The sequence below is a fragment of the Populus trichocarpa genome, chromosome 1 (assembly GCF_000002775.5).
Source record: "Populus trichocarpa isolate Nisqually-1 chromosome 1, P.trichocarpa_v4.1, whole genome shotgun sequence".
Lineage (NCBI taxonomy): Eukaryota > Viridiplantae > Streptophyta > Magnoliopsida > Malpighiales > Salicaceae > Populus > Populus trichocarpa.
The window spans coordinates 34,086,612-34,194,397 of record NC_037285.2 but is presented as its reverse complement, the minus strand read 5'-3'; the positions used below and the strand labels follow the sequence as shown (position 1 = coordinate 34,194,397).

The window sequence follows — 107,786 nt, the reverse complement described above, 5'->3', positions numbered from 1 at the left end:
GGAAAAAAAAAACAAGAATCATTGGGCAAAGATTTCTCTCCTACGAAATCATGCATGATAAGAGCACTTTATATTTAATTTGGATGCCCTTTGAACAATCATTGAAATTCAGTTCAGTTAAAAGAAGAAGAAGATAGAAATGTATTTAGTTGCAGGGATGAAAATAAAGATAAAAAAATATATTTAAAAAACTCCATCTTCTCTATTGTAACTATCTTCGTCTTTAATGATATATGTAATGATGATCCATGAGTGGCTTTTCATTTTTTTTCTTTAATCCAAAGTAATAATTCAAGCAAACTTAATTAACCTTGTAAATTGTTTCTAAAAAAGCAGCTTGAGATGTCCCATTTCTCATGCCAACGTTATACTTTTTTAAAGCTTCCTTGTATTACAAGAATAAAAAGGTTTGATAATTACATGTCTCAAGCTCTAGCTCTGGGAAGCCTGGCCTCCAGGGTGAGCCAAAAAGTTTGTGATAGGGCTTTACCATCATTGATGGGGAACGTCTTTCTCAACCGTGGGTTCGATCTAACAAACGCAGAAGCGATGGATTCCATGATCAATTCGATGACGAAGAAAACGATGTATTACAAGGAGCAATAATTAACGATTTACTAATTAATTCAACAGTCTTCTGTTTTTTCTTCTTCCTGCTTCTTGTTCTCCCCTCCTCCTCCTCCTCATTCTTCTTCTTCAATGTTTGAAAACATAGTTAAAATCATGTTTCTCAAATATTTGAATTTTTTTATATTTTCATATCGTTATAAAGTGTTGATGTCAAAAATAATTTTTTTAAAATAAAAAAAATATTATTTTAATGTATTTCCGAGTAAAAAACGTTTTGAATTACAATTACCACTGCATTCTCAAAAACCATTTTTTTCTTTAATTGTAGTGTGGTCATGGCTTTGGATCACGAAACAAGGGTGGGTTCAAGAGAACAGTTTTTTTTTTTTATTAAAGTAAGTGTTCGGGTCAGCTTGCGTGCACCTCGACTAATCCCACGGGTCCTGAAGTTAACGACCATGTAAGTTTCCAGTGGCCATCATATTAGCAACCACATGGCTCGAACCTGAGACTATAGAGAAAGCAAACCCCTTAATCCCAAACTTTTACCACTGGACCACCTACTAGATGGTTCAATAGAACAATTTTACTTGAGCTAGAATTGATTGTCAAGTACACCCTTTTATGAGCATATTGGACTATATCATATTACTAATGATTTAAGAGAAATTGCTTTATGAATTTAAGCAGAAATGCTGCCAATTAAACTTAGGGTATCCATCATAAGATGAGATATTCTCAATCGGTTCATAATGGCTTAAAAATTGAATGATAAAATTAATCGAAGTTGAAGAAGAGGCATGCATGACAGCATTTTTACTGGCAATATCCAAACTCAAGCCAGAATCAGTGCATGGTGTCAAGCACACCATAGGGTGAGGTGGTGAAGATTTCTTTGATTTGCAATAAACATGATTAATAAATCTTTATAATTAAATTAATTATATAATTTATTAACAAAATAACTTGTACATCTTATTTACATGAGCAATTGTATATCTCTTTTACCAAAACGAAGATGTAATTATCACAAAACCTCCCTAGTGTAGTGGTCGTCTTAATTATAATCATTTTTGCGAGATGATCATGAGTTCAAACACCAGAAGAATAGGGATCTTACCTTTGAAGACTCACGTTTGATTTTTGTGAATTTACTAGAAGACATGTCACACTAGAGGAGGTGGTGTCGCGATAAAATACAAACAAATTAGCTCTCAGAAATTAGAATCTCACCAATATCTGAAAACTCATTTGGACTCTCTCCAAATAATGAACAAGAATTTTACAAACTTAATCTGCCCTTTACTAATTAGAACGAGGCTTTAAATAGCCAAATTACAAACAACTGAAAATTACAAATAACTGAAATTGACAATTAAGTAATTAATTGTCCGTTACATAAAACAGTACCCACTTCCACCATCTTTAATGGGCACAATAAAAGAAATAGCAAAACAGACACAAATGATAATTAATAAGGGTAGTGGGCAGTTATTGACAATTAAAGGAAATAACAAAACGGACGCTAGTACTTATTATCTTGATGGCCACGTAGTGAAGCAAAGGCAAAATGCATCATTGCCGCCCTCCCAAAGAACTTGCCTCCGGCAAGTATTGCTGGATATAGTCGCGATACACTTCAGGAGCGAGACGGTGTACTTCATCTCCTTGGAGCCAAACAGAATCCGAAAGAGGCTTGTGTGCCCACTGAACCAAAAATGTATAATAACCACCCCTACGAGTAGAGACAAACTGATGGTCTAACACAGCAAGGATACCATCGGATGAAGAAGGAGTCGATGGAACACGGATTGGGATGTCGTCCAAAGGGGATGGAAAGTCATTTTGACCGTTGAATGCAGTCAAATCTTCAATATTGAAAACCGGACTAATAGCATAAGTAGGAGGTAAGTCAATAACATAGGCATTAGGTCCCAGCTTTTTCAGAACGGTGAAGGGTCCTGCACGACGAGCATGGAGTTTGTTGTAGCTGCCAGGAGGAAAACGTTCTGAACGTAATCGAATCAGCACTTGATCACCTACCTCGAATTGTTTATCTCGTTTCCGTAAATTGGCACGTTGAGCATAAACTTCTGTCTGCAGGGCAATTTTTTTACGAACTTCCTCATGGACGGACATCATGTGAGCAGCAAAATCTAACCCTGCTTCGCTCGTCCTTTGTGGTAAGGGTAACGAGATAATATCCAAAGGTGTTCGCGGAGTCATACCATAAACAAGCTGGAATGGAGAGCTACCCGTGGTGCGATTGACCGAATTATTGTAGGCAAATTCAGCTTGCGGGAGAATCAGATCCCAACTGGTTGCATGATCATCAATTAGACAGCGCAACAAATTTCCTAAACTGCGGTTGACAACCTCAGTCTGCCCGTCAGTCTGTGGGTGGAATGCGCTAGAGAAAGCCAGTTTAGTGCCTAATTTCGCCCACAATGTTTTCCAGAAATAACTGATGAACTTCACATCGCGATCTGAGACAATAGTAGTAGGGAGGCCGTGCAACCTCACAACTTCTTTTAAAAATAGGGAAGCAACATTAGAGGCATCATATGTTTTATGACATGGAACAAAATGAGCCATTTTAGAGAAACGATCTACCACCACCATTACAGAGTCGTTGTGACGTTGAGTACGGGGTAGGCCAAGAACAAAATCCATGCTGATATCAACCCAAGGGTGATGAGGAATTGGCAAAGGAGTGTAGAGACCAGTGTTTTGTTTTGTACCTTTGTTAACTTGGCAGATTCGACACCTGGAGATTATCGTGTGCACATCACGTCGCATATGTGGCAAAAAAAAACGGTCAGCCACCAACAGGTATGTTTTATCAAACCCGAAATGGCCAGCTAATCCCCCTCCATGCAATTCCATAATGATGAAATCACGTATTGAACCTCCTGGAACACAAATTCGACCGTTCTTTGTGAGATATCCACCTGATACGGAAAAGTCGGTTTTGGTAGATGTGTTGGACTGCAGTGCTGCCCAAATATCCTTGAAATGCTTGTCTGATGCATAGTCATCCTTCATGGCTTCGAAACTGGCAGCATTAATAGTGAATGTAGTCAGGATATGTGGTCGTCGACTGAGGGCGTCTGCCACCTTATTCTCACGGCCAGCAGTATGTCGAATAGTGAAGTTAAATTGCTGAAGGTAGTCGAACCATCTTGCATGTTTGGCATTTAACCTGTTTTGAGAGTTGAGGTGTCTCAAAGAGTCATGGTCAGTAAATAAAATGAATTCACGATGTACCAAGTAAGGGCGCCAATGTTTCAAAGTCTGAACCAAAGCATAAAACTCCACTTCATAGGCTGAGTATTTGCGCCGAGACTCGTTGAGTTTTTCGCTAAAAAAAGCAATAGGATGTCCTTCTTGGCTCAATACTCCACCGATACCAACATTAGAGGCATCACAAGCAATCTCAAATACCTTTGAAAAGTCAGGAAGCTTCAAAACCGGGGCAGAAGACATCTTTTGTTTTATCTCATCAAATGCCTTGGCAGCTGCGGGCGTCCACTTGAAGATCTTGGACTTTAGGCATTCGGTGATAGGGGCTGTGATGGTGCTAAACCCTGGGACAAACCTGCGATAAAATGTTGCCAAACCCAAGAAGCTGCGTATATCAAAAAAAGATTGAGGTTCAGGCCATTCACGGATTGCTTGGACCTTTGAGGAGTCAGCTTCAACGCCTTTGTGTGATACAATGAACCCTAAAAAATTGGTCTTTTGTTCAAGGAAGGAGCATTTACCCTTGTTGATGTAGAGATGTTCTGTTCTTAGCGTCTCCAAAACCTGGCGTAGGTGTTCCAAATGTACTGTAACAGACTTGCTAAAAATGAGTATATCATCAAAATATACTACAACAAATTTTCCAAGGAAAGGTCGAAGTGCTTGTGTCATGACACGCATAAACGTGCTTGGAGCATTGGTGAGGCCGAATGGCATAACTAACCATTCATATAGCCCTTCTTTTGTCTTGAAAGCAGTTTTCCATTCATCCCCAGGCTTTACTCGGATTTGGTGGTATCCACTCCGCAAATCAATCTTACTGAAGATCACGGCACCACCCAATTGGTCCAACATGTCATCCAAGCGTGGAATTGGAAACCGGTATTTCACTGTGATTTTGTTCACCGCTCGGCTGTCGATACACATTCGCCAGCTACCATCTTTTTTTGGGGTGAGTAATGCAGGTACAGCGCAGGGGCTCAAACTTTCACGGATGAATCCTTTAGTCAATAATTCTTGTACCTGTCTTTGGAGTTCAGCATGCTCAGTTGGGCTCATTCTATAATGAGGTAAATTGGGTAGAGACGAACCTGGAACAAAATCGATGGCATGTTGAATGTCTCGTAATGGTGGTAACTGTTGGGGAAGGTCTTCTGGCATTAAGTCTTCAAATTCTTGGAGAAGGAATTTAACACTTTCAGGGACTTTACCATCTAGTTGTTTGGATTCGCGTCCTACTAAGAAAAGAAGAATGTTCCCATCCTGCATGGCTTCTTTGACTTGTCGCATAGTCAGCATCAGGTTGGATTTCTTAGGACCTTCAAACGCAGAGATGTGGAGTGGTTCCAATACCACTTTTCGATCATGCATCTTGAACGAATAGGTATTCTCCAGACCATCATAATTGACACGCCTATCATACATCCATGGCCTCCCCAATAACAGATGACATACGGTCATTGGCAATACATCACACCAAACTTGGTCTTCGTACTTCTTGCCAAATGAAAATTTCACAAGACAGCGACTTTGAACCAAAATTGAATTGTTATCATTAATCCAACGCACCTGATATGGCGTGGGATGTGTCTCTTGGGAAAGACCAAGACGCTCAACTATTTCCTTGGCCACAACATTCATGCTACTACCGTTGTCGATGATAACATTCAGAGCTTTGTCTCCGTATGCAACCCTTGTGTGGAAGATATTGGTTCTCCTCCAGTCATGGTCCACATCCTCTTTGGTTTTATGCCCTGTCAAAACATGTTGAATCACACAAATGGGTAGATCAGTGGCTTGTAATCGTTCTTCCTTGGAATCAGTTTCTTCTTGGATATGGTCTTCTTCATGGTTAATTTCAGCATCATCAAACACTAGGTCCTTCTCACATATATAAGTCACTCTCTGATCTCGAGTGGGACATACCACCGCAAAGTGTCCACGTCCTTTGCATTTGTAACATTGGGGTCCCTCTCTGAAAGCCTTTTCTTTTCCTTTAAAATCACCATTCACATTTCCTCTTGTTGATTCGACTGTTGGTTTTGCACTGGTAGGGACTGGGAAACGAAAATTACCAGAGTCAGCAGAATAAAAACGACGTGTGTTATTCGAGGTCTGTCTCTCAAATTGTAAAGCTAGCTGGTAAGCTTCCTCAACATTATACAGTCGGGCCGTCAACATGTCTTTGCGAATATCAGGTTTCAATCCCTTCAAATACCGAGCTAATACTTGAGACTCGGTTTCGTTGGTCTTGCTCCTCACTGTTAGTTCATGAAATCGCTCTGTATACTGGTCCACCGTAGTTCTGTTATTTTGATTCCATTGGAGCATGTCTTCATAGATGAGTTGTTCATAGTTTATGGGTAAGTATTTTGCTTCTAACCGTGCCTTCATATCTTCCCACTCTACCATAGGGGCCTGACGGGTTCGCCTAAGTCTCTCTTCCACACTGCTCCACCAAGCACGGGCTGGTCCTTTAAGCTTTAATTTGACAAACTGAACCTTGCGTTCTCCAGGTACTGAGAACCAGTCGAAATAGTCTTCAAGTGAAGTAATCCAATCAAAAAATGCCTCCGGATTGAGTTTGCCATAGAAGTCTGCTACTTCCACCTTCATGCGTCTGGCTAATTCATCCCAGACGTTTCTTTGAACATCTGTATCGCGTGGTTGTCCATGTATAGCCCTGTGTCTCACCCCGCCCATCTGCACTTCCTTAATTTCATCTTCGTCGTCCCCAACCCCTTCTCGTCTTCTTTGTACACGTCTGGCTTCCCTAGGTGGTCGCCCCACTTCTCTATTGCTGCGTTCGTCAATTACGTCCAAACGATGCATCATCACGTTCAAAGTTTGAGAAAATTGATCAAGTTGTTGTTGAAAACTTGATGAGGCTTGAAAAGTATCGGTGTTTGGGTTTGGATTTGAAGAGCTGGGAATGTTGGAACCTTGATCCATGATGTTATATGAATGACCACTTCTGGTTTTTGGCATAAAGAAGTTTTGAAAATCAAAACCGGCTCTGATACCGATTTGGTGTCGCGATAAAATACAAACAAATTAGCTCTCAGAAATTAGAATCTCACCAATATCTGAAAACTCATTTGGACTCTCTCCAAATAATGAACAAGAATTTTACAAACTTAATCTGCCCTTTACTAATTAGAACGAGGCTTTAAATAGCCAAATTACAAACAACTGAAAATTACAAATAACTGAAATTGACAATTAAGTAATTAATTGTCCGTTACATAAAACAGTACCCACTTCCACCATCTTTAATGGGCACAATAAAAGAAATAGCAAAACAGACACAAATGATAATTAATAAGGGTAGTGGGCAGTTATTGACAATTAAAGGAAATAACAAAACGGACGCTAGTACTTATTATCTTGATGGCCACGTAGTGAAGCAAAGGCAAAATGCATCAGGAGGATAAAATATGATAATAATAAAAAAATTATTTTGAAAAAACAAAAAAAAACCCTTTAATATTTTTAAAGGTATCTTAATCGTTTCATTATGTTTTTTTGTTGTTATATATATATATATATATATATTTCATTAAATATTAAATTGCTTCTTGATTGATATGATAATAATAAAAAAACCATTATGAAAATACAAAAATATCACTTGACACAAGTTTTAATTTTTTTTTATTATAAAAGTATTTTGATCGTCTTATTGTATTTTTAAAATAAAAAAAGAGCTATTTATCCCAATTACTTTGATAATAACTAATAGGTTTTGTGAAAAGACTTCAATGCCTCAAATCACTAGTTTTAAGTTTTTTTGGTTGGAAAGAGCAAAATCATAAAAACACTATTTTAGTAAATAATATTTTCACTCACATTTCCCTTGCTAACCTCAAAAATTTTATTTTATAAAAAGAAGAAATAAAAAAAGCATATAAAGATTGATTATAAGAGAAACATGTATTGCCTGCTTCTTTGATAATAAGTTAATTAAAGAGAGTGTTTGACTTGTATGAAGGTTTGCTCTCCATGTTCAAATCCAAATTTTGCATCCTAGTGAAGAATTTAGAGATAATTTCTAGAGAATACATCATAGTATAAATATCTCATATAAATGATATTTTTTAGAAAGTAGAAATTTATTAAATTTATTTTAAATCTTTAAATATTAAATATTTTATTTTAAATCTCTAAATTAAAAGTCCATAATTTTTCATCTATTTCAAAGTTTTACTAATTAGATCATTAGAAAAAGGTGGCTGGGATAACAAGAAGAACCTTGGAGTGTCCAATGGGCCTGTAAAAATGATGGGCGAGGCTCAAATGAACTTGTAATTTTCTCTCTTCTTCTAAAACATGAAAGCAAAGCCCATAAAGTAAACTACCATCACCTGGTTCATCTTCTTTGCATTTCCACCAACTACTATCCGTTGACGCTGCCACCTTAGGACTGACTGATAGTTCTGAAATGACTGCAGCTGCCAAAGACGACGATTTTGGCAGTAAGCAAAGTAAAAATGTAGCTGTTATAGGTGCAGGCGTTAGGTATCATTTGTTTTTGGACTTTTGGTTTCTGGGTTTTCTTTCTGTAGTTTAATTGTGTGTGTGTGTGATTGTGCTCTCACTTTTGTATTTTTTTTTGTTTTTGTTTAAGTGGGCTTGCTGCTGCATACAAGCTGAAATCAAATGGGGTGAAAGTGACAGTCTTTGAAGCTGAAGGAAGAGCTGGAGGCAAATTAAGAAGTGTTTCCCATCATGATCTTGTTTGGGATGAAGGAGCTAATACCATGGTTACCATTTATTTGTCTAAGTTTTTTTTTTCAATCTTTCGTGTTAATCTTTGCTTCTTGCTTTGTGAATCACAAGTGCGCGTAATTGGAAAAAAAATTTCTTGGGGCAGAGAGTTTATTTTGGCAAGCTGCATGGAATCATGGATTCTTTCTTAATTAACATTTGTTAATGATTGTTTTGGTTTTTGGTGAAGTGAGTTTTTTTTTCCCACACTGTGCAGACTGAGAGTGAAGTGGAGGTCAAAAGCTTACTTGATGATCTTGGGCTTAGAGAGAAGCAACAATTTGTAAGGCTTATTGTTCTTAACTTTATCTCTTAGCCTAATGCCATTTTCTTTTTTCAAATGCTTAGGTTATCAGTGCTCCATATTATGAAATGATTTCCTGTGTGCTCTAGTTGAATCTTGAGAGTTCGTGATGGATTCTTTTTTGTTGGCTTAATTTATTGATGTCTACCTTTGCAGCCAATTGCACAGAACAAACGGTATATTGTGAGGAATGGAATGCCTGTACTGGTATATCTATCTTATGGTCTCTTTGTTGCCAACTAATAAGTTTATTTCCCTTGTTTCTTAGACGAAAGGAACATGCTTATTGTACTTTGTCTATCCTTTTTCTATCTGCAGCTATGTTTTTCTTATTAGCGTATGCTCTTCTCATGTTTTGTGCCAGATACCAACAAATCCAGTTGCACTGATCAAGAGCAACTTTCTCTCGGCGCAATCAAAGGTTTGTCTTTCTGGGACAAGTCTGAGGACCATCCAATAAATTAGAAGCATCCCACCGCTGTTTTTCGCCTCATGATGCAATATTTTTTGTTCATCAACAGTAGGCACATAACTTAATTTTTGCATATAGAAGGATTGTTGGTTAGCAACCTGAAAGCTCCTGGAATCTTGAAAACCACCACTTTTTGCTGCTCTGTTTCTTATTTGAATGGTGGGCTCTGGGAATCTTGCTATTGCATCTTGTTTTCTAGGAATATGAAGCATTGATTGGTAGTTTCATTATTGATAGTAGGATTACCTTGTCTGCCTACCATTTCTGACATGCATGATTTTGTTAACATGAAATTGTCTGATTTAAAAAGTTAACTAGGATCACTTGTCAAAAAAAAAAAAAAAAACCATTGGTTCTTTGCACAAAGATTCAGTTTGATGTTCAAGCTTGATAAACAAGCTGCAACTTTTCATTTTTATTTTTGTGCATTCTTAAGGGCATGCATTTTTCTGGTTGCAGTTGCAAATTATTTTGGAGCCATTCTTATGGAAGAAAAATGAGTCCTCAAAAGTGTCTGACGCTGATATACAAGAAAGGTGATAAACTCAACTTATCGAGGTTGTTCATCTCTTGCACACTTGTTCTTTATCTCATTTACATCGTGAGGTTTTGATATTCACCTCACTCACACCTTTATCCCGCAGTGTTGGTGAGTTCTTTCAGCGACATTTTGGGAAAGAGGTATTGTATTCTTTACAATACAACAGATTTATACCTGCCATATTAACCAGCAGAGGATCTTTTATATTTTGTCTAAATTTTGAAATGAGACCAGATTTTTATATAGAAGTGTTTGATTATCATTGATCTTACTTTTCTGTTTCTTCCTTCTAAGGTTGTTGATTATCTTATCGATCCTTTTGTTGCTGGCACAAGTGCTGGAGATCCTGAATCTCTTTCTGTAAGTAAGGGCCAAGATATTTGGACCACTTGTATAAGTTATGGGATCTTTTTATTAGGACACCACTGGAAAATGTTCTTTGGTCTGGTATTCTGCTGGTGCTATGCATCTGAATATATTCGATTGTGATAGGAAGAATGGAATCTGCTTTAGGATACTGAAACTAAAAGTTTTATTGAACTGCTCTTAAGAACTATGGCATCTATTTTAATAGTTATGATATGGTCTTCTTGGCGCCAACTCTTTTCCTTTCATTCTGGATTTTTATTGATAGTATTGTCTTTGCCTGAAACAGGCACGCCACAATTTTCCAGACCTGTGGAATCTAGAGAAGCGGTATATTCTATGCTTCTTTTTATGTACTGTTGTTCATTTTTCCTTGCATAGTTTGAGTTTGAATTGGACTGCAGTTGATTCATTCTCTTCCAGTTTCTGTCATTTGCAAATCCCACATTTAGTGAAGTTATTGGCTAGACCAATATTTTGCTGCCTTTTTACAGCGCTGGAAGATTCTTACTGGATGCCATGATACATTTGAACTTGATATTCTATTCTCTTAGCATTCTGAAATTAGACGTGCCCTTTTCATTTGGCTCAGTATGATGCTTGTTGAGAACTGTGGCAAACTTGTTTTAAATCCACATAGTGACCCTAACTGCTTAGTTACTGATGAAAAATATAAAGCTGAATATTTTAATTTTCATACAGTAAACCATATTTTTGTTTGGCCTTCGTAGTAATGTTGCACTTCTGTGTTGGTAAGGTTTTTGTTCAGCAAATCCTCTTTAGTTTTAGTCTGGCTTTAGTGATGCTTGAAATCTAGTTGTATTTTTTTTCTGAATCTCTGCAGTTTGGTTGCTTACAAGCTCACCCATTATTCATCAATAGGAGCAGCCATGTTATTGTTGCATTTTTAAATAGATGCAAGCAGTCTTCTAGGCTAAATTGTTAAAGTTTGATGAACGACTCTGACACTGATGAAGTACTACAGATCAATGATTGACATTCTATTAATATAGTAATGCTTGCTGCATGATATCTGCTTGTTTATTAATGCAAACCTTTTCTGTTCGACCAGGTTTGGTTCTATCATAGCTGGGGCAGTTAAAGCCAAGCTATCTGCCAAAAAAGAGAAGAATGGAGAAAAAAAAGGTTCTTCGGAAAAAAAGAAACGTCAACATGGTTCATTTTCTTTTCTAGGTGGAATGCAGGTAGTTATTCTGGGTACTGTTTCTTTTCTTTTCCAAGAAGACGTGGTTTGAACTATTTATAACCTTTACATGTAGGAAGTAGGAACATCCCTTAGCTGTTCAGATCTGATGCTACCACTTTTGCTTTCATTACTTGCTTTCGTTGAATAATAATTGTGGATAAGTTTTCTAGGCTGCTACTGAGCCCTTCAAAATACACTTGCAGATTACTTTAGTCAAGCCCCTTTCATATTTGCAGCTTAATAGGCGTGTAGTTCTACGTCATTCACTTAGCATATTTTGAACCAGTGGCCATAGAACCTAACATGCTTTGAAGCACATTCTTAATAATGAAATTTCCTGTCATGAAGATGCATTCACTAATATTAGCTTCTTATTTGGGGGAGTAGATTGCCTGAAATGATAGGAATAAAATCATTCCACACCCAAAACTTCAGGATATAGATGTTTGACCAGCTTTTCATTGCGTACAGCACTGCAGGTGAAAACATCCTTATGAATATTTTGATTTCATGCAGAAGCAAAATTGGCAACAGAAATCTATGGTTAAGTCCCAGGTCCTAGACCTTAGGTTCATTTTTCCTCTTATCATTCAGATTTTATCTATGGTCACCATATCTATTTTAATATTACCTTTCCTTCGAGCTCTACTCAGAATTCTCTTTGCGCTCTCTTGTTCTCTCAATATGCAGAGACTTAAGTGGTATCCTTACTGATAGTGTTGTTGAAATTTGACCCTTTGCATGTACTTTTTTGCTTGTAGACCAAATAAATGGTCCTTATTTTCGTGTTTATGTATTTTGCAGACACTCACTGATACGCTGTGCACAGAGCTTGGGAAAGATGGAGTTAAACTAGAATCAAAGGTCTTGTCATTGTCTTACAGTTATGATGGCAAGTCAACTTTTGAGAACTGGTCAGTTTCATATGCTTCTAAGGGTGGCAAGCATGCACAAGCATCATCTTATGATGCTGTCATCATGACGGTTAGTTCTTTTTTAATTGAGTTTTTTTTTTTTGGTGGTTTTGTATAGTTTAGTTTTTCTTATTGTGATACTGCATAACTGAGTCATCCTGTCAATCATATCCAACATCTTTAAAATGTGACTGGTGCTGAGAAAGAATTCAACTGCTGCTTAGTTGATTAAGAAATAAACAAGATAGAAGGAAAGAAAGAGACAAAAGACAGTACAATTGTACACTGAGACGCTGATTACCGAACACTTGCCCCACTTCTTAAGACTGACTTGGACAGTTGGAGTGAAAAAAGTCAAGTTTCTCAAGAACTTGAACTCGTAACTCCAAAACTTTGATCCTTTATTTTATTGTTTGAATATCTATGCATTGACTGACCATTATGACCATTGTAAGAATACTCTTTGTGCATCTGCATTTACCTTTTGCTTTTAAGATTTGGATGGCATCTTACCCTCTTTATCTCTTAAATGCATTGGCATGCATAAACATTCACATATGCAACTCCTAATACCATTTACTGTTTATAGAAGATTTTATTTTTTCACATTCTAACAGTGAACTTTTGTATTTTAGGCACCATTGTGCAATGTTAAAGAAATTAATATTAATAAAGGCAGAAATCGCTTCTCGCTGGACTTTCTTCCCCAGGTACCAACAATTTTGTTTATTGATTACATATCTTCATATGTATTTACTTACACATGGGGTGTAGTATACAAATGCAAGCATCATTGTTCAAATAGCTGCAGAACATGAAATGCACAGTATGGTTACATGCATTATTGCCGAAAATATTTTTTGTATTTAAGCTTCTGCTCTTTCTCTGTCAAATTCATTTGCTTATTCCTAGTAAAGGAAGATACTTTCATACCAAACAAGAATCTAAAAAACTGGTAAATTCCAATTGAGATGCCAATTTATTATATTTTTTTTGTCCAAATATATGCATATCGTTCCTGGAACAAATCATACTTACCTGGATGCAAATTCTGCACCACAAGTTGGATGACTTGAAATAAGTTTGTTTCTGTGAAAAGATTATTTTGCACAAATTGACTGTTATCATCTAAGAGACATCCTCATAAAGAAGTGACCAGCCAAAATTAATGAAGTTTTTTTAACAACCTTGCGGTTTGGTTTGAATCATTCTTTTCCATGTTATTATGCAGATGAGTTACATGCCACTTTCAGTCATAATTACTACCTTTAAGAAAGAGGACGTCAAGAGGCCTCTAGAAGGATTTGGAGTTCTTGTTCCTTCTAAGGAGCAACAAAATGGTTTAAAAACTCTTGGTAATACTTTGCTAGGCTCACCACGGTGGAGGAACTTGGATAATTTTCACTAGTTAGCTATACATATACTCTCTTGCACTCACCATGCTTGAATTGTGTTTTGCCAGGTACACTCTTCTCATCTATGATGTTTCCAGATCGTGCACCCAAGGACTCGTATCTCTATACCACCTTTGTTGGTGGGAGCCGAAACAAGGAACTAGCAAAAGCTTCAACGTATAAAAAGCTCCAAACTTTTCATTTTGTAATTCCTGTCAGCAACTTTCTGGTTTCACACACAAGATCACTTATCTACTCTGGATTTTAATTATTACTGTGGTGATATTTTGAGCAACTAAACCTTTTTCCAATAATTTATTTTTCAGGGATGATTTGAAAGCGATTGTTACTTCTGATCTTAGACAGCTGTTAGGGGTGGAGGGAGAGCCGAAATTTGTGAAGTATTTTAAATCTTAAGCCTTTTATAATTTGCTAATTATATTACTTTAGTCTATTTTCTTTCCCAAGTTGAAGCTGGCAGTAATTTAGTAAGAGCAATGAGTTACTTTGTTTACTGTGATCTATACTCTTACAGCTTCAACTGTACTTGATTGCAGTCATTACTACTGGAGTAAAGCATTTCCTTTGTATGGAAAGAACTATGATTTAGTGTTAGAAGGAATTGAGAGAATGGAGAAAAATCTTCCTGGATTTTTCTACGCAGGTAAGTGCTTATTGATTGAAGTTTGGGATTTAACTTCCAGTCATGTAATTCTAAGATCCCCCCTCAAGCTGGTGCTATTCTAAACTGGTAGCATTTCATTTGAATCCCCAATCTCTGCAATTTTGCAGGAGATAAGGCAAATGGGTTATGTTGACCACATGTGAGAAGTTTCATTGCTCCTATTGAATTCTTATTCCTATTCTAATTCTTATTCTTGGATGAATGATGAAATCTTCAGGTAACCACAGAGGTGGATTGTCCGTGGGCAAAGCAATAGCCTCTGGATGCAAAGCAGCTGATCTTGTGATCTCCCATTTGAATTCTTCGGCTGATGACAAGATGCTGAAGAAAGGATCACAATCGTAGGAACATGAATTGCCTTCCTGGCTATTAGCTGATGCAAACGATACTCTTCTCATGCTGATCGCTTCTCATTGATCTAAGAATATTCACAATATATATATATAAAAAAATGTAAGAACTGCTTTTAGTTGTATGAATATAGATTAAGTTCTTCTTGTCAATGTGTCAGAATGCTAAGCCTTTATAGCATCTGTTACTACTACACCTGGTAATCATCTAATGCAAGTTAGGCTTACATGGATTTTAGTTGGTTTTTTATTTGGCACAAGAGGGTCAATTTTTGAGTACCACACTTCTAAGAGTTTGCACCTTGTCAGCCGCATGATATATCCTGAAAACAAGTCAAATCATGTTTACTCCTAATTTTTCTCAAGAACAAATGCTGAGAAATAGGAGCGCAAGGTGAATCCAATAATCATACTGTATGATTGTAAGAATACCATGAGTATTTACATGCATGTGCTCAAGCAGGGCCTCTCTGGAGTGCCTAACCCTCGAAATATGGGAAAGCCTCATTCTGCTCCCAAACAATGCCTCCATTATCAATTGAGTCCTTAGTCTCTTAATTTTATCAATTTTGTTTCAATCTTAATTGATATTAGACAATTTCACCCCTTCATCAATTTATTGTTAGTTATAGTTAACATCCAAATCTTTTTTTTTTTTTTTGAAATCAAATATAGGAAAATACATCTTTAGCACCGTATAACAAATTTGGCCCAACATCTTTAGCAGGCCAAATAGGGGAGAGAGCAAACGAAGAGAGTCAAAGAAGACAGCATGCAGTTGAACTCTGTCTCAAAACTGAAAGCTTACGAAAAGACAACTAACTCAGTGTCTTTATCAGAGACAAGTTTCTCTAAAGCCAAATGGGTGGTTGCCACATGTGCATGCATACACCGTTCTTTTAACTGCACTTTCACTGCAGTAGTGCATTCCATGAACTCGCGCCTGAAGAAGAAGCTGAAAAGGGTATTTTTTTTTTAATTTTTTTTTTCTTGTTCATGTGATGTGAGTGTTCTTTTTTAGTTCCCTCATTTACATGTCATTTTAATTATTTAAAATTTTTTATTTTATCATGTGTTACTTGATTTTCTTTATGATTGATGATTGTATTGATTGGATAAATATAAAGCCTTTATTATTTTTCTCAACATGTTTTTTTATCAAGATTTTAAATAAAAATCTTTACGAGTTTTTTATTTATATTTAAAGATAATATTAAAGTCTTACAATTATTTTAAAAAATAACCTTAAAGGCAAAAGTTACTCAAGTCAATAACAAGAAAGAAAAAAAAAATTCCATGGGATAATATTTAACTCTCTATATTATATATAAAAAACAAGGTTATTAAACTTTATTTTTATTTGTAATTTTAAAAATATAACACCAAATTAATACTTCAAGAAATGTCATAAAAAATATAATAAAAAAATAACTTTTAAATTGTGATTCCAAGGACAATAAAAAAAAAAAAAACAAGGTTATTAAAACGTAGAATTATTGGAGTTTTAATTACTTCATCAAATATAGGTTGATAGTAATCTTATTGGACAATAAAAAACAAGTTTACTAAATTGTGATTTTATTGATTGGATTACCATCAAAATATACTGTTTTAATTTGTTTTCTCCACATTCGAGTTTTCTGTGTAGAAGTAATCTGGGAAATGTTTGAAGATAATAACAACTTCGGCTAAGCTGCCATTTTTTTTTTTTGCATTGACATGGCATTCTATGCCAGAGTTTTTGAGTGTTGAATGTAGTTATCCAATTTCTTCCTTTAAAAGGAACCTGGGAAATGTTTGCAGATAACAACAACCCAGGCTAAGTTAAGCATGCCATTTAATTGTTTGTGCGTTGGCTTGGCATCATATGCCAGATAGATGGATAATAAAGATCATAAATGTGTGCTCTATGGAGTAATGTTTTCATTAAATTTTCTTTCTGAGATAACTATGGCAGATAGATTTTGATTGGATTTGCATATGATGGTATTTGGAGAATGAAGATTGACAGAATCTGACAGGTTTCTGTAGCAAATAAATTTGTTACTGTGAAATTTATTTGCTTCCTAGTTTAGCATGCCAAGGTTAACCTGTCCTTTTCCCTTAATGGAAGTTATAATATAGATTAGTTCATGAATAAATTGAGAATATAGAGTCCTAATTTTCCCATGATAGTCTCTGCTTCCAAGTGAATTGGGTGAGAGTGGAAATACATCTCCTTTCGCTTGTGCTTTCTGTACTCAATGGCATCTGCATGTAAGTAAATCCTACTCTGCCGTTTATTTTGTGACCTCTTCCATCTCTAACATGCGCATCTGGATGAGTGGTATGATCGGTTTTTTTCGTTTTGCTATTAGTCTTGGTGGATTATTGATGGCTGCGGCTGTTAGTTCAATTTGTTTCTTACCAAAGAGTGTTAGTTTTGCTAGAAACTGGAACTAGACGAGGCACATTCCCCCCCACCCACCAGTTATTTCACTAAATTCGAAGCATTTTAGATGGTAGTCTGATTTGATTTGATTGCTTGATGTGGATATGGATAAAAGTCACTTACATTTGTGATCCAAGAGGCTCATCAAACTCCTCTTCCTCCGCCCCTGTCTCTCTCACAAAGATGTTAACTTAAAGCAAGAAGGCTGCCTGTCTTATTGTTTTTATTCGAAGTTAGAAAACAAATGTGTTTTTAGTTTCTCTGTTGCTGATCTAAACACTATTTCTGGTTGGCAGCTTTTCTCTTATTATGGACGACTCTTGCATTTCTCTTCAGTTCACCACTGCTGCCTACTTTGGGTCTTGGCAATCTGGGTGGCCCAACCCATCAAAGACATGATGTTGTGGCAAGCCATGGTGTTGTTGCTACTGATGATGGCAGATGTTCCAGAATTGGGATGGATGCTCTTCGTGAAGGTGGTCATGCAGTTGATGCTGCTGTCGCCGCATCTCTTTGCTTGGGAGTCGTGGGACTAGCGTCAAGTGGTATGGGGGGAGGATCCTTTATGTTGATCTTGCTAGCTAGCGGAGAGGCACAAGCCTTTGATATGAGAGAAACTGCCCCTATGAAAGCTTCCGAGGTGCTCCGATTTGCTTCAATAATTATGTTTTTTATGGTGTTGAACTTTACTGAGATCATTCACCTGAAAAGTTATATGCACTTGGTGTTACATATGAGACATGCCATAGCCCTTCATAGAGCTGATCTCTTCAGGTGCCACAATTCCACTGGTGGTACCGTTTTCTATTCAGACAATACGAGGGAAATGCATGGTTACATAGACTTATCAAGGGAAACCTTGTCTAGTCAATCAATCCACCAGTACTCCCTCTCTACTCACATTGATTCTCTCTTTTCAGGATATGTATGCTGGCAATGCTACTAAAAAAGCTAGAGGTGCGCTCTCAATAGCAGTTCCAGGGGAACTTGCTGGTCTTCACAGAGCTTGGAGAAAGTATGGAAGGCTTCCATGGAAAAGGCTTGTAAGGCCAGCTGAGCAGCTTGCTTGCAAAGGATTCAAAATTTCACCGTACCTTCATATGCAGATGGTCAAAACAGAATCAGGGATTCTGGCTGACAAGGGGCTTCGAGACTTGCTTACATCCAATGGCAAACTTTTGCAACCAGGAAATATCTGCCACAACAAGAAACTAGCACACACACTCAGAAAGATATCAAAGCATGGCATAGAGGCCTTCTATAACGGATCAATAGGATCCAAATTGGTTAAGGATATCCAGAAGGCTGGAGGGATCTTGACAAGAGAGGATTTGCGGAGATATCAAGTTAAAATGCGAGATCCAATCGTTGCTGATATTCTAGGCTTCAAAATACTTGGAATGCCCCCTCCTTCTTCTGGGGGTGCTTCAATGATGCTCGTAAGTGTGTATCTTTGTCCTTACTTTCTTCATGCTTCGCAGAAAAAGAGACTACGATTAATAGTTTTCACTGCCACAGATTTTGAACATTCTTGCCCAATACGGAGCCCCTTCTGGCATTTCGGGCCCTCTTGGGATCCATCGAGAAATTGAAGCTCTAAAACATGCATTCGCTGTTAGAATGAATCTTGGTGACCCTGATTTTATCAATGTCACTGAAGTCGTATCCGACATGCTGTCTCCCAAATTTGCTGAAATGTTAAAGAAAACCATATATGACAATATGACTTTTGATCCTCGTCATTATGGTGGCAGGTACGCTACTTCTTTTATGAGAGTCTGGATGATTTACATGATTATAACTGTAAGCACTAAATATATTTTATTTGTATCTTACCAGCACAAAACTGCGTGCTCTCTCCGTTTGGTCGAGAACTTGATAGCCTGTCTATATGATTTATGTTCGTGGCAGTCTCTGTATGGGGAAAAAAAAATTGATGTGCATATGTTCATGTGCTAGAATTTATGTTCACAATGGTCATAATATCGTTGTATCATTCCACTGGGAGCTGTCCTTTTTGCCGGCAAGACATTTCCAAATCATTTGGATTCAAATTTCATGAAAGAAATGATTATCAATGTGAACCTGTGCAATGATACTCCAAATACGTTTTTAGGTTTCTCATTGCTGCTTAGTTGTTAATACGTTTTTAGGTTTCTCATTGCTGCTTAGTTGTTAATTTTGCATCTGTTTCAAACTCTTCTACATTCAGCTGTGTATAAGGTAAAGGAGTTTCTCTTTTGGTGCAAGCATGCACTTCTGGATGTGTATTATGCTGTTATTTAGAGAGCTAGCCTGTGAAGCACAATATCAGAACAACAAAAGTAACTGTGTATTTGATTGTTGCCAAAAGAATCCACATGTTCCCATTCATCATATTTATTACAGCATCTATAACTATCATCTTCACTTAACTCTTTTTCTGTCAGGTGGAACCAGATCCATGATCACGGCACCAGTCATATTTCAGTTGTAGATATTGAACGAAATGCTGTCTCCATGACCAATACTGTGAACGCATATTTTGGTTCGAATATACTGTCTCCGAGTACGGGAATACTCCTAAACAATGAAATGGATGAGTTCTCCATCCCCATGAACAATGGAGACGTTCCACCTCCAGCACCTCCCAATTCCATCCGCCCAGGGAAGAGGCCATTATCATCCATGACGCCTACTATCATTTTGAAGGTATTATGCTTCGAGATTTTTCTACTCAACATATCATGGTTCCTCTACTCAATTTTGTGCTAGTCGATAAAAGAATCCCAGTATCTTCCTACAGATAATATGCTCTTTCGAGTGGGGTCACAACTCACAAAGGGCTAGGATAGCATGCCCTACATTATTGGCCTCTGAACATAGATAACTAATATTGCAAAGCTTGTTTGGCCTCTATAACTAGCACTACTGTTTAATCTTTCCATGTCTTCCTATGCTTCTTCAGGATGAGAAACTGAAAGCCGTGGTAGGTGCAAGTGGAGGAGCCATGATCATTGCTGGGACTACAGAGGTTATCTTAAATCATTTGAGGGGCATGGATCCACTCCATTCTGTGCTTGCTCCAAGAGTTTATCATCAGGTTTTTATTAATGTCCACAGTGCTAACTTCATTAATATTTTTTATTCTGTTCCCAACTGCTTTATTAGTCTTCCCCGTATTTATTAAGATTTACAAGCTCTACACTTTCCAGTTTCTAGCTGTTTGTTTGGCTTCTGGGTAAGTTCCTATGTTCAGTTTAATCTATATTTGTGTAAATGTATTCTGAGCTCAATGACTCATGAGTAATTTGACCACACACACACACACACATATATATCCTCATGATGGGAATTAAGCTCTGGTAATAGCATTTTATACTGTTCTTGATTTCTTCAACATATGTATTTCTGCTATGAGTTTTAGAATTTGGATATTGGGTTCAAGCCTGCAACCAAGGGCATATTAACATCCATTTTTCACAGACTTAGTAGTTAATTTGAACAGCCAGCAATCCAAGCTTCTAACATTCTCCCTACAATGTTGTCTTTGCAGCTGATACCTAACGTGGTGCAGTATGAGAATTGGACGACACCATATGGTGAACACTATGAAGTTCCTGCTAATGTCAGAACATTCCTTCGTAAACGGGGCCATGTCCTACAGAGCCTTGCTGGTGGGAGTATTTGTCAATTCATTTTTGTTGATGCAGAAACTAGCAGGAAAAATAAAGGTAGGGGTGAGCTAGTGGGTGTCAGCGACCCTAGAAAAGGAGGTTTTCCTGCTGGCTATTAATATGGTTAGGTCTGTTTACTTCCCTAATAGAATGATTCAAGCGCTAATAGGCAAAGGTTGAAATAAAATAATTGTGTTGAATAACTTCGGACTGATTTCTTTGGTGGATAGCAGCATGTGCCCTGGATTTTTCAATTTTGTAGTTCAGAACGAACCAAAATTTGCTTAAAGAATAAAAATTGGAACTTTTATCTGCGATACCAATTTCAAGGAAACCTAAATTTAGCTGATAATTTTGAGTTATAGCCATAAGTATTCAAAGGTCTGATTCGGATAAGACTCAGGTAGGCCGACTAGTAAGTTAATAGGTCAACTCATAATTATCACAAGATGATGATGTTATTTGGAATAAAAAAGTGAAATAAAATAACTACAATAATATTATTTTAAACAGAACCTTTTAAAAAAATATTTGGAGTTACTCAATTGAGTTACATTGAAGTTTGACCGAGTTAAATAGATAATACATCAGGTCAACTTTCTATAATATTTGGAGTTTACTCAATTGAGTTACATTGAAGTTTGACCGAATTAAATAGATAATACATCAGGTCAACTTTCTATAAAAATTAAAAGCAAATCTAGTCTACACTTAGCTTCGAGTTAATGGATCATTAATTTAAATTTTGAATAATAGATCATCAAATTAACTCGTTACACCAAATCAAGTTTTATAAATATAATTATAGACTTAAATGGATTAATCAATTAATATGTTCATATATATTGTGAATTTTCTCTAAGAATTTTACGAATTTTACTCTTCCCGAGTTTCATCTCAATTAAATTCTTTATCTTATATATCAAACCAAACATAAATCAATCCTACCCCATTTACACTTCTATATTAAACATTTTGAGTTTTGTACTTGAACCTCGACAAGATTAGGAAATTAATGAATTTCTACGTAAAAAAGGTTGGCCTGAGGCCATCAGATGTTGCTAGACGCTTTGGAGAAGAGAATCAGTCCAAGACGCTCAGTTTTGAATGTGCTGATGTTTAAGGACGTTAATGTCACCTGGATTTTAAATATATGTAAGAATGATTTTGAAAAGATGTTCCTTGGTTATCATGAGGAGGATTGCTCTGAAGTGATCAAGGCATACGAGGGCGAGATTGAATTTCAAGGACTCGTTAAATGAGAGCGACACATTATTTGATCAAGGATTGAACTCTTATAGTTTTGTCTCAAGGATTCACTGAGATCAGATGAGTTTACATTCTTCTGTCAGTTTCCACAACTTAGTGCTGTCCCAGCAATGATTTTTGCTGGTATGTATTTCTGTGAGAATGACAGTGACATCATGTTCTTGAAGAAACATGTGAAATGTTATAAATTTCTTTGCTTGAGTTCATGCTTAGTTTCTTTATTCATCATTAGTTTATGAGTACTAAATTTGATATTAGTTGCTTAATGGTATTCTCACCTCAACTTAAGCCCACAAAGCATCCAAAGTGCTTTGCAGAACATTTTGGTTCGACTCGACTGTCAAGTCTTCGGTCGTGTACCTATTTCGTAGAGCTTGGTTGATTTTGAGACTAATTTGATCACTGCATTTCTTTGTAGTGTAATTTTACTGTTTCTTCAGTTAATTTGATGGCAAAAAATCAAGAATTTAGCCTGACCAGAGTAAAACAGTTCCTCTCTTGTTCTAAATTCAATATTACTAACATTTACAAGGATAGTTTTGGCTCTAAGAGGTTTAAGGAAGCAGGTGCCTACATGTAGATGAGGTTGGCGCAACAGATGCCATTGATATGATGGTGCTGGAAGCCACTGAACTCTGGAAGTAGAAGAAGAGAATTGAGTGGTTCTCCCTTCTTTGTTCCAGTTGAAGTCCAGGTTTTCAAATGGTCCCTTACTTTCTACCATTAAAAGGAAAGAAATGTCTTGGGGACCAATACATCTCAATCCTTGCTTCACAGTTAGCAAAGAGGTCTCGAATTTCGAGTGTTAAAAAATAAGAACTACAGGGTTCTCTAACCATGTTAAGATGGCCAGAGATTTCAGCAGTGTAATTGAGTCCAGTAAGCCTTGTAAAGATCACTAGTAACACACTCACACTCACACCTCCTAAGCAGTGGGCAGGATATTAGTAAGATTACTGTGGTAAATCTGGTTCAAGCAGTGTCTAGTGGGGAGGAAAAAAGGAGGGGAGAGAAGGAAGCGGTCCCATCATCAATGAAAACTTGAATAGAGATTAAAGGATGGGGTCCTTCTACATGCATTATAATAAAGAAGGATTTGAAAGTGAGTCCGAGTCTAAGGGAGAAGATCAAGAGCATGAATTGATGTGTCTAAATACAAGCAGGGATACCATGAACACGTCTCTAAACTGCTGATACTTTTGCATTCACTGTTACTGCTTATCATTGGCTTTAAAAAAGAAGAGCAGTAACTCTTAATAGAGCTTGAGGGCTTTTAATTTAGTGACAAAAAAGGTCATGGTCCAAGGATAAATCATTGAGACAGGTCTTGTGGGGTGGGAGGGTGGAGAAGATGGGCTTGTAATTGATAGATGGACAGAATAAGGCAACTGACTATTTTTGGTCCCTTTAGTGACTGCTTATCTGGTCCCCTTCATATCATTGTCGCCTTTTACACATTTTCCAGCACCTCTTTCCTCTTTATTTTGGTTCCTTTAGTGTATCCTGAGCATATTAATGTTGTCTGTCATGCAGTAGATGCTAATTTTCTTCTTACACTGGAAAACAACAGCATGTATATTGCCTGAAAATAGGAGTCCCTGTTCTTGTCTACCTTTTCCCTTGCTGGAATAGAATCTAAGAAGTCACTTTGCTCATCGACTGATCATTACTGCATGATTGCCACTGTACATTTCTATCATATGCTATGTTAATCGAGCAAAACAATCATCAATCTAAAGCTCATCCTCTAGGTGTGCTGAAACTAAAGGAGGCAATGATTTCATTACTATGAACATGGGGAGGTAGTTAGAGTTCTCTGCATTTTTCTCTTTACTTTTTGCAGATTCTAGGCCATAACATTGTGTTAGCTTCTTAAAGAATTGGCGCTTGCTACAGTGACTTCACTATTGCCTGGATGTTACTTTTGGTTGCAACTAGAGAAGCACCAAGTGAAGGAAGGAACTGTGTATCTGTCATTTTAACATCATTTTCACTGAAAATTGAATCATCTTCGATCACATAAAGCTTAATAATGCGCGATAACCCTTAAGATTTGTGTGCTAAATCATTGCTGACTTCAATAATTTATGAACTTTGGAGGTTGCATGTATGATTACTCCGCTAACGTCTAGTCAAGTACTTTTTCTCCACTTTATTCCTTTTGCTCTCTTTTGTGAGACCAGGTAACTCGTAGTAAACTTCAAAAGCCAAGTCTTGTTCAATACACTGGCTTTTTTCATGAAGAGTTTATTTCTTAAAACACAACGACCATCCATGATCCATCTATCCATAACAGTGGAGTTTAGTTTATGAGAGTGTTTTACTGCCTGTTTAGAAGAGTGATAAAGATTATGTTTTAAAGTGTTTTTATTTAAAAATATATTAAAATAATATTTGTTATTTTTTAAATTTTATTTTTAATATCAAAATATTATAGCAATTCAAAAACACTATGTACTCTTAGTGGCCCCGTTAACATTGATTTTTAACCGTTAAAAAACAAAATGTTTGAGATATGGTCCTGAGGCCAGTATCTCTTGATCAAGTTTCTGAATGCTTGTTGTGTACAAGACATTCTCTCTTATGCACGGGTAGGACATTCCTGAATTGACATTTTCTACCTCCCAAAATCCAAGATTGTTGTCATCTTTTCTTACAGAACTCGGTGTCAGAAAATATAATTATGACCATATCAAGATGAGGGAGTGGATCCAATTCTATCTCATATTAGGGTTTCATCTTGACATGAAAAATATGCTCTATTATTTGGTTTGGCCTTATGAGATTGGGATTGACTGAGTCAGATGCCAAATCCTAATATAAAAATCTCAGTATCCAGCTATTGCCCCCCAACAAACATGCCTCTATGTCTAGGCAAGAACAGAAAAAGCCGCACACAGCTTTGTTTTTTTTTTTTTTTTAATGTTTATTTTATTTGAGTTTGGGCTCGCATTTTCATGGGATTCTATTTTAAAGGCAACGGTTCTCTTAAAGAACGTGGCTTTGCACTCAAAAACAGGCTGGCCCGTGCTTAATGGTCCCACTTGTTAGGACTTTTCAAGGGATTTTAGCTGAATTTTTGCGTTACAATAGCAACACCGTCCTTCCCATTCAGCCCCCGTTTGGGCTGCCGGTGGGTAAAAAATTATAGAGCATTTTAGAATTTAGTTAATGAGATAGACTTCATTTATATTCTTAAAGGTAAAAAGCTCTGCAACGCATTTTTAGTTTCTCACTATTTACATGGTTTTTCCTTGGTAAATATGATTTTGCATTGGATCAAATATCATAATATTTTGCAGGATTTTGTGTTTTTTCCCCCTCATTGATTCACCAAGTGAAGCCATTTCCGATGCTGATGCCGATGCCAGTGCCATCTTCTCCATGTCATCACTGCCAATTTACAAAAACATAAGAAGAAAAGATCAAAGGTCAAAGGAGTCAAAAGAAACAAGAGCCAATCAATTTCAAACAAAGAGGGAACGGAAGACAAGGTCTAGCATGTGATGGCATTGCTGCCATAACCGAAAGAATCCTAAGACAGTGAAGAAATTTCTCCAAAAGAAAAAGGCCAAAAAACAGACAACCCTGCATTCAGTTTAACCACTCAACAGTACAGAATCTACAGACGCACACACATTACAAAGACAGAACATAGCAAACCACTGATTTTTCTTCTTCCATTCTCCCTTTTACTCTTCTCTGCTACAACCTACAAATACACACCAAAATCCCACTTGGCTTGTCTTTCTCTACGAGAAAACCGACCCCATTAATGCCTTGAACACAGCAGTAAATGCTTGTTATCAGTTTCTTTCCTTACAGTACATACCTTTTTCAACTACCTCTTGCATTATCCAGTCCAACTTTCATTTAATAACACCGCAGGCAATTATTGCATAGATATTCTTATCATATCAATAACATTTACCTCTCAAATTTTATAGTTCTTCAAGGTCTTATCTTGTTTCTGACTACTACTCCCTCTGCATTTGTCTCTACTTTTTTTCTTCCTGGGTTTTTTCTGGGCTGTACTCCAGAGTTCAGAGACATTTTTTGTTCATTAAACTTTGCTCGTTTCTTCATGTTCCTTTGTTTTGGCTCATGGGGTTTTGATCCTCTTGCTTTCAAGGTTTAGTAGCATTTTCTTGGGAAGCGTTCCCTTTTGATTTTCCCGGGAGAATTTCCTTGCTTTTCCCCGACATTTACTTGAGATTTCACCTTGTTTTCAAGTGTAGAATTTAGTGAAGTTCTCTTCTTGGACTTGCAATAGAAGTTCTATTTTAATGGGGGTCCTTTTTTGTCTTGAATTCAACAATCTGTGAAATTTAGAGTCTAGTACTTGAAATTTGTCTTCAATGGGGTGGTCAAGCTGGCTTCTTTTTGTCTATCTTTCATGGAGTTTCTTTATTTCAAGTACTCATGAGTCACAAACTTATCAGCTACAGCTTCTTCTGCAACTAAGGAAGCATTTAGAGCATCCTCCCCAATTGGATATTTTGGAAGGCTACAATGGAGACCTTTGTAACTTGTCTTCAAGTCCAAATCTGGGAATTGTTTGCCTGGAAAATACTGTCACTGAACTCAAAATTATGGGAGACAAGCTTGTCAAGGTTAGTAATGACTTCAATGGATTTGCAATTCCTAATCAGACTTTATCTGAAAGTTTCTCAATTGATTCTTTTGTTACTACACTGACAAGGTTAACTAGCTTGAAAGTTCTTAGGTTAGTGTCTTTGGGGATTTGGGGACCACTTCCTGATAAGATTCACAGGTTGTATTCACTTGAAGTTTTGGACTTGTGCTCAAATTTTTTTTTTGGTTCAGTTCCACCCCAGCTATCAAGACTGGTTAAGCTTAATTCTCTAACTTTAGATGGCAATTACTTCAATGGAAGTGTCCCTGATTGGCTGGATTCATTGTCAAATCTCACCATTTTGAGCTTGAAGAGTAACAGGTTTAATGGTCAGTTTCCTTCTTCAATATGCAGAATCATAACGCTAACTGATATTGCCTTGTCTCACAATCATCTTACTGGTAAATTGCCTGATTTGAGCACCTTAAGTAGCCTACATATGTTGGATTTAAGAGAGAACAAGTTAGATTCTGACCTACCTGGAATGCCAAAAGAGTTGATTACAGTTCTCCTAAGCAATAACTCCTTCTCGGGAAAAATTCCTGGGCAATTTGGTCAGCTGAATCAGCTTCAACACCTTGATTTGTCTTTAAATCATCTCAGCGGAACACCTCCCTCTTCCATGTTCTCTCTGCCGAACATCAGTTACTTGAATTTAGCATCAAATATGCTGAGTGGGTCACTTCCAAATCATCTTCTTTGTGGCAGCAAACTTGGGTTTGTCGATCTTTCTTCAAACAAGTTAATCGGTGGACTTCCCTCTTGCTTGGGAAGCATGCTAGATAAGAGAGTCGTTAAGTTCGGAGGGAATTGCTTATCCGTTGATTCCCAAAACCAGCATCAGGAGTCGTACTGTAATGTGGCTAATGAGGAGGGGAAACAATCAAGATGCAGAGCAGTAGGAATATTAGTTGCTGCCATTGGTGGAGCTGTTCTTGTTATCAGTCTTTTGGCATTGTTGGTTGTCTTTTTGCGCAGAAGATACCGTTCTAGAAGGACATTCAAGCAGAATATAATTTCCAAGGTTGAACAAGATAACATACCAACTGGGGTTTCTTCTGAAGTCCTAGCAAATGCCAGTAAGTCATACAGCATTGTCAAGTAACCTTTTCTTTTTTTGTATGTCCCATAGCAATGCGTGCTAATATTTTCTATAATGTTATTTTCCTCATAAGGAATCTCTCGGCATTAATTAATTCGTAACCTTCCTGTTCCTTTCAGGATTCATTTCTGAAGCAGCCAAGCTAGGGACACAAGGAGCCCCAGCATGCCGTGTATTTACCTTGGAAGAGTTAAAGGAAGCCACAAACAACTTTGATTCATCGTCATTTATGGGAGAAGGCTCAATTGGGAAGGTACTTCATGAGAACCCAACTATTCTTCGAAAATTTAGTGGAAAAACCTATTTTGAACTATTACAGCAATGAGTATGAATTGCATATGGTTAAAATCTATTTCCTACTTCTAGAACAATATTTGATGTAATTTCTAAGCCTTTTTTGCACTCTCACTCATCACCGAGAACAACATTTGTTGCATGTTTTTGTTGAAGTAGTTTTTTTGTCCGTCTCAAAGGGCCTGTTCAATTTAATCTGTTTGTACTTGTCAGATTTACAAAGGGAGATTGGAGAACGGAACCTGTGTTGCTATACGATCACTGTCTTTGTTGAAGAAGCATTCAATTCAAAATCTCAAGGTTCGCCTGGATTTGCTTTCAAAGCTGCACCATTCACATTTGGTTGGTCTGTTGGGTCATTGCGTTGACAGTGGCCTGCAAAATGATTCTAGTAGCACCAAAGTCTTCCTTGTTTATGAATATTTGCCCAATGGAAACTATCGTACTCATCTTTCAGGTCAGTATTGCTTTCTTCAGGGTTCAGAGCATAAGATCACATCCTTTTAATAGCACATAAACTTTTGTGTGTGTTTGCACTACACATGGTTTTTCCAATTTATAAGCAGGTTGACCCTATAGGACTTGCTACAAAAAAGCTGCTGCTATTACCATATTTTACCCACAATAGCTTTATCAATCGCCTCTAGTCTCTAACAACTACTAATGCTGCTTATCTATGTCCAGAAATGTGCCCAGAGAAAGCCCTTGGGTGGCCAGAAAGATTGGCAATTCTTATTGGTGTTGCCAAGGCTGTGCATTTTCTACATACCGGGGTGATTCCTGGTGCTTTTAACAATAGACTGAAAACAGATAATATATTGCTTGATGAGCATCGGATTGCGAAGCTAAGTGACTATGGAATGTCCATCATCACAGATGAGATTGAAAAACCTGAGGTACATTTGGCAGCTACGCATGCTAAATTATTTAACTTGTAATGGTATCTATGTTCTGAGTGTATTCTGATGCATTTCATCTGTTTTGAAGGCAAAGGGAGATGTCCTGAAATCAAGGTATATATTCTACTTTGCTAAGCATTAAGTTCTAGATATAATGCACAAAAGTGGTTCATGTTAAAAATTTTAAATCTTGAAGTTTGTTTTCTGGAGATTCAGTATTAACTTCAATTGTTCATATAATCTTAGTTTGGAGATTTGTAATACAACTTAAAATTTTAGGTTGAGATGGTTCTTTGACTTGTTGACTAAATAGTCATGAGTTTGAATCTCACCACCCCCATTATTACTTGGCTTGAGTTGATTCCTTGACAATTTTTAATGAAATGTCGTCAGCTGATAATGCTGTCTTAAATTGAAACCATCACTGAATGCCAACACCTACGACCACTGTCTCAGCTATTGATTCTGCTACTATGATTGCAGTTGCCATTGATTCTGCTCACCTTAACTTACCTCCTCAATCATGTAGTCATCTTTATAGCTGAGACGGGGTTCTGTTATTAGTCCACTAATGCTGACTATATCCAAACTGCACTCACTGGCATTTGTTCCTCTGAACATCCACTACTGTCAGTTGTGCCTCGTTATCACTCTGAACATCCAAACTGCACTCACTGGCATTTGTTCCTCTGAACAACCAGGATTGTTGCTCAGCCACCGGTCCATTGCTACTACTAAATTGCTGTAACTATCCAAGTTGCTATTATTCCCTTGACAATGAAATGTACCCACCACAATGTTGTTGCTCACCATATATTGCAGTTGAGTGGAACAATTAGTTACATGCAACAGCTATCTCTTTTGATTTCCCGAGTGATAGTTCAAAAGTGAGAATTGACTGAAGACATATCTAGGCAGCATAAATGAGTAAAACGACATGTTTAGGTCATGGAAGAAATATTCACTGCCTAAGAAGTGTTTGAAATTTCCTTGACTGTTGAATTGCTGCTGCAGTATCTTTAATAGTTTGTTCCATCCTTTTGCTGCAGTCACAAGATAAACTTAGAGGATGATGTCTACAACTTTGGGTTCATACTGCTTGAATCACTCGTTGGGCCTATAGTAACCGGGAAAGGAGAAGCATTTCTGCTAAATGAAATGGTATTGCAAAATCTCTTATGTTCACGAATTTTTCTATTTTATGGAACATTATTATATATGTATGTGCACGCGTGTGCGATTTAAAGGTTAAAATTGCTTTGCTTGCCATTTTTACCATTCAGCTGAATGGTTAGTTCTAATCTGCCATTCCATTTCCCATTTCTTTCAAGTTTCCATTTTCATCCCTTTAAAATGTGTTGAGGTTTTTATGCATTGTGAGAAACATACATTTGATGGTTCTTGGCATGGAAAGGGATCTTATTTTCCTCCATTCTTCATAATGTCACTCTTGCTTAAGTCCTATGAATTCTTACCTTTATTTTGTTTTTAATTTGTTTTGATGACATATCTCTGAGATCTGGTGTTACAAATGTCAGGCATCCTTTGGAAGCCAGGATGGTCGAAGAAAAATTGTGGATCCAATTGTCTTAACTACTTGCTCACAGGAGTCATTATCAATTTTGGTTTCCATCACGAGTAAATGCATATCTCCTGAACCATCAACTCGTCCATCCTTCGAGGATGTCCTCTGGAACTTACAGTACGCAGCTCAAGTCCAAGCCATGGCTGATGCTGATCAGTAATCAGATTCTATGTCATAGTTGTTACTTATGTGCAGTGCTATACCCGAGATTAACCTTTAGCTGATAAGAAGCAAATACAGCCATGTGGAAGGGGCTCTGTAAACACGTAAGGTAGGTATATGTTCAGGCAGGTTTATTTCACTCAGATTTAGAAATGTAAAAGTTGTAAATGTCATACTTGATTGGTTGACCTTAAGCATAGCTGAATCCTTCCTTTTGAAATAGCAATTCCAGCTGCTCAAAGCTTCAAATATTTGGTTATGGGAGTTTCAATTATAAAAAATTAAGGACTGAAATGGACTGTAACTAGTAATCTTCAAGGGATGGTGCTGCTTCAACATTCTTTGAAATACCAATTTGATTATACCATCTGACTGTAAAACCAGAACAAAACAAGAAAAGAAACTACATATATTCTTTGAGAATTGAAGCCTGTCATGGAGAACTTGTACCATATCCATGTTGAGGTATTGGCAGTGTAGCTTGTGTCTTAAGAGACAAAGTCTTCCTATTCACCATTGGTTTCTGGTCGAAATGTTGACTTCAAATGCACCCAAAGCTCTTACACTAGGTGGTTTCTGACATGACATGATCTTTGTACCTTGAGTCTTGACCTGCCATGGCTTAACATTTGGGAAGAACCCATTTTATGTTGATTTCAAACATCATCTCCAACTGGCTCGACTTTAAGCTAAGGTTGCTGTACTAATTTATGTTGAACATGTTGCCACTTGTACAAGTATCATCGAAGAAAGGGGTCAAAAGTGTCGGTTGCAGCAAACTTTTTTTTTTGTTCCTATGTTGATGGTTGCTGTGGAGATTTTGTCATCAGGTAGACATACCTGTGAAGCTTTAAAAATAAGGGAAAGGAGAGCTGTCAAATCCTACCTGAAAAAAAATATATTACTAATTTTAATCTTAAAATCAAATACAAATGAGGAAATTTATGTTTCCCAAGAGATTATAATACATTATAATCACAAAAGATAAGAAAGATAGGGAGAAATGCATAATCTTTGATCATCTGGACACGGACTTTTCAACTACTGCTTGAACCATTTTTGCTTTGAGTTTAAGGCCGACCTACTTGTAGATGTATGGAGCTACATCTTGGTCATGTTTTTATGAATGGGTCGGTGCACCTTACAGGTAGCTGGGTCATGAGTGGCAGGGCACAAGTCATCCTCAAGCTCCTGTAAAATTGACCCCCCATCTCAGACTGATTTTTGTGCCTTCAACTTCGATTGCAGGCTTCAAGTATAGGAGGGTGGAGATGATATGACTTTCAATTCGGATTCTGACCTCAACAAGCCCTAATAAGTTACTTTCATTTCTTATTCTCGTAAAATTAAATTTAAGGATAATCTATTTCTCAACTCTATTGAAATTTTAGGTATGGGTGGAAGTATAATAGTAACTTCTTTTTAAAATATTTTTTATTTAAAAATATATTAAAATAATATTTTTTATTTTATTTTTTAAAATGATATGTAAGTGTAACTCACCCGAGAGCGTATGAGAAATATCTTTTAATGTCTAAAAATGCTTTTTTATCGTGACTTTAAAAGTGTTGTCATGCTATTTTCTTGTTAATACGGCATATGTGTCCAGTGGTGGTCTGATTTGTCGCTAATTAGCTTTTTTTTTTCCTTTTTCTCTCTCTCCTCCCTCGAAACTTACAGCTTGACCCTCTTAGTTGTTAGTATTTCAACTTTAGTCTCTATTATTTTAATTTCTTATTTTTTGTCTTTTTGTAGAAGTTTTATTTTTTTTTTCAATTTTATTCTTAAATTTCAATTTATCAAATATTATATTCTCTAATTTGGTCTATATTTTTTAAATTTCTAGTTTTTTAACCTTAGTCCTTTTGTAAAAGTTTTATTAGTTTTCAATTTCATCATTTAATTCAAATTGATGGTATTATGTTTTTCACTTCGGTCCTCATTGTTTTGATTTATAATTTTCTTTTTGATCATTTTGTAAAAAATATTATTCCTTTTAATTTCACCCTTTAATTACATCATTATTTTTATTTTTTATATCAAGTTTGAGCCTTATTTTTTTAAAAAAAAATTATCCTTTTACCAAATTGTTTTCTTTTTTAATTTCACCTTTCAATTAAGTATAAAATTTATTTTGTATTTTAATTTTGATATTTATTCTTTTAATTGCTATTTTTTTAAAACCCTTTTGTATAATTGAAATTCTTTTTTAAATTTCATCTTTTGATATATGATTGATTGTGAATTGAATTTCATGGTTTTTTCAGATTGAATACTTTAAATCTAATAACTCGGGTCACGAGTTTGAAAAATTAAGATGATGTTTTTTTATATAAAAAAAGACTTTATAATTTTTTTTTATTTTTTTATCTAGTTATTCCAATCATGAGCAACGGGTTTGGTGGGATATATTGGGTTAGCTCAGCCCTAATTATTGTAGCTATAGGTTTGTCATGATCGATTTTAATGTTATTTTTTACTCCATTTCAGAACCCAAACATTATTTTTTACATAAAAAAAAAAATTCAGTCATGTCTATTCTAAATTATAAGGAAAGCATGTTAAGAGTTGTGAAAATGAAGTTGAGTCTATTTAGGGAATGCCAATAGATCGGGTTAGGTCGAAGTGGTTTTTTATGCACCACACTTGACTAGGAATTCTCGTAATCATCACTTGCATCCGATCAAATAGGATCAAATGAGTTGAAGGATCTTTCTAGTATCCGACTCGACCTGTCCTGGATTTGTTTTTTTAATTCTCACCTCATAAAATCACATCCCTAATAAATTAGTATAAAAAAATCTCATATATTTAATAATCTCATTTTTCTAATTCACTTATTTAATATATTAATACTACATCTAATTTAAAAATATAGAATCATGCCACTAAGCATCAATAATAATATGTACTAATTAATAGATAGTGATTAGCATGGTTATATATTATTATTATTATTATTATTATTCAAGATCTCTATTATATTAAGAAATTATGTATATGCTGTTGAATTTAAATACTTGTTTTTTGTTTTTTTAAATTGACTTACATCATATACTGCAACAAAGTTACATCAAAATCCTGACTTATATTATATCACTTTTAATAAAGATATATTATATTTAATATTAAAAGACATTAACATACTAATTTTACATATTTTTTAATAATAATAATAATTAATGATCATATATTGATAATTATAAATTAAACTTAAATAATAAAATAAATTAATCCACCTGAGGAAGATGATGTCACAAGGAATGCAATGACACCATGGACATCAGTTTTTAACTGTCAGTGTCATCTGCACATGCAACACGAAAACAACGGAGCAACAACACGCGCTTTATTAATTTTTTTTTGTTTTTTATTTTATTTATTAAATTACCATATTACCTCTAATACCAAATAATTACTAAAAAAATCTTTATATTGAATGACGTAGAAGCCCCTATAGCCATGCCTGATAATTTTAATTCTAGAGGCAATTGGATCATTAAAACACGCTTAAAAAAATAAAAAAAATAAAAAAATCCTAGGCCATAAAAAATTGTTTTTTTTTTTAATGACAAAACCGTTAATCTATTATTATAATCTACATTGAATTTAGTCATTTACAAAGGATTTTTCCACGTGTATTAGGTTCTTGTAATTATTATTTTTACTGTGCTAGTTTGAAAAAAAAAAAAAAAGTTAGATGTCCGTATGGATTGATTGAATTTGAAACTTCCATTCTCAGCCTACTTTTGTAACACATGAATGCAATCCTCTGTTGCTAATTATAGCTAGCGTGGAGGCGCGTGTTCTTGACTGAAACAGCATTGGTGACGCCTAAATAAACAATGTCGGCGAATACAGACAGCCAAGTATGAAAGCGACGGCAACAGTAACCCCCACGCGCAGCAACTCAACGTGAGTTGTCAATTCACTCCAGTTAGGTTACTCTTCTACTTGTGGCCGTTAAGTTGGATCGCTCTTCACCAGACTCTCAGTCATCATTAACCCACCGGGGCCACTGGGCCCTGCTGCCGTCGTGCATGATTAGTGCGTGCTTTACAAACTCTCATATAAACACGTTACGTATACTCCTTAGCTAACCTTTTTTAATCAAATAGTTAATTTATGTGGGAAAAGTGAATCTGGTCCCGAGGTATCATTCTGTAAACAAAGAGATAAACGACAAAACTCTTCTAATGTGAACGAGGCTGACTAGCATCTATATCAACACTTCTTTTAGTGTGCTTGGTTATATGAAAAAAATATATTTTTTAATTAAAAATATAATAGAATAATATTTTTTATTTTTTATATTAACAAGGTGAAATTATAAATAATTTTTGAAAAATATTTTATTTTAATATTTTTGAAGTAAAATACAGTTTAAAAAATATTTTTAAAAATTAATTGAATCATATTAGTAAACACATTTTAATCATTTTTTTCCCATGACTATATGGTATCTATTTAATTTTTTACGCAAGTAAGATTAAATATATCACTTCAATATAAGAGAAAAAAAATATTTATATAAAAATAAAATAATATATCACCATCATCATTATTATTTTCTTAACTAATATTATTATTATTATTATCATCATCATTATCCTTATCGTTATCATTATTATTACTATTTTCTTAACTAACATTATTATTATTATTATTATCATCATCATCATCATTGTTATCATATCGCTATCATCATTGTTATTATTAAAAAAATAAAAACCTTGAGCTTGATTATAAAAACATAATTGAAAACTATAAAAACTTTGATAAAAAACCAAGAAAAATAATAAAAAAATCAAAAGGAGATAGACAAAAGTGAAATCACTATTATTATCATTGAAAAAACCAAAATTATAAATTTAATTTGAAGGATAAAATTGAAAGTTATAAAAACTTTGTCAAAAGAATAAAGAGACAAAAATACAAAATTAAAAGCAAAAGGACCGATTTGAAAATCATTATATATACAAATTAGAAACCTATGGTTAAATTGAAAACACATAAAACTTCAACAACAAAAAATGACAAAAATATAAAAATAAAACTAAAAGGATCGAATTTGAAATACTAATAACACTAAGCGCCATAATATATTTATTAGGGTAAAAAAGAAATAAAGGGAAAAAAAAGTCATTAATGATAAGCTGAGATTATTTGGATTACATATGTCACGTATAATGAAAGAGGAGATAACTAAAAATCAGAATATTTGATGAAATTTTATTTTTTATTACCAGAAGATGCCATACACGCCACCCAATAAACATAGCGTCTCCCACTCACCGGAGCATGTATATTTTTAATTAAAAATATTATATTAATGATAAATTATAATACTATCCTATACGAAACAACAATTAAAAAAAAACCGTCACCATTGTGATTCTCCCATATATTTTAGTAGTATGTTTGTTATTCTTGAAACCAAAAACTGCAACCAAATTATTAAAATTTATCAAAACAAAATAAATTGATTTTTAGGAGATTTAGCGTGAGTTCACAGTTTTTCTAAAGCAAGTAAAATTCTTTTTTTCATTTCTATTATTTTAAAGAGAAAATAAAAACCGTAAACGATAGCAAACAACTATCCATTGTTAAGCTAATTCCTTCGAATATAATTAATCAAATATATAAATAATTAGGTAAATTCTGTATGTTGGTGTCGGCTTTGCTTTCTATTTATTTTTTTTATTTTTTTTTATGAATGTCTTATTACCAGACAAGACATTCTCTTTTTTTATCTGCCTCGCTCACTCAACACATAAACACACACAAGCTTCCTCTGACAGTCACAAACAGAGAAAAGGAGTTAAGAACCAGCTTGACTTATGACAAAAAATCCGAAAGAGAAGATTCTGTAGTTTCTCTAAATCCTGCGAAATCTCTGGTAGTAGGTGAGTACATCAAAATGCTAATTTTTTTTGTAATTTCATTTTCATCAGTTCCATATATACAAATTTACAATAATACTAAGGTTTCTTTCTTCTTCTTTTTTTGATACCTGCATTTTAATGTTTCCCTTTCGTACTTGCTAGTTCTTGTTGAAAGTTGACATTTCTTTTATGGATAAGTTTTGGGTATTTGTTTTTATGTGGATCTAGTAGTGTAACCATGATAAAGTGACTAAGAAACTGGTTGCATTTTGGTTTTGTTAGATTTTCTTAGGATTACTCGACGTCTCTTTGTAGTATTGTTTTATTTATTTATTTTCTTCATGTTTAATGTTCTTTTTACTTGCAGCAGTTTAATGAGCTAAAAATGAGTTTCAATTTTGTTCAGTAATTGCTTTAATTGTTACTATTTTTTTCTTCCATTATTTGGAAATTTTACCATGCAGATATTATTCAAAATTAGTTCTTTCAAGGATGTGAAGACATATCTTGCTCTGCTTTTTTTGTTAAAAAAAAATTGTGAGGAATTTTTGTTTTTGTCTTCATAGCCTTGGAGTTGTGAATTTTTATCTTTAATGAGACTTTAATTTCTGGGTTTTAAACTCAAATAAGGGGAATAGTTAAGCTAATCTAAGCTTGAGTGAGATTTCACAATTTTCTGTACTAAGAAATAAAAAATGGTATAAAATGTTTCAGTTCCTTTTCTTTCCTTTCATTAGCAATTGAATAGAAAAATTCTTTTGTGTAATTAATCTGTGCACTGTCTGGTTCTGATTTTACCCCTATATTTGTAAAGCTATGAAATTCTTTAACATCTGAGTTTTATATGCCTTCTGGAATTTTAGGATCTTGGAGTTCTAGGCTGTATAATTAAACAACCATAACCACATTGCCACGGTGTTTGGATTTGGTGGATTTCAAGTGTATGCTCAGAAATGGTTCTAGGTATGAATGGAAAGAACAGGAGAAGCTCCTCAGTTCAGGTTGATTATTTAGTGCACATTGAGGATATTAAGCCTTGGCCTCCATCTCAGTCTCTGAGATCCCTTCGTTCAGTCCTCATTCAGTGGGAAAATGGCGATCGCAATTCTGGGTCTACCAACACTGTTGTTCCTTCGCTTGGGACTGTTGTTGGTGAGGGGAAAATTGAGTTCAATGAGTCTTTTAGATTACCTGTGACTTTGTTGAGGGAAGTGCCTGTCAAAGGCAAGGATACTGATACCTTCCAGAAAAATTGCTTAGAATTCAATTTGTATGAGCCTCGAAGGGATAAGGCTCAATTGCTGGCAACTGCTGTTGTAGACTTGGCAGATTATGGTGTCATCAAGGAAACTATAAGCCTAACTGCTCCAGTAAACAGCAAGCGGAGCTTTAGGAGCACACCTCAGCCTATTTTGTACTTTAAAATCAAGCCAATTGATAAGGGCCGCACTACCTCCTCATCCTTATCAAAAGGGGTATCAATGGACAAGAATGGTGGTGAATCAGTTTCAGCATTAATGAACGAAGGATATGCTGAAGAAGCCGAGGTTGCCTCTTTCACTGACGATGATGTTTCGTCTCACTCATCTCTGGCAAATGGGGGTTTGCCTCCTCAAAATGATGAGGTACTCAGTTTGATTCTTTGGATTCACTTTTCAAATCAAGTATTCAATTTTGAACCTATTTATCAGTTAACCAGTTTGGCCTGCATCAACTTTCTACTTTTATGACTCCTCAAAAAAATAAACAAACAAAAAAGGTTTTACCATCACTACTACCATTGAAAAATAATAACGGTGTTCAATCAATAAGCTCCACAATTATCCAGAAACTTCAGAAATGAACCAGATTTGAATAATTACCAATCATCCGTTCAGGTTCTTATCAAATCCTGTCAAGACAGCTTATTTCTAGTTTTCAGCAATTATGTTTTGCAATATGTTGTTCATCTGTCAGGACCTATAAAAGGAACAACCTCTTGCATTTCCGCATCTGGATGGCCATCCTGTGAAATTAGTTTCCATTGTAACTAACAGATAAGTTAACCCTTCATATTGAATTGCAGAATGGATCAGTCAGAATGACAGAGAGCAAGCATGTTGTTAACAAGGAGCCTACTGCAGCTTCACAGATTGTGATGGAAAAACAGACTGCACCACAAGAAAAGCTGAAAAGAAGTTCATCTTATTCGTCATCTATAGATTTATCATCTGATGTTGGGAGCCCAGTCAATGGTCATGCTTCTGTAATGAACTCTGCTATCTCTAGTCCATCGTCAATTCTGAAAGATGATGTTGCTCAAAGTGTTCATTCTTCTTCCCCATCCTTCACTTACAAAAGCAAAGATGAAGAGGCTAATACCAGCAAGAGAAGCAATGGTCCTCAGGATTTGTGGCAGGAAGTTCATGGAAAGGTGACTAATAGCATCACCACAATTAGGAGAGGTGATATTTTCCAGAACAATAATGAGAATACATCTTCAGATGAAAATCGCCACGTGGGTGCAAAGCTTGGCAATACAATCTCTGGTGATTTTCAAGTAAATGAAGAGCGTAGTCAGAATGGGGAAGAGCAAAAGCAATTCTCAGAAGATGAACCAATTGATAATTTTCCATATGATTCTAGAGATGACGACTCACTGGGGAGTGATACATTTACTTCACCCGGGGGCTTTGATATGAAGGGAAATATCCTCAAAATTGATAGATTAAAGCATGTGAAATCTGTTAGGTCATCATCAGACTCACTGAGGAGCAATGGATTTGGTAGCAGAAATCAGCACAATGAAGTTGGTCTGATGAGAGATGCACATCACAGTGCTGGGAGCCTTAGCTTCAATGAAAGAAAAAATGCAAAGATTTATCCAAAAGATACCCGAACAACCATTTTAGATGGCAAGATCCAGCAATTGGAACACAAAATAAAGATGCTCGAGGGAGAGTTGAAAGAAGCTGCTGCTATTGAGGCTTCTCTTTATTCTGTTGTTGCTGAGCATGGAAGTTCCATGAGTAAGGTTCATGCTCCGGCTCGCCGCCTGTCTAGACTATATCTTCATGCTTGTAGAGAAAGTTTCCAGTCAAGAAGAGCTAGTGCAGCTAGAAGTGCCATTTCAGGACTAGTTCTGGTTGCAAAAGCATGTGGAAATGACGTCCCTAGGTATTTCTAATTCACATGCATTTCTACATCTCCAGGCATCTTTCACCATGCAATCATCATTTATTTTGACATTCTAAAGTATGTGAAGTTGGATTCCCATCAAAGTTACATGTTGGACCCAAAAAGTTATCTATTCTGGTTTGACCAAGTGAATATAGTATCTGCCTTACAAAGGCTAAATTACCTGACCCTACTCCATAACAATATTGGAGCCGAAGAAGGAAAAAAGAAAATCATTTTATTTTGACTGGAACACCACAACCCTGGCCATGAACCATGATGTGTTTTTCAACCTGAAAACATCCTGTGGTGGAAATATAATTGTTTAAAAAACCATGTCACCTGTGGTACTATTCATTCTACTTCGACTTTCTTTACTATCTAACTGATATTCTCAAAATTATTTTGCAAGCTCATGTTTCATGCTTTTACTCTAAATACAGGTTGACATTTTGGTTATCAAACTCTGTTGTTTTGAGGACAATTATAAGCCAAACTATTGGTGATACAGAAAGCAAAATTTCTTCAGGACAACATACGGAAAGGAAGGGAAACAAGATCATATCATCTTCATTGAAATGGAAAGAGGTATCTCCCAGCCGAAAGGGAAATAAGAATGGTCTTTATGAAGATTCCAGTGACTGGGAGGACCCACATGTATTTACATCTGCACTGGAAAGAGTTGAAGCTTGGATCTTCTCCCGCACCATTGAATCAATCTGGTGGCAGGTTCTTCATTAATTCATCCTGTTCTCCTTTGTCTTTGTTTCTCATTAAACTGCACTATTATTTTAAAATATTGAAACTCTGCTTCTTTAATATTACTTGACATGAATCTTTTTCATGGTTCTGCACCAGACTCTGACCCCACACATGCAAGCTGCTGCTACAAAGGAAATTGCTCAACTTGATAGTTCTGGCTCAAAGAAAAACTTTGGAAGGACATCAAGGTTGGTTCACGAAGACCAAGGGAACATTTCATTAGAGCATTGGAAGAAGGCATTCAAAGATGCCTGTGAAAGACTTTGTCCTGTTCGAGCTGGAGGCCATGAATGTGGCTGTTTACCTGTGCTGGCAAGACTGGTAAATCTATAAATTTCAATGGTGTCATCAAAGTTAATGTGTTTTTATATACCACTGACAAGTTATAGCATGTGAACAACCAACATAGCTTACAATGGAATTCTTTGAACGTGAACAACATATGGTATTGCTTTTACTGTGTAGATGGAAGGAATATTTGAAATATCATCTGAAAACAAGAGTGCTGATTTGTTGAACTCATATGGTTGTTGACAACATGTTTGCTGATATTTGTTTCAACTAATTTTCATTTGTTAACTAATATTAGTTGTCTTTGATTATGCTTTTCCAGCTATTGATAATTTGTTTCTGCAAACAATATGGCATGATAATATATCACTATTATGTTTCTAGATAATGGAGCAATGCGTAGCTAGATTAGATGTGGCAATGTTCAATGCTATCCTTCGTGAATCTGTTGATGAGATACCAACTGATCCAGTATCTGATCCCATCAGTGATCCAAAAGTTCTCCCAATTCCAGCAGGGTCATCGAGCTTTGGGGCTGGTGCACAACTGAAAAATGTGGTGAGGATAAAGTTCTGACACGGAAGCCTAACCTAAGGGAACTTGTTGCTGTTATCTTTTAGAGTTTGACCTTCATTTTGATCTTTTATTGCTACCTCTCTTAAATTTGCAACCATTTAGTTGTAAAATGGGAGCCAAACACATCTTTTCCTTTCCTTTTTCAAAATTGAAGGGGAGGACAGTTCAGATACCATCTGACATCTCCAAAAGTTGTACTAGATGTGACCTGTTTTTCTCCTCTTATTTCCACATTTGAATAATGCATGTCATGCTTCTCTCAGAAAAAAAAAAAAAGAAAGAAAGAAAGAAAGGGAAAAGAGGCTTTTCATGCTAAGAAAAACATCTACATACCATGCATGCATATGATATTTTGATGCTGATTGTCCATTTGTCTTCACAAGTTGATAAATCCTACTCATACCAAAGACTAGACTTGATGATAAGAGACACCAATTTGAAAACCATTAACCTGTATTGTTGGAGAGGGTGTTTAAGGTTTTCTATGGCTGCCATTAATGAAGTAACTTTCCTTGTACTTTTTGAAAATATCAGATTGGGAACTGGTCAAGATGGCTGACTGATCTATTTGGTATGGATGATGATGACTTGCTTGAAGATGACAATGAAAACGATGAGATTGATGAGAGACCAGACACGACATTCAAGCCTTTCCATCTCCTTAATGCATTAAGTGATCTCATGATGCTTCCAAAGGACATGCTCTTAAGTAAATCCATCAGAAAAGAGGTTTGACATACTCACGCTATTTATTCATCGCAAGCTATCATACTCACACCCTTCATTCATCTCAAACTTGCATGAGCCATGTTTTCAATCCTTAATAAACGTCATGTTATTTTTGAAGGTATGCCCCACATTTGCTGCACCATTGATCAAGAGGGTTCTTGATAATTTTGTCTTAGACGAGTTCTGTCCAGATCCCATTCCAGATGTTGTGTTTGAAGCCTTGGACACTGAGGTTAGTCACATTCAAAATGAATGGATATGTTTCACTTCTGTACTTATCAATGGTTCTACTCAGGCATGTTCCTGGAGGCTGATGACATTTAGCATGAATCTTTTTGTAAGGGTGCAAGTTGTCAGTGAATTGGTATTGGTTAAAAAATATACAAGCAATTTAATGTTGGTTGGTAAATTGGTAACTGATCTAACTGGGACCAAATCCTTGTTAGTTATTACCGAAATGTTGCATAAAAGAATTGCACAAAAAGATCTTAAAACAAGAACAGAAAAATTTGGACCCCCAGAATTCTGCATTTTGTTGTTACCCTGTTCCAATGATTAATTTGCTGGTTTTGAGTTGGCCACAAGCCTACCTTGAATTGGCTCTATTTTAAAGCTAGCTAGAACCACATAGACCAAATTGCATCCTCTTGTCTATACTACATTTTAAGAGTACTATGTATTCTTGCCACCATGAATTAGCTGATTTAAGAGTACTGTGGTAATAATGGTATCACCACCAGGAATAAGCTCATTACGAGATCATAAGCAATCATCTCTTTTTTTTATTTCATTTAGGATGCTATTGAGGCTGGAGAGGAGTCTGTCACAGCGGTACCATGCATTGCAGCTCCTCCGATCTATTTACCACCTTCAGCAGCTTCCATTGCCAAAATCATTGGAGAGTTTGGAAGTCAATCTAAGCTGAGAAAAAGTGGCTCCTCAATTGTCAGAAAATCCTACACCAGTGATGATGAGCTTGATGAATTGAATTCACCTTTGGCTTCGATCATACTTGATGGGGTGCGGTCTTCACCTGCCCCAACAAAGCCCAGCTGGAAATCAAAGAAGGGCATTGACAATACCATCAGATATGAACTTCTCAGAGAGATATGGATGAACAGTGAGTAACTATATATGTAAATTCACATGTCTATACAAATAATGTATGATTAGCTTTGTTTGTTTTTTAGTAGTAAATCAGCAGTCAAGTTTTGGGTCCATTTGGTCATCTTGTACTTGTAAAAAGGGAAAATGCAAATCGTGTAGCTTTAGAGAACATCTCAAACCTGCATGTAGAAATGGAGTGCCTGTTTTAGCATTCTGAAGAGAAATCTCTCTTTTCATGACCTTCGTTGTGATTCTTAAATCTCAACTGATAAAGTGCTTCATGAAAGTTTCAAGTAAACAGGTATTGTTTGTTTTAATTAATTCCTGAATTTTTAGGCATGTGTATTAGCGTGCACATACAATGTTCGGGTCTTGAAGCTAAAAACCAAGTTGCTAACTTGCCCTGATAGTGTTTGGAATTTGTACGGTCCAAAACTGGGTTGACAGAGTGCCATTGTAACTGACGTGGAAGTTAGTATCCCTTATGCATACTTCTGTATCTGAAGCTGGTCTTCATAACATTTCTCAAGGAACTCAATATTCCTACAAGCGGTTAGGGTTATCAGAGTATTTTTTATTTTAAGATGTATTAAAATAATATTTTTTATTTTTTAAAAATTATTTTTAAAATTAACGTATTAAAATGATCCAAAATATTAAAAAAAAAATTAAATTTTTTAAATCACTATCTAAAGCGCCATGCAGTAAGCTCATGTAACGACATGGATGTTCAAAAAGACCTGGCAAGCCTGCAGATGCGAACAATTAGTTCAAATCGAGGTTCAGTTCCCGCCATTTGAGCTGCTACAGTTTTTCTTTTCTCCCGTCATTATCATTCTATCATTATCATTCTAGGAGTGCGAGGTTTGAATCTAGAAACTTTTAACTCCTGGAGCTCCATCCTTTACCGTGGAGTCAGTCCATCATCACTGAATCAAAGCTTCATAGGCCGTCCCAGTTTCTGAAAGTCGAGGAAAAGAAGAAAAGACACGAAGGGAACAAGCATATGACTTCCACAGAACTAAATTCGTGTACAGGACAGGTTGAATTGAAACACAATATAGACCACAAATCAGAGACAAGACGCAAAAATACACTTGCCGGTGTTCTTTGTTTTATATCTCTCGCCAAAATTACCTTACAACCATACATTCTCAAAATTGCAACTGCTTAGATAAGCTAAACTTCAAAAAGAAAGATTCAAAAATCCAATTGGACAATCGCCACACAAATTCGTACGGTGCTCCCATTATAAATATTTACTATACCATGCCTGCTTGGGAGTGAAACCGAAGCAGTCAGCAGTTTGCATGGAAGAAAAATCAAGCAGCCAGTTTTGGTGAAGAACTAACAGCACTCAGGTGTTTGAGGTGTAATGCAGCCAACAAGCCTTGCCATGTTTCTCCAGATCCACCAGCCACTTGAAAGTCAAGAAGCTTCTGCTGTTTCCTGTAGTATCCTTCCAACGCTTTTCCCTGATAAAAGAACAAATACTTAATGAGCAAATTACCGAATTCCCCCTCTGATTAAAATATTAACTTGAGCATAAACTTTCACCACTTGAACCAAAGGACTCAAACAATCGTTTGACAACGTGAAAAGACATTTTGTGGTATATTCTTTCAAGCAGCAAACGTATGATAATATAACTCATTTTTCTTCGATGTAACCATATTCCGATAATGATGACCAGAGAACTGAATAAACGCTCCAATATCCAAAATTTACTCGAACTTTGATAATGAAGAATAGGAAAATATCATGAGTAATACAAAGCACAGGGCCATGAAAATTGGTATCGGTGGCAAAATGCAATTCTAATGCAACTAGGCGAAAACATACAGCCCTTTCAGAGGCATCTAGGATGCCAGAAGTAAGAACATAGATAAGCATTGTTTTGAACAAACAAAAACTCATAATCACTAAATGAACACTTCAAAACACCAATAATGCGAAATCTAATTCAGAAATGAAAAAGAACACGTTGTACCTCCTGCGCGTATATTCGAGACTTTTCATTTGACACACTTCCCGCATCAGCAACAGAGTAACTAGAATTTTCTGCACTTATAAGATTCTTTTTCACCACATTCCCTTCACCGCATTTAAAATTAACAACTAGATCAATATCCGCAATTTGGTCAAGAATCTCCTGCAAAGAAAAATCCCACCATTTCCTCAATCATCATAAGACAAAATGCCATAATTACATATAAAACACCACCAAAAGATGCAAAATAATAATAATTTTTTTTTTTAAAAAAATTCAACTTCCATTCCTTCAACAGTCCTTAAATTCTACCAATTAAAACAAAACCCCACAATCATCCACTTGCTTGCGAAACACAAATGCCAATAATCAGAAAACGAGAAACTTACAGCCTGAATTCTCGTTCGGGGAATTCCATCCAAAATAAACCCATTTTCACCTCTATAATAACCCTCTTCAAGCCTTTTTGATAACAGCCCAAAAATCACATCTTCAGGCACTAATTTTCCCTCATTCACCGCATTTGCAATCTAAAAACAAAACATTCCAAAAACCAATCAATATCAAATCCCATTAACCACAAAAAATAAAGACCAAGACTTTACAATAAAAAAAACCCTAAAAAAGCACCTGTTTATAAACAGAAGAGTTAAGGTTAAGCTCTTGACGAAGAAGGGTACCCATGGAAATGTGAGGAACTTCTAGAAGCTTCGAGAGTTTCTCTGCGTAAACATGCTTTTTAGCTCCTGGGTCTCCTATTAACACCCACTGCACTCCTCTCCCTGAAGCCGACCCAGCCACCGACTCCAAATTCGGCTTTAGCCGATTAAGCTGTCCGTAGTCTTCTACGGCTTCTGAATAATAGTCATCATAGTAATCATAGTTGCATTGGACTGCCGCTGCTGATCCATAACCTCGACTGCCGGGGAATCGGCTAACACGACGGAGTGATGGCGCTGCGGTGATGGCTAATCGGTTAAGCCAGGCCATGGCGGCTATTGAGAGAGATTCTTTTGCAAATATGAGCAAAAAGAAAAGGAGGGTTTCGAAGGAGAAAAAAAGTGGGGTTTAAGAGGAAGAGAGGAGGAGACAGGTTTGATCTGGAAATGCCCTTGGTCCTTGTAGAAATTACGGTAATACCATTATAGCTAATAAGAGTGCGACACGTAGAAGATGTGTTAGTAGGGTTTGATTTTGATTGGTTGAGAGGTTTTTGAACTTTGAAGTCAGAGCTGGGATTGTAGCTTTTGAGGAGCTTAAAGAGGGAAAGTTGGAGCTGTGTTTATTTTGGTTAACGGTGGGGTCGGAGCGACTCGAGGTTTCCACAAGACGTGGAGCCGCTTAGAATTACGACACATGGCGTTGTGGTTTTGAGTGTTTGTTTATGTGGTAGAATATGTTTTCTAAATTATTTTAAAAAAAATATTAAATTAATATTTTTTAATATTTTTTTTAATTATTTTAATGTGTTGATATTAAAAATATTATTTTAATATATTATAATTAAAAAAATTAAAAATTACTTATATTATTATTAAACATAAAATTTTATGTCTCATTAGGATTCAATTGTGTTTTCATTAATTTTTTTAAAGTTTTAAATTATTTTTTTATTTTAAATTGTTTTGATATATTAATATTAAAAATAAATTTTTAAAAATAAAAAATATATTATTTTAATATTTTTTAAAATAAACTCCTAAACGAAATTTTTATACTATCTTCCTTCCGTTGCGCCACATTGCAATGTACCTACTCTACAGGATAAACTAGCCAAATGCTTTAGCGCATCTTTGATAATTCCATATATGTTCATTAACATTTTTTTCTTTTTTAGTTTTTGTTTATTTATTTTAATAAAACAAATTAGAAAACATGTTTATTTATTGAAAAAGAAAACAAAGTTTTTGTTAAAAAAATAAAAATACATCAAGATAAAAACTATTTTTATAAGAAACTATTTTTATAATTTATAATAGTCATCTTAATATTTTATATTCATGATAATATAATTATAAAATATTAATTTCATTTCATTCAAATTAAAAATCATCATGTTAGAGTGATATTGTTAACTTGAAAAAAAATTATATTGAATTTTTAATAAAATTAAACTTATACTACTAACTAAATATAGAAATGTCAAAAGAAATTAATTTTTACATTACTAAAAATAACTTGTATATAAAAGAGAAAAATTGAATTGCTTATATATTTTTTTATATGAAAATCTAGTAAACAATGAAGAACCTCTAAAATATATTTTCCACAGTACAATTTTTTTTTAAAACTAGTATTTTAATTTTTTAGATGGATAAATATTATATTTGAATAAAAATTTCTAAATATGACTCCAATTTTTTTTTTAAATTAAAATATTAATTTATCTCTAAAACTTTGTTATGTCGTCCTGGATTTTATCAAATTGCACAAACTTGATCTATTTTATAAAAAAAAAACTAATAAGAATCAGTTTTTTACTATAAACCAAGACATATTGTATTGTAAATTTAACATTATAATGATTATTTTATCATTCCAAGTAAAAGTCATTGAACTAACTATTTGGAGGTAATACAACCCTTTTTTTAGAGTCCATTAATAATTATCAGATTAATTAGAAGAAAATTGATCATTTCAACTTTTTGAAGCATGGTAAAGTGATTAAATTACCTTTAAAATCAAATATTACTTAATTGGAGTCTAGGGTCTTTTTTGACTTTTGACTTTTTTAAACACAATAAAATGATTAAATTAGCCTTAAAAACAAAATTTTTTAATTGATATTCAATGGTTTTTTTTTTTTTGTATTTTCATCTTGTTAATTCAATAAATATTAATATTATTTTTAAAAAAGGTTGTTGTGTGCATTGCACGCGTAAATTGTTTTAACGTTATTTGGCCGGTGTGTAACGAGGTGTTTGGTTGAACATATGGTGGTTTATCGGGCGACGTTAGAATTGTCTTGGCAACCCCTCCATCCCTGGGTAACGCGTGTGACCAACGGCCCTCTGGTTTGACTTCGATAGCATTTTCTTTTTCTTTTCTCTTCTTTTCTCTTTCATCTTTGATTTCCACGCCTGACCCTCTAAATTTTCAAAGCAACCTTTTAAATTATTTTTTCCTCCAGATTTGATCTATGTTCTTTTGATTACTATTTATTTTATTTGAAATTATTTATAAATTGAATTTTATTTTCAATTTCACACTCCTTTATTTATTTTATTTGTTAGATTTGATCCCCATTATTTTGATGTCTATTTATTTTATTAGAGATAATTTTTAAAATTGATTGTTTTTACAATTTCTTCCTCCAATTTTTTTTCTTATCAGATTTGATCTTTATTTTTTCTTATTATTTGTTTTTTACTTTGACAAATTTTTTAAATTGATACTTTTCCCATCTCAACCTTTAATATTAAATTAGTTGAGAATTGAGTTTTTTAATTGAACCGGGTCTAAAATCTCTCTAGTTGCGAGTTTTAGAAATTAATACAGGTTTAGTAGATACGCCAAGTTTGCTTGTTTTTTCATTTTAAGTTCCAATCCAATTTTGTCACCATTTTCATTTTAAGTTCCAATCCAATTTTGTGTTTGAGTTGATGGATTTTGTCATTTGTAATCAAAATCTGTGATTTATGGATTAGGTCCTTGCGTATATGCGGTTACTATGTGATAATGAGGCTGAATTACGCATAACAGCTGCTGAAAAAGTAACTAAATTCTACTGCATCTCAAGCCCAGAACTTGCTATTCTCGCATGTGTGTGTGAAGGTGCATATCCATTTCAAACTCTAAAATTCTTCTGTTGACTGTATTGTTTTAGAACCTCAATTGATTTTTGCCTGATTTTCTTTTTAATTGTAGTGTTCAAAAATTATTTCTATAAGGATAGTTTAAGAATAAAAAAAATTCATAAACCCAACCAATAAATATTTGTAAAATTTATAAAAAAAATTAATCTTAAATGGTATATTCAATTCACTTGAGTTCAAAAAAATTAAATGAATTAAGATTATAATTTGTAAACTATTAAAAATTAAATTGGTTATAATTACAAACCCCAAAACTAAACCGAATATATTCATAAACATCATTAAAAAAATCTAAACCCTTGTAGCTCAATTTTTGAACTATAGTAGAAAAAAAAAAATATTCAAGGGGCATAAACCGTGTAACTATAGTTTGAACTGTTGCATCGAATTTAATGATAATACCAAATTTCTTTTAACGATTTGAGTATTTTCTTATGTTCCAAAATTTTATGTTTAACCAGTAATGAAAGCACAGGAGATAAATTAGCTAAAAACTAAAAAAAAGATAGTCTTCCTCGTAAAAATAAAAATATACATGCACATTCAAATATTTAACCTTGATTGTCCTTGTTATTTTATATGTTTTTTTTTTTTTTACCTAAAGGTTAATTTTGGCTGTCAAGAACAAACAATTTTTGTTCTTGTAATGTCATTATACAAATACAATTTATTTATATAAAATATAAAATAAAATAAAATCTAAAAAATCACTATAATCTATTTGAAACATTAAAAAAATATAAAGACAATTAAGAAAATTATTTATTATTTTTTAAAAATGAACAAAATAATATAAAAGAGAAGGTACTAATTAAAATTTAAATAAAAAAATCATGAGAAGTAAAAAAATAAACACAGAGAGAGTAGCTATTAATTAAAATTAAAATAAAAAATCAATAGTTAAATAGAGAGGCAAAATGCTTTCGGGCCTAATAGTTAGATCTATGCCCCTGGCCAGGAATGAAAAAGCTCTAGTATACTTAGACCTAGAAAGTTAAGCATTTTTTAATTACTAAAAAATTAAAATAAATGATATGTCAAAATGCTCACTTGATTGATTTTGTTTTTATAAATCACATGACATATCATTTATTTTAATTTTTTAAATGAATAATGTGTTGTTGGTAATAACAGACTACTTGATTAGACAATTTTCTAGTAATCTCTGGTCACTAGAAAATTGAGGTTTAAGTTTTTGGATCTCACAAATCTATTTTTTCAATTTTTTTTATTTAAAAATATTATAGAAACCTTAGTAAACCCATTTACAATCCTAAACACCCTTTAATCACTTTAAAGATTGAAAATCAATCGAAAAGAAACTTTATAGATCCAAATCAGTTTTTTTTCCAGCATGATTGAATAAAAACACTACATTGAGCATCCCTCTAGAAGATGAATTCATGGACACCAATATTAAATTTTTTTTGGTAGCCGAAATTAGCTTTCTAAGCGCTTTCTTTCCTCTCTATATTTTCCTGTGACTGTCACTTTGCTCTCTCAAATTCTCAATATTTAGGGATTGAAACGTAAAATAAATAAGATTTAGGGTTAAATTATAAATTTCTAAAATAATAGGGGCCAATAAATAAATAACTGAAACTTTGGGGGATCAAAGTGAGGTTTTCTAGGCCAAAGTCTAAATGGTATTTGTTTTGTTTTTCTTTTTTCTCTTAAAGTTGGTCCTCTTCTTTTAGTTTCTTTTATAATTGTAACCTAAAGTTCTAATTCATAAAATTAATTTTAATTAATTATTAGAATATTTTTCAACACTTTGTAAAAGTGATAGCATGCAAATTGAAATTGAAAAAAAAAAATTCCAAATATAACCTGGGATAGTGAGATTGAAAAATAAAATCCATAATAAAATGACAAAAAAGATCACTTTGTTCATATGAACATTGTGAGGACCGAAATTAAAAAAAGAAAAACTGAATTGTTCATATGAATAGTGTTAAAAATTAAAATAACCCCAACTCTTTTAGTTTATTTTATAATTATAATTTTATTAATTACATTAACCTAACCTCCTTTTTTATCCAAAATGTTCTCCATTACCATTTGGAAAAAGTAACTAAATAAAAAATTTACAAAAAAGAATATTAAAAAAATGGACACAATGTTTTTTAGTACACGGACAATATTAATTTCACTATTAATTTTGTTTTGAGTTTTCTTCTTAATATTATTTTTTGTAATTTTTTTAAAAAAATAGTAATTAAGAGTGTTTTAGACATAATAAAGGGTTTTTTTTTTTTTTTTTTTTTCAAAACTTGAACTTATAAATGACTTACAATTTTATAATATTGAATAGGAGTTGCTGTAATTTACCTGAACGCATAAAAAGCTGGTTGATTGAGGAGTGTGGCTCGATTACGTAAATCGCACAGGTCTTTTGGAATTCATTAATGTCATCATCCATAATATATACTTGAAGGAGGCTGGACTTAAAGTTCATCATTGCAAAAGAGAACTAACTAGAGTTAAAACGGAAGCCTAATATTCCAAAGAAATTGAACAAACAGAGAAGCTTAAAATGGAAACCTTGGATACCATCTGAATTTGAATTCCAGGAATAGAAACCACAGGATGATGCCGTAAAGCAGTCAAATGAACTTAGCAGGAGGAAATTAAAAGACACTACTTACTTTGTTGCTTTTCCACCGACGCTGTTTATATCACACTTAAGAAGTTCTAAAGATAGATTCCTAGGAAGTTTTGTCTCCAAAGCAAAGGATAAATTACTACCAAAGAAAAGAATAGGACCGAAACCTTTTAAATAAACAGAGCTTCCAGAGCAATTTATCAGAACCATGTTTTTGTAGATGCAAAGTTTCATACAATGCCCCTTAAGATGTCTCAGTTTTGCAATGCCTTAAATATCATCCAGAAATAAGTAGTTCTTACTTCTTTTCATCCCCTCCTTCTGATTCTAGCTGCATGAGAAACATCTAAATTTTCCTCCGTACTCGGCCTAAGCTTTCACAGACTAATCTTCAAATGCCTCAATCTGCTCTTCCATAAACAATAAACGTGCATGCCCCTAACCCTGAAGAATTCACTTTTAGAGCCTCAAGAACGAATCAAGGCTTTGGCTGAAGAATTCACTTTTAGAGCCTCAAGAACGAATCAAGGCTTTGGCTAATCGAGAAAGGTAATGCTTTACCATTTTTTTCTTTGCACAGTTGAATATCACAGTAAACTTCGTAGGGATGCACTCTGAAATGGTTCGGCATTTCAGCAGCAAACTTCGATGATACCATGTAAAAATTTTCTTGCAAATTGTTGCAGGCAGCAGTCAACAACTCAACATAGGTAATGAAATAAAATCATTGAGGAGTGAGAAGATCTACAGGAAAGTTGCATTCTGTCAGGTATGAGAGAAGCTTAATGCTAATATATGTTCTCCTACACCTTACACCACAGCTCGTTAGCTTCATAGGTCCTTCTGATTGCTCATTTGGGAAAATTGCTAGGAAACTATTCTGTTCAAAAGGATTGAAAAATCACAAACCTTTCTAAACTCCCAAAAGAGTTATGTTTGGAGTGCAGCTGAGTTCAAAACCTTGCAGAAAACTTTGTTTGTATACGATAAGTTTATACAACCCGGTAGGATTTGGAAGGGTTTGGGTTCTGAGTAGGTACTCGAATCATGGTTTGTTGAGCTTGGCCTGAAGAATTTGGGTTTAAAAGAGATATATAATTCGTTGAATGGGATACTTTTCACACTTAGCTTAGAATTCCTTTTCTTTCTCTTTAAGTAGATTCTAATATTTGTTTTGTCCTCATTATTCTTTTCTTCTTCTTTAACGATTCTTCACATAGAAACGATGGCAAGATCCGAAAGGGATGGTGGTACAAGGAGTGCTGATATATGCGGTCCTTCTCATGGAGTAGATGATCAGGTCACAGTTGATATTGATTCATTGACCTCTTCCGTTGAAAGTATGATGTCCCAGAATTTGATAATGCCTGATAAAGTATGCATCTTTAAAGTGCCCCACATTCTCCGAAGGCATAGCGAAAAAGCTTATACCCCCAACGCATTTTCAATTGGCCCCTGGCACCGTCACCATCCACTGATGAAATCTACAGAGAAAATTAAACTGAAGTATCTCAAAGGCCTTCTCTGCCAAAGATCTGCGAGCATAACACTGAAGGGGTTGATCAAATCCACCAGGGTGATCGAGAAAGAGGCACGTTCGTGTTATGCTGGACCAATTGATGTCGGTGTAGAGGATTTTGTCAGAATGTTGGTGATAGATGGTTGCTTTCTTATTGAACTATTTAGAAAGGATCACGATCACGAGAATCATCCTAGAGAAGATGATGATCCTATCTTCAATATGTCTTGCATGAAGCAGTACCTATATCATGACTTGATTTTGGTAGAAAACCAAATACCTTGGTTGGTCCTTGAAAACTTGTTCAACATGACCGCGGATCCTGAAAACACGACAACCCTCGCACAACTTGCCCTTAAATTCTTTGACAACATTTTTTCATTTCATCCACCCCGCAAACTTCCCTCTTACCAGGGACAAAAACATTTGCTCGACCTCTTAAGAAATTGGTTAGTTTTGTCATCTGGAAAAGAGGAAAATGGTGAAACCGGATGGGAACCTATTCCTTCCGTCACAAATCTTGTAGACGCCGGAATTAAATTGAAGGCGGGTGAGTCAAGCAGCATCTTGGATATAAAATTCGAAAATGGTGTCCTGGAAATCCCTCCATTGCTAATTCAGGAGACAACTGAAGTCATCATTCGAAACCTCATCAGCTATGAGCAGTGTTGTCCTAAATGCACTGACAGAATCACTTCATATGCCGTCCTCCTAGACAACCTCATTAACACTAACAAAGATATGGATACATTCACCGGTAGTGGAATCATTGATAATTGGTTGAATCCAGATGAGGCAACGCAATTCTTCAACAAGCTTTATCAGGATGCTTACTTGAAAAAATACTATTATCTAAAACTGTGCCAGGAGATGAACAGGTATCACCAGCGCAGGTTTCCAAGATGGCGTGCTCTGTTGATGAGCAATTACCTTGGCACCCCATGGGCAATTGTTTCTATTTTTGCGGCGGCTACTCTTTTGATTCTCACTATTGTTCAGACAATATTTACCATCATTAAATAAGTTTTAAATCCTTTGATCTTGTTGAATGTTATGATGAGATGCAAAAGTAGACATGTTGGACATGCATGCCAGATAAATTTTGGTGGAGCAGATTGAGAGAGCAGGTTTTCATGTAATCTCCACAGTGTTTTGTAACCCCTTCAGGGACTAATAAGATCAGTATATTAAAGAAATTATAATTGCTTTTTGATCAAGGAAATGTCCATTTACAGTACTTTTGAGATGTACATGCAGAGAGAAAACTTCAAATTACAGTCCTCACTGAATAGCTGCTAGCGTACCCTTGAAGAAAAGAACATAACTCTTGATCTGATCTCCGACTAAAGGCAGGTTAGATCAATTAGCTATAGCGTTTCTTTTTCTTTTTTGTTTATGGGAAACTTGGGATATCACTAATACTTTTGGCAGACATTCTTTCTTTATCATACATTACATTCGAAGTAAAGGATAAATTCACTTGGAATTTCTCCCAAAACAAGAGACTTGACTATTCTAATGGAAATAGATTTGCCGTTTGGACATAGGAAAGACAACTGATAGGCTCCCTTTTAAAGTTCCTGCTTATTTTTCACAGCAGAAGTTTATACTTTTTTTAATCTTATCGAACAACATAACAGAATTTAATCACTCGTTAGAAATTGTCATAGGCTATATACAGAGAACCATGGCAGAACGTTTTGTAGCTAGAAACCATATTTGCATAGATGCAAACTTCCATTCAAAGGTTCTGGTGTTTCAAATTACTAGTATCCATGAATATGATTTTCCTTCTTTTATCTGCTCAAATTTGGCCGTGCCACTCCTTCCACAGGAAATAGATTTTGCTGCCTAAACTTTCACTTACTTGACGTCAAGTAGTTCAGCATAATCTTGAAGTCATTTCCCAATTGGTTTGCAAAATGAATGGTTAGATATCTTATTTATTGGCATGCAAGATTACTAAATTAAGTGACTGGTACTTTTAGTCATATTGCCATTTTTGCTTAGAAGGTCTCTCTCTCTCTCTCTCTCTATACATACATACATACATACATGCATGCATATATGTATGTATGTATGTATCAAGATCTCCGTAGAGTTAGCTTGCATGATGGGAACCACGGGAATCAAATCATATAAGAGTGACAAAAAGGTTCTCCGTAGAGTTCCATTTAAACATATTTCAACCTTATCAGAGACAGAAGATATAGACCCTGAAAAGGAAAAAGAAAAAAAATACATTAATAGAAAAGAACAATATCCAAAGAGATATTGCAGGGACTTCCGACAAAATATATATATATATATATCCTCTATTGTGAACAACACAGTTGAGTAGCCAGTTCAACAAGGCAAGATAACAGTTGAAATAACAACTCCATGCTTAAATTATAGGGAAAATTTGATATATTCTGAAAGGTCAATAATTCATATATAAAACTCTTCTGAAAAATAACACAACAACCATTTTTTATAATATCAAAACCCACCTCGTCTATTTAGAAAAAAAAAAAAACACCTAAACTAACTAGGAAAAATTATTAAAATCCAAAAATAGCTAGCAAAATAAAGAAAAATAATAAATACATACTGTGCCTAATTTGAGAGCCTTCATTATCTTATCTAGAGCTAGCAAAATTAACTAGGGAAAAAAAAGAAAAAAAAGGAACAAGACTTGTAGAAGCTCCTCCTTAAATTTGATGAGATCTAACTAGTAGACAAAAAATTATGGTTGTTTTTGTTAAATAATCATCTGGCTTGTCCAAACTTCTTCTTAGGATTTGCTATGTCTATCTAGTATATAAACAAATTCACAAAATGTTTCATACTGGTCCTTTCTACTTGTAAAGACTCAACCTTAAGTCAACAACCATATCTAGATATAATGGTTCATCATCAGAATAAAGATAAATATTAGAAATATTAAAGATTTTAAAAATACCCATTTTATCTAGCATTTTGATAATATAAGTATGGTATGTGATCTTTTTTTTATTATGAAAGATCATACTTTTTTTGCTGCAACTTGCTTTACATCCTTACCAGAAATATCTTATTATGTAAAAACCCCATCACCTTTATCTCATTCCTTGAACACTTTAACATAATAGTGTTCATTGACAATCTTCTTATATTTAGCATTGGTAAGCTAGAACTTTTGTCTTACATTAGCCTCCATAGCTTGTGTAGCCATCTTCTCAGCACTAATGTTGTAACTAACACCCTTCTAAACTAGTACAAGATTATGTACATGTTTAAGACACTATGCATACACAATCTAGTAACCTAGAATGATGATTTATCTATAACACTATGTTTAACACTTTGTATGCAAATCCTTCTCGCGTAAGTGCACAACCCCAATGCTTTGGCTTGTTACCGTAAGTGCTTTGAATTAAATTATCAAGTGTTTATTTCAGCGACTCCATTTACCCATTTGTTTGTGTATGTGTTATGCTAATGAATTGTAAAGATGAATCATACATCTTTTATAATATTTTCTAAAAGTGACTAATAAACTTATTATCTCAATAAGAAGTAATGGTATTCAGAAACTCATGCGAGCAAACCACCTCTTAGTAGAAAAGTCAAGAAACTATAAAATCATCATTCATCTTCTAGCAAGGAATAAAATAAGCCATCTTTGAAAACATGTTAACTACAAAAAAAATATTACTCTTCTTAATATATAAGGCAATCCAAGTATAAAAAGTCATGGACAAGTCTTTCTATATATTTTCAAGAATAGAAAAAGACATATATAAACCTATATTTTGTGCTTGCTCTTTGACAGTTTGACAAATATAGTGTTTTTACATGAACTTACAAATATCATATTTCAAGTAAGGCCAATAATGCATTTTAATGACTACATCACTTATCTACTTTCATCCCAAGTAATCATCTAAGCCTTCTCTATACAAATCTTGAATCAAGGAATGTAAAAATAATTAAACTTAGTGATCTTTTCCCTTAAAGTGATTAGTAATACTTCATTTCTACTCAAAACATCAACAATCCTATTCAAGACTCCAGCCCTGCACACAATTCTAATTAGGTACTGTAGCAAGTAAGTCACCCATCTCATTTGCATAATATTATTTATTTACTTATGTACATGTAGGAATTTTAACCCCTAATGATCAAAATATAATAAAAATCTCTTGCCTATGAGATAATGCTTCCACTTATTCAGAGTTTGAAAAATAGCATAAAACTCCTTATCATACGCCGACCACTTCAATCTAGAATCATTTAACTTCTCGCTATAAAATGTCATGGGTTTATTTTATTGGGACAATATACCCTTAATTCCTACACCACAAACATCACTCTTGAACCAGTCTTTAGGAATTTTAATGTCTTATGATCAAAATATAATAGAAATCTCTTACCTATGAGATTATGCTTCCACTTATTCAAAGTTTGAAAAATAACATAAAACTCCTTATCATACATCGACCACTTCAATCTAGAATGATTTAACTTCTCACTATAGAATGTCATGAGTCTATTTTATTGGGAGAATATACCCTTAATTCCTACTGTTGTGATGTCGCGGTCGCACAAATTAATTACCCTAGCTTCAAACACAACACACAAGATAGTATAGAGCAAGCAAGGGGTCGATCCCACGAGGAAGGTTGAAGTCAGATTTTTATGCTAGATGATAAGCAATTTGGGGGGGGGATGTTATCTAGGCTAAAGCAAAAGAAAACAAAAAACTATCAAATGAAATTTAATAAAATCAGAAAATTATCAAGAGAACAAACCTTGATCGCAAGCACACATCCACCTACAGAAATCAAAACTGATCATGGAAACGAAACATCAATTTATATTTTGAATATTTATCTCTTCTTAACATTGGTTAGTTAACGAATCCACCGTATAACAAACCCTAACCATCAAACAACCATAGTGTCCGCACTAGTAAGTTAATTCAATGGCAGCCTTAAGAACTAGATAAGTTGATTGATCAAGAAAACATAACTGTCCACAGTCTATGTTTGATTTGATTGAATGTTCTCCCTAAGATTAATAACGTAGACCCGCCACAATTATTAAACTCAGTTGCTTCACAAGTTCATATACCACAACTCCGGTTTTGATATCAAACTTAGCAATAGATTGTCTACAATAATAACTTAGAGTCCGCTCTAGTAATTAAAATAAACAATCATAGGAAAAATAAGCGTAGGAGAACAAACATATTCATCATATAAACTGAAAAGAAAATGTAAAATAAATCTCACAGTTCTTGAAATCCGAAGGTTTCTGTGTCCTTGCAACCAAGAAAACGAGTTTAGCCTTGCATATTTGTTGAATAACTAATCAAAAAGAAGAAGAAATGCATGATTTCGGGTTTCTTAGAGGAGGGGGGCGTTTTTCTCCTCTTAGCTGGCTGCCCCTCTTCTCTTCTCTCATTCTTTTTATATCCTAGGAAACCCTAGTTTCTATTTTACAAAATAGTCCTCCTTTAAGTAGACAGTTTACATTTAAATACTTCAATAACTATTTTTCTAAAAAAGGAGAAATAACCTTGCATGAAATCTTCAAGCTTTGACTTAGAGGAGCTAAATTTCTGAAATAAAAACTTGGATATCGATTTAGATGCTTCAGAACGAAATTTGGATTCGTTTCTTCACGAAACCTGTTTGTTGGCAGAATTCAGTTGTCATATTTGAAAAATCATATCTCCCTCATATGACATCGGTTTTGGCTGAAATTTCGATCGTTGATAGACCTATGAGTCAGGAAGCCAAAAAAATTGAGTTTACATCAATTGGACTTCTATAGCTCCATATATGCAAGTCGGAATAGACAAAGATCAACACTGGCAGATTGCGAGATTTGACTTTGAAGTCTGTGATTTCCATGTTCTTTCTTATTTTATTTTCTTGCCTTAGATTTCCAGAAAGTTATGGATGTTATCTTTTTAATGCCACTGGAATCACTTCATTTCGACCTATAGAACTCACGCTCTGCACAAACCATCGACTGAAGGTCAAATCTGTCAATTACCTCCAATTTACTCCTTTTTGCATTTTTCACCCAAAAGTGCCTTCAAAACATAAAACAAAGAATGTCAAGGCATTTTATATATGAAACATAGACAAAACACTAGTTAAATGTGGGTGAAACTATCAAATAATATGGTTGCATCACCTACACCACAAACATCACTCCTGAATCAGTCTTTAGGATTTATATAAATGCTCATCATCTCCATCAGGTTTATATAACTCGTATTCACCTTTAAAATATTCTTTCTCGTACTGGTTCTCAATCATGTTGATCAATTTTTATCTCATACAATCATTAGAATGATGCTTTAGATCCCCATATTTAGTGCACTTACCCACAATTAGTTTGACATAAGGATTGTTAGGCTTGTTCGCATCATTTTATCTTCCTTTTAGTTTATAAGTCTTAGCAATATCTTTGTTAGCCTTATGACTACAATGATGATTTAATGAAGTTTTTCATTATGTTTTGATAATAACATAAACATTGAATATTGATGTTATTAACTAAGTAATATTTCATATATCTATTATAATATTGATTAGATATAGTCTTGATGAATGCATACACATGTTCATGCTTATAAGTATGCCATATTGATAAATCATGATATATATCATGATGCTTTTAAATGTTATGCTATAATGATTAAATGATTTAATAAGTCTATGCTAATATACTATATGACACAAGCTTGTGTGCCACATGCATTAATCTTATTTTAATTGTTAAGTAAAACACAATTCATGCCATATAAGTATGAATATGTGTATTATATGCTGCACACACCCTTGCGATGTTTTAGATAACAACATTCAAAAAATCATCAAACAAGCAAGAAAATGATTCATGAAGATCAAGAATGAAGAACTTATAAATATAATGGTTATTGACTTCATCAATCAAGATTTTATAATAGGGGTTTTTCAAATAGCACTCGACTTGTTTAGGACACCTTGCAATATTCACACAACCTAACCCAGAACAACTAAAGAAAACCAAGAAAATACCAAAACATAAAAATAATTAAATTGTTTCTCGAAATGGCTATACCATTTCTCAAAATGGTTAGTTAATATTTTTTTAAAAAATTATTTTTGACATCAATACATCGCAACGATCTAAAAATACCAAAAAAATTAATTTGAAGCTAAAAAAAACAGAGGTTGCATATTTATAATGTAAGAGAAAAAAGTAATATTATGTATGTCTTTTGGATATCATGCTTTTTTTAATTGAAAAATAAAAACATATTATTTATTTTTAACATAATAACTTAAAAAAGATATATTAACTTTAAGTATCAATACAACTAAAATGGGTGGGGTCATTTTAACTTTTCATATAAACAATAAATTAGGTTAAGATAGTAATTTGATCTTTCATTATCAGCATCAATATTTGGCTTGCTTGGTTAATGCGCGACTTTGTATTGGGAGAGGCTGCGGGTTTGAATCCCAATGATCACTATATTTTTAAATCAAACACAGACGACAAAAATCCAGCACAACAGTGCTTTTCTTTTCCTAGTAATTTTTTTATCTTTGTTTTTCTTCAATTCCATTATTTATTATAGGGGTTTTATTCAATTTTATCCTTTAATATTTAATTTATGGTAAATTAATTTTTTTATTTTATCATAATAAATTTAAAAAGTTAAATAAAATTAGTGGAGTTCATAACTTGGGTAGTGAGTCTGATGGGTTGACTAAATACTAATCAAAAAGTCAGGTTGAGAATTATTAGCCCTTTTTTATATATCTTATGGTTTTTTTTTCTCTTAATTTCATCATTTAATGTGTAGTTTTTATTGAATTTTATCCTTCACTATTGAGTTAATAATAAATCATTTTTTTTTGTATTTATTATCATATAATAATAATAATAATAAATTGACCAAGTGGAGTCTATAACTTGGGTAATAGTTTTAGCAAGTTGAATAAATATTAATCAAATTCAGGTTGAGATTTTTTGGTCCTTCAATATTGAGTTAATAGTAAATTAATTTTTATATTTCTTATCATATAATAATAATAATAATAATAATAATAATAATAATAATAATTGATTTTTTGATTGAGTTATAGACTACTTGTTATCTGCTAAACAATTTTCTAGTTATTTTCGGTCACAGAAAAATTAAGGTCTGAGCTTTTGGATCTTAAAAACCTATTTTTTTTAACTTGTTGTCACTTAAAAATATTATAGAAACCTTAAAAAACCTATTTTCAATCCTAAACACCCTATAATCACTTTAAGAACAAAAAATCACATGAAAAAAACTTCTCCAGCCCTTATGAGGACTTGTTTTCCATACTTTCTCTTGCCATTAGAAGTATCTCACCCAACCAAAGTGTCTCTTAAAATTACATTGATTTCAGGTAGGGCTTGAACAAGTTGGCTGAGCTTTTCTCTATCATGTTTCATACATACATGCCCGTTGACAAATTGCTTTATATAACCCTTTGACTATCAGTCTCTCAAATTCTTTATTTATTATGAAGCAATCTTCTGTATTATGACCTTTAACCTTGTGGAACAAGCAAAACTTCTTAGAGGTGTGTATGTGTGAAGGTGACACTATAGGAGATAGGTATTAAACAAAGTCTTTTCTCTTTATGGTTGTAAAGACTTCAGTAAGGATGGCATTCAAGGGAGTCATATGTCTCATCTCGAGGTATTATATATGATCCTTTACAGGCCTTTTCTGACCTTTTTTGGAATTATTATCTTTACTGGGAGAGCGATTTTGTTTGAAAGGTTTATCATATTCAACCATTTGGTAAAAACATAGAGGTTCATGCCTCATTATACTAGCTTCTTCCACCCATATGTGATTCTCTATGACTTCCTTTAACTTCAACAAGTTTCTTTCTAGCAGAGCATACAAATCTTTCCATAAAGAACATTTCCTCACTCCACTTATCAAAGCCTCTAAAGCTACTAGCTACATCAATTCCTTCACCTTGAACATTTCTTTGTTGAATCTCTTCAAATATACCCTGGTAAATTCCTCTCCTGATTGAGTAATGCCAAAGAGTTTTGTGGAGCTCCTCTTGACAGGTATACTAATGTTAAATCATGACATAAGTTCAACACAAAGATCATTAAAACTCGTGATAAAGCCTGACTTAAAGTTGTTATACCAGGCTCGTGCTGGCCCTTTGAAGATTGTATGAAGAAACTTGCATATGGCATCACCGTATTAAATGACCAACTCAAGGTTTCTACACATGTTTTGGACATGTTCTCGTGGATTTACAAGACCATCATAGTTATCCAAAGTCATCTTGGTGGAGATGTACTCTTTAGGGATGAGGGTGTGCAAGACTCGTCTGGATAAATATGACCCTTTTATCTTATGAGGACTGTTGACTTCATCTTAGATGTATCTACTAGCAATACTTCTTCCTGATTTTTATCAAATAGGCTTTGGGGAGCTGAATGATTCTGGCGTGGAACAATAACATTGATAGCTAACTTCAATCCTATGGTGGCTAAAAAGAACATGTTTAAAGTGATCGTTTATTGAGAGAGCTTCATATCTATGAGAACGATATCTAGAGAGATTGGGAGATCATCAAGGTGGAAAGCTTTCCAAGTTATTTTGCCCAACCTCCTTTGGATAATAAAATTGTCTCCTAACAGAGAGGACTGCTTGTGGTTGAGAGGTTGGTACTGAGGGAGCTACCTTATGTGCTAAGACTTACTGGGGTGACAAGGCCTGATGTTTCTATTAAGATGCCAACACGGATAGGGTAAGGGCTTAAACTTAATTGATGAGTTGTAAAAACTTAGACGAAGCAAATGTGCCTGTAAGCGTATGAGGGTCCATGACACGTCTTATCCCAAGGATATCTTGATTGTCTGCCATAAATAGTGATTAAATATGTCAAAAACTAGTCCAGGAAGAACACTTGATGGTTTCTTTTTTTTATCAATTCTTATAGACAATATCAATTGATGATGATCCAAAATCCAATATGCTTAGGAATGAGGGTTTTTTTAGTGTTTGAATAGATGATGATCACACATTCATATCAATATTCTATTCTCCAGAATTCATGAAATTGATGGTTGGTGATAAAAAACTATAACATCTGCAAAACAATCCTTTTTTTTGGGATTTATATACCTTTAGATGATAAAGTAAAGTCAATGACTTTTAATAAGGAATTGCAATAAATGAGATTACGAGCCTTTAATTCTAAGAACAAGAGTGTTTTTAATATTGTGTAAGGGATATCTATCCCTCATGAAATTTACCAGGAGGAAATGATGTTTCAACCCCTCTATTTAAGTAACATGATAAAGTTCAAAGGCTATATAGATCCTTTGAACCACTCACGTAAAGGGTTTACATTTTTTCCTATTCACTAAACATTCATATGCTTATTTTCAGAGCATTATCATATAAGCTTTAAGGCGTGAAGATCACGATCTTTAAGATATTAAATGTCTCCACTATATTTACTGTAGAGTTAAAGCAATATGCTTTCAGGATACAACAAGACCTTAAACTTATAAACAATAACTTCTATAAGTTTATTAAGAAGTTTTATTTTGTTTTTGATAAACGTAAACAAAGAGTTTGTATAGAGAAAATTAGGGAGAGAATAATATTATTTCTAATTAGTTTTTGTCAACATCAAACTAATATTTATAAAGAAAATAATATCATTTTAGACCAATGTGTCTGTAAAGTTTAGAGGCACACCTCTTCAGACAAGTGTATTTGTAGAGTTTAAAGGCACACCTATAACACACCTATTTAGACCAATATGTCTGTAGAGTTTAAAAGGCAACTCTTGATTGAAATTATTTCAACAACTTGGCAGGAGATGTCATGCATAATTATTAGATTAATTAATTTTAAAAATAACAACAAAGATTATATATATATATATATATATATATATATATATATATTAATTTTGGTTTTCCCTCCAAATCTTCCCTCCAACTTTCAAATCTATTAATTTGGTGTCCGTACAACAAAACCTCTTACATTTTCAATGTGGAACAAAGTTCTCTTTAACTATATAACATACAAGCTATATTTTAACAACAATCCTCCATTTAGCTTGTAATATTAGGCGGCACCATGTTTCACGCATAAAAAAAGTATCTTTAGATTTAAACCTCTTCTTAGTGTAAGCATTTTAAAACTCTAAAGAAATCATGATGGCAAAAAAGCTTAAATTAGGATTTTATTCAATAGAATTGAAAATACTACACACATGATCCAATTAATCTAAAAAAAAAATTCAACATTATTTTAGTATTACTATGGTCGTGTGCTACTCTCTGAATTCATGAACATTTACAAAATTTTCCAAACTTTTATTGAAGTGGCACCATTTCATATGTTTATATAGGTGAAATTTTATTTTTATATTGAAATTTCATTAAGAGTGTTAATCACTCGTCCTTCTATTTATTTGGAATACTAATTTTATAAATCTCAATTTCATATACAAATTAGTATATATTGCTTTTACTAATAATTTATTATTACCCATGAAACTCCTAACTAGTAAATGTACTAGTAGTAGTTGATTTCCTTTTATTAGTTATAAGTTTAATTAAAGTTCTTAATAGCTATCTAAGCTATAATTTAACAACACCTCAATGCAACTAATTTATCAATAAAAAATTTGTTATAAATGGATTGATACGTGAGAGACACTTGTTGGATTTTGTTTTTTATATTTTAAATAATTAAAGTAAAAATTTTACAAAAATTGGATAAAGGATTACATTAAGAAAATCTCTTGAGTAAAGGATCGACTAAACAAAACTAAAAATTAAAAAAGACCACATTAAAAAATGTCAAAAGTACATAAACCATATATATACAATTAATCGCTTTCAGATCATCACAATGATTCTTTATTGTTTATGTTCACTCAGAAAGCCACACCCTTCTAGAATAAATTCTTACCTTTTCTTGTAAAGTGTAAAATTCATACTTAATTAAACAAAAATTTATACGAAATATATAACATGTCAAAAAGAATTGCAGCCTGTTGCACAGAGACACGTAAGAAAAAATATTTTTTTAAAAAAAAATCTAGATTACCTTTAGGATTTTTAGTATCTATATTTTTTCATAGAATATATTAAATAATACTTTAAAACGCGTGGGGAAAGCACTGTTGCTTTCCCCCATCCTTTTCACTTTCTCCTTATTAATATATTATATTATTATAATTATTATTATATTATATTATTGAATTGTCTTCTTTTTTTTTTTTTTTCAATGATTTTTTTTTGTTTGATTTAGTTTGTTAATGTTAAATTTTTTTTATTTAGTTATCGGACTTTCATGATACTGATCCCGGGTTTGATGGGTTAACCTGGTTTGACAAATTAACTCGGATTTTTTTTCTTTTTAATTAGTTTTTTTCGTTTAGTTTAGTTTGTTAATGTTAAATTTCTTTCTATTTAATTATCAGACTTTCATGACACGTATCCTAGGCTTGACGGGTTAACTTGGTTTGATAGGTTAACCCAGTTAATTCTGGGTAAACCCGTTAATTTTTTTTTCTATTTAGTTATCAAACTTTCATGACGCGAATCTCAGGTTTGACGGGTTAACCTAGTTTGAAGGGTTAACCCAGTTAATTCAGATTTTTTTCTTTTTCATCATTAGTTTTGTTCTTCCTATTGGTTTTTTTTCTTTGTTTTTTTCTTTTTAATTAATCTATCTAATTATCACACTTTTATGACACGACCTTATAGCCAGACCCACATCCAATGCTCTTGGGTCCGGTGTTGCAGCCAGGCTCATTTAAACTTAAGTCATGTAAGTTTAATATTATTATAAATATTATAAATATTATTCTTGGGTCAAGCGTTACAGCTAAACCCAAGACTTTTGGGTATATCTTTGCAGAAAGACCTAACACTCTTAGATCTTAGCTTTTTTTGATATTTTTTATGCAAGAAAAAAAATTAACCCATGGTGTATGACTTTGTTTTTTTTTCCTTTTTCTTTTTCCTTTCTAAGCCTTTTACTGTGAACTGCACGGTGCAGTCCACAGTGAAAAAGCTTATGCCTTTAGTTTATTTTTTTTTGTCTATAGTATCTTAATATTAAATTTTTTCTGTTTAATTATTAGGCTTTCATGACACGGATCCCAGGTTTGATGGTTTAACCTAGTTGATTCAGATTTTTTTTCTTTTTCTTCAATAGTTGTTTTCTTCATGTTTTTTTCTCTTTGCTTTTTCCTTTTTAATTAATCTTTTTTTTTTAATTTAGTTCATTAATATTAAATCTTTTTTTCTATTTAGTTATCACACTTTCATGACACGAATCCCAGGTTTGACGGGTTAACCTGATTTGGCGAGTTAACTTAGCTGATTCAGTTTTTTTTTCTTTTTTCTCATTAGTTTTTTTCTTCCGATTTCATCTTTTAATATTGTATGCAGTGCACAGTGAAAAGGCTGATGCCTTTAGGTTTTTTTTTTTGCTTTTTTTTCTTTTTATGCCTTTCACTATGGACTGCACAGTGCAGTCCACGGTGAAAAGGCTGATGCTTTTTTTTTTCTTTTTAATTAATTTTTTTTATTTAGTTTGTTGATATTAAATGTTTTTCTATTTAGTTATCAAACTTTCATGAGACGGATCTTAGGTTTGACGAGTTAACCCAGTTAATTTAGATTTTTTTTTCTTTTTCTTCATTAGTTTTTTTCTTCTTATAAGTTTTTTTTCAGTTATTTTTTCTTTTGAATTTATATTTTTTTTATTTAATTTAGTTCATTAATATGATTTTTTTTCTATTTAGTTATTGGTTGATGCCTTTTTTCTATTTAGTTATCTTAGGTTTGGCTAATTGAAGAATTTTTCTTTTCTTTTTGCTTTTTTTTTTGTTTTTTATGACTTTGACTGTAGATTAGTGAAAAGGCTGATGCCTTTTGTTTGTCTTGGTTTTTTTTCTTTTTAAGTAATTTTTTTCGTTTAATTTAGTTGTTAATGTTGAATTTTTTTCTATTCAGTTATCAAACTTTCATGACACGGATTTCGGGTTTGACGGGTTAACCTGGTTTGACGGGTTAGCCCAATTAATTCTGGGTAACCCGTCAATTTTTTTTCTTCTATTTAGTTATTAAACTTTCACGACACGAATCCAAGGTTTGACGAGTTAACTTGCTTTGAAGGGTTAACCCAATTAATTCAGAATTTTTTTTATTTTTCTTCATTAGTTTTTTTCTTTGTTTTTTTCTATTTAATTAATCTATTTAATTGTCACACTTTTATGACACGACCTTGCAGCCAGATCTACATCCAAGGCTATTGGATCTGGTATTGCAGTCAAACTCACTTGAACTTGGGTCATGCAAGTTTAATGTTATTATTAATATTATAAATATTACTCTTAGGTCAGACGTTGCAGCCAAACTTAAGACTTTTGGGTATAGTTTTGCAAAAAGATCTAACACTTTTAAATCTTAATTTTTTTTTATATTTTTTATATAAAAATAACTCACGGCATCGCGCAGACACACACACATCGTGCGGACTGGGCTGTGTCATGCCGGCGAGTCTGAATCTGAGAGGCGTTGTTAACTAATTAGGTGATGGTTACTGTGTTTTGAAAAGTCGTTCGTGGAAAAGACGGAAAGAGAACTCCTTCGTCTTTATCTTTTACTTTCTATATATTTCGAACATTCCACAGCTGTCGAATATAAATTAGTAACGTGTTTTGCATTGCCTTTTGAACGCTATCTGTAAAAAAAAAAAAAAAAAAAAAAAATATTTTTAAATCATATATTAATAATAAAAATTTTGAAATAAAAAATATTTTTTTAATATATTTTCTAACAAAAAAAAAAAACACTTGAAAAAAAAATCACGCCAGCATATCAAAGACGTTATATTGTAAGATTTCAAAGTCTGTTTTGCCATGCCCGAAGGGTCATTTCTTCGTTGATTCCTTTTGGTCTTTCGTTGAACACGAAAGAAAAGAGCTTCATCTGATGCCATATAGCGTGACCCAAGCATGTCGTATAAGATCATCGGTCTTCTTTACTTTTCTAATTTACGAAACTACCCACTGGGCTTCATTTCAACCCCTTCTCACACAAGTTGGCTGGTCAACTCACGACACGCGTCTTTATCTTCTTTCCAAAATTTTCTAGTATCTATATATATATGTTCGTTTGTGTATTTACTTCATTTTCATTTTAGTACGTAACCTATATATATAACTACTATCCTACTATTTACTAGTTTTGATCATCCATTAGATTGATGATGAATAAGTGGGAACAATTTGAGCGAGTGTTTAACCACTTTGATGAGAATGGAGATGGGAAGATATCACCTTCGGAGTTGCAGCAATGTGTTAGGAAAATGGGTGGAGAGCTTTCCGTTACAGATGCAGAGGCAGCGGTGGAGTTTTCGGATTTGGACGGAGATGGCTCGCTGGGGCTCGAGGATTTCGTTAAGCTTGTGGAGGGGGGTGAAGAGGAAGAGAAAGTGAAGGATTTGAAGGAGGCTTTCAAAATGTATGAAATGGAAGAAAGTGGCTGTATTACACCCAAGAGTTTGAAGAGGATGCTTAGCAGATTGGGCGAGTCTAAGACCATTGATGAATGCAGAATTATGATCTCTTGGTTTGATCTCAATGGTGATGGAGTCCTCAGTTTTGATGAATTTAAGGCTATGATGTTATGATCATTGCTAGCCAGATACATAAATTCAGACACACACACATATATTCATTCTTTGTACATGATGTTTTTCATTAATTTAGTTTTAGATAGGTGTAGGATGATCGATTCGTTGGATATTTATGATATAAATGCCTCCCCTATATATGGCATATATATTTAATTACTTCGTACGTACTCATGATATATAGAAAGATTTGTTTCATTTAATTAATTTTAGACATTGCTTTTTTTGCAATCTTTTTTTCTCTTGCTTGCTAGTTCTTTGATACATTGAATTTGTGGATGTTTCCTTGTTGTCTCCTCTCCTCTCCTCTCCTCGTCAACAAGTTATATAGGCTTCACACGGCCAACATAGAGTCAGCGTTGACCAAACCTATATGACTGTTCAGCTCTTCAAATTGGTCCTATCCGTGCAATTTTTTCCACATTTTTGACCTAGGCATGCATCAAGATTGCATGGCCCGCCATGCAATTTTTCCAAATTGGAGCTCCGCGTTTCTGCTGCATTTTAGGAAAAGGAGCAATTGTGATTATAGTTATAAAAATCGACCTGGGTGGGAGGGTCAATGACTCAATACTCTGTGATAAAGCTGGAAGGGTGGATTGTCTCTAGTTTTTCCGAGGTATAGCTGATAAAAACAATATAAAAGAGTTAGAGACGTAGTACCCCTCGCAAGAGTGTGACATTGGGCAACCCTTTCTAAGCATGTTCGAGAGATCTTTGGTTGATAAAGAGGTGTCATTTAGTATTATTATTGTAATTAATTCTGGTTAAAAAAAACCCGGTAACATGACCGGAAAATAATAATAAGTCGGTAAAGAAAATAAATAATAAAAATATAAAATAAATATATTTGAGACAAGAAGATAGTCTCAAGAATTTAGTAAAATAATTGATATGATTTGTACAAAAATAAAATAAAAAAATTTGGATTTTTGATGAAAAATCACAAACCAACTAGTTTTATATTGTAGCACGTAACTTTCAATCTGATTGTTAGATTAAGTTGAAATTTTGCGTGGAATCTTCTAAAATATTGTTTTAATTTAGGTTAAAATCTTCAAAAAAAAAAGAAGATTGTTCATTTTATAAGCTAGTCGATTTGTTCGTCTAGGTTAATTGTCATAGAGAGATGAAAATTTAAGATGCACAGATTGTGTTGTGTTAATTCGTTAGTTAATTATATATATATATATATATATATATATATGAACATTTTTGTTTTTTTTTTTCTTATCAAAATCTAGAACTAACTGTATGTAAAGAGTAATTATTTAAAATATAAAGAGAAAATATTACCATGCTTAAAATATAAGATCTTCTAATTTTTAAATAAAAAAAAAACACACCTATTTTAGTTGAAAATATGTTTTTCAAATTAAATAGTATCTAAGAACTTATGTGGTGGAAAAAAAAACCCTTTTTTCATTTGAAGATAAAAAAAAACTCTTAAAATGACAAACTTTTAAAAGACTCATAATTTAAATATTATAAAGAAACATATGATTTCTCACATGAACTAAAAAACTAAATATCATTCATAAATAAGCAAGAAAACACGTCTCTGAGATATTTCGCCCTAAATAGATGGAATGTCTTCCTCAAAAACAAAAAAACAGATAAGGAGATTTTGCAAATAAAAGAATTTAACGGTTTAAAGAAACCTTATATAAGTTCACACAATTTGTATCAATGGATATATATATATATATATATATATATATATATATTATCAAAAGAAATAATTATTTTATATAATTGCATGTAATGGTATATTTGAGAATCATTTTTATAGAGGTCACAAATACCATAATCCTTGCTCCACAGGAAATAATGAGAAGAAAAATCCATATTAAATTAAATTAAAATTAAAAGAGAGACTAATCTACGATATTATTCCCTCTATCCTAAATATGGCCTTGAATAACGTAATGAAGGAGTAGAGGCGTCCAGGAGATATTGGGCCTTGGACCTCCCTTGTAAAAACTGTCCCATATTTGGGCCCATCCCATGTCCACGACCCAGTTCTTTCTCCATTGGAAGCTGAACCACCCTCGAATTTCCTAGTGACTGACAACATAAAGCATCTATAAGCTTTCAATCGCAAAGGTTGATGATGGAGATTCTTTCATGGGCAATATTTCTTAACTTCATAAATCCCTCAGGATTCTGACTTATATTTTATGCTCATCCAACATCCATAGTGATCTTTTCTCAGTGTCTCATGATGCTTGTTGTGGGGTTATGACAGCCTTTTCACTAAATTATCTCTTAGCCTTTTGTTGCAAGATTTTTAATTGACTTTGGCTCGGTTCTTAATAGCTAATCTTTCACAGATTCGGTCAAAGAAGCACATGCTTCCATGGAGAAAAGCAACATCAGGAAATGCTTACCATTAAGAGAAGTAAAAAAAACTAGAAAATGTTTAACATTAGATTTCAAGTATTATTGAAGAAACATGGAGAATACAAAGTAGAAGAGACCTGCCTTCTCTGCTCAATTTGATGATATATTTTTTCTTCACAGAAATTAATCTTACTTATATACAGGATCCCACTGCCCGCATCAAGAGGCTATGATACATTGAAACAGCAGTTGAACTAGTGTTTCTTATGCCTTGATTAGGATCCTTTAATCAGCTATTTAAACACTTGTTGCAGTTGACTTGACTAGAGGTTTGCAAGAGCTTTCACAGATTAGTATCTGCTCTCCTTCTGTGGATTCTTCCACCAATCTCAACAGCTTTTCAACGATTTCACCAGAAGTTGGTCTCAAAGAAGGGTCTTCTTCTGTGCAAGCTCGTGCAATATTGGCCAAAGTGGCAGCCTCATCAAATGAGTAATTCTCCCCCATTGCACTGTCAATCCATTCTCTCAGCTCATCCGCATTTTCTGATAGCAAAATGGACTTGATTTTCTTCGACAGCCAAATGCTCCCTTCTCCGTTGTCGTTAGGCCTTGTTATCGGTGTTTGTCCAGATAGAACCTCCATCAGAACCACCCCAAAAGAAAATATATCTGTGCTAGAGGAAACTACACCTTGATGAGCCTCAGGAGCCAAGTATCCAAGGCTCCAGGAGGCAGGGTTGGTTGAATTAAAGTCTGGCTCCTTGGTATCATCTTCAACACACCCTGCCATGCCGAAATTTCCTATCTTCGCATTGAATTCTTCATCGAGGAAGATGTTCCGGCTCTTGATGTTTCTATGAACATAGCTAGGGTGCATGATATGGTGCATATATTGTAGGGCCACTGCTACATCAAGACATATCTTCAGCCTCTGATTCCACGTTAGGAAACAGTAGCAGGAGGCAATGAATTGGTTCTTCATGGCCAGTCCCCCATGAAGCCAATCCTTCAAAGATCCATTTTTAGCGTACTCAAAAACCAAAAATGAATCAGGACCTTCACTCAAACATGTTCCCACCACTCTGATTATGTTTGGATGATGGTGAGTTGCATCTTGAAAAAGCCCAAGCTCAACTTTTGAAATAGTTTCTGGTTGCACGCGCTTTATTGCCAAGTTCTTCCCATTGAGACGACCATGATACACAGAACCTTCGATTTGATTGCTTGAATTGAAGTCCTCGGTTGCTCTTTTGAGCTCCTCTACAGTGTAAGTCTCCACAAACACCTTACCGGGTGTGGTGTCAGTGATCTGACTATCAAAATGATTTTGTGAGTCATCGAATGAGACTTTCTTGTCACTTGTAGTTCTTACACTTAAACTAAGCTGCTGAAGCTCCGTATCTGCCTCCTTGCTTAAAACTTGCTTCTTCTTCTTCAATTGGATCACCAAGAAAGCTGCTGCAATAGCAATGCTTACTCCAACTACAGCTCCAGTAACAGCAATATAAACACCAATCCTCCACATCTTGGACCTTTTCTTATGTGGATTGATCACTGGAAGGCTACTTGCAGGAATATGCAAATTGGGTTCATTAGGTTTTGCAAGGGGACCGAGGGTAGGCTTGCCACCTAGTGGTATCAAAAGAGATGTAAGAGGTACAAGGCTTGTGGGTTTAAAGGTTGTCAATGATCTGTTATTTGCGGATGTAATAGCTTCTGGAGTAGTATTGAACTTAATAGCAAGGTTCGAGATTGTGTCGCCAGCACTTACCGGATAAGAAAGCAATAGTCTAGTTGCTAGAATGACTTCAGTAGAGGATGGACAAGCACATCTCAAGGGTACCTGTAACTGAACTTTACCATTTAGATTCTCCGGTGAGATACCTGGGTTCTTCTCTCGAATGGCTTTGCAGGTTGTTAGTCCCTCCAGTGACTTAGAAATGCTGTAAAAACTCTCCCCTTTGATGGTAGTTTTCGTCACAAGAGCCTGAAAGAAGCCACCATTGCATTTGCAGTCAATCGGTATCAGCAAAGGCTGATCTTTCGGCAGAAACTCAGTGTTGGCAGAAAAGCCGTTTGTTGCCGCGATCACAAACCGATCTAAGCCCAAATAAAAGCTTAAGTTGGAAAGAGATGAGAAGTATGAGCTAGTGTGAAGAATAGCAAATGTCTTGCACTGATCCTGCAATCCGTTACTGTTACAATGGTAGCCAGAAGCATCTGGAGATGTTGTCTGGCAGCTCAACAAGTTCTGTCCAAGTGCAGAGACAAGTAAACAGATTAATATAAAGGCGAAAGCTCCAAAGTAGAGCTTACTGATAAGTGGAACCATGCCCATAACCACTAACTTCTACATAGAACACTTGTTAAAATATAAAAAAGGGCTTTTCTCACACCGAAGGGTGAATATTTTGGATCTATACAAAAATGGTGTAGAGGCAGCTATTTATTTCAAGATTTTCAGAGACAGAACTCTTGGGTGCAGCAAAGAACTTGTTTATTTTTTGTCTGATTCCAGCTGTTTGGTAACCATCTACCCTTGGACTTGATTCCCTAAGCTAAGGGGTGGCTATCTATCCCAAAGTTTTCAACTGCTGTTGATTATAGTCACCACTCTTTCAACCACTTCTTGGGCTTCAAACCTGCTTTAATTTTCCAAAAATATGCACATCAGTCCATCCATGCATGTGCCTAATTAGACAAGAGAACTCCTGTTCTTAATTACCTTACGTTATATCCATACATGTTAAGTATAATTAAGGTGGTGTTTTTGAGGACCTGTCTCAGAAAATACACAGGCAGTGACATGTAGATGCATGACAAAAACATTCTCACATTAAAGCATATACTACATAATACATATTTACATTATTAAAATCATGCACAAATATGGCAGACATTTCTCTTCTACAAGACTACATCAATTTGATCCTGCGTGTGACGAGCTTCCTCGTCAAATCACATCTAGCTAGATGAATTTTAAGCATGGATAAGGCTACTTTTTCCTTCATGTAAATCATGATGCTAATGACTACTTCAATGCTTTCATGATGTAAAGAATTCCCAAGACAGACCATGTGAAATTATCTTTGGCAAATTAGTCGCATACTTGGAAGCACAACCCAAGATTAACAAATTCAAGGAGGGTTCCTGTTCATGAACCTCGAATTAGGCACATAAAGCATGCATGGAGATATAAATCTATGGGGCATATCTTTAGATCTACGTATACAAAATCTGTATAAATATTCTCTTGGGATTGATCAAGATGCAAACTACTTGAGCTTGCTAATTTTGTCAAGGGAGAATGGATATAGAAATGATGTGTATTTTGACGAAGAATAATATGAATGTGTATTGAAGAGATGTCCATGTATGGTAAAGCGAAGGCACAAGGGAGAAACTAGGGGTTGATAGGTCAACATGGCCATAGATATCCCAGTTTGACAAGCAGCAATGTCATGAAAAGTACAGGCTATGGTGAATTATAATAGGATATCATCATCATCAAACTCTAAATGGTTGGGGAAAAAATACTATGTATATTATTTTTAGACGATTACATTTTTTTAAAATCAAATTTAAAGGTAATTGAACAAGGACAAATTTGAAAAGAGGAGGATCAATTTAGAAAAGACAATGAGGTGGTGGATTCAAAGTTCTTATGAAAAATTCAATTTGATCCTCAAACTTTTGAAATTATATCCATTAGATCCATTAATTTTTTGGGCAATTTAATTTTGATGCAAAAGTCCATTTTCATTATTTTTTTTAACCTCTAGTTTGAGAAAAAAAATAGAGAGAGCATTGAATTTCGGCAATAGAGATATAAAATTGACATTAACATCGATTTTGGCCATTAAAATGGTTAATTTTGATGTTGATAGATTTCATTTGATGAGGGGAGTTTCACTAAAATGTTTTTTCACCTTAAAGTTGCCTAAATAGAGTCACTAGACACAACCAGATAAATAGTCTATGTTATGAGATCAAATATCTCGATCTATGTCGGACTCTTGATTTCTCCAATTACATCTTTAGTTATTGTTAATGAATTTGTTTTTATTTATTAACATAGATGATTCTTGATTTATTTAATTAAATCTGTGCATGAATTTATCAATTTACACTTAAGATTTTTTTACATAAAAAAAATATATAAAAAACTTTTATGTTCAGTTTTTTTATTAAAAATAACTATAATTTATAATAAAATACAAGTAAAATAGCTAATTATTTCTCGACCAGGAGGAGTAGATACTCCAATGATAACTTAAAAGAACATGTGGTTATATATGCACCTAAATCCAGCTTATAATGCAATATAAGGCTATATAGTAGAGTCTAGCCATGTGTGCTCTCTAAAGTAGTGTGACACAAAAAGGAGATGGCAATATTTTCTACGTGAATGAATGATCTAAACAAGGGGGCCGCCACTATGAAATTAGAGGGTGGCATGTCAATGTCAAGAGACTTTAGGATTACAGTGGATTTGATCGGAGCTATAATGACGTGTTTCACTTTTAGCCCAAGTACCAAAAATTCTTCTGCTTTCCAAATCTTAGTTTTAGTTTTAGTTACCTTCATTACATTTATTGGTGATAAAAATAGTAATCACAGTGGATTTGATCGGAGCTAGATTGATCCTTCCATCTCCGACTAGGAATGTTTAGATTTATCACCTATATTTATCTCCAACTTGATTGGATCAGGTTGAGTGGAGGACTTCTTCATCCGACAAGAAACCACCGGATACCCAAATTAATCCGGCTTGTTAAAAAAAAACGACTCTGTGTATGAAGAAAAAGATAAGGAGATGGCTGTGTAACCTCCCGAGATAACAAACTCCCTGCTAATGTCCCTTTTGCTCGTTATGGTTTAAAAAGTGTCCGAGCTTGAATGGACCGAAAGCAGAGGGTTCGAACAAGCACGTGATAACACGTGCTGGTCACTGATTTTGTTGTTAATAAAAAGAAGAAAACTATGCATACAGTTTTATATTTGGAACATGCTTTGGCCGAGGGACGTGAAGGGTTGCTTCTCGATGAGCATGTACCAAGGTCTCCCACGTGCAATACTAACAAGATCAAGTCAGAAATGCTACAGCACGTGTGAGTGGAATCTAGACAATTAGCTTTGAATCGGTGGAAATTATTAATTCAAGGGAAATCTAATCTGGGAGAAGAAAAGGAGAGACAACAGATACAGGGTAGGAAGGAAATCTAATCTAGAAAATCAGCTCGGAAAGCAATTTTTCTGTCCTTTATTTTGCCACTTCTGTAAAGGATCTCAAACGTAGCACATGCCAGAGAGAAAAACAACAATGTTTCATGGTTTATTTGTCTTAAAACTTAGATGCGTTTTGCAGTAGAGAAATTGAAGACTTATTGTCATTAATTGCAAGTTTATGTGTTAGGGTAGAAAAGGAGAGATGGACGGGTAAGCTAGAAGAAAGGGTTTGCCCTCTCAAGCTCCTTTTCTTTTTAACTCCTCACGGTCACTGAACAAATCAGAAGGGAAGGAGTACCAGATTAGACATTTTACTTTCATCCTCTTACCATTCTCCTCCCTTTCCTTGTCTCTATCTTCATCCTTCCGACCAAATAGATGTGTAGATGCTGTAAACTGGTAAAAGAGCAACTGGAAATATGTGAAAGCCTCAATTGATACCTTGATAAATATGATTCATCTAATCTGTATGATGATATACATTTTCTTCTTATTCCTTAAATTAAGATTGTTTCAAAAAAATTATCATAATCCAACATCAGCAGTGCACCTCCATTACTATATATATATATATATATATATATATATAACAGTACAACTCCCTGCTAAGGCAGTTGACAAAACTTGAAGATAGCGTATAAGGTAGCAATCCAATCTAATAGAATAGTCCGGTTAAACAAAAAAAATGCAAGACATTTTGGTACCCGAATATCAGACTCAAGGATTCTGGCACCATTTTAAATATAAGAGCCACAAATTGGAAGCTGTAAATAAGGATTTATTGAAAAAATTTATTGGAAATTATGTTGTGAAAGGCACATGCATTTATTAACTTAATTCAGACCCTCCATGGATCTCATTATCGTACATAGTTGTGTACACTTCTTACAGTGTTAACGAGATGGGTAGACTTGAAAAGAGGAGATAAAGATGCCATTTTATGAATTCCAAAATGCCAAACAGAACAACGACATATATTCCTTAAACATGCAATGCTGAAAAGTCTTGTATCTACCAGTATCAGTTGTTTTTCTGAACTTCCTCAACACTCTTTCTCAGGAGAGATATTACTTGGGCTGAATCAGGAGCTCCAAACACTGAACTTCCTGCCACAATGCAGTTTGCTCCAGCTGAAGCTGCCATGTCAATTGTTGAAGGCCCTAAACCACCATCTACCTGCAAGCCAAAGTTTCATGTGTTTTAATCAGTGTTCATGGAGATAAGTAAAAGGCATCTGATATTTCTCATGAGATGGACTTGTCGTGCTAATGCTGAATTATAGACAACAAATAGCGATCCACTCACCTCTATATCAAGTGATGGATACTTCTTCCTTAGAGTCCGTACCTAATAATAGGAAATGAACAAAGTTACTGCAAACAAGAAGGCAGGGCAGCTACATGATATTGCAATGAGCAACAAAGGTATTTCATGATACCTTATCCATCGTTTCTGGCATGAACTTCTGTCCACCAAATCCAGGTTCTACAGTCATAACAAGGACCATTTCCACAGGATTTTCACCTTCAACCTGTAAGTTATGAACGACATATACCTTATACATCACAACAATTCCCATATTCGTGTTGCTCAACATAAGTCTAGCTAACTTGCAAAACAAAAAAAACTGAAAACAAAGTAAAAGGCTAAAAGCTATTCATTATTTTGTTGCAACATATCAGAGTAAAAATTTCATACCAAAGGATAAACTTCTTCAATCGGCGTACCGGGTTTTAATGATACACCAGGCCTCATGCCCTTTGATTTGATTCTCTGGACAAGATCTCCCCAATTATCTGCCAAAAAAAAACCCGGTATAAGTGAAAACAGGTAGGCTACATGAGAAATAAGAACAATGTGAACAGCATGATAACCAACCTCTGGATACCTCAACATGAAACGTGAATCCTGAAGCGCCAGCTTTGCCCAAAGGCTCCACATAATCAAGAGGATTCGTGACCATAAGGTGACAATCCAAATATGCCCTAAATGAAACAATAACATTGCTCGTCACACTCTGCAAAATGCCGGTGTGCCAAAATTGAAATAACAAGCTTAAGCAAAGGCTATAAAAGATCTTACTTTGTGTGTTTTCTCAAACTCTCAATGACTGGAGCACCAATTGTTAGGTTAGGGACAAAGTGCCTATGATAAAACAACAAAAGAACATATACCAATTCAACAATAACAGTATGAAAAAAGCCAATGCAGAAACATCAACAAACATAACAAAGCTTTTCTAGTGTTTTAAGCGAATTCCATACAAGAACAAGATAACAACCACATTTTCAAACAACAAAACCATCCAACTAAGCTCTAAAATCACGTATAACACGCAAAATTCATTAAGTGAAAGCCTGCACACGCACCAAAAAAAAAAGTCTTCTGCCCTAAACATGTGTTATCACTTATCACTCCTTTGTTCCATTATGATCTCACCTGTTTCTATATTACTTTCTATAACCATAATACTTTTTTAATAACCCATGTTCCATTTTGCAGTGAACTAGCTTTCTTTCTAATGAAATCGCAAACAAAAGAACCAGTCTTTTTCCCCTTGCAATAACAATGGCCTCAATCAATTAACACATTATTTAACAAAAATCAATTTTTTCACTCATTATGGAATGAAAGCTGCAAACTTTAAGCTCCCAAATATTTAAACCAAAGCTTAAAAGAAAAAAAGACCCAACAACCTTAAGTAACAGAGATAATACAAAGAGGAACATAAGTTTGCAGTAATTAAGGATAAACGGTTTTTGAAGGAGACAATAATTGAGGTTATACCCATCCTGCAAACACAATAATTATAAAAAAGAAACCAATCAGTTTCTTTGTCAAAAATAATTAAATCAATACTAAGAAAAATCCATAGATTTCGTTTTTTGTTTTAATGTAGAGTCGTACCATGATGTCCATGTGAAGCCAATCGGCGCCGCAATCGAGCATTCGCTGAGCTTCCGATGCCAAATTGGCGAAATCCGATGATAACATCGACGGTGCGATTTTTGCTGCCACACCCATTCTGATTTTGTGACCCGATTTAGAGGCTAGAAACGGTATAACGGGCTCGGATTCTGGAGAGGAGTTGTTCTCGAATTTTTTATGGGTAACGCGAGTTGTTTCTCAAGTAGGTGGTGGCATAGTTTATAAAACGGGTCTGTTGGTAAACCCAGCTCAAAGCTCAAGTTATTATTTTCATCAGATTATCGAGTTTTGACCGGATTAATAATTAAATTATTGGAGTTCAACTCTTAATTAATTATTTTTTTATAAAATAAAATAATATTATTTTTGTTAAAAAATAAAATAAATAATTAATTGGTTGTAACCCGGTTTTTAACTATATCTTATAAAAAATTAATTTTATTTTTTTAACTCAGTTAAATTCTAGTTTTGAATAAGCTTTGCCGAGTTTTAAAACTATGCAGCGGGTGAGTGTTTTCAAATTGCTCAAATCGGAGTCGTTTCTTTTGATGATCTTTTTGACTTACCTAACCTAACCATTCCGTTCCTAATTTACCTAATCAAAATTTGTCTTTACGTTAACATAAATCAAAACTGAGGTCTTAGGATTTGAAACAAAGTCATCATCTTTTTCATTGTCTCTTTGGTTTAATAACACTAAGATCTTAATTTATGCTATCGATTTTTTTCCCTTCGTTGTGGATAATTTTATGTGATAAATTAAAGATAGATGCAAATATTGAGAGAAGCTTTTCATATTAATTGTTTGTATTTCCATTTTGTCGTGCTTATATACAACTCTACTTCCTAATATAAATGACAATAACATTCCATTGGATTGGACCTCAAGAAACTCTAGCAATTATTACATAATATTTGAATATTATAGTATATAGTATTCTAACATGCTCCCTCTCTGGTTCAAGTTCTGTTTACTCACTATACTCCCAATCTCCTTGCTAATGAGTAATGACCCTTTTTATCCTGTGCTCATTCTACAAAAACCATTAATGAACTTTGCGCTTAACATCATTTTGGAAGTGTTTTTCCTTAGCTGGGTGTTGATACTTCTTTCTGTATGATAATGGCCATAGATGATTGTTTTTACTGTATAGAGAGATCTTTCAGTGACCACTAAGCTCTATGTCTGGCCTTGTATTGATTCTCAACAGCTTGCGACTTATATAAATTCCGTCATGTTAACGTGTTGCATGTAATTATAGTTTTGTTACCTTTGTCTTTCTCTGTAAAAACCTTCATGACTGACGTTTTCCATTCTGTTCCATCACCTCTGCAGGGAAAAGTGAGTATCGCGGTGAAATCTGGTGTGAAATTGGAAATACCAGATGGAGTCGTTCTTCAGAACAAGGTAAGATACTACACTTGCATGATTTATCACAATTAAAACATTCTTTGTATTGGCTCGCTATGGAGTTATCAAGTTTTTCTGTGCCCAGGAAATTAATGGCCCGGAGGACCTCTAAGAAAGTTGCCTGGCGCAACAACAAGTTGAAGAAAAACTTCGAGCAGCCTTGCTTTCGTGTGGCAATTCCCTTGTATTTTGCTAGAACAATAAGAGATGAATTCAGTTTGCAGTTGTCTGAATCTAGAAATCATCTTGCAGCACATTAGTCTTCCTTGTTTATTACAAGAACTGACATACATGAGGTTGTGAAACTGCTTCTGCTACACATTAATATATATATATATATATATATATATATATATATATATATATATATATGGAACGGTATGGTCCGATTTTTTGTTCAACTATCCGCCAGTTAATTGGATATTAAAGGTTTTCGATGATGACTCTGCATTTTTTATAATCTCATGGAAATCTTGGTGATGTCCATATATATTTAGTTCACATCAAGTCCGGTGAAAACTCACGGGGACACCTAAAAATTAAACTTGGCTTAGCAGATAAATCTATACTTGTTCTAACTTAGATAATAGTTGACCTAGTTGGTTTGATTTTTTATTTTTTAAAATGATATTGTTTTAACATTTAAGATTTCACATGATTTCAAAGTTTAGGTTTTATATAAACTATTATTCTTCGGATTTATTAACTAAAAATTAAGGATATAATTGATATAATTAAACATAACAAAAAATTTAAAATATAAAGATATATGAGTAAGGTGATCTTTTCTACATGAAGATATATCATGTGTAAGTCATGTGATTTTTTTTGTTAGTTTGGATAGAAAAAATAAATAGGATATATTAAAAAAAAATCTTTATTTAGGAATTAAATTGACATGGTAAAGAAAAAAAGTAAGAATAGATTGAGAATTCGTCTTATTATATAGAGATAGACTAAAAAACCCCTCATGAAAGAAAAAAGAGATTTAGTAATGGTATTCGGTATGATTTTCTTTCTTTTATTAAGAAGGGATGAAATTAAGAAAAGAAAATGGGAGGGGGGAAAAGTGCATGGAAAAACCTATAGAAAAACCTGTGGGAAGTGGCAATAGGGAAAATTAATTAAAAATAGAATTATAATTTTATTGGAATAGCATGCATAAAAAATAGGGCAAATTCATGTAACCATGATATTTATGTTTTTGTTCTTTTTTCCACACTTGTTCCATGGTTTTAGAAAGAAGAGAATGGTGAACTAGCATATATCAAACTTTTCTACTCATTTTCAATATCTCGATTTTTCTTCACATTTTCAAATAATATGGATCAGCTCTCAATTTCATGGGTTACTAAGTTAACCTATATTGAGTATCTAATGGACAAAGCTAGTATTTTATTATTTTCTTTGTAAATTTTTAAATGTTAAAATTTTAAAATTGAATAATTAAAAATTAGCCTCCAATTTTTATATTGGCTTATAAATAGTAACTACCTTTTATAATCTTTCTAGTTTTCTTTCAATTCTCAATCCTTCTGGCCTTAACAAGTTAGTCCCTCTCCTATTGACTCACATCATTAGGTAACACACACACACGCACACACAGGGATCAATGTTTTACTATAGAGTGAATTATTATGAACTGTAAGTGATTTTACTATAAATAATTATAACTAAAAGGTATCAGTGTTTTACTGTAGAGTGAATTACTGTGGACTGTAAGTGATTTCACTATGGATTATACTGCTTCGAATCACTGTAGACCATGAGTGCTTTCACTGTGGATTGTATTATTTGGGTTTACTCTCTATTGGGCTCTTTCAAAACACGTGGGAGTGGACACAAACACATTGCATTATAGACGACACTGTAGTCATAGACTATTTTCACTGTGGACAGTACTATAAAGTCCTAGGGGCGTTTCTCTGCTGTGTTTTTAGTCAAGAATTGCTGCTAGAGGCATTGCCGCCTCTGCCAAAAGCTGCTGGATCTGGCTTGGCAACTTGACCAAATGTTGTTGGGTTTGGCTGCCAAGTCTGGCTCAAAACACTTCCAAAAAGAATCAATAACGTTAGATCATGCTGCCCAGCAGGACCGAATAGTGTCACAACACTTCAAAAAGGAGCTGGGTCTGGCTGCCCAGCTAGACCCAGCGATATTGGGTGTGGCTGGGCAGCTGGACCCAATATCCTTAGGTCTGGTTGCGTAGCCATACCCAATGATATTATTATTTGTATTATAAATATTTAAATTTTATTATTAGTAGTATTATTAATATTAAAAATATTATTATTTGTCTTATAAATAAGGTTATTTTTATTATAATTAATATTGTTAATATTATAAATCTTATTATTTTTATTATAAATCTTATTATTTTTATTTTAATTAATATTATTAACATCATGATTAAGGAATTTAAAAATATATCATTAATTTTGGAAAAAAACCATTGATTTGATTTGAAGGGTAAAATTATTATTATTATTAAATTTGAAGAAAACTATTATTACTATCGAAGAAAAACAATAAGTTTTATTTGAAATGATTAAAAACTATAAAAACTAAGTTCAGATAAGTCTAATATTATTATTAATATCATAAATATTATTAAATTCATTAATATTATTAAATTTGAAATAAATTGTATTACTATCCAAAAAAACATAGATTTGATTTGAAAGGTAAAATCAATTATTATTATTATTATTATTAACTTGGGTCTGACATGCCTTTCCAGACCCAAGTTTCTTGAGTCTGGAAGGGCATGCCAGACCCAAGTTGCTTAGGAGTGGTAGGGGAGTAGACCCAAGTCCCTTGGGTCTTCTAGCCCTACTTGGCCCAAGACACTTGGGTCAGGCATTCTCACCCAACTCTGATGGGTTCGGGTTACAGTTAGACTCAAGGCTCTTGGGTCTGACATTTAAGAGGGGTCCAAAGCTTTTGAATCTGGTGTTGCAGCTAGACCCACTTAAACTTTGATAAATTTAATATTATTAATAATATTAAAAAAATTATTATTTGTATTATAAATTTTATTATTTTTATGATAATTACTATTAAAAATATTAGTATTTGTATTAAAAATATTTTTAATTTTAATATTATTAATATCAAAAATATTATTATTTGTATTATAAATTTTCTTATTTTTATTATAATTAATATTATTAATATTATTATTTGTATTATAAATATTTTTTTTATTAATATTAAAAAATTATTATTTGTCTTAGGAATATCGTTATTTTTATTATAATTAATATTGTTGATATTAAAAATATTATTAGTTGTGTTATAAATTTTCTTATTTTTATTATAATTAATATTATTAATATCATAATTAAGAAATTTTAAAAATATATCATTAATTTTAAAAAAAAAAAGACCATAGATTTGATTTGAAGGGTAAAATTATTATTATTATTATTATTATTTATAAATTTGAAGAAAAATATTATTAGTATCGAAGAAAAACAATAAGTTTTATTTGAAGGGATTAAAACTATAAAAACTTAGGTTAGATAAGTTTAATATTATTATTATTAATATCATAAATATTATTAAATTCATTAATATTATTAAATTTAAAATAAATTTTATTACTAACTAAAAAACATAGATTTGATTTGAAGGGTAAAAACAATTATTATTATTATTATTAACTTGAGTCTGGCATGAACTTCCAGACCCAAGAAACTTGGGTCTGGAAGGTATGCCAAACTCAAGTTGCTTTGGAGTGGCAGGGAGGGGTCCAAGTCCTAAGTTGTCTTAGATTTTTTAATATTTTTCATGAAAAAAAAAGTTGGCTCACTGCATAGCACGGGCCACCTAACTACTTGACTATAACTAAAGGAGATCAGCCTTTTACTGTAGATTGCATTGTGCAATCAACAATGAAAAGACTGATGCTTTTAGTTATATGTTTTTTTTTCTTTTTAATTATTTTTTTTATTTAGTTCGTTAATATTAAATTTTTTTTCTATTTGGTTATCACACTCTTATATCATGGATCTCATGTTGACGGGTTAACCCAGTTGATTTAGATTTTTTTTCTTTTTCTTAATTAGTGTTTTTTCTTCCGATAGGTTTTTTTAATATTGATTTGATTGAAAATTAAAACTTCATGATTTGTTTTATTTACTTTTCATTATATTATCGTGATATCATGAGGAGATTTTACTATACCCCTCCTCGCAAAGCACTATTCATTAAAATAGTGATTTGCTTTGGTTTTTTCTCTTTGTTTTTTCCTTTTCAATTAATCTTTTTTTTTAATTTTATTTTTTAATATTAATTTTTTTCTATTTAGTTATCACACTTTCATGACACGACCTTGTAGCCAAACCCACATCCAAGGCTCTTGGATCTGATGTTGTAGCTAAGCTCAAGGCTCTTGGGTTTGACGTTGCAATCAGATCCACTTAAACTTGGGTCATGCAAGTTTAATATTATTATTAATATTAAAAATATTATATTGCTAATATAATAATTAATAAATTTTTAAAAAAATATTATTAATATTGAAAAACAACCATAGATTTGATTTGAAGAGTAAAATTAAAAACTATAAGAACTTGGTCATGCATGTTTAATAATATTATAAATATTATAAATATTATTATTGTCATTATTATTAATAATAATAATATAATTATTAATAAATTTGAAAAAAAATATTATTACTATTGAAAAAAAAAACCATAGATTTGATTTGAAAGGTAAAATTAAAAATTATTACTGTTGTTGTTGTTTTTGTTGTCGTCATCGTTGTTATTCTTATTATTATGATTATTAGTTTTATTCTTATTCTTAATATTTTTATTATTTGTATTATTATTAAATTTCAAAAAAAATTATTATTACTATTGAAGAAAAATCATAAATTTAATTTGAAAGGATTAAAAACTATAAGAACTTGGGTCAGACAAGTTTAATATTATTATTATTATTATTTTATTATTATTAGAGAACCAGACCCTAAAAACTTGGGTCTGGCTGGGGCATCAAACCCAAGTTTATAATCATTAGTATTATTTTTATTATTCTTATTGTTATTATTATCATTATCATTATCATTAATATTTTTTTAAAAAAATATTTTTACTATTGAAGAAAAACCATAAATTTGATTTCAAGAGATAAAAAAAATTATAAGAAATTAGGTTAGACAAGTTTAATATTATTATTAATATTATAAATAATATTATTGTATTATAATTAATATTTTAAATATTATTTTTAAGTTAGGTGTTGTAGGCAAACTTAAGGTTATTGAATTTGCTTCGCAGATAGACTAACACTATGTATATTAGTGTTTTATAATATTTTTAAAAAAATTAGCCCACGTGCCGCCCCACTAGTATCAACTAAAACTAAATATCTTTAACTGTAGCCCGCAGGCGACACATCACAAAGATGTATTTTCACTTATGAAGTTCTCATGGCTGAAACCACCGGATGGAGACGTGAGAAGAATTAGGCGTGTCTGGCGGTGGCCTACCTAATAAAGCATATATAGAGACAACATATTCATTCTTTGATGAGAATCATTAATCCATCCACTTGTTATGATCATCATTGATGCTTTTTCTTGATTTTTCCGGTTAGTTCTAGTGGTTTCACATCTTCCACCTTTTCCATTTGGATTTTCTAGGACAACTGGAGCTCTCATGGCCCCTGTATTTCTAATACTGCCACCATTTAATTATGCTTATCTAGTTGCAATACGTCTCTAACTTTGGTATACCTTTTCTCTTTATCAAATGTAATGATGCAACGGTGTTAAAGAATTGATCGATTAGTTTAATAATGTTGTATGGAGTTGACATGGGATTTGATATATATCACAAACTTAGCATGAACAAGGATAACTATTTTGGTAGTAAAAAGAACAGGCATTTTTCTCTTCTTCACAACTGAATGCTTTCACTTTTCCTGGTTTGTCAAATCACTGCAATGGAAGTGGAATAACTGGCAAACCACCAGATGGACATGGTAGCAAGGTATAGTTTAGAGCAGAGTCTTGGGTTCTAAGCCACCTCCACCATCACGGGAGAAGGTGGATTTCTTGCAAGATGTGAAGATGGCAATCGTTTATTACCGAGGGTGTTGTTGGATGATAGGGTGTTTAATGATCTGTGTTACCCTTGGAGGGATGCATTGACAGTGAAATTACTTGGGAAAAGCATTGGATTCACACAGATGAATCTTTAGGCTAAAACAATCATGGAGATTATCCGTTGGATTTGATCTACTGGATGTTGGCCACGGTTTCTTCATGGTGAAATTCGATCATGAATATCCTCGGATGATTTTTGTCCACTATCTAACTGTGAGATTATGGTCACCCTCCTTTGTCTTGTCCATAACTAGGATCTGTATTGAAGTAGACCTTGATAAACCGGTGGTAGGGAAAGTTTGGATTCAAGATCTTTGGTACAAAGTTGAGTACGAGGGCCTTCACACTATATATTTGCAGTTCATGTGGGTGCTACGGTCATGTTAGTAGAAATTGTATGCAGCCTCAGGTCCTAGTTAATGGTGGATCTTCTCCGGCGACGGCACTCCTTTGGCCGGTAACTGCACAATCTCAAACATCCCAAGTATTAATGTTAATCCTGAAAATCAAGCCCCATAAACTGTACTATTTGAAATGCATGGAGAATGGCTTGTTGTCAAACGGAACAGGAAGGAGCGAAATTAAAGGGTAATAATACCATTCCTAAGCGTAATAAATTTGATACGCTAACTGAAGAAAAGGAACCCTTGCTGAATATTAGTGATCATATTGAGAATGGGCTGGATATTGATTCTAAGAGTTTGGGCCCAATGGGAAGTGAGGAGTTCAAGTCATCAAGCTTTAATAAGCCCTATGAAGGCCCATTTTCCAATGCAGTTGACTCGGACCGAATATTTGATGGGATTAAAAATAAAAGATGAATCCATAATTAACAATAGTTAAAAGTTAATTTGAGAATATCATTAGTCTTATAAAACCTAAAATTGAAAAGAACAGCAATGTCCCAAGATTATGTAGTAATTAATTCAATAAAAAAATATATGTAACTAGAAAAAAAATTATATATTTTATTACTTTCTAATGAGTGTAAAACTTTAGGGAAATATTATAAGAATTTTACCTATAATAGTAACAAAAAATATGTATCGGGCATTTTTTTTTAATCGATCGCATCTTTTTGTATTATGAGTGATAATTATTTTTTTCCTCAAAATGGATGACAATGGTAATAAAATATTCGGTCTGTTAAAATTAATTCAAAAATTCTAACTTTCTAATTTTTAATTTTACCTAAATGTTACTCATACGAAAAATAATAATGTACCCACTACTAATTTATTAGCTGTTATTTTTATCTCCAAAATGTTTACATTAATTGGGGAAAAATATTGACATAAGTGGGATTTTATTTAGGAGAATTACATTAATTAGATTTGTAATACAAATTTTATCACCATAACAAAAATTGAAAAGGAAAAAAAACCCAAGACCCAAGTCTTTTTTTATTGGTAATTTAAATAATATGATTAAAAATACAACAAAAATAAATATATTATAAAAAATAACAAAAAATAAAAAGAATTCAATCTGAACCAACCCGTATTACAGAACAACTTAATGCTAAAGGGGAAAAAAAAGATAATAAAAAACCTCAGTTAAATCAGGTTAAAACACAAACTTCGCGACCATGGATATAAAATTAGGATAATCACATAAAAAATATGGAAAAAAAAGTATGAATACCAATTTCTAATAAATCAAATAAGAACATGATAATTACATAAAAAGAAAGGTGAAGCTCATCTTTAGCAAATAAAATGTTGAAAGACAAAAATTATACATACACACATAAAATTAAACCAACTTAGGTTAAGATGTAAAATATTTGACCCAGTCGTGATACTAGAATGGACGCGTTCAAAAGAAAATTCAATAAAATCTTGAAAGCCTAATTATCAAATAACTTAATGTTGAAGGAAAAAAATAAATTTAATTTAAAAAAGCTATAAAAAAAATATATGAATCAACTAAGGTTAACTCGCAAATCTCGCGACCATGAAAATTATAAAATTGGAGAATGAACTAAAATATAAGGACACAATAATCTAATTCTCTTTTTATTTATCAATGAGATTAAAGTGGAGAAATACCAGCACACCATTTCTCAGTTATTATTTGCGTCATTATTTGTTAAAATATATAGCAGATAAATGATGTGAAAAATGTAGTCGATAAGTTAGTTTATGGAGTTGGCTCATAAAGTCAAGTAGGTACAAACTAACATCAAATTGCTAGTACTTTTAAAAAGTAGAGGAGACCTTTCTAAGATCCACACAAATTCAGCAGGATGAGATTTGACTATGAAGTCACGAGAGACATATTTTAAAGATCTACTTCTAATGTTTTCGATAGCCATTTAAATAAATATAATTTAGAGGTTGTGTATTCCATAGCTTTTATCATAAAAACAAAGTTTATTGGGTTTTCTCCCACTTTGAAGCCTGATAAATATCTCAATGAATTTATTTTAAAATAATTTCAAGCCATTTTGTCATTAAGGTTGCAGATTTACCCCAAATTCTTTTATATTGTTTCTTGTTTTTTTAGTGCTTATTGTCTTATTTTATTTATTCGGCAATTGTTTAAGATTGTTTAACAAGGCAAAATATCTTCACTAGCTATTTGCCACGTCAATCAACTAAGCGTTTTGAAAGTTAATTAATTACCTATAAACTAAAACAATATTTGAAAATACGGCGTGTCACTCTTAATGTTCCACGGACAATATTGTTCAAGGAATAGCACCTCATTTTAATTATTAAATTTTATGTTTTACAATTTTATTCTTTTTTTTTTTTAGTTTAACGTGGGTGTCCGGGCCAGCTTGCGCGTACCTCGACTAATCCCACGAGCCCTGAAGTTAACGACCATGTAAGCCTCCAGTGGTCATCATATGAGCAACCACAGGGCTCGAACTTGAGACCACAGAGAGAGCAAACCTCTTGGTCCCAAACTTTTATCATTGGACCACCACCTAAATGGTTACAATTTTATTCTTGCAATTTATGCTCTCGGTGTTTGAAATTTGTTTTTCTTTATATACTCTCATGTATGCAAAGTGTTTGAAAGATTCTAACATTTAATTACAGATTAATTTAATGGAAGTAAATTTAAGGTTTACGTTAAGAAAATTAAAAAAAAAAACAAGGAAAAAAATTATAAGAAAAGGTAGAGCACACTTTTCAAAAGATGAGGTGAACTTTAGATTGTTCTCTAAAAGTCATAACATACACATATTTGGTCCGTTAAATTTTAAGATTTTATAATTTAGTTTAATTTTTTTTTTAGGTTTCACTATCTAAATACTGAAAAATAAAAGAGAAAATCATTGAAAATAGAGACAAATAGAAAGGGATCGGTTAGATATTTTTTGGACTCGAAAAAAACTTATCTTAGTATTAATAAATTTATCATACAAAGAGGATTTCCAATGGTTATGATTCATAGTTAATATTTTTTTCTTTTATCATAAATGAATTATTAAATCATGATTTTTTATGTTTTTTTTTTAGAAATTTACTTTAAGATAAGTTTGTATTTAAAAAACAATAGTTTTCATTAAAAAAAAACATGTTTTTGCCACCAAAAAAAAAAACAATACATGAATAAGGAAAAAGAGTTGATTGAACATATATATATTCCTCCTTAATGATTAAAACTTTTCTTGTATATTTATTTTAACTCCCTTTGGGTTTTATTTTATTCAAAAAACATATTACTAAAAAAAACTTTTTTGTCAAAAAAAATACATAAATATGAAAATAAAATCACCTGACAATTTTATTTTTTTTGGTAATTTAAGTAGTTGTCTTTCATACACATAACTACTTTAATTGCAAAATAATTAAATAAAAATAGATTCTTGAAACTACCCGACAAGCAACATAACGTTAAAAAAAAAAAAAAAACTCTTAAACCTAAACCTAGTTGATCATAACATTTTTTTATATTTTTATTTTCAGTTCTTCAAATTACATACGAAGGTTTTCTAATTATAAAACTAGCTAGAAGCTTTAGGAGAATTGGATTGGGGCTTTTTTTTTATTTTTTAGAATTATTATTGATGCCAAGCTGCCCAAGTTTGAACACGTGCCATATACCGTGTCCTCCCCACCAAAACAAATGCGAAAAGAGAGACAGATTTTTCCTCCACTAAAAGACAAAAAATGAGGGTGGCATCTGCGTCGACATCTTATCAGATATATTTCACATGATTTAATTTAATTTACTTCCTTTTTCCTTTTATTTTTCTGTCTTTCTTCCTTCTTCTTTTGTTTTTAAAAATAAAATAAAAATATTCTTATGAATTATAACCATGTAAAGAAAAAATGAATTGATTTTAGTGTAGATATTAGAATGTCAACTTTCAACTGTGACTCCAAAAGGTCAACTGGTCAACTTTGATGGTCTAAGTGAAAATTAGTTAAAATTTAATTTTTTAAGAAATTAATTAATTTTTTATGTTTTTAAATTATCTTTAATATACTAATATCAAAAATAAATTTTAAAAAATAAAAATATATATTATTTTAATATAACTCTAAATAAAACATATTTTAAAAAATTATTATTATGGTGCGCTCAAACACCCTTTAAATTTTACCATACAAATTCTCATCTATTTTTATTTTATTGATTTATAAATGATGGTATAGGTTCTCTCTCTACCGTCCTACAAGGTGGGATTATCAATCCCAGTTGGAATATAAAATAATTTATGGATAATATCAGAAAATTGTTTAATATATTCTTTTATATATATATATAAAAGATCAAACTACCGTCAATTTTCATTGAAAATTCCGAAATATTAAATCTCGAGGCGTTTCCCTAAGACCTCACCCATTTAAATGCTAACATCCTCATCTATGCTTTTTTTTTTTGGGCAAGAAAACGGTAATTTTAGTGAGAAAATAATAAAAAAAATGGCTAATTAACCTGCTACGCTCGTTAAAGAATTAAATAAAAGAAATAAAGAGGGCAAGATTGGCATACATTAATGTGGCCTCAGTACATTTAGGAGATGACAAACAATTTAAAGAACCAATAAACATAAAGCTCGAACAAAGAACATATACCAAACCCTTAACTTGGAGAAAGTTCTCAAGGCTTTAATAGAATATCTGCTTTATCTTCAATTTAATAATTTACAAGGATAATAATCCATCAGTTATCCAGTTAACCAACGAATTTGCATGTACCTTCTTTTGCTTGCAACACCGAGGGTTTACTTTTAGGCTGTGTTTGGTTAATATTCTATGTTAAAATAAATAGATGTAAATTAAATAAAAATATATTTAGTTGAAGAAATATAAATATTAAATAAATTTATTTTTAAAATATTTTTTGAGTAAATTTTTGTATTTTTAAAACAAAACGTATAAGAAAATATGTCATGTTTGTTTTATCATTGTTGAGTCATGACCTAGTTGAGCTACTCTTTTTTTTTTTTTTCTATTTCTCTCCTTTATTTTACATGTGTATAGGTTATGATTTCAGATATAAGTATCCAATATTGGAGATTACCACCACGAAAAAAAATTACACAAGTTATTCTCTAAATATTTTATAGATATTTTCCAAGATTATATATTCTCAAGTTTTGAGAGGGAGAAGGGGGGTTAATCTAAACAACAACATATTTATCATCCTTTTTCTACACAAAAAAAAAACACATATTTCATCCTCTTGATTTTCCACGTGCTTGTCACTTGATCAAACAAACTTAAACACTAACTTAAGCATCGGAGTATACCTTATTCCTCGAGGATTTGTTTTGCAAGATTAACATAGGCCTGTAACTCATAGGCCAGGACCTCCACCAAGCCATTAATCTCCAATTAAAACATCCAAAAGAAGCAATAAGGGGCACGTTCATGATCATTTGGCATTCTCCAAGCTCATGACCACACCTCTTATAAAGACACATATCAATGTCTTGGGAAAAGACTTCCTATAATATTCATATCCAATGAAAAATGGTTTAAACATGAGGAATGTTAATAAGTTTTTTTTTTCCACCATGATCATGGACACGGACACGATACATAAAAGTGTCATGCACTCACAAAAACAATAGAAATATTGATCTCCAAATGGTACCTTCAAGAATTTATGAAGGAGGAGATATAACATGAACAAACATGAAACAATCCTTGTGGTGTAGTACCTCGAATAAGATAAATATCAGAAATTGTATCTCCATCATCTTTTGAATTTTTAATACACACATACATAGTGCATATCTATGTCTGCAAACATGAAGGGCCTCTATGAAGTTTTCATGGAAAAGTCTCCATTTATCTCCAGGTCTCTATGACCAAGCCACCTCCAGATCCCATGATCACTTGTCTATAAAAGATCATGGATCTTTCTCCATTAAATATTAACAAAAACATCTAATGAATTTATCAAAAATAGCAAACATTTTAACACATGCAACACTTTTGTACAAGTATGACAGAGGTAAACTTTTACAATATAAGTGTTTTCTCTCATCTTTAGTTGGTTAAAGTGTTCCAAACATGTATGTTTACAAGAATTGAAGGGGAAATGATAATATTAAAACTAACCAAGCTTCAACTCAAGCTTGGTTAGGTCATGGCCCAACCGAGCGATCTTTCTCTCTCTTTTATTTCTTTCTTTTAGTTTACATATGTACAAGCTACGACTTCAAATATAAATACCCAATGGAAATTACCATGAAAAAAATCTGTCACCTTTCATGATAATTTATTCTCTTGATTTTTTGCATGGTTATTAGTTGATCAAACAAATTTAAAAACTCAATTAATTATCCGATTGCAACTTATTCCACAATCAATTTGTTTTGCAGGATCAACGAAGGCATCATATAAGAGAACCATGTTCGCCATCTTTTTCTACAGATTAAATGTAATGATCTTGCAAGCTCATTCACATGGATATAACCTCACTTCTTCGAATCACGACTGTTCTCCAACATTCTTGCTTTGGGAGGTAGATAGTCTAACAACCATTTAAAGGTTCCATATCCTGTATACATCTTCTTATGTTACATACCCAAGTCTACTCTCATGATATATATTTTTTTTTGTATTTTTTTTATAGTAATTTCATATGCCACGCGCGCACCCACACATCTGTGTGTGTGGGTGTGTGAATTAGTTTTATAGTTTTAAAGGTTCCCTACCTCAAGAATAGGTAATAAGACAACCACCATCCCACAGACGAGAAAAACTGCTAATTCACAAGCCAAAAAGAAATAATAATAATTCAATGTTACTAATGATTGTTAGGTGGTGTTTAGCAATGGCTGATCAGGTGATTACTGTTAAACATTCAACTCTTGTTTGGTTAAATTAATAGGGTTAGGGCAAGTTGTAAAAAAAAAAAATGCCTGGAGATATATTTTACTTTGTAGTTATCTCAATAAAAGGATTTCATTTTTTTTCTTTTTTATTTGAATTAATGTTCAAAATACTCAAAGACAATTAATCAACATATATTATATATATCCTGTTTATATTCTCACATCTTTCTCAACCTTACCATGTAAGTGAAGATCATTCGTAATGAATAAACTAATATCACTAATCATTTAATAGGTCGTCCAGTGATAAGAATTTATGATTAAAAAGTTTGTTTCTTCTATGATCTCAGGTTCGAGCCATGTATTTGCTAATATTATGGTTACTGGAAACTTATATGGTCGTTAACTTCAGGGCCCGTGAGATTAGTCGAAATACGTACAAGATAGTCCGGACACCCACGTTAATAATAATAATAAAAAACTAATAGGACTAATATAACATGATATATTAGTAGTTGATTTTAAAATATAAAAAAAATGATAGTGCATGGAGATATGGTTAGATCTTCTGTATTAATTAATTAATAAATGAAAAACGATCACAAATGCTTCATCACATCGTTTTCAGCTTTACAACGACGTACATTTCCCAAATTGTCATTTTTCCCCTTCAAAATCTGGATGATCAACGTGATTAAGACTTTGTCATTGCTTTATCACACATAGTGTCCGCTTGATGCTCTTTTCTTCTTATCATCACTACCTGTCTTTATAAACTAGTTGGGTGTTTTTTCAGGTAAAAATAATTTAAAAATCATTTTAAAAAAATAAAAAATAGCCCAATGTTAAACATGCATAAAAGAGATATTCAAAATAGGAAAATACACAGAAATTTTATCTTGTAAGAAAAAGAAAAAAGTAGAAGAGCCAACAAATAAAATCCAAGTAAAATTCTATTTCTTGCTTACAATTCAAAAAAACCTTTCTTTCCTTCTTTCCTTTTTCACACCCTAATTAATTACTAATTCTTATATCAACAAATTAATATGACATTTTTCTAAAGGTGACAGAAGCATTAGATTCGAAGGTATAATGGAATGAATTCAAAGCAATGAATCCGCCATTAATGGGAATTATTTTTTCCTCTGTGATGTGCAAGACATGGCATGATTCTCTCATGGATCACTGCACGATTTATAAAATGCCGGTTTCAGGGTCAAAGCTTCTGAGGCCAGGCCAGAAAGAATGGCTGCTAGTGATTGATTACTAACCAAACCACTACTTGACAGCCACAAAATTTATAATATATTAATTAATTAATTAATCAAGTAAGTATAAGTTAAAACGTGCGGAGAAAACATTTTTCCCCGCACCCATGAGCACTTTTGATTACAATAGAAATCCAAAGTTTTTTTTTTTTTCTTATTTTTTCATTTAGTTATTGATTTTTTTTTAATTTAATTCTTATATGATATGTTTATATGAATTTAGAGTTGATAATTTATTTTAATTTATATTTTATATGGTTATCGCAATATCAAAAAAATATCTCAGCATCAAGTTAATATCATAAAAATATTTCAGTATCGAGGTATGATCTATTTTTTAAAAATTTTAGTTAAATAAAAAATAATTTTAAAAAAAACTAGGTTATTAAATTTTATGGAGTTAATGACTAAATTTGCGAATTTAACGAGGTAACTCTGGTTGTTCCGGTTCACGAATTTAGTGGAATTTTTTTTTAATTGAACTCAATTATGTGATCATTTTTTTTATATCATATAGTTAAGAAAATGGTTTAGAAAAAAAAATATTTTATTAAATTTTAGAAAGTTCATGGACCTATTGGCAAGTATGGTCAATTTAACTTTTTTTTAAATTTATTCTTTTTAATTTCATCTTTCGATATTGAGTTGATTGAGAATGAAATTTCACAATTTATTTCATTTTGCTTTCTATAAGGTTATTATAGTCTTAAAAAATCTCAATATTAGTTTGACGCTCGATTTTGCGATCATCTATTTTTGTTATCATATAGTTGAATAAATACTAGTTTAGAAGAAAAAAAGTTATTAATCCCAATACAGTTCATTATCCGGTTTGAAGGTTCGATATCTTTGAACCCATTAAATTAAATGATTTATTTTGGATCAGCTCTCATACGGTTTAATTCGAAACTCGAGCTAGACAAGGAGCCGATCGAGTTAACAAGTTTCAAGATCAAACCACTTGATTGAATTTAATGATACTATGAAAAAAATAAAATCTCTACACTCTTAATATATTTTTTTAAATTAAAAAAAGAGAGAATAATCTGAGTAACGAAATGCAGACAAATATATATATATAAACATGGAATGTTGACAAAATGAATGAATGATATGCTCATCATTAAAAATATGATTAATTTATATTGTTGATTAATTTGAGAAAGATGCGGGCCACTTTAATGGACCGTCTAGGCTCTAATAATTCATACTGAGGTTCCTGTGATAGTTCTTGAAGAAGTAAAAAATGTGATTTTTTTTTTTACTTCTTCCTGATGGTGCTCATCGATAAATGAAAGGATTAATACATTAATTACTTCTTGATTCTTGGCTTTCCAAGTTCCAATTGTACCTCAAACTTCACTCATATACAAAATCTAAAGAATCATGATCCAACGTGAAAAAGAAAACATATCCATCTCATCTATTTATTTATTTATTTATGAAAATACTTCATATCTTTAATTTGCAATTTTATTTTAGTTTTGGAATATTCTATATTAAGAGCTACAATCTTAATTAAGGCATCCATATCAAAGAGTTACGATATCTATAAAAGAATAAAACTACGAAAATATATCCATATCATTTTTTTTAATTATGAAAATACTCCATATCTTTAATAATATTCTTATTATTTTGCAAATATTTCAGGAATCAAAGAAGATCTTATATATATATATATATATAAATTCCATGTATACAAACGTTAGTGAGGTGCAAAAATAATATATTAGTGATAAAATAAGATATTTTTATGAATAAAAAAAAACACCCACACATAATAATTTCTTCAATGAAATTCATCCATCCATGCATCCACACAAATATACTAAGTCCTTGTATATCCTCCTCGACGCATAAGTCCTCACACATTCAAAGCTATTCCCCATTTCCGAAAAAAAAAAAAAAAGTTTTTTCTTTATTCTTTCCTCCATTTTCCAGTTACGTAAATATCCTTAAATAACCCTACAGAAAACGCTAGTGAAAATGGGATGGCACATGGAAATACAAGCAAGGAGCCAATCAAAATCCAAATCTATCCATTATTATTTATTAAATATTTAATAGTCATCGATAAAGAAAAAAAAAAAAGCACTTCTCATCACTCCGGCACCTCCTCTCCTGGTTCATTGATTTCAGAGTTTAAAACCTATTTCCGTGGACCCACACCACATACTTTTATTTATTTATTTATTTTTACTCCTATACACTTATTACATGCGTACAAATCCCTCCCCAGCTATACTTCCCTCTGGAGGCCTCTCTCCCTCTCTCTCTCTCTGATTTCTTTTCTTTCTTTTGAAGCCATATTTCCAGTCGCCTCTCCTTTACAATAACTCCAAAATCCTTTTCTCTCTCTCTCTCCCCCTGAAGGAATTAATAAAGGGATGAAGGTGGTGTTTTAGAGAAGGAGAAAATATGGGTTCTTGTGCTTCAGTTCATAACGCTACTGCACCGGAGTCAGCCATGAAACTAGGAGTGTCATTTAGCTCTAAAAAAGACAAGCTTGTGATTCCAAAGTCACCAATCAATGATAATAAACAGTCCACTGCAAACCCTCTAATCAAGACTTTTGGAGATTTTGGTATGCTTCTTTTCTATGATTTTTCCCAAATCTTTGGTTTATCTGTACCAGTTGTGAACTGGGTTGCTGTTTTTTTTTAGTAACGTCTAGATGATAAAAGTACTGTTTTTTTAAGCTCTTTTTTTTTTTTTGGTGATAGTGCGATCTGAAATGAGTGGTGGTGGGGCTTGTAGAGTTAATCTAGATATATGACCATAGACTTTGAAGATGTCAGAAAGTACAAAAAAGTTTTTATGTTTTTTTTTCCTAGCTGTAATTGTTTGTGACATCTTTCAAGATTGTGCCTTTTTTTTGGTGGTTTTGTTGTTTGTAGTATGCGTAGGATTGTCTGTGTGTTTCATTATATGGTTGAAGATTTTGGTTTATTTATTTAAAGGGAGGTGTATTGTGTTCTCTGTTGCTGTATTGGTTCTGGTGATTTATCTTGATGGGTTTTATTTTCTCATGTAAAAGAAGATAGGTGCTTTGGGACTAATCTAAGATGATCATAGAAAGGAATGAAGCTATGCTTACTAGATTGGATTGCATAAAAATTGAAGTTTATATGACTGCAGGGTGTTATGGCCTAATTAAGTTTTTTTTATTATTATTAAAATAGAAGTTCCATTCTGTTGAATTTTCAAAATGGAGTGCATTAGCTGGTAGCCTGCAATAATGGAAATGGTGTGTTTTATGCAAGGAATTTATATTATTAGTGATATTTGTTCAGTCTGGAGGATAAAAGCTGAGGTTCTCCATGAGGAGATTTTTTTATTCCTTATTGGTTATAACAAGAGGAACGGCGGAGTACGAGTAAGATTAATTTCCTTGCTTAAATCTGGTGATATATTAATGTTTTAATTATTAGTGCCCTTTGAGGTAAGTTATCCCAGTGAGAAATCATTTTTAGGCAGATGAGTTTTTATCAATAACATATTTAATATATTTGACTTATTTTTTAGTATTGCCATGGCATCTTGAAACTATGCAGTTTGGTGGGACCATTTTTAATCACTACTTTGAAATCTTTGTATCGTGTGGAAGATGGTAAAGAATTTTCTGAAAGGTTTGGAGTGTGAATGGATGTCACAATCGGTTCGAGGTGTTAGTTTTGTTATAAATGCCACTGCTGATATCTTAAAATCAGATAAAATAATTTTAGGGAAACTGAGGCTGGTAGGGAATTGTACAGGAACACCAAGAAAGATGTAAATTGAGATAAACAGAATTTGATTTGGTTCAAGTGCTCTTCAATAGTGGTTGTGTTGCTGATTAGTTGAGCTCTGTGTGTTTTGTCTTCACCAGCTGGAGGCCTGGTAATGTTTTGGTAGAACTGTCTGTCCTATGTTGGTTATTTATGGGTCTACAAGTTCGTCTTCTATGGAAGTGTGACATTATTGGATGTTAGATAAATAATTGGTTCTGTGGTGGACTACTTTCATAAATTATTGATAAGCATTACAGATCTAAGAATGATACAATTATGTTATTCTAATTTAATTGCAAGTTCCAGTGCCTTCCTGACAGTTGAAGTTGGTGCATGTGCATTGTACTTCGCAGGTAGTAAAGAAGAAACATTTTTTGATTCTCGAGCCTGGTTAGACTCGGACTGTGAAGATGATTTCTACAGTGTGAATGGAGGTAAGACTTAATTTTCTTTGGGTTTTCTTGCATGTCTTGTAGATACATTACGGCCTTATGTTGCAATTTGAACTATCCGAGTAGCTTTACTGCTAAGTAGTTGGTTCGTAGGCTCTGTAACTGATTGCATAGATATGAAACACCACCAATCAGGATTTTTAATGTTGTCTATTGTTAAGTAGGCAATTCTGCTCCACTCTTTCATTTCATTTACTTTGAAACGCTACCAATTCTTGATGGTATCTATGTTAGATGTGCAGAAATGGTTGCCGGTGTTAACTCCGTGATTTTTTGTCATTGCAGATTTTACTCCTTCCCGTGGCAATACCCCAGTCCACCATAATTTCTCTGCTGGGACCCCGCAAGCCAACAAAAACCCTTTGGAGGGCAGGCCTCCTGGTTCTGAACTCGAACCATCTCCAACTGGGAAGAAGAGATTATCTGAACTTTTCAAAGATAGGATTAGAGAAGACCGAGATGTAGATGACCTACAAACTTCAGGCTCAGGCGACCAAAACATTGCCAATGGGAAGATGGAAGTCAAGCAAACCATACTCGACGTCCTTCCCAAATCTGCCAATGCTACCCCCTATCTCTCTGGAACTAATTCTGTCTGTAGTAGTGAAAGGACTGCTAATGGAGATGCCCTAATTGAGAAGGAGAAATCATTTAAATCTAGTCCATGTTGCATCCCGAGCTTGATTTTTTGCCGTAGTTTTAGTGAAAGAAAGAAGAAAAGCCAAGCCATAGCTGTATGATAAAACTTAGTTTCCAGCGTGCCTATTATGTTGTATATGGGGAAAGCCAGTATCTGAAATATCTTGAGGTCACAAGTTTTGTGGTTAAAAAAGAAAAAGGGGCCATAAGCTATAACTGCCCAACTTCAATATTATTGTATTGCTTAGAGGGCAGCTTTGTTTCATCGACCAAGGACATGTATAAAGCAACAGCAGAGATTGTGTATTATCTGAGACTCTTTTATTTTACTCTCAATCAAAATAATATGAAGTTAGTCTTCAAGTTCTTAAGAATCTGATGTATCTCCATAGGGAATCTAGTGGTGGGTAGATATTATCTCTAAATATCCTTGCTTTGCCACTGTATCATGTGTCATCTGCATGCTCATTTCCATAAGCTAGCAGTTGCACATTTTGATCGTTCACATTTTCTTATTTCGCGCATGCTTGAAGGGATGCCTCCATGAAGATTGTCCTGGAGTAAGGGTGTGTTTAGGAGCAGATGGGATCCTTTCTCCTGTCCCATACGCATACGGAAGAGTGAAGTTGCCTGTGCTGTCGAGACTGAGAACAGTCCAAGAACCAAGATCAAAGGACATGCTTGACCCGATCAATCCAAGCTTTGACTCTCCAAAAATGATTAGTTTTTCTTCTACTTTTCAAAAAACGCTGAATTGTCTGGCACAATCAATGGTGCACGAGAAACTGTATTCCAATTAATAACCATGAACAATGCATGCATCCATGCATGAACAAGTTCAAAATGCAAACCGTAGGTGACAGGAGACATGCGGAATACACAACATGCTGCTACAAGAGAATAGGTTTTGCTTTCTTTCTCGGGGGTTCTTAATTTTCTTATAGCGTAATGAAATTTGATGTGATTTTATTCCGGTCAAAGAGATCGTAAGAATGCAGTGGGTAGATGAACGCTCAAGAGATGAAGTCAAAGTTAGGCAAGGGGATGCGATGATTGAGCACAAAAAATAATTTGATCTTCAGCTATTAGGTAGTGGAAGGCCAGAAATTTCAATCCTGGGAAGGCATATAAGTGAATGGTGATTGGTTTGGGATCAACTTGCATAAAGGATTGATAGCCACCTTGCTGTAATGTGTCTCCTTCGTCATTTTGGCTCATTATGGTACGCGTACAGATCTCCTTCCATTTGAAAGACCGAATTGCCTCAATTATAACGAGGGCATGTGTTTTTTATTCCAGTAGTCAAAGGTTTTGGTGTGATTTCTATACCACTTATTTTGTGGGTTGTATTTGATTAATATTTTATTATAAGAGTGTGTTGACAGTATGGTAGCGGTTACTTTTCAAATAATTTTTTATGCTGAAATGCATGCAAATGATGTTTTTTTATTTTTAAAAATTATTTTTGACATCAGCACATCAAAACGATCCAAAACATACAAATCATATTAAATTTTAATAAAAAAATTTGAATTTTTTGGGAACACGGTTTGCACTGCGTTTCCAACCAGTTTCTAAAATAAAGATGTAAAAAAAATTAATATATTTGATTGAAGAGAGAAGATAAAATTATATTTTTAGATAATTATAAATGAATTTTTATCTTCTAAAAACAAAAACAAAAACAACAACAACAATAATATATATATATAATATATATATATATATATATATATATATATATATATATATTATTTTAAAAAAGTGATTAAACACTATTAATTAATTTGAACCATTGTTTATACCTAACCTTAATAATTTGATATGTTGAACAAATACGGTTTTGTTGTGACGTGGACCAATGCCATGAGTTGTTTCGGATAAGAACGAGCTAAAATAGATGAGAGCAAGTAGAAGATTGACATTTACATTCTCCTTTTTTTTATTTTTTTTTATATAGTTTGGTTAGGACTTGGGATTATTATCGAAACTAGAAGTATGAAAGAATTCTTGATAGTCTGGGATTAGATAGGTGGCACACATTTCGTCTCGAGCTACTAGTGTGTTTTTAAGAAGAAAACAAATCAATAACTCGAGTCATATATCTCACTAAATTTAATAAAATGATCTCATTTAATTATATAATAAAAAAACAATAATATTAAATGAACCAAATTTTAAAAAAATAATAATAATGATGACGACTAGAAAAAAATGCCTATAAAAAAAATTACAAAATTAAATTTCAAAATAACTCAATGTTAAAGCATGAAATTGAAAAAAACAAATAAAAAAATGACTAAACAAAGCGTTGCAAGTTAACTCGAGCTAATACGACAAACTCGCAACTTAAATCGTGAGGTCAGATTAACCTTATAAAAAATAAATTAAAAAAATATAACAATGATCAATTCCCAACAATTCAAATAAAAATGGATAAAATTTTAAAAAAAATCAACAAAAAGACTGATGAAATTCTTGACTCGACTTTGTGCTTTTTGAAACTATATTTTATTTAATAATACAGAAAAATAAATACTTAAAAAACTGATATTACCAGAATGTTTTATGAATTGCAAGCACTGTTTTATAACCAAAAATCTATTACGTTCTTAAAAGCAAATCTTAAATGAAACAATTAAACAAAGTCTCTTATATATATATATATATATATTAAAAAATAATTGATAAATGTGATAAAAAAATCTTAAAAATATAAAATTTATGTTAATTAAATATTCACGAGTTTTTCTTCCTATTAGACACATAATAATTGAATAATAAAAATAAAAAATTAATTCATACGTACAGTCTGGGTGGCAAAAAAAGAAGGAAATGAGCCAATGTATTATTTAATGAATTTGAAATTATATGAAAACCTTTTGCACTCTTGACTAAGGCTTGGTTTGGTAATTAATGACGTTTCAATCTCATTAAAAGCATAAAAAAAAGGATAGGGGTACACGTTAGCTTCCTAAAATAGAATTAACCATAAAAAATGTAAAAAACATAAAGTTTATAAAAAAAATAAAAAATGAATGAACCATGAAGAAAAAAAAAAAAAAAGAGGAAAAACCTTACCGAACCTGCACCATGCATTGAAGCCAAAGAAAATTCCTCCATCTCCCTCTCAGTCACGTGGAATTGTGGTTCCTTTACAACAAATATTATTTATAAATAAATCATTTGAACCTTAAATAAAAAATTTGAAAGGATGCCCTCAACAAGAATCGCACAAGAGCCGTCCGAACCGAGAAAAACTTGTCTACGTACTTGGTGTTTAATTACGCCCAATTTATTTTATTACCGCATCGTTTATTTTTGAAAAGAAAAGAAAAAAAAATAGGCCAAGAGTCTCCTACTACAACACGATACATTGTCTGAAATTTATAATTCCGCCACCAGTTTTTGAATTGTTTTTACTCAAAAATACTTAGAAAACATCATATAAACTCATTTCTAATTGAAAATTACCTAAAAAATCAGTGTAAATTAAAATAAAAAATCAATTCAATTCCCAAAAGTTTACGAGGCAAGATATATATTTACTAGACAACTAAATAATACCTTAATGGAATTTATTTATTTTTTGGTTGAGAGGAGCCTATTAACATCAAAAATGATTTTTTTTATAGTCATAATCGGTGTTAACTAATTACTTTTTCTATTCTTATTAGAATACGGTGGCTTTCTTTTTTATTTTTTATATAAGGAACTAAAAGTAAAGAAAATAAACTCTTAGACCAAATTGAACTTTGCTTCAGAATATTAGATTGATCATTATGTTTTTTTTTTGTCTTAAACATTTTGGTCCCTTGTCTTTAAATTTGTCTTTTGTTACTAATATTTGACAAATTCATCATCAATTTAGGTTTAGAAATATAAAATAATAAAAAAAATGTGCTACAGTGATTGTCCTAGATGTTTTAGTATATGTTATAATTATAATAGAATATATTAGATACCAAAATTAAGAGTCCTAACCTAGTAGAGAAGTAGTTTACATTATAATTGTAAAACTAGCGGGTTGACTTGAAAAAAATCGTCTTTCTCAGTAATGAATTGGATGCCAGATTTAGATTCTAGAAGGCTACAACTATTGTCTTAACCATATTCTAACTTTGTTTATCCATTCTCATGTGAGCTTTTATTTCTTTTTTTTTATATATACATATATATATATAGAAAAATAATAGGCCCGACAGATTTATTATACTGGTATATCATCTGTAAGAATTTATACGCGGGAAATAAAGGAGAAGTGAAAAAGACAAGCTTAGTCTTATATTTAATGGTTCTATAGAAAAGAAATACGATATTCAAATTTATTAGCATGATACACTACCACAAAAATTGTCTAATACTTATAGATTACTGAAGGAATATTTTCCATTGGTAGTTTCAATCAGTATACCTACAGAATATTTTGGTTGGAAATTCCCTATTATAATAGTAATGAAATTATTTTCATGAATAAATCTCAACATAATAAAATAATTAAAAAATAAAAGGAATTTTTGTTGGTGACTTTGTCGCCAAAACTACATGTCATTAATTAGTAATCAACAGAATTACCAAGAATATATTTCACCAGTAAATCTAAAAATGTTTTAAGCTTTCAAATCCCCGAATAAAAATTACAGCTTATCCTTTCTATTTTAGCACAAATCTAACTCCCTTCATTACACATTTTGGCCACGCAACATTTTATTGTTTCAACATTGTTGTCTTGATATAATTTTCTCTAAATATTCAATACACCAAATAAGCATATATACTTATTTATGTTTTAAGTTAATGTAGTAGTTTACTTTACTTGTATATTTTAGTGTTTTACAATCTTTTCATAGAGATTACAGTTTGATTTCTATTTTAGGGTTTGTTTGTGATTGAGCAAATTTGAAGGTGGTTGTAATTTGATGCAATTTATTTTCATTTTATAAATTAGGTGTGTTATAATGAAAGAAATTATGGGTTATTTAATAGGTAACAATAATATTTTATCAATTTTATTATTAACCTAGAAATCTTGGAGTAATTGATTTTTTATGTAATTGATAACAATTAAATGATATTAATTTAAATTGAATAAGTTTGAATTGAATAAATGATAGATTATTAGTTGGGTTATCGATTACTAGCCATTAATTGGATTTATTTAGTTGATATTTTTATACATCATTACATTTTTTATACAAAAATAATAATTGGTTATTAGATTATAAATTAATTTTTAATTATCAAAGTTAATTTTGAACTGATTGTTGCCTTATTAATAAATATTATCATCATTAATCCATATAGGTTTTCTAAGTAACAAATGATCGTTCATGGATGTATCTAAATTCACCTTAAAGGTTGTATAAGAAAGATTATTGTTAAGAATTTTATTAATTTTATACTTTTAAATCCGAAGAATATTAGTGAAGATGGAATTAGATGTTCATGTCTGAAGTATATATAAAAAAGTCCTTCCAACCAAATGTTATGACGATGCATTTCCTAAAAAAATAATTCGTTGAGAAATACTTGTGTTGGTTTGCACACGGAAAACCCTACGTTAGAAAGGATTGTTGGCTCCACATCTATTTCTAACAACATACATAAAGTTATTGATGATAATAATAATTGTTATAGGAGTATGATGATGGATGCAATGAGAATAAATCATAGTTATTTAGGTGAAGAAGGTTTACATATAGATGAAGAACCAAATGTAGATACAAATATGTTTTTTTATTTTTAAAAAAATTATGATGAATTATTATAGAATAGGTGTATAAATAACAGTAAATTATTGGTCATTACATGAGTGTTTACCATAAAGTCAGATTATGGTATGAATGAAGCCAATTATGATAGCATTATCAAATAGGCAAAAAGTATTTTACCTGAAGGAAATAAGTTAAAAGAGAACTTCTATACTGCAAAATCTATGATTAAACCCCTTGGCTTAGGATATCAAAAAATTTATATGTGCCTAAATTTTTGCATATTGTACAACGATGAAGATGTAAATTTAACCGAGTGCAAAACCTATAGGTATGATCGGTATAAACCCAATATGGGTAGGAGAAAGACACTTGTAACATACAAAAAGCTGAGATCATTTCCAATTATTCATAGGCTGCAAAGATTATTTATGTCTTCGAAGACAGCCAAGCACATAACATGACATCATTTTCATGATACGAAGAATGGAGTAATGGTGCATCCTTCTAATGTTTGAACTTGGAAGCGGTTTAATAAAGTGCATCCTTAGTTTTTAATGAAACCATGCAACATGTGTCTTGGTTTATGAATAGATGAATTTAATCCATTTATGTCCTTTCTTGATCCTATTCTTATTGGCCGGTCATACTAACAATTTACAACTTGCCCTCGAGGATGTGTATGAGACTGAAATTCATGTTCTTATCTACAACAATATCCAATCCTTACAATCCAAATAAAAATATAAATGTTTGTCTTCAATCATTGACTGATGAGTTGAAGCAGTTATGATCATTCGAGGCTTTGACGTATGATGTCTCAAAGTCTCAAAGAAACATAATTTTCAATTAAAGAAAGCTTTAATGTAAACTATAAATGATTTTTTTGCATATGTAATGATTTTAGAATGGACCACACATGAAAAACAGTTTCTCCATATTATATGAAAAAAAATAAGGTCTTCACCTTAACGAATGGTCGTTAAGTTTTTTTTCCCCACCTAAGATTCTTGCTAAGTTATCATAAATACAAAAAAAAAAATAAAAAGGACTTTTTGAAAGGTAAAGCTGAAAGAGATGATGCACCGTCAATACTATTAGATGAAGTATTGTATGATGTATTATCATAGTATGAGAAGTGATTGGGTAAAAAAAAGAATTTCTTAGGAATTTCCTTATTATGAGACTAATGTCCTTCACTATACTTCGGATGTTATGCATATAAAAAAGAATGTGTTTGAAAATATTTTTAACACGGTCATGGATGTTAAAAAAAAACCAAACACGGTCATGGATGTTAAAAAAAAACCAAAGGATGATATAAAAGCTAGAATGGATATAGATTTTTTCGTGTGTGATCGTCAGAATATGGAGTTGCTTAATAATGAGGTACATATCGCCAAACCCAAAATAGGGTTCAATTAAACTCCCGATTCCATCAAAAAAATTTCTTGCTTTTGCCAAAATACCAGTCTTTTTGCTAGTATTATTATTATTATTATTATTATTATTATTATTTTACTTTGGAAAGAAAAAAAGATGAATTTAGAGAATAACCTAGAAATGGGTTAAGACATATATAATCATTATTATCTTTTTTTTTTTATAAGAAAGTTTACTTGAGGCAAAGAAATACTTCGTCCAACTTCTATTCGCTTTA

At 33.0% G+C, this 107,786-nt stretch overlaps 10 protein-coding genes and 1 long non-coding RNA gene across 15 annotated transcripts; 8 read left to right on the top strand and 3 right to left on the bottom strand.

The window, feature by feature from the left end:
* Window positions 1-8,148: 8,148 nt before the first annotated feature.
* Window positions 8,149-15,051, top strand: LOC7456221 (protoporphyrinogen oxidase 2). Its single transcript, XM_002298571.4, has 17 exons — window positions 8,149-8,331; window positions 8,441-8,576; window positions 8,798-8,863; window positions 9,041-9,091; window positions 9,249-9,305; window positions 9,816-9,892; window positions 10,001-10,037; window positions 10,192-10,257; window positions 10,553-10,593; window positions 11,336-11,468; window positions 12,275-12,454; window positions 13,020-13,094; window positions 13,616-13,739; window positions 13,847-13,955; window positions 14,105-14,179; window positions 14,336-14,442; window positions 14,681-15,051. The coding sequence occupies exons 1-17, from the start codon at window positions 8,255-8,257 to the stop codon at window positions 14,806-14,808; spliced, it is 1,539 nt and encodes a 512-aa protein (XP_002298607.3). The 5' UTR covers window positions 8,149-8,254; the 3' UTR covers window positions 14,809-15,051.
* Window positions 15,052-16,419: 1,368 nt separating this feature from the next.
* LOC7467706 (glutathione hydrolase 1) lies at window positions 16,420-21,217 on the top strand. The gene is made up of 7 exons (XM_002298572.4): window positions 16,420-17,069; window positions 17,541-17,884; window positions 18,165-18,683; window positions 18,763-18,998; window positions 19,674-19,935; window positions 20,192-20,326; window positions 20,780-21,217. The coding sequence occupies exons 1-7, from the start codon at window positions 17,057-17,059 to the stop codon at window positions 21,017-21,019; spliced, it is 1,749 nt and encodes a 582-aa protein (XP_002298608.4). The 5' UTR covers window positions 16,420-17,056; the 3' UTR covers window positions 21,020-21,217.
* A 4,389-nt stretch (window positions 21,218-25,606) lies between these two features.
* Window positions 25,607-31,098, top strand: LOC7467707 (probable inactive leucine-rich repeat receptor-like protein kinase At3g03770). The gene is made up of 7 exons (XM_024592424.2): window positions 25,607-27,884; window positions 28,027-28,160; window positions 28,415-28,658; window positions 28,886-29,097; window positions 29,189-29,214; window positions 30,150-30,261; window positions 30,639-31,098. Exons 1-7 carry the CDS (start codon window positions 26,528-26,530, stop codon window positions 30,843-30,845), a joined length of 2,292 nt encoding a protein of 763 aa, XP_024448192.1. The 5' UTR covers window positions 25,607-26,527; the 3' UTR covers window positions 30,846-31,098.
* A 5,491-nt stretch (window positions 31,099-36,589) lies between these two features.
* On the top strand, window positions 36,590-43,651 carry LOC7467708 (uncharacterized). The gene is made up of 9 exons (XM_024585484.2): window positions 36,590-36,753; window positions 37,596-38,357; window positions 38,798-39,888; window positions 40,332-40,617; window positions 40,747-40,971; window positions 41,326-41,499; window positions 42,052-42,246; window positions 42,365-42,478; window positions 43,042-43,651. Exons 2-9 carry the CDS (start codon window positions 37,686-37,688, stop codon window positions 43,372-43,374), a joined length of 3,090 nt encoding a protein of 1,029 aa, XP_024441252.1. The 5' UTR covers window positions 36,590-36,753; window positions 37,596-37,685; the 3' UTR covers window positions 43,375-43,651.
* Window positions 43,652-44,434: 783 nt separating this feature from the next.
* LOC112325859 (probable adenylate kinase 7, mitochondrial) lies at window positions 44,435-46,396 on the bottom strand. The gene is made up of 4 exons (XM_024592979.2): window positions 45,974-46,396; window positions 45,733-45,873; window positions 45,344-45,505; window positions 44,435-44,828 (listed from the first exon to the last, which is right to left on the bottom strand). Exons 1-4 carry the CDS (start codon window positions 46,331-46,333, stop codon window positions 44,676-44,678), a joined length of 816 nt encoding a protein of 271 aa, XP_024448747.2. The 5' UTR covers window positions 46,334-46,396; the 3' UTR covers window positions 44,435-44,675.
* A 5,553-nt stretch (window positions 46,397-51,949) lies between these two features.
* LOC18109346 (UPF0481 protein At3g47200) lies at window positions 51,950-54,478 on the top strand. Of its 3 annotated transcripts, XM_052451546.1 has the most exons (4): window positions 51,950-52,246; window positions 52,293-52,312; window positions 52,450-52,532; window positions 52,984-54,478. In XM_052451546.1, the coding sequence occupies exon 4, from the start codon at window positions 52,989-52,991 to the stop codon at window positions 54,303-54,305; it is 1,317 nt and encodes a 438-aa protein (XP_052307506.1). In that variant the 5' UTR covers window positions 51,950-52,246; window positions 52,293-52,312; window positions 52,450-52,532; window positions 52,984-52,988; the 3' UTR covers window positions 54,306-54,478. The 3 variants fall into 3 exon arrangements, with proteins under 3 accessions (XP_052307506.1, XP_024467362.1, XP_024467358.1); XM_024611594.2 differs by lacking the exon at window positions 52,450-52,532; XM_024611590.2 differs by lacking the exon at window positions 52,450-52,532 and having other exon boundaries at window positions 51,950-52,312.
* A 14,003-nt stretch (window positions 54,479-68,481) lies between these two features.
* Window positions 68,482-69,228, top strand: LOC112323374 (calcium-binding protein CML38). Its single transcript, XM_024581359.2, has one exon. It carries the CDS (start codon window positions 68,569-68,571, stop codon window positions 68,992-68,994), a length of 426 nt encoding a protein of 141 aa, XP_024437127.1. The 5' UTR covers window positions 68,482-68,568; the 3' UTR covers window positions 68,995-69,228.
* A 2,171-nt stretch (window positions 69,229-71,399) lies between these two features.
* On the bottom strand, window positions 71,400-74,209 carry LOC112325857 (protein LYK2). Its single transcript, XM_024592978.2, has one exon. It carries the CDS (start codon window positions 73,678-73,680, stop codon window positions 71,638-71,640), a length of 2,043 nt encoding a protein of 680 aa, XP_024448746.1. The 5' UTR covers window positions 73,681-74,209; the 3' UTR covers window positions 71,400-71,637.
* Window positions 74,210-77,328: 3,119 nt separating this feature from the next.
* On the bottom strand, window positions 77,329-79,757 carry LOC112327520 (ribulose-phosphate 3-epimerase, cytoplasmic isoform). Of its 2 annotated transcripts, none has more exons than XM_052449998.1 (8): window positions 79,479-79,757; window positions 79,268-79,363; window positions 78,654-78,716; window positions 78,450-78,556; window positions 78,270-78,367; window positions 78,010-78,102; window positions 77,877-77,918; window positions 77,329-77,747 (listed from the first exon to the last, which is right to left on the bottom strand). In XM_052449998.1, exons 2-8 carry the CDS (start codon window positions 79,360-79,362, stop codon window positions 77,592-77,594), a joined length of 654 nt encoding a protein of 217 aa, XP_052305958.1. In that variant the 5' UTR covers window position 79,363; window positions 79,479-79,757; the 3' UTR covers window positions 77,329-77,591. The 2 variants fall into 2 exon arrangements, with proteins under 2 accessions (XP_052305958.1, XP_024456908.1); XM_024601140.2 differs by having other exon boundaries at window positions 79,359-79,363; window positions 79,479-79,755.
* Window positions 79,758-80,538: 781 nt separating this feature from the next.
* LOC112327310 (uncharacterized) lies at window positions 80,539-81,215 on the top strand. Its single transcript, XR_002981497.2, has 2 exons — window positions 80,539-80,907; window positions 80,996-81,215. It is a non-coding gene; the product is annotated as an uncharacterized LOC112327310 (long non-coding RNA).
* A 16,543-nt stretch (window positions 81,216-97,758) lies between these two features.
* LOC7456224 (uncharacterized protein At3g27210) lies at window positions 97,759-100,789 on the top strand. 2 transcript variants are annotated; one of them, XM_052445450.1, is made up of 3 exons: window positions 97,759-98,130; window positions 99,679-99,758; window positions 100,062-100,789. In XM_052445450.1, exons 1-3 carry the CDS (start codon window positions 97,973-97,975, stop codon window positions 100,514-100,516), a joined length of 693 nt encoding a protein of 230 aa, XP_052301410.1. In that variant the 5' UTR covers window positions 97,759-97,972; the 3' UTR covers window positions 100,517-100,789. The 2 variants fall into 2 exon arrangements, with proteins under 2 accessions (XP_052301410.1, XP_006369850.1); XM_006369788.3 differs by having other exon boundaries at window positions 97,760-98,138; window positions 99,678-99,758.
* Window positions 100,790-107,786: the final 6,997 nt, after the last annotated feature.

Coding starts and splice junctions, on each gene's coding strand:
- LOC7467708 (XM_024585484.2), top strand. CDS start 37,686: ATGGTTCTAGGTATGAATGGAAAGAACAGGAGAAGCTCCTCAGTTCAG. Junction 39,889..40,331: donor TGTGGAAATGACGTCCCTAG/GTATTTCTAATT, acceptor CTCTAAATACAG/GTTGACATTTTGGTTATCAA. Junction 40,972..41,325: donor TACCTGTGCTGGCAAGACTG/GTAAATCTATAA, acceptor TTATGTTTCTAG/ATAATGGAGCAATGCGTAGC.
- LOC7456224 (XM_006369788.3), top strand. CDS start 97,973: ATGGGTTCTTGTGCTTCAGTTCATAACGCTACTGCACCGGAGTCAGCC. Junction 98,139..99,677: donor CAAGACTTTTGGAGATTTTG/GTATGCTTCTTT, acceptor TGTACTTCGCAG/GTAGTAAAGAAGAAACATTT. Junction 99,759..100,061: donor TTTCTACAGTGTGAATGGAG/GTAAGACTTAAT, acceptor TTGTCATTGCAG/ATTTTACTCCTTCCCGTGGC.
- LOC18109346 (XM_024611594.2), top strand. CDS start 52,989: ATGGCAAGATCCGAAAGGGATGGTGGTACAAGGAGTGCTGATATATGC.
- LOC7456221 (XM_002298571.4), top strand. CDS start 8,255: ATGACTGCAGCTGCCAAAGACGACGATTTTGGCAGTAAGCAAAGTAAA. Junction 9,092..9,248: donor GGAATGGAATGCCTGTACTG/GTATATCTATCT, acceptor GTTTTGTGCCAG/ATACCAACAAATCCAGTTGC. Junction 11,469..12,274: donor CTTTTCTAGGTGGAATGCAG/GTAGTTATTCTG, acceptor TGTATTTTGCAG/ACACTCACTGATACGCTGTG.
- LOC112325857 (XM_024592978.2), bottom strand. CDS start 73,680: ATGGGCATGGTTCCACTTATCAGTAAGCTCTACTTTGGAGCTTTCGCC.
- LOC112323374 (XM_024581359.2), top strand. CDS start 68,569: ATGATGAATAAGTGGGAACAATTTGAGCGAGTGTTTAACCACTTTGAT.
- LOC112327520 (XM_024601140.2), bottom strand. CDS start 79,595: ATGGGTGTGGCAGCAAAAATCGCACCGTCGATGTTATCATCGGATTTC. Junction 78,103..78,269: donor TTGAAGAAGTTTATCCTTTG/GTATGAAATTTT, acceptor CATAACTTACAG/GTTGAAGGTGAAAATCCTGT. Junction 77,919..78,009: donor TGCCAGAAACGATGGATAAG/GTATCATGAAAT, acceptor TCCTATTATTAG/GTACGGACTCTAAGGAAGAA.
- LOC112325859 (XM_024592979.2), bottom strand. CDS start 46,333: ATGGCCTGGCTTAACCGATTAGCCATCACCGCAGCGCCATCACTCCGT. Junction 45,874..45,973: donor ACTCTTCTGTTTATAAACAG/GTGCTTTTTTAG, acceptor TTTTGTTTTTAG/ATTGCAAATGCGGTGAATGA. Junction 44,829..45,343: donor CTCGAATATACGCGCAGGAG/GTACAACGTGTT, acceptor TTCTTTTATCAG/GGAAAAGCGTTGGAAGGATA.
- LOC7467707 (XM_024592424.2), top strand. CDS start 26,528: ATGGGGTGGTCAAGCTGGCTTCTTTTTGTCTATCTTTCATGGAGTTTC. Junction 29,215..30,149: donor GGAGATGTCCTGAAATCAAG/GTATATATTCTA, acceptor CTTTTGCTGCAG/TCACAAGATAAACTTAGAGG. Junction 30,262..30,638: donor CATTTCTGCTAAATGAAATG/GTATTGCAAAAT, acceptor TACAAATGTCAG/GCATCCTTTGGAAGCCAGGA.
- LOC7467706 (XM_002298572.4), top strand. Junction 18,684..18,762: donor GGGGTGCTTCAATGATGCTC/GTAAGTGTGTAT, acceptor TCACTGCCACAG/ATTTTGAACATTCTTGCCCA. Junction 19,936..20,191: donor CGCCTACTATCATTTTGAAG/GTATTATGCTTC, acceptor ATGCTTCTTCAG/GATGAGAAACTGAAAGCCGT.